The sequence below is a fragment of the Aquila chrysaetos genome, unplaced genomic scaffold, assembly GCF_900496995.4.
Source record: "Aquila chrysaetos chrysaetos unplaced genomic scaffold, bAquChr1.4, whole genome shotgun sequence".
In the NCBI taxonomy this organism is placed as follows: domain Eukaryota; kingdom Metazoa; phylum Chordata; class Aves; order Accipitriformes; family Accipitridae; genus Aquila; species Aquila chrysaetos.
In genome coordinates, this window is record NW_024470389.1 from 624 (window position 1) to 140451 (window position 139828).

Here is a 139828-nt window from a genome sequence, read left to right on the forward strand (position 1 = left end):
TTCTTAAAGAACGTCCATCCCTCCTGGACCCCTTTGCCCTCCAGGACTGTCTCCCAAGGGACTCTCTCAACCAGTGCCTTGAAGAGGCCAACATTTGCCCTCTGGAAGTCCATAGCGGTGGTTTTGCTGACCACCTTCCTTGCCTCACCAATTGAAAATTCTATCATTTCATGGTCGCTAAGCCCAAGACGGCCTCCGGCCATCACACCTCCCACCAGTCCTTCCCAGTTAGTAAACAGGAGGTCTAGCAAGGGTCCTCCCCTGGTTGGCTCACCCACCAGCTGTGTCAAGAAGTTATCTTCCACGCACTCCAGGAACCTCCTAGATCGTTTACTCACTGCTGGGTTGCGTTTCCAGCAGATGTCTGGAAAGTTAAAGTCCCCCACAAGGGCAGGGGCACACGATTCTGAGACTACTGCCAGCCGCTTGTAGAACGATTCATCCGTCTCTTCAACCTGGTCGGGCGGTCTATAACAGACTCCCAGCACAATACCTGTCTTATCGGCTTTCCCGGCACCGAGCCCCGACGTCCCTGGAACGCGTCCCCAGATCCCAGCGTTGTCCTGAGACCCCCTGCTCCCAGAACAGACCCATCCCTCCGGACCGAATCCCCCCCCGGACCCCAGATTCGCTCCCGTGAGTCTGGGGCCAGGCTGTAGGAAGGATCAGTGGGAGCGGGGGGGTCTCTCCCCTTCTGCCCCCTGCCCAGGGCTGCGGGCGGCCGTGCAACTGGTCGAGTCCGGAGGGGGCCTCCAGCCCCCCGGGGGGTCCCTGGGTCTCCTCTGCAAGGCGTCCGGCTTCGACTTCGGCAGCTACGGCATGTTCTGGGTGCGACAGGCGCCCGGGAAGGGGCTCGAATGGCTGGCAAGTATTCACTACAGTGGTGGTTACACCTTCTACGCACCGGTGGTCCAAGGACGCTTCACCATCTCGAGGGACAACTCCCAGAGCACGGTCACGCTGCAGATGAACAGCCTCAGGGCCGACGACACGGCCACCTACTACTGCGCGAAAGAAGATGATAATGATGGTGGCACCGACGCTGGCACCGAGCCCCAACATCCCTGCTCTGCATCCGCAAATCCTGGCATCTTCCTCAAATCCCTCCTCATTCCTGGACTCTTGCAACCTACCTGCTCCCTTGCACCCAACCCGGACCCTTGTCCTGAGTTTTGACCCTTCCCACCCAGCCCAGACGTCTCTCGCCCAACCCGCAGCCCTTGCAGAAGAGGCACAGGGAGGAGGTTTTGGGGCAAGACCCGGGGATTTGGGCACCGTGCAGGGGTCCGGGCTCCTTCCAAAGGATCCAGACTCGTGCAAACAGTCCAGGCTCAGGGCGAGGGTCTGGGTTGGGTGCAGGGGTCCAGGTGGGGCACAAGGGACCGAGAACTGGATGGGAGATTGAGGAAGATGCCGGGATTTGCGGACACAGTACAGGGATGTTGGGGCTCAGTGCCAGCGTCGGTTGTCACCATAACCACCAGCTTCTTTCGCGCAGTAGTAGGTGGCCGTGTCGTCGGCCCTGAGGCTGTTCATCTGCAGCGTGACCGTGCTCTGGGAGTTGTCCCTCGAGATGGTGAAGCGTCCCTTGACCGACGGCGCGTACGCTGTGTAACTACCACTGCTTGCTAATACTCGCGACCCACTCGAGCCCCTTCCCCGGCGCCTGTCGCGCCCAGACCATGGTGTAGCTGCTGAAGGTGAAGCCGGAGCCCTTGCAGAGGAGGCGCAGGGACCCCCCGGGGGGCTGGAGGCCCCCTCCGGACTCGACCAGTTGCACGGCCGCCCGCAGCCCTGCGGAGAGGGAAAGGACGGGATTGAGTCGCCCGGGTCCCAGAGTCGCCCACCCACCCAAAATCCATGTTCCCGGGGTAGGGGTCAGCGTGGCTGGGTCCTACTGATAGCATATGTCCATACATTCCGTCTGGTATGTCCAAATATTTTGATGGTTTTAATATTTTGTGCCAGCCGTGGAAACTGGTTTGCTGCTAAAAGACTGTAAAAGTGAGATTTGGTAAATAATATTAGAAATCTTATTGGAACCAACTAACACTGTGTTTGAAACACTGCTTTCAATATTTGAGACGTACTCAAGCCCCTTCCCGGGCGCCTGTCGCACCCAGAGCTTGTCGGAGCTGCTGAAGGTGAAGCCGGAGCCCTTGCAGGGGTCTGGGCTCAGTTCCAGGGTGCAGGATTGGGTCAGGGGTCTGGAAATGGGGCTGGGGGCCGGGCAGGGATGGTCAGAGCCCGTGGAACCCTCCTCTGGTGTAACCATCACCCCGAGCAACTCGAGTCCCCCTGGGCAGAGAGGACCCCCCCAGCAGGAAAAGCTCCAGAGCAGCCCCCGCTCCACCTTCCTCCTCCTCTTCTTCCTCGCATCCTCCCAGGTAGGATCCCCCAACCTCCAGAACGCAGATTTTGGGTGGGTGGGCGACTCGGGGACCCGGGCGACTCAATCCCGTCCTTTCCCTCTCCGCAGGGCTGCGGGCGGCCGTGCAACTGGTCGAGTCCGGAGGGGGCCTCCAGCCCCCCGGGGGGTCCCTGCGCCTCCTCTGCAAGGGCTCCGGCTTCACCTTCAGCAGCTTCGGCATGGAGTGGGTGCGACAGGCGCCCGGGAAGGGGCTGGAATACGTCGCGAGTATTGAGGACGATGGTAGTGGCACCTACTACGCGCCGTCGGTCCAAGGACGCTTCACCATCTCGAGGGACAACTCCCAGAGCACGGTCACGCTGCAGATGAACAGCCTCAGAGCCGACGACACGGCCACCTACTACTGCGCAAAATATGATGGTTGTGATGATGGCAGTGACGCTCAGAATGAGCCCCATCATCCCACTGCTGTGTCCCCAAATCCCAGCATCTTCCTCAAACTCCCACCTCATTCCTGCTCCCTTGTGACCAACAGGACCCTCGCCCTGAGCCCGGACCCCTGCCCCGACCTGGGATCCTTTGCCCCGAGCCTGGACCCTTGCCCCATGCCCCAAAATCTCTGCACCGTTCCCAGCATCTTCCCAAAGCCCGGACCCAAGCCCGGACCCTCGCCCTGAGCCTGGACTCTTTGCACGAGTCTGGATCCTTTGGAAGGAGCCCGGACCCCTGCACGGTGCCCAAATCCCCGGCTCTTGCCCCAATCCGAGGCTCGGTGCGTCCTCTGCAAGGGCTGCGGGTTGGGCGAGAGACGTCTGGGCTGGGGTGGGAAGGGTCAGAACTCAGGACAAGGGGCTTCGTTGGGTGATGGGGACCAGGCTGGGTGCAAGAATCCAGGAATAAGGCAGGAGTCTGTGGAAGAGGCGAATGTTTGGGGACACAGTGGAGGGTGTCGGGGGTCGGTGCCACCACCATAATCACCAGCAGCTTTCGCGCAGTAGTAGGTGGCCGTGTCGTCGGCCCTGAGGCTGTTCATCTGCAGCGTGAGCGTGCTCTGGGAGTTGTCCCTCGAGATGGTGAAGCGTCCTTTGACCGACGGCGCGTAGTAGGTGCTACTACCAGTGCTGTAAATACTTGCGACCCACTCCAGCCCCTTCCCGGGCGCCTGTCGCATCCATCCCATGTTGAAGCTGCTGAAGGTGAAGCCGGAGCCCTTGCAGAGGAGGCGCAGGGACCCCCCGGGGGGCTGGAGGCCCCCTCCGGACTCGACCAGTTGCACGGCCGCCCGCAGCCCTGCGGAGAGAGAAAGGAAGGAATTGTGTCGCCCGGGTCCCAGAGTCGCCCACCCACCCAAAATCTGTGTGCCCGGGGTTGCCAGATCCTACAGCAAAGGGCTGCGAGGAAGAAGATGAGGAGGAGGAACGTGATAGTGGGGGCTGATCTGGGGTGGGTCCTGCTGGGGGGGTCCTCTCTGCCCTGGTTGTCTAGAGTTGCTCAGGGTGATGGTCACACCAGAGGAGGGTTCCACGGGCCCTGACCATCCCCCAGTCCTGCTTCCAGACCCCTGCACCCGACCCGGACCCTTGTCCTGAGCCTCAACCCTTTCCACCCAGCCCAGACCCCTTGCACCCAACCCGCGTCCTTTGCGGCAAGCCCGGGTGTGCCATGGGCGGCTGTGCAACTGGTCGAGTCCGGAGGTGGTCTCCAGACCCCCGGGTGGTCCCTGCGCCTCCTCTGAGGGTCCGGCTTCACCTTCAGCAGCTACAGCATGGTCTGAGCGTGAGAGGCGCCCGGGAAGGGGCTCGAGTTCCTCGTGGCTATTAACAGCAGTGATGGTAGGACCTGGTACGCGCCGTCGGTCAAGGGACGCTTCACCATCGCGAGGGACAACTCCCAGAGCACGGTCACGCTGCAGATGAACAGCCTCAGGGCCGACGACACGGCCACCTACTACTGCGCGAAATATGATGGTGGTTATGGTGACACCGACGCTGGCACTGAGCCCCAACATCCCTGTACTGTGTCCCCAAATCTTGGCATCTTCCTCAATCTCCCATCCAGTTCTTGGTCCCTTGTGCCCCACCTGGACCTCTGCACCCAACCCAGACCCTTGCCCTGAGCCTGGACCCTTTGCACGAGTCTGGATCCTTTGGAAGGAGCCCGGACCCCTGCACGGTGCCCAAATCCCCGGGTCTTGCCCCAAACGCAGGCTCGGTGCGTCCTCTGCAAGGGCTGCGGGTTGGGCGAGAGACGTCTGGGCTGGGTGGGAAGGGTCAGAACTCAGGACAAGGGTCCGCGTTGGGTGCAAGGGAGCAGGTAGGTTGCAGGAGTCCAGGAATAAGGCAGGAGTTTGTGGAAGAGGCCAAGGTTTGGGGACACAGCGGAGGGTGTCGGGGGTCGGTGCCACCACCATAATCACCAGCAGCTTTCGCGCAAGTAGTAGGTGGCCGTGTCGTCGGCCCTGAGGCTGTTCATCTGCAGCGTGACCGTGCTCTGGGAGTTGTCCCTCGAGATGGTGAAGCGTCCTTGGACCGACGGCGCGTAACCTGTGCCACTACCATCGCTGTAAATACTTGCGACGAATTGGAGCCCCTTCCCGGGCGCCTGTCGCATCCATCCCATGCCGTTGCTGCTGAAGGTGAAGCCGGAGCCCTTGCAGGGGTCCGGGCTGGGAACAAAGGGTCTGGCTTCAGAGCAAGGGGTGCAGGATTAGGTCAGGGGTCTGGAAACAGGGCTGGGATGGTCAAGGCCCCCTGAACCCTCCTCTGGTGTAACCATCACCCTGAGCAACTTGAGTCCCCCTGGGCAGAGAGGACCCCCCCCAGTAGGAAAAACTCCAGAGCAGCCCCCCCATCCACATTCCTCCTCGTCTTCTTCCTCGCATCCTCCCAGGTAGGATGCCCCAACCTCCAGAAGGCAGATTTTGGGTGGGTGGGCGACTCGGGGACCCGGGCAACTCAATCCCGTCCTTTCCCTCTCCGCAGGGCTGCGGGCGGCCGTGCAACTGGTCGAGTCCGGAGGGGGCCTCCAGCCCCCCGGGGGGTCCCTGCGCCTCCTCTGCAAGGGCTCCGGCTTCACCTTCAGCAGCTTCGGCATGGAGTGGGTGCGACAGGCGCCCGGGAAGGGGCTGGAATACGTCGCGAGTATTGAGGACGATGGTAGTGGCACCTACTACGCGCCGTCGGTCCAAGGACGCTTCACCATCTCGAGGGACAACTCCCAGAGCACGGTCACGCTGCAGATGAACAGCCTCAGAGCCGACGACACGGCCACCTACTACTGCGCAAAATATGATGGTTGTGATGATGGCAGTGACGCTCAGAATGAGCCCCATCATCCCACTGCTGTGTCCCCAAATCCCAGCATCTTCCTCAAACTCCCACCTCATTCCTGCTCCCTTGTGACCAACAGGACCCTCGCCCTGAGCCCGGACCCCTGCCCCGACCTGGGATCCTTTGCCCCGAGCCTGGACCCTTGCCCCATGCCCCAAAATCTCTGCACCGTTCCCAGCATCTTCCCAAAGCCCGGACCCAAGCCCGGACCCTCGCCCTGAGCCTGGACTCTTTGCACGAGTCTGGATCCTTTGGAAGGAGCCCGGACCCCTGCACGGTGCCCAAATCCCCGGCTCTTGCCCCAATCCGAGGCTCGGTGCGTCCTCTGCAAGGGCTGCGGGTTGGGCGAGAGACGTCTGGGCTGGGTGGGAAGGGTCAGAACTCAGGACAAGGGGCTTCGTTGGGTGATGGGGACCAGGCTGGGTGCAAGAATCCAGGAATAAGGCAGGAGTCTGTGGAAGAGGCGAATGTTTGGGGACACAGTGGAGGGTGTCGGGGGTCGGTGCCACCACCATAATCACCAGCAGCTTTCGCGCAGTAGTAGGTGGCCGTGTCGTCGGCCCTGAGGCTGTTCATCTGCAGCGTGAGCGTGCTCTGGGAGTTGTCCCTCGAGATGGTGAAGCGTCCTTTGACCGACGGCGCGTAGTAGGTGCTACTACCAGTGCTGTAAATACTTGCGACCCACTCCAGCCCCTTCCCGGGCGCCTGTCGCATCCATCCCATGTTGAAGCTGCTGAAGGTGAAGCCGGAGCCCTTGCAGAGGAGGCGCAGGGACCCCCCGGGGGGCTGGAGGCCCCCTCCGGACTCGACCAGTTGCACGGCCGCCCGCAGCCCTGCGGAGAGAGAAAGGAAGGAATTGTGTCACCCGGGTCCCAGAGTCGCCCACCCACCCAAAATCTGTGTGCCCGGGGTTGCCAGATCCTACAGCAAAGGGCTGCGAGGAAGAAGATGAGGAGGAGGAACGTGATAGTGGGGGCTGATCTGGGGTGGGTCCTGCTGGGGGGGTCCTCTCTGCCCTGGTTGTCTAGAGTTGCTCAGGGTGATGGTCACACCAGAGGAGGGTTCCACGGGCCCTGACCATCCCCCAGTCCTGCTTCCAGACCCCTGCACCCGACCCGGACCCTTGTCCTGAGCCTCAACCCTTTCCACCCAGCCCAGACCCCTTGCACCCAACCCGCGTCCTTTGCGGCAAGCCCGGGTGTGCCATGGGCGGCTGTGCAACTGGTCGAGTCCGGAGGTGGTCTCCAGACCCCCGGGTGGTCCCTGCGCCTCCTCTGAGGGTCCGGCTTCACCTTCAGCAGCTACAGCATGGTCTGAGCGTGAGAGGCGCCCGGGAAGGGGCTCGAGTTCCTCGTGGCTATTAACAGCAGTGATGGTAGGACCTGGTACGCGCCGTCGGTCAAGGGACGCTTCACCATCGCGAGGGACAACTCCCAGAGCACGGTCACGCTGCAGATGAACAGCCTCAGGGCCGACGACACGGCCACCTACTACTGCGCGAAATATGATGGTGGTTATGGTGACACCGACGCTGGCACTGAGCCCCAACATCCCTGTACTGTGTCCCCAAATCTTGGCATCTTCCTCAATCTCCCATCCAGTTCTTGGTCCCTTGTGCCCCCACCTGGACCTCTGCACCCAACCCAGGTACCCTTGCCCTGAGCCTGGACCCTTTGCACGAGTCTGGATCCTTTGGAAGGAGCCCGGACCCCTGCACGGTGCCCAAATCCCCGGGTCTTGCCCCAAACGCAGGCTCGGTGCGTCCTCTGCAAGGGCTGCGGGTTGGGCGAGAGACGTCTGGGCTGGGTGGGAAGGGTCAGAACTCAGGACAAGGGTCCGCGTTGGGTGCAAGGGAGCAGGTAGGTTGCAGGAGTCCAGGAATAAGGCAGGAGTTTGTGGAAGAGGCCAAGGTTTGGGGACACAGCGGAGGGTTGTCGGGGGTCGGTGCCACCACCATAATCACCAGCAGCTTTCGCGCAGTAGTAGGTGGCCGTGTCGTCGGCCCTGAGGCTGTTCATCTGCAGCGTGACCGTGCTCTGGGAGTTGTCCCTCGAGATGGTGAAGCGTCCTTGGACCGACGGCGCGTAACCTGTGCCACTACCATCGCTGTAAATACTTGCGACGAATTGGAGCCCCTTCCCGGGCGCCTGTCGCATCCATCCCATGCCGTTGCTGCTGAAGGTGAAGCCGGAGCCCTTGCAGGGGTCCGGGCTGGGAACAAAGGGTCTGGCTTCAGAGCAAGGGGTGCAGGATTAGGTCAGGGGTCTGGAAACAGGGCTGGGATGGTCAAGGCCCCCTGAACCCTCCTCTGGTGTAACCATCACCCTGAGCAACTTGAGTCCCCCTGGGCAGAGAGGACCCCCCCCAGTAGGAAAAACTCCAGAGCAGCCCCCCCATCCACATTCCTCCTCGTCTTCTTCCTCGCATCCTCCCAGGTAGGATGCCCCAACCTCCAGAAGGCAGATTTTGGGTGGGTGGGCGACTCGGGGACCCGGGCAACTCAATCCCGTCCTTTCCCTCTCCGCAGGGCTGCGGGCGGCCGTGCAACTGGTCGAGTCCGGAGGGGGCCTCCAGCCCCCCGGGGGGTCCCTGCGCCTCCTCTGCAAGGGCTCCGGCTTCACCTTCGGTGGCTACGCCATGGCGTGGGTACGACATGCGCCTGGGAAGGGGCTCGAGCGCGTCGCAAGTATTTACAGCGATGGTAGTGGCACCTACTACCCCACCGTCGGTCGAAGGACGCTTCACCATCTCGAAGGATGACTCCCAGAGCACGGTCACGCTGCAGATGAACAGCCTCAGGGCCGACGACACGGCCACCTACTACTGCGCGAAATGTGCTGGTGGTTATGGTGGCACCGACGCTGGCACCGAGCCCCAACATCCCTGTACTGTGTCCCCAAATCTTGGCATCTTCCTCAAAGTCCCATCCAGTTCTCGGTCCCTTGTGCCCCACCTGGACCCCTGCACCCAACCCAGACCCTCGCCCTGAGCCAGGACCCCTGCCCTGATCGTGGATCCTTTGTCCCCGAGCTTGGGCCCTCACACCCTCCCCCAGCGTCCCTGCACCGTTCCAGCATCTTCCCAAAGCCCGGACCCAAGCCCGGACCCTCGCCCTCAGCCTGGACTGTTTGCACGAGTCTGGATCCTTTGGAAGGAGCCTGGACCCCTGCACGGTGCCCAAATCTATGGGTCTTGCCCCAAAACGCAGAGTTGGTTCATCCTCTGCAACGGCTGCAGGTTGGGAGAGAGATGTCTGGGCCTGGTGGAAAGGGTCAAACCTCAGGAGAAGGGGCTTGGTTGGGTGAAGGGGACCAGGAATAAGGCTGGAGATCTAGGAAGACGCCGGGATTTGGGGACGCAGCGCAGGGATGTTGGGGCTCAGTGCCAGCGTCAGTGCCACCACCATAACCATCAGCAGATTTCGCGCAGTAGTAGGTGGCCGTGTCGTCGGCCCTGAGGCTGTTCATCTGCAGCGTGACCGTGCTCTGGGAGTTGTCCCTCGAGATGGTGAAGCGTCCTTTGACCGATGGCGCGTATTCTGTTCTACTACCATCGTCGTCAATACTCGCGACGAATTCCAGCCCCTTCCCGGGATCCTGTGGCACCCAGCGCATGTGGAAGCTGCTGAAGGTGAAGCCGGAGCCCTTGCAGGGGTCTGGGCTCAGTTCCAGGGGTGCAGGATTGGGTCAGGGGTCTGGAAATGGGGCTGGGGGCTGGGCAGGGATGGTCAGGGCACGTGGAACCCTCCTCCGGTGTAACCATCACCCCGAGCAACTCGAGTCCCCCTGGGCAGAGAGGACCCCCCCAGTAGGACCCACCCAGGAGCAGCCCCCCCTTCCACCTTCCTCCTCTTCTTCTTCCTTGCAGCCCTCTCAAATAGGATCCCCCCAACCTCCAGCACACAGATTTTGGGTGGGTGGGCGACTCAGGGACCCGGGCGACTCAATCCCGTCCTTTCCCTCTCCGCAGGGCTGCGGGCGGCCGTGCAACTGGTCGAGTCCGGAGGGGGCCTCCAGCCCCCCGGGGGGTCCCTGCGCCTCCTCTGCAAGGGCTCCGGCTTCACCTTCAGCAGCTTCGGCATGAACTGGGTGCGACAGGCGCCCGGGAAGGGGCTCGAGCGCGTCGCGGGTATCAGCAGCAGCGGTGGTAGCACAGGTTACGCGCCGTCGGTCAAGGGACGCTTCACCATCTCGAGGGACAACTCCCAGAGCACGCTCACGCTGCAGATGAACAGCCTCAGGGCCGACGACACGGCCACCTACTACTGCCCAAGAGAAGATTATGGTGGCACCGAGCCCGGCACCGAGCCCCAAAGCCCCCGCCGCGCGTCCCCACGTCCCGGCATCGTCCTGAATCTCCTCTCCGTGGATCGTCCGGCTCATAGGTCACGAATGAGTTTCACCACGTCTGGTGCGCAGACGGGATTCATGGGGGGGCTACACAAGCGACCCAGCCTTGGGTTGCGTTAAGGCCCCGTCTCTCCGCAGAGACGACTCACCGGAGCCGTGTCGACAGCTCGGCCCTTCGTTGTCTGATGAACCCTAAACAGGGCGATGGCTGCACCGTTCGAAGATCCAAAACCCGGGCTGAGCCTTGAAATCCCGAAACAAAGAGTATGCCCCGAGTCTCAGGCTAACCGTTACTCAGTTGCTTGAGGAAGTAAGGTAAAGAAAAAAACCCAAAACCTGGAGGGTTTCGGCTTCAGTTTCACGTGACAACCTTGTGTACGCAGTCACAGAGCAGTAGAAGAAAGAAAGAAAAGGGGAAACTCCACTCAGATATACAGAATCCCCTCAGGCACAGGCACACACACCGTTCCCCAGGTCGGGGATAAAACCCGTAGGATTCGGGTGGGAAACAGGGGAGTCGCTTCTCCAAATACACGGTCGGCTTGTGAAGGAGACCCTTCCCCCCGGATAGGGACAGCGGTCGAGGTCGCTGCCCTGGGACTGAGAGCCCTTGCCCGGAGGAGTAAGTGAATATCGTTTATGCTCAAGTTTGGAAACACTTCTGCGCTTCTGGCGGTCTGCGAACCGCTCGTGGCTGCAGCAGTGCCCTACTCTCCGGGCGATGGTCGCACCGAAGGAGGGTTCCACGGGCCCTGACCATCCCTGCCCCGTTTCCAGAGCCCTGACCCAATCCTGCACCCTGGAACTGAGCCCAGACCCCTGCAAGGGCTCCGGCTTCACCTTCAGCAGCTACGGCATGAACTGGGTGCGACAGGCGCCCGGGAAGGGGCTCGAGTTCGTCGCGGGTATTAACAGCGATGGTAGTTGGACAGGTTACGCGCCGTCGGTCAAGGGACGCTTCACCATCGCGAGGGACAACTCCCAGAGCACGGTCACGCTGCAGATGAACAGCCTCAGGGCCGACGACACGGCCACCTACTACTGCGGGAAACAGGATGATGGTGATGGTGGCACCGACGCTGGCACCGAGCCCCAAGATCCCTGCGCTGTGTCCCCAAATCCTGGCATCTTCCTCAAACTGCCACCTCACTCTTGGCCTCTTACATCCTACGTGCTCCCTTGCAACCTACCTGCTCCCTTGCCCCCAACGCGGACCCTTGTCCTGAGTTCTGACCCTTCCCACCCAGCCCAGACGTCTCTCGCCCAACCCGCAGCCCTTGCGGAGGACGCACCGAGCCTGGGATTGGGGCAAGACCCGGGGATTTGGGCACCGTGCAGGGGTCCGGGCTCCTTGCAAAGGATCCAGACTCGTGCAAACAGTCCAGGCTCAGGGCGAGGGTCTGGGTTGGGTGCAGGGGTCCAGGTGGGGCACAAGGGACCGAGAACTGGATGGGAGATTGAGGAAGATGCCGGGATTTCAGGACACAGCGCTGGGATGCTGATGGCTCGGTGCCGAGGTCAGGGCCATCAGCATTGTCATTATATTTCCCGCAGTAGTAGGTGGCCGTGTCGTCGGCCCTGAGGCTGTTCATCTGCAGCGTGACCGTGCTCTGGGAGTTGTCCTTCGAGATGGTGAAGCGTCCTTGGACCGACGACGCGTACCAGGTGCTACCACTGCTGGTAATACCCGCGACCCACTCGAGCCCCTTCCCGGGCGCCTGTCGGATCCAGTTCATGTCGAAGCTGCTGAAGGTGAAGCCGGAGCCCTTGCAGAGGAGGCGCAGGGACCCCCCGGGGGGCTGGAGGCCCCCTCCGGACTCGACCAGTTGCACGGCCGCCCGCAGCCCTGCGGAGAGGGAAAGGACGGGATTGAGTCGCCCGGGTCCCGGAGTCGCCCACCCACCCAAAATCTGCGTTCTGGAGGTTGGGCGGTCCTACCTGGGAGGGCTGCGAGGAAGAAGACGAGGAGGATGAAGGTGGAAGGGGGGCTGCTCTGGGCTGGGTCCTGCTGGGGGGGTCCTTTCTGCCCTGGTTGTCTAGAGTTGCTCAGCGTGATGGTTACACCCAAGGAGGGTTCAGGTCTTGGTGCAAGGATTTCAGGAATGTGCTGGGATTTGGGGACAGCGTGCCGGGGTCGGTACCATCATCATCACGAGCAAGACGAGACGGTGGAGAATTCAGGAAAGATGCTGTGCCTGGAAAAAAGGGAGGGGTGGGTGAAAGGTGTTTTAGGATTATGTTCTGCTTCTCATTGCCCTACTCTGGTCGATTAATGACAAATTAAGTTAATTTTCCCCCACTCGAGACTGTTTTGCCTGTGAAGGTAATTAGTGAGGAATTGTCCCTCTCCTTATCTCCACCCACGAGCCTTTTGTTAGATTTTTCTCTTCTCTGTCAGGCTGAGGGGGGAACGATAGAGCGGCTTTGGTGGGACCTTGGCCTCCAGCCAGAGTCAAACCATGGCAATCACACTGAGCAATTTGAGTCTGCGTGGAGAAGAGAGAGAGAGAGAGGACCCCCCCCCCAGCAGGACACAGCCCCAGAGCAGCCCCCCATCCACCTTCATCCTCCTCCTCTTCTTCCTCGCAGCCCTCCCAGGTAGGACCGCCCAACCTCCAGAACGCAGATTTTGGGTGGGTGGGCGACTCTGGGACCCGGGCGACTCAATCCCGTCCTTTCCCTCTCCGCAGGGCTGCGGGCGGCCGTGCAACTGGTCGAGTCCGGAGGGGGCCTCCAGCCCCCCGGGGGGTCCCTGCGCCTCCTCTGCAAGGGCTCCGGCTTCACCTTCGGCGGCACCAGCGTGTCCTGGGTGCGACAGGCGCCCGGGAAGGGGCTCGAGCGCGTCGCGAGCATTGACAGTGGTGGTGGTTGCAAATACTACACGCAGTCAGTCAAAGGACGCTTCACCATCACGAGGGACAACTCCCAGAGCACGGTCACGCTGCAGATGAACAGCCTCAGGGCCGACGACACGGCCACCTACTACTGCGCGAAATATAATGACAATGCTGATGGCCCTGACCCTGGCTCCGAGCCGCAACATCCTAACGCTGTGTCCTGAAATCCCGGCATCTACCTCAAGTCTCCCATCCAGTTCTCTGTCCCTTGTGCCCCACCTCAACCCCTGCACCCAACCCAGGTCCCTCGCCCTGAGCCCGGACCCCTGCCCTGATCGTGGATCCTTTGCCCCTGAGCCTGGACCCTCACACCCTGCCCCAGTGTCCCTGCAACATTCCCAGCATCTTCCCAAAGCCCGGACCCAAGCCCGGACCCTCGCCCTGAGCCTGGACTCTTTGCACGAGTCTGGATCCGTTGCAAGGAGCCCGGACCCCTGCACGGTGCCCAAATCTATGGGTTTTGCCCCAAAACCCAGGCTTGGTGCGTCCTCTGCAAGGGCTGCGGGTTGGGCGAGAGACGTCTGGGCTGGGTGGGAAGGGTCAGAACTCAGGACAAGGGGCTGCGTTGGGTGACGGGGACCAGGAACAAGGCGGGAGTTTAAGGAAGAGGCCAGGATTTGGGGACACAGCACTGGTATGTTGAGGCTCGGTGCCACCATCATCATCATCATCACCATCACAAGCACATTTCGCGCAGTAGTAGGTGGCCGTGTCGTCGGCCCTGAGGCTGTTCATCTGCAGCGTGACCGTGCTCTGGGAGTTGTCCCTCGCGATGGTGAAGCGTCCCTTGACCGATGGCGCGTAGTTTGTGTAACCACCGCTGCTTTCAATACCCGCGACCCACTGGAACCCCTTCCCGGGGACCTGTCGCACCCAGAACATGCCGTAGCTGCTGAAGGTGAAGCCGGACGCCTTGCAGAGGAGGCGCAGGGACCCCCCGGGGGGCTGGAGGCCCCCTCCGGACTCGACCAGTTGCACGGCCGCCCGCAGCCCTGCGGAGAGGGAAAGGACGGGATTGAGTCGCCCGGGTCCCAGAGTCGCCCACCCACCCAAAATCTGCGTTCTGGAGGTTGGGGGATCCTACCTGGGAGGGCTGCGATGAAGAAGAGGAGGATGAAGGTGGAGGGGGGGCTGCTCTGGGGTGGGTCCTGCTGGGGGGGTCCTCCCTGCCCTGGTTGTCTAGAGTTGCTCAGGGTGATGGTCGCACCAAAGGAGGGTTCCACGGGCCCTGACCATCCCTGCCCCGTTTCCAGACCCCTGACCCAATCCTGCACCCCTGGAACTGAGCCCAGACCCCTGCAAGGGCTCCGGCTTCACCTTCAGCCCTCTCTGCTGCCCCGGAATCCCCACAGAGACCCCAGACCCTGCCCCGAGCTCAGACCGCTGCCCCGAGCCCGCACCCTTGGCCCCCAGCCTGGACCCATCCTGCCCCATGCCCAGAGCCTTTGCTCCAAGCCCCGTATCCTGACGCTGAACCGGGACCCTGCACCCAGAACAGACCCTTCCTGCGCCCAGACCCCCCCAGGATCCCAGATTTTCTCCAGCCTGGAGAAGCATGAGGGGAAGCTGGGGGGGTCTCTCGCCTTCGGCCCCCTGCCCAGGGCTGCGGGCGGCCGTGCAACTGGTCGGGTCCGGAGGGGGCCTCCAGCCCCCCGGGGGGTCCCTGCGCCTCCTCTGCAAGGGCTCCGGCTTCACCTTCGGCAGCTTCTGGATGCAGTGGGTGCGACAGGCGCCCGGGAAGGGGCTCGAGTGGGTCGCGGGTATCAGCAGCAGCGGTAGCTACACCTGGTACCCACCGTCGGTCAAGGGACGCTTCACCATCTCGAGGGACGACTCCCAGAGCACGCTCACGCTGCAGATGAACAGCCTCAGGGCCGATGACACGGCCACCTACTACTGCGCGAAAGGAGATGATAATTATGGTGGTGGCACCGACCCTGGCACCCAGCCCCAACATCCCTGCGCTGTGTCCCCAAATCCCGTCGTCTTCCAAAATTTCCAGCTTTATTCCAGCTCCCCTTCACCCAACCCGGACCCTTGTCCTGAGCCTCGACCCTTTTTCCCAGCCCAGACCCTTTCCACCCAACCCGCAGCCGTTGCGGCGAGCCCGACCCCGGCGCGGTGCCCAAATCCTCGGCTCTGGAACCGGCCGGGTGCTGCCAACACAGCCCCGCAGTCCGCACCAGCACTGTCACCCCCGGTGGCTTCTGCAACCACTCGAGACCCTTCCCGGGCGCCCGTCGCATGCCGGAGCTGCCGGAGATGAAGCCGGAGCCCTTGCAGAGGAGGCGCAGGGTCCAGATTTGGGTCAAGAACTGGGGATTTGAGCACCGAGAAGGATTTGGGCTCGCTGCAAGGGTGCGGGCGGGATGTAAGGGTCTGGGTTTGGTGCAAGGGTCTGGGCTTGATCCAAGCGGTGCACGTTCTAGCGAGGACGCGAGATTGGTGTTGGGTCTGCGTTTGGCGTAAGGGTCCAGGTTGGGAGCAAAGGGTCCAGGCTCAGGGAAAGGATTTGGTTTTGGTGCAAGGGTCCGGGCTGAGTGGATGGTATCTGGAAAGTTGGTGGGATTTGGAAAGTTGGTGGGATTTGGAAAGTTGGTGGGATTTGGAAAGTTGGTGGGATTTGGAAAGTTGGTGGGATTTGGAAAGTTGGTGGGATTTGGAAAGTTGGTGGGATTTGGAAAGTTGGTGGGATTTGGAAAGTTGGTGGGATTTGGGGACGCAGAGCAGGGATGCTGGGACTCGGTGTGAGCATCACGGTCACTGCCAGCATCTTTCCCGCAGTAGTAGGTGGCCGTGTCGTCAGCCCTGAGGCTGTTCATCTGCAGCGTGACCGTGCTCTGGGAGTTGTCCCTCGAGATGGTGAAGCGTCCCTTGACCGACGGCGCGTAGTAGGTGCTACCACTGCTGGTAATACCTGCGACCCACTCGAGCCCCTTCCCGGGCGCCTGTCGCACCCAATTCATGGCGTAGCTGCCAAAGGTGAAGCCGGAGGCCTTGCAGAGGAGGCGCAGGGACCCCCCGGGGGGCTGGAGGCCCCCTCCGGACTCAACCAGTTGCACGGCCGCCCGCAGCCCTGCGGAGAGGGAAAGGACGGGATTGAGTCGCCCGGGTCATGGCATATCCCACCCACTCCGAAATCTGTGTGCCCGGGGTTGTGGGGTCCTACCTGGGAGGATGTGAGGAAGAAGACGAAGAGGATGAAGGTGGAGGGGGGGCTGCTCTGGAGCTTTTCCTGCTCAGGGGGTCCTCTCTGCCCAGGGGGACTCGAGTTGCTCGGGGTGATGGTTACACCAGAGGAGGGTTCCACAGGCACTGACCATCCCTGCCCGGCCCCCAGCCCCATTTCCAGACCCCTGACCCAATCCTGCACCCCTGGAACTGAGCCCAGACCCCTGCAAGGGCTCCGGCTTCAGCTTCAGCAGCAACAGCATGGAGTGGGTGCGACAGGCGCCTGGGAAGGGGCTGGAATTCGTTGCGAGTATTGACAACGATGGTAGTAGCACCTTCTACGCACCGTCAGTCAAGGGACGCTTCACCATCTCGAGGGACAACTCCCAGAGCACGCTCACGCTGCAGATGAACAGCCTCAGGGCCGACGACACGGCCACCTACTACTGCGCGAAAGCTGCTGGTGATTATGGTGGTGGCACCGACCCCCGACACCCTCCACTGTGTCCCCAAACCTTGGCCTCTTCCACAAACTCCTGCCTTATTCCTGGACTCCTGCAACCTACCTGCTCCCTTGCACCCAACGCAGCCCCTTGTCCTGAGTTCTGACCCTTCCCACCCAGCCCAGACGTCTCTCGCCCAACCCGCAGCCCTTGCAGAGGACGCACCAAGCCTGGGTTTTGGGGCAAAACCCGGGGATTTGGGCACCGTGCAGGGGTCCGGGCTCCTTGCAAAGGATCCAGACTCGTGCAAAGAGTCCAGGCTCAGGGCGAGGGTCCGGGCTTGGGTCCGGGCTTTGGGAAGATGCTGGGAACGGTGCAGGGACGCTGGGGCAGGGTCTGTGGGTCCAGGCTCGGGGCAAAGGATCCCGGCTCAGGACAGGGGTCCGGGCTCAGGGCGAGGACCTGGGTTCCGTACAAGTCCCTGGGATCACTGTGAGGGTCCAGTCTTGGAGCTGGGTCCTGGCTCAGGGCAAGGGTTTGGGGAAGATGCTGAGATGCTGGGACACAGCGCAGGGATGCTGGGACGTGTTGCCAGCATAGGTATCACCATCAACAGATTTCCCGCAGTAGTAGGTGGCCGTGTCGTCGGCCCTGAGGCTGTTCATCTGCAGCGTGAGCGTGCTCTGGGAGTTGTCCTTCGAGATGGTGAAGCGTCCTTTGACCGACGGCGCGTACCAGGTGTAACTACCACTGCTGCTAATACTCGCGACGAACTCGAATGTCTTCCCCGGCGCCTGTCGCACCCAGTACATGCCGAAGCTGCTGAAGGTGAAGCCGGAGCCCTTGCAGAGGAGGCGCAGGGACCCCCCGGGGGGCTGGAGGCCCCCTCCGGACCCGACCAGTTGCACGGCCGCCTGCAGCCCTGCGGAGAGGGAAAGGACGGGATTGAGTCGCCCGGGTCCCAGAGTCGCCCACCCACCCAAAATCTGTGTGCCCGGGGTTGTGGGGTCCTACCCGGGAGGGCTGCGAGGAAGAAGACGAGGAGGATGAAGGTGGAGCGGGGGCTGCTCTGGACTTTTTCCTGCTGGGGGGGTCCTCTCTGCCCCGGGGGACTCGAGTTGCTCAGGGTGATGGTTACACCAAAGGAGGGTTCCACATGCCCTGACCATCCCTGCCCTGTTTCCAGACACCTGCCCCAATCCTGCACCCCTGGAACTGAGCCCAGACCCCTGTCCTAAGCCTGGACCCCTTGCTTTGAGCCCAAAAGGGGTTCTGGGCTGGTTGTAAAGGGTCTGGGCTCAGTTCAAGTGGTCCAGGATTGGGTCAGAGGGCTGGGGGCCGAGCAGGGATGGTCAGCGCCCGTGGAACCCTCCTTTGGTGTAACCATCACCCTGAGCAACTCCAGTGCCCCTTCGGCAGATAGGACCCCCCCAGAAGGACCCACCCCAGACCAGCCCCCCTTCCCCCTTCCTCCTCCTCGTCCTCCTCCTCGTAGCCCTCTGCGGTAGGACCTGGCAACCCCGGGCACACGGATTTTGGGTGGGTGGGCGACTTGGGGACCCGGGCGACTCAATCCCGTCCTTTCCCTCTCCGCAGGGCTGCGGGCGGCCGTGCAACTGGTCGAGTCCGGAGGGGGGCTCCAGCCCCCCGGGGGGTCCCTGCGCCTCCTCTGCAAGGGCTCCGGCTTCACCTTCAGCAGCTTCGCCATGAATTGGGTGCGACAGGCGCCTGGGAAGGGGTTCGAGTGGTTCGCGGGTATTAGCAACGATGGTAGTTACACCTGGTACGCGCCGTCCGTCGAAGGACGCTTCACCATCTCGAAGGACAACTCCCAGAGCACGGTCACGCTGCAGATGAACAGCCTCAGGGCCGACGACACGGCCACCTACTACTGCGCGAAAGGTGATGGTGGCACCGACGGGGCGCCCGGGCAGGAAAACCGCAGGCGAGCGGTGTCCGCGCGGGAGGCAGCGATGCCCGGCAGCCCCCAGCCCTCCGTGCCACGCCGCGACGGCCGCAGCCGCTGCGTCTGCCTGCCCCGAGCCCGGACCCCGGCACTGAGCCCCGACGTCCCTGGAACGCGTCCCCAGATCCCAGCGTCGTCCTGAGACCCCCTGCTCCCAGAACAGACCCATCCCTCTGCCCAGAGACCCCCCCTCCTCAGACCCCAGATTTCCTTCCCCTGGTCTGGGACCAGTCTGGAGCAGGACCTGGGGTAGCCTCTCACCTTCTTCTTCCTCCGCAGGGCTGCGGGCGGCCGTGCAACTGGTCGGGTCCGGAGGGGGCCTCCAGCCCCCCGGGGGGTCCCTGGGTCTCCTCTGCAAGGGCTCCGGCTTCACCTTCAGCAGCAACGCCATGCTCTGGGTGCGACAGGCGCCCGGGAAGGGGCTGCAGTACGTTGCGAGTATTAACAGCGGTGGTAGTTACACAAACTACGCGCCGTCGGTCCAAGGACGCTTCACCATCTCGAGGGACAACTCCCAGAGCACGCTCACGCTGCAGATGAACAGCCTCAGGGCCGACGACACGGCCACCTACTACTGCGCGAAACTTGCTGATGGTGGTGGTACTGACCCCAGCACCATGTCTCCAGATCCCAGGACCTTCTTGAAATCCTTGCAGAAACACCCACGTCTTCTTGGAAAACTGGACTCTTGCACCAAGCACACAAGCCTTTCTTGAGCGCAAATACTCAGCTTTTGGCACAAATTCTTGCTCCGGACCGCCTCTGCAAGGGCTCTGGCTTCACCTCAAGCATGGACTGGCTGAAGCAGGCACATAGGACCTTCCCAAAATCCTCGTAGCAAGCCCAGACCCCTGTCCCGAGACCAGACATTCCTGTCCTCCATCCCCAAATCCCAGCATCTTCCCCAAAATTGCATTATCTCTGCAAATCCCTTGCTCTGAGAATCAGCATCCTTGCCCTGCATCAGCAAATCCCAGCTTTTTCCCCAAATCCCAGCATCTTCCCAAAATCCTTACACCAAGCATCAGCATCCTTGCCCTGCATTCCCCAAAATCACAGCATCTTCCCCAAATCCCAATGTCTTCCCAAAATCCTAGCCCAAATATCAGCATCCCTGCCCTGCATCTCCAAATCCCAACATCTTCCCCAAAAACCTTACTCTGAGCCTCAGCAACCATGACCTGCATTCCCAAATCCCAACATCTTCCCCAAACCATTGCCCCCAGCATCAGCAACATTGCCCTGCGTACACAAATCCCAGCATCTTCCCAAAATCCAATTATCTTCCCAAAATCCTTGCCCCAAGCATCAGCATCCTTGCCCTGCATCCACAAATCCCACCAACTTCCCCAAATCCTTGGTCTGATCATCACTATCCCTGTCCTGCATCCCCCAAAATCCCAGCACCTTCCCAAAATTTCCACCATCTTCCCAAAAATCCTTGTGCCAAGCATTGGCATCCCTGCCATGCATCTGCAAATCCGAGCATCTTCCCCAAAATCCCAGCATATTGCCCAAAGTCCTTGCCCTGAGCACCAGCATCCCGGCCCAGCATCACAAAATCCCAGCATTTTCCTGAAATGCCACCATCTTCCCAAAATCCTTGACCTAATCATCAGCCTCCCTGCCCTGCATCCCCCAAAATCCCAGCATCTTCCTAAAATCATTGCCCCAGACATCAGCATTCCTGACAGGCATCCAGATATCCCACCATATTCCCCAAATCCCAACATCTTCAACAAGTCCTTGTCCTGAGCATCAGCATCCCTGTCCTGCATCCCCAAATCCCAGCATCTTCCCAAAACTTCCAGCATATTCCCCAAAATCCTTGCCCTGAGCATCAGCCTCCCTGCACTGCATCCCCACAAATCCCAGCATCTTCCCCAAAAAACCCAGTTTCTTCCTAAAATCCTTGCCCTGAGCATCAGCCTCCCTGACCTCCATCCCCCCAAATCCCAGCAACTTCCCCCCAAAAAACCAGTTTCTTCCTAAAATCCCTCCCTGAGCATCAGCATCCCTGCCCTGCATCCCCACAAATCCCAGCAACTTCCCCAAATCCTTGCTCTGAGCGAAGAAAAACCTGCCCTGCATCTGAAAGTCCCAGCACCTCCCCAAAATCCAGCATCTTCCCCAAATCCTTGCCTTGGACATCAGCATCCCTGCCCTGCATCCCCAAATCCCAGTGTCTTGCCAAAAATCCCACCATCTTCCCCAAATCCAATTATCTTCCCAAAATCCTTGCCCCAATAATAGGCATCATTGCTCTGCATCCCCAAATCCCAGCATCTTCCCCAGATCTGTGCCCTGAACATCAACATCCCTGCCCTGCACCTCAAAATCCCAATATTTCCCCCCAAATCCCACCATTTTCCCAAAGTCCTTGGCCCAAGCATCAGCACCAATGCCCTGCATCCACGAATCTCAGCATTTTTGGGAAATCCCAGCATCTTCCCAAAAGCCTTTCCATGAGCATTAGCATCCCTGCCCTGCATCCCTGAATCCCAGCATCTTCCCAAAAAATCTATCATCTTCCTAAAAACCTTGGCCTGAAAATCAGCATCCCTGCCCTGCATCCCCAAATCCCAGCATCATCCCCAAATCCTTGTCCCGAGCATCAAGACACCTGCCCTGCATCCCCAAATCCTAGCATCTTCCAAAAAATCCCAGCATCTTCTCCAAAATCCTTGCCCTGAGCACCAGCATTCCTGCCCTGCATCCCCAATTCCCAGCACCTTCCCCCAAAATTCCACCATCTTCCCCAAAATCCTTGCCCCCAGCATCAGCATTCCTGCCCGGCATCCAGGAATCCCAACATCTTCCCAAAATACCAACATATTCCATAAGTCCTTGTCCCAAGCATAGGCATCCCTGTCTTGTATTCCAACATCCCAGCATCTTCCCCAAAATCCCAGCATCTTGCCCAAAATCCTTTCCCTGAGGATTAGCATTCCTGCCCTGCATTCCAAAACCCCAGCGTCTTTGACAACTCCTTGCTCTGACCAACAATATCCTTGCCCTCCATTTCTAAAATCCCAACATCTTCCCAAAATCCTTATCCCAAGCATCAGCATCCCTGTGCTGCATCCCCAAATTGCAGCACCTTCCCAAATCCCAGCATCTTCCCAAAATCATTGCTCTGAGCCTAGACAGCTCTGCCCTGCATCTCCAAATCCCAGCATTTCCCCCAAATCCAATTATCCTCCCAAAATCCTTGACACCGTGCATTGGCATCCAGGCCCTGCATCCCCAAATTCCATCATCTTCCCCAAAATACAATTGTCTTCCCAAAATCCTTGCCCCAATAATCAGCATCCTTGCCCTGCATCCCCAAATCCCAGCATTTTTCCCAAATCCCAGCATCTTCCACAAATCCTTGCTGTGACCATAAGCCTCCCTGCCCTGCATCCCTCAAAATCCCAGCATCTTCCCCAAAACCCAGTTTCTTCCTAAAATCCCTCTCTGAAGCATCAGCATCCCTGACCTGCATCCCCAAATCCCAACATCTTCCCCAAATCCTTGCCCCAGACAGCATCCCTGTCCTGCATCCCAAAATCCCAGCATCTTCCCAAAACTTCCAGCATCTCCCCCAAAATCCTTCCCCTGAGCATCAACATCCCTGCCCTACATCACCACAAATCCCAGTATCTTGCCAAAAATCCCACCACCTTCCCCAAATCCAATTATCTTCCCAAAATCCTTGCCCCAATAATAAGCATCATTGCTCTGTAGCCCAAAATCCCAGCATCATCCCTAAAATTCCAGCATATTCACCAAAATCCTTGCCCCAAGCCCAGACGCCCCTGCCCTGCATCTGCAAATCCCAGCATCTTCCCAAACAATCCCAGCATCTTCCCAACATCCTTGCCCTGAGCATTAGCATCCCTGCCCTGCATCCCTGAAACCCAGCATCTTCCCCAAAATTCCACCATCTTCCTAAAAACCTTGGCCTGAAAATCAGCATCCCTGCCCTGCATCCCAAAATCCCATCATCTTCCCCCAAATCCAAATATCTTCCCAAAATCCCTGTCCCCAAGCATCAGCATCCCTCCCCTGCATCCCCAAATCCAAGCATCATCCCCAAATCCTTGTCCTGAGCATCAAGACACCTGCCCTGCATCCCCAAATCCCAGCATCTTCCCCAAAACCCCAGCATCTTCCCCAAAATACTTGCCCCGATCATCAGCATTCCTGCTGAGCATGCGCAAATCCCAGTATTCTCCCCAAAATCCCAGCATCTTCCCAAACTCCTTGCCCCGATCATCAGCATCCCTGCCCTGCATCCACCAAAATCCCAGCATCTTCCCAAAATCTTTGCCCTGAGCACCAGCATCCCCTGCGCTGCATCCCCAATTCCCAGCACCTTCCCCAAAAATTCCACCATCTTCCCCCAAATACTTCAGCTGAGCATCGGCAACCCTGCCATGCATCCCCCAAAATCCCAGCATCTTCCCAAATCCCAGCATCTTCCCAAAATCATTGCTCTGAGCCCAGACACCCCTGCCCTGCATCACCAAATCCCAGCATCTTCCCCAAAACCAATTATCTTCCCAAAATCCTTGACCCCGCGCATCAGCATCCATACCCTGCATCCAAAAATTCCACCATCTTCCCCAAAACACAATTATCTTCCTAAAATCCTTGTCCCAATAATCAGCATCCTTGCCCCGCATCCCAAATCTGAGTATCTTGCCCCAAATCCGAGCATCTTCCCCAAATTCCTTGCACCAAGCATTGGCATCCCTTCATGCATCAGCAAATCCCATCACCTGCCCAAAATTCCCAGCATCTTCCCAAAATCTTTGCCCTGAGCACCAACATCCCCTGTGCTGCATCCCTTAAAATCTCAGCATCTTCCTAAAATCCTTATCCCAAGCATCAGCATTTCTGCGCTGCATCCCCAAATTGCAGCACCTTCCCAAATCCCAGCATCTTCCCAAAACCATTGCTCTGAGCCTAGACAGCTCTGCCCTGCATCTCCAAATCCCAGCATTTCCCAAAATCCTTGTCTCAATAATCAGCATCCTTGCCCTGCATCCCCAAATCCCAACATCTTTCCAAAAGCCTTTGCCCGAGCATCAGCATCCTTACCTGCATCCCAAAATCCCAGCGTCCCTCCAAAATCCTTGCCCTGAGCATCAACATCCCTGCCCTGCAGCTCAAAATCCCAGTATTTTCCCCCAAATCCCACCATCTTCCCAAAGTCCTTGGCCCACGCATCAGCATCCTTGCCCTGTATCCCCAAATCCCAGCGTTTTTGGCAAAACCCAGCATCTTCCCCAAATCCCAGCATCTTTCCAAGAGCCTTGCCTTGGGCATCAGCATCCCCACCCTGCATCCCCAAATCCCAACATCTTCCCAAAACTGTACAATCTTCCCCAAAATCCTTACTCCAAGCACCAGTATCTCGGACCTGCACCTGTAAATACCAACATGTTCCCAAAATCCCACCATCTTCCCAATATCCTTCCTCTGAGCCAAGACACCCCTGCCCTGAATCCCAAAACCCCAACATCTTCCCCAAAACCCCAACATCTTCCCCAAAACCCCAACATCTTCCCCAAAACCCCAACATCTTCCCCAAAACCCCAACATCTTCCCCAAAACCCCAACATCTTTGCAAATCCCTTGTCCCGAGCATCAGCATCCCTGCCCTGCATCTCCAAATCCCAGCGTCTTCCCCCAAATCCACCTATCCTCCCAAATTCCTTGCCCGAACATCAGTCTCCCTGCCCTGTATCCACGAATCTGAGCATTCTCCCCAAATCCCAGCATCTTCCCAAATCCCAGCAACTTCCCCAAATCCTTCCCACAAGTTACAACACCCCTGCCCTGCATCTCAAAATCCCAGCTTCTTCCCTAAAATCCAACTACCTTCCCAAAATCCTTGCCTCAAGCATCAGCACCCTTGCCCTGCATCTGCAAATGCAAGCATCTTCCCAAAATCCTTGCCCCGAACATCACCATCCCTGTCCTGCATCCGAAAAACCCAGCATCTTCCCCAAAACTCCAGCATCTTCCCCAAAATTCTTGTCCCAAGCATCTCTACCCTTGCCCTGCATCTGCAAATCCCAGCAACTGCCCCTAAATCCAACTATCTTCCCAAAATTCTTGCCCCGAGCATCAACACCCCTGCCCTGCATCTCAAAATGCCAGCTTCTTCCCCAAAATCCAACTATCTTCCTGAAATCCTTGCCTCAAGCATCAGCATCCTTGTCTTGGATCCCAAAATCCCAGCATCTTTCCAAAAGCCTTTCCCCAAGCATCAGCATCCCTGCCCTCCATTCCAAAATTGCAGCATCTTCCCCAAAATCCAACTACATTCCCCAAATCCTTGTCTCAAGCATCGGGATACTTGTCCTGCATCCCCAAGTCCCAGCATCTTCCCCAAATCCAGCATCTTCCCAAAAACCTTGCCCCGAGCATCAGCATCCCTGCCCTGTATCCCAAAATCCCACCATCTTCCCAATATCTGAGCATCTTCCCAAAATCTTTGCTCTGAGCCCAGACCCCTGTGCCCTACATCTTCAAATCCCAGCATCTACGTGAAATCCCAGCACCTTCCCAAAAATCCTTGCCCCAAGCATCAGCATCCTTGCTGTGCAACCCGAAATCCCAGCACCTTCCCCCAAATGCCAGCATCTTCCAAAAATCCTTGCCCTGAGCATCAACACCCATGCCCTGCATACACAAAACCCAGCATTTTCCCAAAATATCAGCATCTTCCCAATATCCTTGCCCTGAGCCAAGAAACCTCTGCCCTTCATCCCCAAATCCCAGCATCTTCCCAAAAATCCTTGCTCTGAGTGTCAGCATCCCTGATATGCATCTCCAAATCCCACCATCTTTCCCAAATCCCTTGCCCTAAGCATCAGCATCCCTGCCCTGCAGCTCTGAATCCCAGCACATTCCCAAAATCCCATGTTCCCAATATGCTTGCTCTGAGCCCAGATACACCCACCCTTCATCCCCAAATCCCAGCATCTTCCCCAAAATCCCAGCATCTCCCCCAAATACTTGCCCCAAGCATCAGCATCCCTGCCCTTCATCTACAAATCCCAGCATTTTCCCAAAATATCACCACCTTCCCAAAATCCTAGCTCTGAGCCAAGACAACTGTCTTCTGCATCCAAAAATCACAGTATCTTCCCCCAAATCCCAACATCCTCCCAAAATCCAGCATCTTCCCCAAATCCTTGCCCGAACATCAACATCCCTGCCCTGCATCCCCAAATCACTGTATTTTCCCAAAATACCAACATCTTTGCAAAATCCTTGCCCTGAGCATCGGCATCTGTGCCCTGCATCCCCAAATCCCAACAGCTTTGCAAAAAACCAATTACCTTCCCAAATCCTTGCTCTGAGCCCAGACAACCATGCCTGCATCCAAAAATCCCAGCATCTTCCCAAAATCTCAGCATGTTCCTGAAAATCCTTGCCCGAGCATCAGCATCCCTGCTCTGCATCCCAAATCCCAGCATCTGCCCAAAACCTCAGCATCTTCCTGAAATCCCACCATCTTCTCAAAATGCTAGCTCTGATCCAAGACAAGCCTGCCCTGCATCCAAAAATCCCAGCATCTTCCCCAAAATCCTTGCCCCAAGCATCTCTACACTTACCCTGCATCTGCAAATCCCAGCATCTTGCCCCAAATCCAACTATCTTCCCAAAATCCTTGCCTCAAGCTTCGGCATCCCTGCCCCGCATCTCCAAATCCCAGCATCTTCCCTCAAATTCCCGCATATTCCCCCAAATCCTTGCCCTCAGCATCAGCACCCCTGCCCAGCATGCCCAAATCCCAGCATCTTCCTAAAATCCTTGGCCTGAACATCAGTATCCATGCCCTGCATCCCCAAATCCCATCATCTTGCCCCAAATCCAACTATCTCCCCAAAATCCTTGCCCCAGTAATCAGCATCAGTCCTGCATCCCAAAATCCCAGCATCTTCCTCAAAGACTTGCCCTGAGCATCAACACACCTGCCCTGCATCCCCAAATCCCAGCATCTTCCAAAAAATCCCAACATTTTTCCCAAAATCTTTCCTCCAAACATCAACATCCCTGCCCCGCAGCTCAAAATCCCACTATTTTCTTCCAAATCCCACCATCTTCCCGAAGTCCTTGGCCCAAGCATCAGTATCCTTGCCCTGTATCCCCAAATCCCAGCAGCTTCCCAAAATCCCAGCAACTTTCCCAAATCCTTCCTCTAAGCCCAGATACCCCTGCCTTCCATCTCCAAATCCCAGCATCTTCCCCAAATCCCAACATCTTCCACAAATCCATGCCCCAAGCATCAGCAACCTTCCCCTGCATCTTCCCCAAATCCCAGCATCTTCCCCAAATCCAGAATCTTCCCCAAAACCTTTCCCCAAGCATCAGCATCCCTCCCCTGCATCCAAAAATCCCAGTATCTTCCCCCAAATTCCAGCATATTCACCAAAATCCTTGCCCCAAGCAACAGCATCCTTGCCCTGCATTTCCAAATGCCAGCATCTTTACCGAAATTCCAGCATCTTCCCGAAAATCCTTGCTCTCAGCATCAGCAACTTGGCCCTGTATCCCCAAATCCCAGTATTTTCCTCATATCTCAGCATCTTCCCAAAATCTTTGCTCTGAGCCCAGACCCCTGTGCCCTTCATCTTCAAAACCCAGCACCTTCCCCAAAATCCTGGCATCTTCCCAAAAATCCTTCCTCTGAGCATCAGCATTCCTAACATGCATCCCCAAATCCCAGCATCTTCCCCAAATCCCTGCATCTTCCCCAAATCCCTTGGCCCCATGCATCAGCATCCTTGCTCTGCATCCCCAAATCCCAGCATCTTCCCCCAAATCCCAGCATCTTCCCCCAAACCTTGGCCTCAGGAATCAGCATCCTTGCCCTGCATGCCAAATCCCAGCATTTTCCCAAAAATCCTATTATCATGGAAAATCCCTTGCCCTGAGCATCAGCATCCCTGCCTTGTGTCTCCAAATCCCAGCATCTTCCCTAAAATCCCAGCATCTTCCTCAAAAGCCTTGCCCTGAGCATTAGCATCCCTGGCCTGCATGCATAAATCCCAGAATTTTCCCAAAATATCAGCATCTTGCCAAAATCCTTGCCCTGAGCCCAGAAACCTCTGCCCTTCATCCCCAAATCCCAGCATCTTCCCAAAACTCCTAGAATCTTCCCCCAAATCCTTTCCACAATCACTAGAATCACTGCCCTGCATCCCCAAATCCCAGCATCTTCCCCAAAATCCCAGCGTCTACCCAAAATCCTTGACCCGAGCATCAGCATCCCTGCCCTGCATCCCAAAATCCCAGCATCTTCCCCAAAATCCCAGCATCTTCCCCAAAATCCTTGCCCCGAGCATCTCTACCCTTACCCTGCATCTGCAAATCCCAGCATCTTGCCCCAAATCCAACTGTCTTCCCAAAATCCTTGCCTCAAGCATCGGCATCCCTGCCCCGCATCTCCAAATCCCAGCATCTTCCCCAAAATCCCAGCATCTTCCCCAAAATCCTTGCCCTGAGCAGCAGCATCCCTGCCCTGCACTTGCAAATCCAACCAGCTTCCCAAAATCCCACCATCTTCCCCAAATCCTTCCTCTGATCCAAGATACCCCTGCTCTGCATCCCAAAATCGCCACATCTTCCCCCAAATCCGACTATCTTCCCAAAAATCCTTGCTCTGAGCATGAGCATCGCTGACCTGCATCCACAAATGCCAACATCTTCCCCAAAATCCCACCATCTTTCCCCAAAATCCTTGCCCTGAGCATCAGGATCCCTGCCCTGCTTCCCAAAACCTAAGCATCTTCCCCAAATCCAATTTTCTTTCCAAAAACTTTGTCCCGAGCATCAGCATCCCTTCCCTACATCCCAAAATCCCAACATCTTCCCAAAATCCCTGCTCAGAGCCCAGACATGCCTGCCTTACATTCCCAAATCCCAGCATCTTCTCCAAATCCCAGTACATTCCCACAATCCTTGTCCTGAGCATCAGGATCCCTGCTCTGCTTCCCAAAATCCCAGTTTTCCAAAATTCCAGCATCTTCCCAAAATCTGTGTCCTGAGCATCAGTATCCCTGCTTTGCCTCTCCAAATCACATCATCTTCCCGAATTCCCATTATTTTCCCCAAATCCTTGCCCAGAGTATCAGCACCCTTTCCTGCATCCCCAAATCCCAGAACCTACCCAAAATCCCAGTATTTTCCCCAAAACCTTGCCTTCAGCATGGGGATCACTGCACCGTATCCCAGAATCCCAGCCACTTCCCAAATCCCAGCATCTTCTCAAAATTCTTGTCCTGAGCATCAAGATCCCTGCTCTGCATCCCTAAATGCCAGCATTTCCTCCAAATCCCACCATAATCCCAAATCCCATTATTTTCCCAAAATCCTTGCCCTGAGCATCAGGATCCCTGCTCTGCATCCCAAATTCCCAGCATTTTCCCCAAATCCCACCATCTTCCCAAAGATCTTGTCCCGAGCAAGACCATCTCTGCCCTGCATCCCAAAATCCCAGCATCTTCCCAAATTCCCACCATCTTCCCAAAATCCTTTCCCTGAGGATCAGCATCCATACCCTGTATCCCAAAATCCCACCACCTTCCCAAATTCCCATTATTTTCCCAGAATCCTTTCCCAGAGCATCAGCATCCCAGCTGTGCATCCCAAAATCCCAGCATCTTCCCAAAATCCCAGTCTCTTCCCAAAACCCCTTTATTTTCCTAAGATCCTTTCCCTAAGCATCAGTATTCCTACCCTGTATCCCAAAATCCCATCATCTTCCCAAATTCCCATTTTTTCCCAAAAATCCTTTCCTGGAGCATCAGCATCCTGGCCCTGCATCCCAAAATTCCAGCATCTTCCCCAAATCCCACTATTTTCCCAAAATCCTTTCCCTGAGGATCAGCATCCCTACTCTGTATCCCAAACCTCCAGCATTTTCCACAAATCCCAGCCTGTTCCCAAAATCCCATTATTTTCCCAAAATCCTTTCCCTGAGGATCAGCATTCCTAACCTGCATCCCAAAATCCCAGCCTGTTCCCAAAAATCCCATTATTTTCCACAAATCCTTTTCCTGAGGATCAGCATCCCTACCCTGTATCCCAAACCTCCAGCATTTTCCCAAAATCCCAGCTTTTTCCCAATTTCCCATTATTTTCCCAAAATGCCAGCCTCTTCCCTAGTTCCCATTATTTTCCCAAAATCCTTGCCCTGAGCATCAGCATCCCTACCCTGTATCCCCAAATCCCAGCCTCTTCCCTAATTCCCGTTATTTTCCACAAATCCCAGACTCTTCCCTAGTTCCCATTATTTTCCCAAAATCCTTGCCCTGAGCATCAGCGTTCCTACCCTGCATCCCAAAATCCCAGCCTCTTCCCAAATTCCCATTATTTTCCCAAAATCCTTTCCCTGAGGATCAGCATCCCTACCCTGTATCCCAAACCTCCAGCATTTTCCACAAATCCCAGCCTCTTCCCAAAATCCCATTATTTTCCCAAAATCCTTTCCCTGAGGATCAGCATTCCTAACCTGTATCCCAAAATCCCAGCCTCTTCCCAAATTCCCATTATTTTCCCAAAATCCTTTCCCTGAGGATCAGCATCCCTACCCTGTATCCCAAACCTCCAGCATTTTCCCAAAATCCCAGCCTCTTCCTTAATTCCTGTTATTTTCCCCAAATCCCAGCCTCTTCCCTAATTCCCATTATTTTCCCCAAATCCTTGCCCTGAGCATGAGCATCCCCACCCTGTATCCCAAAATCCCAGCTTTTTCCCAAATTCCCAGCTTTTTCCCAAAATCCTTGCCCTGAGCAGCAGTATTCCTACCCTGCATCCCAAAATCCCAACCTCTTCCCTAATTCCCGTTATTTTCCCAAAATCCTTGCTCTGAGCATGAGCATCCCCACCCTGTATCCCAAAATCCCAGCTTTTTCCAAGATTCCCATTATTTTCCCAAAATCCTTGCCCTGAGGATCAGCATTTCTACCCTGCATCCCAAAATCCCAGCCTCTTCCCAAATTCCCATTATTTTCCCAAAATCCTTTCCCTGAGGATCAGCATCCCTACCCTGTATCCCAAACCTCCAGCATTTTCCCAAAATCCCAGCCTCTTCCCTAATTCCCATTATTTTCCCCAAATCCCAGCCTCTTCCCTAATTCCCATTATTTTCTCCAAATCCTTTCTCTGAGCAGCAGTATTCCTACCCTGCATCCCAAAATCCCAGCTTTTTCCCAAATTCCCATTATTTTCCCCAAATCCTTTCCCTGAGGATCAGCATCCCTATCCTGTATCCCAAACCTCCATAGTTTTCCCAAAATCCCAGCTTCTTCCCTGATTCCCATTATTTTCCCCCAAATCCTTGCCCTGAGGATCTGCATCCATACCCTGTATCCCAAATCTCCATCATTTTCCCCAAATCCCAGCCTCTTCTTTAACTCCTATTATTTTCCAAAAATCCCAGCCTCTTCCCTAATTCCCATTATTTTCCCAAAATCCTTGCCCTGAGCAGCAGTATTCCTACTCTGTATCCCAAAATCCCAGCCTCTTCCCTAATTCCCATTATTTTCCCAAAATCCTTGCCCTGAGCATGAGCATCCCCACCCTGTATCCCAAAATCCCAGCTTTTTCCAAAATTCCCATTATTTTCCCAAAATCCTTTCCCTGAGGATCACCATCTCTACCCCGCAATCCCAAATCCCAGCCTCTTCCCCAAATCCCATTATTTTCCCCCAAATCCTTTCCCTGAGGCTCAGGCTCCCAGCTCTGTATCCCAAAATCCCAGCCTTTTCCCAAAATCCTGCTCCCCGGAGCAGGGAAGGGTGTTGGGGGCAGCCCCCAAAACCCACCTTTCTGCCCCAAAACGATGCCCGTGATGTCAGCGATGAGGTCACGGCCAGGAAAGAACCAAACCCAAATAAACAATAATTACCCACAAAGAGGGTAATTAAATAATTCCAGGATAATTAGTGCAGGGGAAGGGCCGGCAATTAATTAATTCAGTGTAATCTTAATCAGGGCACTGCGGTGATCGCGATTAAATAATTAGTGTAATTAAGTGATCTGGGCACTTCAGTGTTTGCAATTAATTAATTAATGTAGATAAATGATCAGGGCACTGCAGAGCTTGCAATTAATTAATTTGTGTAAATAATTGATCGGGGCACTGCAGCGATTGCAAACAATTCATGTAATTAAGTGATCAGGGCACTGCAGAGCTTTTAATTAAATTAATTAGTGCAATTAAGTGATCAGGGCACTGCAGAGCTTTTAATTAAATTAATTAGTGCAATTAAGTGATCAGGGCACTGCAGAGCTTATAATTAATTAATTCAGTGTAATTAAGTGATCAGGGCACTGCAGAGCTTATAATTAATTAATTCAGTGTAAATAATTGATCAGGGCACTGCAGCGATTGCGATTAATTAATTCATATAATTAAGTGATCTGGGCACTGCAGAGCTTGTAATTAAATTAATTAGTGTAATTAAGTGATAAGGGCACTGTAGTGATTGCAATTAATTAATTCAGTATAATTAAGTGATCAGGGCACTGTAGTGATTGCAATTAAATTAATCAGTGTAATTAAGTGATCAGGGCACTGTAGTGATTCCAATTAAATTAATTCCATGTAATTAAGTGATCAGGGCACTGTAGTGATTCCAATCAAATTAATCAGTGTAAATAAATGATAAGGGCACTGCAGACATTGCATTAAATTAATCAGTGTAATTAAGTGATCAGGGACTGCTGGGATTGCAATTAATTTAATTTGCATAATTAAATGATCAGTGCACTGTAGTGGTTGCAATTAATTAATTCATCAGTGTAATTTAAGTGATCAGGGCACTGCAGAGGTTGCAATTAATTGATTCAGTGTAATTAAGTGATAAGGGCACTGCAGACATTGCAATTAATTAATTCAGCTTAATTAAGTGATCTGGGCACTGCAGACATTGCAATTAATTAATTCTGCGTAAATAAATTATAAGGGCACTGTAGTGATTGCAATTAATTAATTCCGTGTAATTAAGTGATCAGGGCACTGTAGTGATTGCAATTGAATTAATCAGTGTAATTAAGTGATCAGGGCACTGTAGTGATTGCAATTGAATTAATCAGTGTAATTAAGTGATCAGGGCACTGCAGCAACTGCAATTAATTAATTCCATGTAATTAAGTGATCAGGGCGCACTACAAAAATTGCAATTAAACAATTCACTGCAACGATGCATTAAGAGCCCTCGTTAGAGCTGCCAATTAAATAATTTGTTATAAAAAAAGATATAAGGGCACACAGTGGAGCTTGTAATTAAATAATTCGTTATAAAAATGATATAAGGGAGCATGGCAGAGCTTGTAATTAAATAATCTGGTGTCAAAATGATATAAAGGTGCACAGCAGAGCTTGTAATTAATTAATTTGTTATAAAAGCGATATAAAGGTGCATGGCCGAGCTTGTAATTAAATGATTCGTTATAAAAACAATATAAAGGTGCACCGTGGAGCTTGTAATTAATTAATTTCGTATAAAACTGATATAAAGGTGCACAGCAGAGTTTGTAATTAAATAATTGGTTATAAAAACGATATAAAGGTGCACCGTGGAGCTTGTAATTAATTACTTTGGTATAAAACTGATATAAAGGTGCATGGCGGAGCTTGGAATTAAATAATTTGATATAAGAGCGATATAAAGGTGCATGGCCGAGCTTTTAATTGAGTCGTTATAAAAACGATATAAAGGTGCACCGTGGAGCTTGTAATTAATTAATTTGGTATAAAACTGATATAAAGGTGCACGGCGGAGCTTGGCATTAAATAATTTGATATAAAAGTGATATAAAGGTGCATGGCCAAGCTTGTAATTAAGTGAGTCGTTACAAAAACGATATAAAGGTGCACGGCCGAGCTCGTAATTAAATAATTCGTTATAAAAGCAATAGAAAGGTGCAGAGCTAGTAATTAAATAATTTGGTATAAAAATGATATAAAGGTGCACAGAAGAGCTTGGAATTAAACAATTTGGTATAAAAACATTGTCGGGGCGCATGGCGAAGACGGCAATTAAATAATTCGTTATAACTATGATATAAAGCTGCGCGGCCGAGCTCGTAATTAAAGAATCCCCTCGCAATAAGAGAGAAGGGCTCGCTGCGGACCTCGCAATTAATTAATCCCTGGCCCCCAACGACGACCCGCCGTTACCCAACGGGCCGTCGACCCGCGACGGCGGCGGAGTAATTAAAAAAATTCGATCTTCCCCCTCCCCCCCCGCTAACGAGCCCCCACCGTGGATTTGCAATGAAAACACCGGGTGACGGTGGGTGACGAGGGGTGACGATAACGACCCCCCCTCCGCCCCCCTTTATGCAAATTCCCGACGCCCGGCGCCTTTAAAACGCCGCCGGCCCGCCATGGTGGCACATCCCCCGGCTTCCCCCATCCTCTTCCTCTCCACCATGGGCGTCCACACGGCCCCCACCTTCCTCCTCCTCGTCTTCCTCGCCGCCCTCCCAGGTAGGTCAACCCAACGCAACCCAACGCAACCCAACGCAACCCAACGCAACCCAACGCCGTAGAGCGCGGATTTTTTTGAGGGGGCGGGCCGAACTTAACGACGCCGGGACCCGATTTCATTCCGTCTTTTTTTTCTTTTTTTTTTTTTTTTTTTCCGCAGGGCTGCGGGCGGCCGTGCAACTGGTCGAGTCCGGAGGGGGCCTCCAGCCCCCCGGGGGGTCCCTGCGCCTCCTCTGCAAGGCGTCCGGCTTCGCTTTCGGCAAGAGCGACATGGTTTGGGTCCGTCACGCTCCCGGCAAAGGTTTCCAGTGGGTCGCGAGTCTTCGCAGCGGCGGCGATAACACCGGTTACGCGTCGGCGGTCAGCGGGCGTTTCACCGTCTCGAGGGACAACTCCCAGAACACGCTCGCGTTGCAGATGAACAGCCTCAGGGCCGACGACACGGCCACCTACTACTGCGCGAAAGCTGCTCACGGTGACGCCGGGCCGGTGCGCCGCCGGCCAAAAAAAAAAAAAAAAAAAAAAAAAAAAAATATATATATATATATAATAGAAGCCACCGGCTGACCCCGGGGGGGAAGCGGAGGGCAACGAGGCTTGACAACTTTCGGCCCCGTTTGGACGCGCTTGAGCGGTCGCAGCGGTTGCGTCGGGGTTTCGCTCGGCGCTCGAGAGCCTTGCGAAGCACCCAAGCGAACTTGTGCGGAGGGTGAGACGCTTTGCACGGAGCCTGCACCCTTTGAAAGGGCACCTGAGCACCCTTGCGTGGAGGATGAGACCCTTTGCCCGGAGCCCGGACCCACTTCATGGCACCCAAGTACCTTTGCAGAGCACCCAAGCACCCTTTGCATGGAGCCCGGACCCATTGGAGGGCACCCAAGTGCCCTTGCATGGAGGATGAGACCTTTTGCCCGGAGCCTGGACCCACTGCATGGCACCCAAGCACCCTTGCGTGGAGCCCGGACCCATTGGAGGGCACCCAAGCACCCTTGCGTGGAGGCCAGATCCTTTGCAGGACACCCGAGCACCCTTGCGTGGAGGATGAGACCCTTTGCCCAGAGCCTGGACCCATTGCATGGCACCCAAGTGCTTTTGTAGAGCACCCAAGCACCCTTGCATGGAGGATGAGACCCTTTGCATGGAGCCTGGACCCACTGCATGGCACCCAAGCACCCTTGCACAGAGCTCAGATCCTTTGCAGGACACCTGAGCACCCTTGCATGGAGGATGAGACCCTTTGCCCAGAGCCTGGACCCATTGCATGGCACCCAAGTGCTTTTGTAGAGCACCCAAGCACCCTTGCATGGAGGATGAGACCCTTTGCCCGGAGCCCAGACCCATTGCAGGGCACCCAAGCACCCTTGCATGAAGCCCAGATCCTTTGCAGAGCACCCAAGCACCCTTGCATGGAGGATGAGACCTTTTGCCCAGAGCCTGGACCCATTGCATGGCACCCAAGTGCTTTTGTAGAGCACCCAAGCACCCTTGCACGGAGGGTGAGACCCTTTGCATGGAGCCCGGACCCGTTGCACGGCACCCAAGCACCCTTGCATGAAGCCTGGACCCATTGCATGGCACCCAAGTACCTTTGCAGAGCACCCAAGCACCCTTGCACAGAGGGTGAGACCCTTTGCACGGAGCCTGGACCCGTTGCATGGCACCCAAGCACCTTTGCGTGGAGCCCAGATCCTTTGCAGGACACCTGAGCACCCTTGCATGAAGCCCGGACCCATTGCAGGGCACCCAAGTACCTTTGCAGAGCACCCAAGCACCCTTCCATGGAGGGTGAGACCCTTTGCACAGTGCACAAGCACCTTTGCACGGTGCCCAAGCGCCCTTGCACGGCACCCAACCTTTTGCAGAGCACCCAAGCGCCCTTGCGCGGCGCCTGCACCCGTTGCACAGCACCCTTTGCAGTGAGCCCGAGCGCCCTCTGAATGGCACCCAAGTGTCCTTGCATAGCACCCAAGCACCTTTCCATGGCACCCAGATGCTTCCAGTGACCCCAAGCGCCCTTGGGCCATCACCACAAACGCCCGCGCCCGCACCGCTCTGCGCTCTGTCCCCAAAACACCTCAAAAACCTTCCCCTGCGACGATTTGGCTAGTTTTTGCCTCAAATCTGGGCACGCGTTGGCTCTTCGGGCCAGTTTTGACCCAAAGCTGGGCACGCTTTGGCCATTTTTGGCCATTCTTCACCCAAATCTGAGCAGGCTTTGGCTCTTAGGGCAATTTTTCACCCAAATCTGTGCGCGCTTTGGCTCTTTGGGCCAGTTTTGATGAAAATCTGCGCACGCTTTGCCTTTTAGGGCGAGTTTTGACCCCCATCAGGACACGCTTTGGCGCTTTTTGGCCATTCTTGACCCAAATCGGAGTATGCTCTAGGTCTTAGGGCACTTTTTGGCCCAAATCTGGGCACGCTTTGGCTCTTTGTCCAGTTTTGACCCAAACCTGGCCACATTTAGGCTCTTTGGGCCAGTTTTGACCCAAATGTAGCCACGCTTTGGCTGTTTGGCCAGTTTCGACCCAAATCTGAGCACGCTTTTGCCCTTTTTGGCCATTCTCGACCCAAATGTGAGCAGGCTTTGTTTCTTAGGGCAATTTTTGCCCCAAATCTGGGCACGCTTTGGCTCTTTGGGCCAGTTTCATCAGAAATCTGTGCGCGCTTTGGCTCTTTAGGCCAGTTTTGACCCAAATCTGTGCACGCTTTGGCTCTTTGGGCCAGTTTTGACCAAAGTGTGGGCATGCCTTGGATCGTTGGGTCAGGTTTGACCCAAAGCTGGGCACACTTTGGGCCTTTTTGGCCAGTTTTGACCCAAATCTGAGTTGGCCCAAATCCTGGCATGCTTTGTGTCTTTGGGTGTGTTTTGATCCAAATCTGGGCACCCTTTGGCTCTTTCGCCCAGTTTTCATCCAAGTCAGGGCACGCTTTGACTCTTTGGGCCAGTTTTGACCCAAATCTGGGCACGCTTTGGCCCTTCTTCGCCATTCTCAACCCAAATCTGAGACGGCTTTGTTTCTTTGGGCAATTTTTGGCCCAAATCTGTGCACAGCGTGGCTCTCTGGGCCAGATTTGGCCCAAATCTAGGCACACTCTGGCTCTTTGGGCCAGTTTTGACACCATTCAAGGAACGCTTTGGCTGTTTGGGCCAGTTTTGACCCAAATCTGGGCACGCTTTGGCCCTTTTTGGCCATTCTCAACCTAAATTTGAGCAGGCTATGTCTCTTATGACAATTTTTGGCCCAAATCTGTGCACGCTTTGGCTCTTTGGGCCAGTTTTGACCAAAGTGTGGGCATGCCTTGGATCATTGGGTCAGGTTTGACCCAAAGCTGGGCACGCTTTGGCACTTTGGGCCAGATTTGGCCCAAGTCTTGGCATGCTTTGTGTCTTTGGGTGTGTTTTGACCCAAATCTGGGCACGCTTTGGCTCTTTCGCCCAGTTTTCATCCAAGTCAGGGCACGTTTTGGCTCTTTGGGCCAGTTTTGACCCAAAATCTGGGCATGCTTTGGCTCTTTGGGCCAGTTTTGACCCCAATCTGGGCACACCTTGGCCCTTCTTGGCCATTCTCAACCCAAATCTGAGCTAGCTTTGGCTCTTAGGGCAATTTTAGGACCAAATCTGTTCAGGCTTTGCCTTTTAGGGCCAGTTTTGACCCAAATCTGGGTATGCTTTGGCTCTTTAGGCCAGTTTTGACCCAAATTTGTGCACGTCTTCGCTCTTTTTGGCCATTCTTGACTGAAATCTGAGCAGGCTTTGGATCTTAGGGCAATTTTTGGTCTAAATCTGTGCACACTTTGGTGCTTTGGGTCAGTTTTGACCCAAATCTGGACACGCTTTGGCTCTTAGAGGAATTTTTGACCCAAATCTTGGCATGCTTTGGCTCTTTGGGCCAGTTTCAACCCCTGTCGGGCCACACTTTTACCCTTTTTGGCCATTCTAGACCCAAATCTGAGCAGGCTTTTGTCTTTGGACAATTTTTGGCCCAAATATGTGCACGCGTTGGCTTTTTGGGCCAGTTTCATTGCAAATCCTGGCACGCTTTGGGTGTTTGGACAAGTTATGACCCAAATCAGGGCACCCTTCGGCTTTTTTTGGCCATTCTCAACCCAGATCTGAGTATGCTTTAGGTATTTGTTACAGATGCACGCACAATCAAATCCAACAGGCGTTAAAGCTCAGATTCATTCTTCAGTAGAAAAGTTAGTTAGAACTCCAGTAACAGTAGTGAACTACAGGCTCAATGATGCAAGGGGAATTAGTACTACACAGCCGATTTAAGAATCCTTAAGATTTAAAAGTGATGACTCAAAATGCGCATATCACTTACCTAAAAGATAAGGGCTCTCTCCCATGAGGGAGTCCCCGACTGCGGACCCGCTGCTCCGAGGAGAACTGATTCCAACACACCCTCCGGCGGGACACCGTTTATACCCCTGTCGAATCTGATCTGTGGTCATTTAATCCCTTTTGGCCAAGAAGGTCACCTCTGTGTACCTGGCACGTCTCAATTGGCCAGTTCAAATTTCAGCCTGCAGCCTCTAGGGTTTAGGTTTTTTTTTTTTTTTTCCTCTTTTCCCTGCCTGGAGAAGTTTCGTTTCCTGCTGGGGGGAGTGTACTGCCACAGTATTAGGGCAATATTTGACACAAACGTGGGTATGCGTTGGTTATTTGGGATATTCTCTACCTAAATCTGGTCACGCTTTGTTTCTTTGGGTCAGTTTTGACCCAAATCTGTGCACGCTTTGTCTCTTTGGGTTAGTTGTGACAAAAATCGGTGCACGCTTTGGCTTTTTGGTCCAGTTTTAACCCAAATCTTGGCACGCTTTGTGTCTTTGGGAGTGTTTTGACCCAAATCTGGGCACGCTTTGGCTCTTTGGGCCAGTTTCGACACAAATCTGGGCACACTTTCCCTTTTATGACCATTTTTGCCCTAAGCATGGCAATATTTATCCCTGTCTTCTTTTTTCGCCGCAAATGTGGGACTGCTTTTCTCTTTACAACAATTTATCCCAGAAATTTGGGAATACTGTTGCCCTTTCTGGCTAGTTTGGCCCAAATCTGTGGGGACCCGCACCCCGCCCAGTTGTGCCCTCTTCTCCTTTCTGGCCTCTTCCGCAGCAAATCTGGAGCTGGTTTTGCCCTTTATGTGGAGTTTTTGCCCCAAATCTGGGGACATTTTGCCCTGTATGTGTAGTTTTGCCCCAAATCTGGGGATGCTTCTTTATTTAGAGACAGTTTTGCCCCAAATCTGGGGACGTTTTGCCCTTTGTGGCTAATTTTACCCTGAATCTGAGCATTTATCTTCTTTTCATGAGCATTTTTGGCGCAAAGGTGGGGACGTGTTTGCCCTTTGCAGCTCTTTTGGAACAGACAGTGGGACTCTCTTGTGGTTTATGGCCATTTTTAATGAGATATGAGGATGCTTTGGCATTCTGTGCCCAGCTTTGCGGCAATTCTGGGGCAATTTTTCCCTTGTAGGGGCATTTCTGGGTGCATTAGGACGAGCTCAGCCTGCGGTCCCTCGGGCGTGCGGCCCCGCAGGGGAGGGGGCTGGGCGGGGGGATTTTGTACCACCCTGTGTCACCGTGGGTACTGGTAGCGGTTGTGGTTATTATGGTTGGTGTGCTTATCATGGTGGTGCAGGCGGTGACAAAAACGCTGCTGGGGGTTCTCAGCTCCGCATCCGGGAGCGGGGGGGGCCCTTTCCCAGGGGAGCCGCCCTGCGGTTGTGTCCTTTTCCCCTTTCTGGCCACGTCTGCAGGAAACCTGGGGCTGGTTTTGCCTCTTAATACCATTTTCCGCCCCACTTATGCCCTTTATGGCCAGATTTGTTCCAACTGTGAGAATACTTTTGCCTTTTAGTCTCATTTTTGCTTAAAGTGCTGATGCCTTTCCTTTTAGGACCATTTTTGCCCTAAATCTAGGCATGTTTTACCCTTTCTGGTGCTTTTTCATCAAATCTAGAGCAACCCTGGGGGTTTCGTGCTGTTTCTGGCCATTTTTCCCTAGGTGTGAAGATGAGTTTCCTTCTTATTCCCTTAGATACAGGAATTCTTTGCCCTCTGTGGCCAACGTATTTTCAACAAATATGAGGACGTTTTTCCTTTTATGGCCATTTTTTCTCCTAAAAAAGAGGGTACTTTTCCTCCTTATGGACATTTCAGCGAATCCATGGATGCTTTGGCAGTCGATGCTCGCTTTTCCAGGAAACCTGGAGTGTTTTTTTTCCCTTGTAGGGGCATTTTTGGGTGCATTTAGGACGAGCCCAGCCTGCGGTCCCTCGGGCGTGCGGCCCCGCAGAGGAGGGGTCTGTGCTGGGGGATTTTGTGCCCCCCTGTGTCACCGTGGGTACTGGTGATCGTTCCGATGGGTATGAGAACCACAGTGGTGCAGGCGGTGACAAAAACGCTGCTGGGGGCTCAGCTCCGTGCCCAGGAGCCGGGGGGGCCCTTTCCCATGGGACCAGCTCCCGCGGTTGTGCCCTCTTCCCCTTCCTGGCCCATCATGCAGCAATTCTGGAGTTGGTTTTGCTCTTTATGTGCAGTTTCTGCCCCAAATCTGGGGACGTTTTGCCCTCTACGTGCAGTTTTGCCCCAAAGCTGGGGATGCTTTTTTACTTAGAGAGAGTTTTGCGCCAAAACTGGGGTTGTTTTGCCCTTTACCGCTGATTTCACCCTGAATTTGAGCATTTCTCTTCTTTTTATGAGCATTTGCGGTCCCTGGGGCGTGTGGCCCCGCAGAGGAGGGGGCTGGGCCGGGGGATTTTGTACCTCCCTGTATCACTGTGGGTGCTGATAGTGGTGCTGGTGGTTACTATCACAGTGGTGCAGGCGGTGACAAAAACACTGCTGGGATCTCAGCTCTCATTTTTACTTAAATCTGGGCCTGTTTTGCCCTCTATCGCCACTTCTTCCCCCAATATGAGATGCTCTAAGCTTTTAGGTCCATGCCTGCAGCCAGCGGGGGGAGGTTTTGCCTCTGCACGACTGTTTTGCCCCAATATGCAGATCCTTTGTCCCTTTCTGTTGGTGTTTGCAGTAAAACCAGGGATATTTTGCATTTTATGCCCTTTTTAGCCCCAAACCGGAGGTGCTTTTGCCTTTCTGCATTTATCTGCAGCAAAGATGGGATTTTTTTCTTGTACTTAATGCTGCCTTCTGCCCCAACCGTGGGGGTGTTTTGCCAATTCTGTGGAGTTTTGTCCCTTTGTGGGGATGTTTTTCCCCTATGGCTGTTTTTGCATCAGATTTGGGGGTCGTTTGCCTTTGATGTCCAGTTTTGCCCCAATCCTGGGGACATTTTACCTTTTGCAAACAGTGTTACCCCAGATATGCCCATGCTTTTTTTTTTTTTTTTTGGTTTAGAGCCATTTTTGCCCCAAATGTGAGGATGCTTTTGGTTTTAGAGCCAGTTCCGGAAGCGATTGAGGGACTTGTTATCTTTCGTGCCATTTTTACCCCCGATATGAGGATGCTTTTTCTCATTATCCCCAGTTGTGCCCAACCGCAGGGATGCTTTTTCCTTCCAGGGTGATTGTTGCAGCAAATCCGCAAGGTGTTGCAGTTTACAGCCAGTTTTTCCCCAAATCTGGGTATGTTTTCCCTACACGCCTGCTTTGAGAGCAAACCTGGGGGCTTCTTGCTGTTTCTGGCCATTTTTCCCTCGGTGTGAGGATGATTTTCCTTCTTATTCCCTGTCTTGCCTGAAATGAGGGAATGCTTTGCCCTCTGTGGCCACCGTATTTTCAACAAATATGAGGATGGTTTTCCTTTTACGGCAATATTTTCTCCTAAAAATGAGGATGCTCTTGCTCCTTATGGACATTTCAGTGAATCCAGGGATGCTTTGGCACTTGACGCTCAGTTTTGCAGGAACCTGGTGGTTTTTTCCCCTTGTAGGGGCAATTTTGGGTGCATTTAGGATGAGCCCAGCCTGTGGTCCTTTGGGCGTGCGGCCCCGCAGAGGAGGGGGCTGGGCGGGGGGATTTTGTAGCCCTCTGTGTCACCGTGGGTACTGATGGTGGTTGGTATGGTAATGAGAACCACAGTGGTGCAGGCGGTGACAAAAACGCTGCTGGGGGCTCAGCTCCATGCCCGGGAGCGGGGGGGGCCCTTTCCCAGGGGACCAGCCCTGCGGTTGTGCCCTCTTCCCCTTTCTGCCCACGTCTGCAGCGAATTCAGAGACGCTTTTCCCTTTCAGGCTCTTTCTGCACCTAATATGGGGATGGTTTCCTTTTACGACCATTTCTGTCCTGGATCTGGGCATGGTTTGCCCTTCATTGTCAATTTTTTTAGGGCGTCTCGGGATGTTTTGCCCTCTTTTGACAATATTGTCCGCATCTGGTCATGCTTTGCCTCTTCAGCCCACTTTCAACCCAAATCTGGGCTCGCTTTGGCTCTTTGGGCCAGTTTTGACCCAAATCTGTGCGCGCTTTAGCTCTTAGTGCTGGCTTTGACCCAAACGTGGGCGTACTTTGTCTCTCTGGGCCAGTTTTGACCCAAATGTGGGCACGCTTTGGCTCTTAGGTGCAGTATTGCCCAAGCCAGGGGATGCTTTTGCCCTTTATGGCTATTTTTGCACCTAATCTTGGGCAGCTTGTGCATATCGTGACCTTTTCCTCTTTTCTGGACCCTTTTGCAGCAAGTCCAGGCAAGTTTTCATTTTAGGGTGTTTTTTTGCCCTAAATAGAGAGGATGTTTGTTCATTTATGACCACTGTTTCCCCAACTCGGGGGATATTTGGGGCTTATAGGGCTAATTCAGCAGGAAATCTGAGGATGTTTTGCCTTTATGACTGTTTTTAGCCCCGACATGAGGATGCTTTTGCCCATTATCCCCAGTTGTGCCCAACCACAGGGATGCTTTTTCCTTCCAGGGTGATTTTTGCAGCCAATCTGGGGATCTGTTGCGCTTTATGCCCCGTTTGGTGCCAGATCTGGGGCTGTGTTTCCCTTTGAGGGGTATTTTGGGGTGCGGGAGGGACGAGCTCAGCCTGCGGTCCCTCGGGCGTGCAGTCCTGCAGAGGAGGGGGCTGTGCTGGGGGTTTTTGTACCTCCCTGTGTCACCGTGAGTGGTGCTGCTTGGGGTACTATTCTTTATCACAGTGGTGCAGGTGGTGACAAAAACGCTGCTGGCAGCTCAGCTCCATGCCCAGGAGCGGGGGGGGCCCTTTCCCGGGGGACCAGCCCCCCCACTTGTGCCCTCGTCCCCTTTTTGGCCACTTCTGCGGCAAATCCTGGGCTGGTTTTGTCCCTTATGGCCATTTTTGCACCAAATATGGCAACGGTTTTCCTTTGATGACCGTTTTTGCTCTAAATCTGGGCACGTTTTGCCCTTTATTGTCAATTTTGCTGCCAAACTTTGGCATGCTTTTCCTCTTTTGACCAGTTTTGCCCCAAATCTGGGGATGCTTTTTCCCCAGGGTGCACTTTTCCCCAAAATGTGGGAATGCTTTTGTCCTTTATGGCCATTTCTGCAGCCAGTCTGGGCACGCTTTTCCTGATAGGACCATTTTGGCCCTAAATACGGGGATGCTTGTGCCTTTATGAGCGATTTTGCCCCAAATATCAGGATGCTTTCTCTTTTAGAAGCAAGTTCAGCAGCCAGTGTGGGGACATTTTGCCTACCATAGCATTATTGTGCCCCAGCCTGGGGATGTTTTGTAGCTTTGGCCCTATTTGGGGGAGATGTGGGGATGTTTTGCCTTTTAATGGCTGTTTTGGCATGAAATCTGGGGATGTTTTTTCTCTTTACGGCCAGTTTTCCCTGAGATCTGGGTATGTTTTCCCTACATGGCTGCTTTTAGAGCAACCCTGGGGGTTTCATGCTGTTTCCAGCCGTTTTACCCTCGGTGTGAGGATGTTTTTGCTTCTTATTCCCTGTGTTGCCTGAAATACGGGAATGCTTTGCCCTCTGTGGCCAACGTATTTTCAACAAATATGAGGACATTTTTCCTTTTATAGCCGTTTTTTCCTCTAAAAAAGAGGTTGGTTTTGCTCCTTATGGACATTTCAGGAAATCTGGGGATGCTTTTGCGCTTGATGCCTAGTTTTGCAGCAATTCTGGTGTTATTTTTCCCTTTTAGGGGCATTTTTGGGTTCATTTAGGGCACGCTCAGCCTGCGGTCCCTCGGGCGTGTGGCCCCGCAGAGGAGGGGGCTGGGCGGGGGGATTTTGTGCCCCTCTGTGTCACCGTGGGTACTGGTAGTGGTTGTGGTAGTGCTTTGTGTGCTTATCACGGTGGTGCAGGCGGTGACAAAAACGCTGCTGGGAGCTCAGCTCCGTGCCCAGGAGCGGGGGGGCCCTTTCCCAGGGGAGCAGCCCCCGCGGTTGTGCCCTTTTCCCCTTTCTGCCCACGTCTGCAGAAAATCTGGGGTTGGTTTTGCCTCTTAATACCATTTTCCGCCCCGCTTATGCCCTTTATGGCCAGATTTGTTCCAACTGTGAGAATATTTTTGCCTTTTAGTCTCATTTTTGCTTAAAGTGCTGATGCCTTTCCTTTTAGGGACCATTTTTGCCCTCAACCTGGGCATGTTTTACCCTTTATTGTTGCTTTTTTCATCAAATCTGGGGACGTTTTTCCCTAATTTTACCATTTTGCCCCAAATGTGGGGCACGCTTTGGCTCTTTGGGCCATTTTTGCCCCCAGTCTGGGCAGGCTTTGGCTCTTTGGGCCTGTTTCAACCCAAATCTGGGCATGCTTTGGGCCTTTTTGTCCTTTCTCGACCCAAATCTAGTAAGCTTTAGCTCTTAGGGCAATTTGTGACCCAAATCTTGGCACGCTTTGGATTGTTGGGCCAGTGTTGACCAAAATCTGCGCACACTTAGCCTTTTAGGCCCTGTTTTGACCCATATCTGGTCACGCTTTGGCTCTTCATGCCAGTTTTGACCCAAGCCTGGGCACGCTTTGCCTCTCCTGGCCATTTGTGACATAAATTTGGGCATGATTTGGCCCTTTGGCCCATTCTCAACCCAAATCTGGGCACGCTTTGGGTCTTTGGGCTGATTTCAACCCACATCTGGGCATGGTTTAGCTCTTTGGGCCTTTTTTTCCCCCCAGACTGGGCATGGTTTTGCTGTTCTAGACTTTCTCAACCCAAATCTGGGCATGCATTGGCCCTTTTTGGACAGTTTTGCCCCAAATCCTGGCACGCTTTAGCTCTTTGGGCCAGTCTTGACCCAAATCTGGGCAAAGCTTGGATATTTGGTTCAGTTTTGACCCTAGTCAGGGCACACTTTGACTTTCAAGGGCCCATTTTGGCCCAAATCTGGGCATGCTTTGGCTTTTAGGACCATTCTTGACCCAAATCTCAGTATGCTTCCCCTTTTATGACCATTGTTGCCCTGAATATGGTGATATTTTTCCCTTTCTTTATTTTTGCCGCATATCTGGGGTTGTTTTTCTCTTTACAACAATTACTCTCGTAAACTAGGGAATATTGTTGCCCTTTCTGGCTAGTTTGGCCCAAATCTGTGGGGACCCGCACCCCGCCCAGTTGTGCCCTCTTCTCCTTTCTGGCCACTTCTGCAGCAAATCTGCAGCTGGTTTTGCCCTTTATGTGGAGGTTTTGCCCCAAATCTGGGGACGTTTTGCCCTTCATGTGCAGTTTTGCCCCAAATCTGGGGACGTTTTGCCCTTTGTGGCTAATTTTACCCTGAATCTGAGCATTTCTCTTCTTTTCATGAGCATTTTTGGCGCAAAGGTGGGGACGTGTTTGCCCTTTGCAGCTCTTTTTGGAACAGACGGTGGGACTCTCTTGTGGTTTATGGCCATTTTTAATGAGATATGAGGATGCTTTGGCACTTAATGCTCAGTTTTGCAGCAAATCTGGAGGGTTTTGTTCTCTTGTAGGGGCATTTTTGGGTGCAGTTAGGACGAGCTCAGCCTGCGGTCCCTCGGGCGTGCGGCCCCGCAGAGGAGGGGGCTGGGCGGGGGATTTTGTACCACCCTGTGTCACCGTGGGTACTGGTAGTGGTTGTGCTGGTTGTGCTTATCACGGTGGTGCAGGCGGTGACAAAAACGCTGCTTTGGGCTCAGCTCCACTCCTGGGGCTGGGGGGGGCCCTTTCCCAGGGGACCAGCCCCCCCTACTTGTGCCCTCTTCCCCTTTCTGGCCATGTCTCCAGCAAATCCAGAGATGCTTTTCCCTTTCAGGCCACTTCTGCACCACATCTGGGGATGTTTTTCCTTTACGACCATTTTTGTCCTGAATCTGGGCATGGTTTGCTCTTTATTGTCAACTTTTTTAGCAAATCTGGGGATGGTTAGCTCTCTTTTGACAATTTTGTCCAAATCTGGGCATGCTTTGCCTCTTCAGCCTACTTGTGACCTGAATCTGAGCACGCATTGGCTCTTTGGACCAGTCTCACCCCAGACCTGGGCATGCTTTGGATTGTTGGGCAAGTTTTAACCCAAATTGGGGTACACTTTGGCTTTTAGGGCCATGCTCAACCCAAATCTGAGCACGCTTTGGCTCTTTGGGCGAGTCTTGCCCCAACTCAGGGCACGCTTCTGATCTGTGGGCCAGTGTTGACTCAAATCTAGGCACACTTCGGCTCTTAGGGACAGTTTTGATCCGTATCTGGACACGTGTTGGCTCCTTGGGCCAGTTTTGACCCAAATCAGGGCACGCATTGAGTGTTTGGGCCAGTTTCAACCCAAATGTGGACATGCCTTGGATGGTTGGGCCAATTTTGCCCCAAATCTGGGCACGTTTTGTCTCTTTGGGCCAGTGTTACCCCAAATGCGGGCATGCCTTGGATCATTGGGACAGTTTTGACCAAGATTGGGGCATGCTTTGCCTTTTAGGGCCACTTTTGCCCCAAATCTGAGCACGCTTTGGCTCTTTGGGCGAGTCTTGCCCCAACTCAGGGCACGCTTTCGATCGCTGGGCCAGTGTTGACTCAAATCTAGGCACTCTTCAGCTCTTAGGGACAGTTTTGATCCATATCTGGACATGCGTTGGCTCCTTGGGCCAGTTTTGACCCAAATTGGGGCACACATTGAGAGTTTGGACGAGTTTCAACCCAAATGTGGGCATGCCTTGGCTCCTTGGGCCAATTTTGACCCAAGTCTGGGCACACTTTGGCTCTTTGGGGCATTTTTGCCCCAAATCCGGGCACGCTTTGTCTCTTTGGGCGAGTCTTGCCCCAACTCAGGGCACGCTTTCAATCGCTGGACTACTTTTGATGCAAATCTGGGCATGCTTCGGCTCTTAGGGACAGTTTTGACCCAAGCCTGCGTACATTTTGTCTCTTTGGGCCAGTGTTACCCCAAATGTGGGCATGCCTTGGATCGTTGGGCCAGTTTTGACCCAAATCTGGTGATGCTTTTTCCCTAGGGTGCAGTTTTCCCCAAAATGTGGGAATGCTTTTGTCCTTTATGGCCATTTCTGCAGCCAGTCTGGGCACGCTTTTCCTGATAGGACCATTTTGGCCCTAAATACGGGGATGCTTGTGCCTTTATGAGCGATTTTGCCCCAAATATCAGGATTGCTTTCTCTTTTAGAAGCAAGTTCAGCAGCCAGTGTGGGGACGTTTTGCCTACCATAGCATTATTGTGCCCCAATCTGGGGATGTTTTGCAGCTTTGGCCCTATTTGGGGGAGATGTGGGGATGTTTTGCCTTTTAATGGCTGCTTTGGCATGAAATCTGGGGATGTTTTTCTATTTATGGCCAGTTTTCCCTGAGATCTGGGTATGTTTTCCCTACATGGCTGCTTTTAGAGGAAACCTGAAATATGGGAATGCTTTGCCCTCTCTGGCCAATATATTTTCAATAAATATGAGGATGGTTTTCCTTCTACAGCCATTTTTTCTCCTAAAAATGAAGATGCTTTTTCTCCTTATGGACATTTCAGTGAATCCATGGATGCTTTGGCACTTGATGCTCAGTTTTGCAGGAAACCTGGAGTGTTTTTTTCCCTTGTAGGGGCATTTCTGGGTGCATTAGGACGAGCTCAGCCTGCGGTCCCTCGGGCGTGCGGCCCCGCAGAGGAGGGGGCTGGGCGGGGGGATTTTGTACCACCCCGTGTCACCGTGGGTACTGGTAGTGGTTGTGCTGGTGGTTGTGCTTATCACGGTGGTGCAGGCGGTGACAAAAACGCTGCTTTGGGCTCAGCTCCACTCCTGGGGCCGGGGGGGGCCCTTTCCCGGGGGACCAGCCCCCCCCACTCGTGCCCTCTTCCCCTTTCTGGCCACTTCTGCAGCAAACCTGGGGCTCGTTTTGCCTCTTAATACCATTTTCTACCCAGCTAGACTTACCTTACGCCCTTTATGGCCGGATTTGTTCCAACTGTGAGAATACTTTTGCCTTTTAGTCTCATTTTTGCTTAAAGTGCTGATGCCTTTCCTTTTAGGACCATTTTTGCCCTCAACCTGGGCATGTTTTACCCTTTATTGTTGCTTTTTCATCAAATCTGGGGACGTTTTTCCCTAATTTGGCCATTTTGCCCCAAATGTGGGCACGATTTGGCTCTTTGGGCCATTTTTGCCCCCAGTCTGGGCAGGCTTTGGCTCTTTGGGCCTGTTTCAACCCAAATCTGGGCACGCTTTGGGCCTTTTTGTCCTTTCTCGACCCAAATCTAGTAAGCTTTAGCTCTTAGGGCAATTTGTGACCCAAATCTTGGCACGCTTTGGATTGTTGGGCCAGTGTTGACCAAAATCTGCGCACACTTAGCCTTTTAGGCCCTGGTTTGACCCAAATCTGGTCACGCTTTGGCTCTTCATGCCAGTTTTGACCCAAGCCTGGGCATGCTTTGCCTCTCCTGGCCATTTGTGACATAAATTTGGGCATGATTTGGCCCTTTGGCCATTCTCGATCCAAATCTGTGCACTCTTTGGGTCTTTGAGCCAGTTTCAACCCAAATCTGGGCATGGTTTAGCTCTTTGGGCCAGTTTTGCCCCAAATCTGGGCATGATTTGGCTCCTCGGGCCAGTTTTGACCCAAATCAGGGCATTTTTTGCCTCTTTGGGCCAATTTTGCACCAAATCTGGGCATGGTTTAGCTCTTCTGGACCTTCTCGACCAAAATCTCAACATGCGTTGGCCCATTTGGGCCAGTTTTGACTCAAATCTGGGCATGCTTTGGCCCTTTTTGGCCTGTTTTACCCCAAATCTGGGCACGCGCTGGCCCTTTTTGGCCAGTTTTGACCCAAATCTGAGCACGCTTTTGGCTTTTATCCCTAGTTTTACCCAAATCTGGGAATGGCTTTCCTTTTGTGGTCATTTTTACCCCAATCTGGAAATGTTTTGTCATCTAGAGCCAGTTTTCTCCCAAATGTGGGGTTATTTTTACCCTTTATGGCGAGTTTTGCCCCAAATATTTGGATCCTTTTGCCTCTTTTGGCCATTTTTGCCCCAAATATTCAGATGCTTTTGCCTTTATGCCCATTTTTGCCCCAATTATGGGCATTTCTCTGCCTTATATGGGCATTGCAATCCCAAATACAGGGTATTTTCCTCTTTCTCACCATTTTTGCCCCAAATATTTGGTTCATTTTGCCTCTTTTGGCCATTTTGGCCCCAAATATTCAGATTTTTTTGCCTTTATGCCCATTTTTGCCTCAAGTATGAGCATTTCTCCACCTTATATGGGCATTGTGATCCCAAATATGGGGTTTTGTCTTCTTTCTGTCCACTTTTTCCCCAAATACGGTGATGTTTTTTCCTTTTGTGGCTTCTTTTTTCCCTTTTTTCTCCCTTTTTTGTCCAATTTCTGTGATGACATCCAAATTTCTGTTGTAGGAGTCTACACAATGCACCCGAGGAGGAGGGAAAAAAAAACCCAAAACAATTTTAAGTCTGCAGGATGCACCCAAAAAGGATGAAAAATCCATTTATTATTATTTTTTTTAAATTTCTTGGATGCATCTATGGGATAAAACCGCCCCAAATTGATTGGAAATGGATTTTAGTCCCCAAAATCGCCAGGGGAGGAGTTTTTGCACGCCGGGACATGGGTTTTGCTTCACCGTGGCAATGCTGGTGGTATCGACGCGTGGGGCAGCGGAGTCGTCGTCACCGTCTCCTCCGGTAAGTCCTCGTCCTCAACATCTCGCCACGACAAATTTTGGCCTTTTTCGCCCCAAATCTTGGCCGTGGGGGGGCTCGAGGGCGGGAGACCCCCCCCTTTTGGGGGCCAAAACCAGGGCAAAATGGCAGTCGGTGGGTCAAAATGTCGGTTTGGGGCCATTTTATTGGGGGAAATGTCCATTTGGAGGCGATTTGAGGTCAAAAAGTCGATTTTGGGGGGATTTTTTAGGGCAGGAGATTCGGCCAGTGGCCATTTGATGGTCAAAAATGGGTCAAAATGTCAATTTTGAGGGTCTTTGGGGGGGGGGGGGATTCACCCTGAGGTGATTTGGTGGCTGAGTTGAGCAAAAAAAGTCAATTTTAGGGCCTTTTTTTAGGGGGGGAATTAATCCATAGGCGATTTAAAGGCAGATTTAGGCAAAAAAAGTTGATTTTAGGGTCTTTGGTGGGGGAATTAATTTGGAGGTGATTTGACGGTCAAAAATGGGCCATAAAGTCAATTTCTTAGGCGAAAAAATCATTGGCAGGTGATTTGACGGCAGAACTGGGCTAAAAAGATGATTTTAGGGTTTTTTTGATGGAAAAAAATAATCTGTAGGCGAGTTGATGCAGAAGTGGGCAAAAACCTCGATTTTTAAGGGTTTTTTTTTGTCCAAAAATATAATCTGAGTGCAATTTGATGGCAAAAATGGTCAAAAAGCCCCATAATTTGGCATTTTCAGGGGTTTTTTTGGAAAAAATATGACATTTGGGGTCAAAGAGGCAGGTTTTGGGGCTCAGTCTGTGGATTTTTTGTGCCAGGAGATGGGTTTTTTGGTGTGGAAAATGACATTTCCCTCCAAGGAATGCTATTTAATTGAGGAGGTTTTGGGTAGAGTAGAAACAGCGACTTATTTTTTTTTTCTCCCCTAAATATAGTATTATAAATATCAATATATTTTTTTCTGGGGGAGAAATCGCTTCATTTGGGCGAAATGGGGAGAAAAAAAGGACTTTTAGAGCCAAAATAAGCCAAAAAAAGGATTTGGTAGTTAAGAATGCAGAGGACTTTGAATTTTTTTTAGTGGTTTTGTGGATTTTTAAGTGTTTGGTTGTTGGATCTTCTTTAAAAAAATATATATTTAAAATAGAAATATAGTGATATTTATATATATAATATATATTATATAAAATTTATAAATTATAACTTAGAAATTACACATTATAAGTGATAAGTATTTTTATATATTATATTTTTATTATTTATTATATTTTTAATCAGACAGTTTGAATATCAAGGCTTCAGGCTGTGCCCTAAAAGTGGCATTTTTGGAGAGCTTTTTGGGGGCAAAAAAGTGTAGAAAAACCCGTATTTTTAATTAAACCGCTCAGGGAGACGAGTTCATTAGTTGGAAAAAATTAGTGAGATCCGACCTCAAGCGGTGGGGTGAAGATTGAGGCTGAAGGATGATATTTTTACGTCATTTCTCCCTTTTTTGAGCCATTTGGGGGGGGATTTTGAGTTAAATCTGCGGCTTAAAGTCCCCAAATTTGGGTCTCTGTGAATCTTGATTTTTGTGGGGTTTATCACAGCTTTTCTTTAAGATGTGGCATTTTGGGGGCTCTCAGGTGGATTTGGGGGGAGTCTTAGTCTTGGCTTAAAAAAAAAAATCTTAATTTTTATAATCTTTTTAGGGCAGTTTTAGGGATTTTTAGCAAAGCCAAACTCCAGCCCCATTTTTATGTAGAAAAAGTTTAATTTGACCTTTTTGGGACTTTTTCAGAGGAGTTTGACTTCTTTAGGACCCTCAAAAGTTTGTATTAAAATCCTTAAATAGGAGATTTCTTTTTTTAATTCCTTCATTAATAGGAAATTTATTAATTCAAACAGAAATAGTGATCATTTTTTTTCCCCAAATTTGGCTCCTTAATCATTAATTAAGAGAATGTTAAAGTTTAAGCAGGGACTTGAAGTGGGGTTTTTTTTTGTCCTTTTTGGTCCATTATTGTGACTTTTATATATATTTTTTTCTCCCCATTTACCAATAACTGCACAAAATCTCCCCATTAATCTAATTTTTAATTAATTATTGATAATCAGGGTTGCTGGGAGTGCAATTTCTGTTGGTCTTATGCAGTGGGCAGGCTTGGAATGGGCCATTTTGGGTTAAAAAAGTGAGGTTTGGGGAGCTGGGAGAAAAAATAGTGATTTTTTGAGGTGGCTTCTCAGCATCTCAGTTGTTCTCTTAGAAAAAAATTAATTAAAAATCAATTGAAAGGTGCCAGAAATTGAGTTTTCAAGAGCAGAGAGGAATTTTTTTAATAGGGAAAATGCATTTTATTACATTTATTAATGAACTATAAAAGATAATTAAGTATTTTAGAATGCTGTAGGTGTATTTAGTCTAAATTGATGAGATAATCTGATTTTTTCCCCCTCCTGCGATGAAAACTCACTTCTTGAAAAAAATGGGGACAAGATTTTATTTTTTAAAGGGTTTTTAGGGCAAATTGGGGGTGGTTTATAGCGCAGGTTGTGAGGTTTAATGTTATTACTTTAAAAAAATATATAAAATATATATAATATATTAAAATGCATTAAATATATTAGAAAAATATATAAATATATAATATAGTATATATATTTTTTATATATATATATATATATAAAAAAAATTAAGATATTTAAATGCAGGGCTCTAAGTTACAGTGCAGCTCCAAGAGTTGAATCATTTGCCCGGAGATGGTAATAAAATGTCACCAAAATCACCTTTTTTGCCCCCCCCCTTTTTTTCTCTTTTTTTTTTTTTTGCTCTTTAGAGCAGTACCAAAGGTGAAAAAATATAAAGAAATTAAATTAAAAGTTCTTATTCTGTGAAAGGGGGTGTTTACACCTAAAATGGCTGATTTTTGGCCCGCAGGTGGCAGCTGCGCTTGTTTATTTTTCAGCCCAGAATTGCCCAAAATAGCCTGGGTTTGGTTTCGAAAACAGCAAGAAAGGAGAAGTGGGTTTTTTTTTTTTCCTAATTCCCCTTTTTTTATTTTTAATGATTTTTTTGCATGAAAAATGAATCAAACCCAACCAGGCGAAACGGGCCTGAAAACAGCACCTGTTTGGGGTAAAAAAATAACCTTTTTTTGGCAAGTGGCGGGGGGTAAACAGCAACTTTGGGTTGAATTCAGGCAGTTTCGGACAAAGTCATTTCCCTGAAAGGGGCTTTATTATTTTAGGGGTTTTTTTAAGCTGAGCACTTAACAAGAATTTTGTTGCCATAGATGATAAAAACAAATAGATTTTTAAAAAATAGCTTTTTTAAAAAAAACCAGCTTTTAAAAAAAATAGATTTCAAAAACCCCAGATTTAAAAAATAGATTTTAAAAAAGATTTTTAAAAAATCTCTCTATATTTTAATATATAAAAATATATATTTAATATAAGGTAATGTAGATATAAAAGTGCATTTTTATATTGCAATATATATTTTAATATCTTATAATATAGAGAGATATTTAATCTCATTTCTTTTCTATGGTCATATTTAATATAAAATATACAGTAGATAGATATACATCTTATAATATGTAATATGTCCTATTATATATTATATAGATACAATTCTATAGAATATTATGATATATAAGATATATATCTTTTATATTAGATTAAATTAGATATATTTATATTAGACATATGATTCATCTAATCTATGATATATATATAAGAAATATTTAATAGCTATCTATTCTATGATATATATTATATATAAGATATATTTCATAGATATATAGGGACCTAATCTATGGAGAGAGAGATTAAAGCTCTACGTATTTTATATATTATATTATATTATATTTTATATTCTATTCTATTATATTATATTATATTAATTACTCACATAAATAATATGATTTTTTATGTGGCCTTAAAGGTTTAATATGGCTCTATAATATATAATTTATATAGAATATCTGATATCTCTAACATAATATAATATAATATAATATAATATAATATAATATAAGTAATAATTACCCACCAGGCAATTAATTAAACTCTTGGAGTGGGGCCAGAGATTGACTAGAGGGGTGGGTAACTAATTCAAATGATTAGGTTAATTAATTAGAGGTTGAGGGGTGAGTGACTGCACAGCTGTGGGCATTAATGGCATTAATTAAGGGCATTGCCTTAATTGGCTTGATTGTGACTGCAGTCCCAGTGCTGGTACTGGTTCCAGTTGGTACTGGTCCGGTACTGGTCCTGGAGAAGCAGCTATGGGGCAGCTGGTACTGGCCCAGTATGGGGGTGAATGGTACTGGGGTACCACCTGGTACTGGTCCTGGAGAAGCAGCTATGGGGCAGCTATGGGGTGCTGGTACTGGTACCAGCTGGTACTGGTCCAGTAGAAGCAGCAGTAGGGCAGCTGTGGGGTGCCTGTACTGGTCCGGTACTGGTCCAGTAGAAGCAGCTATGGGGCAGCTGTGGGGTGCCGGTACTGGTCCGGTACTGGTACCAGCTGGTACTGGTCCAGTAGAAGCAGCAGTAGGGCAGCTGTGGGGTGCCTGTACTGGTCTGGTACTGGTCCAGTAGAGGCAGCTATGGGGCAGCTGTGGGGTGCCGGTACTATTCCGGTACTGGTACCAGCTGGTACTGGTCCAGTAGAAGTAGCTATGGGGCAGCCATCGGGTGCCAGTACTGGTACCAGTCCTCTAGAAGCAGCTATGGGGTGCTGGTACTGGTCTAGTACTGGTCCAGTAGAAGCAGCAGTAGGGCAGCTGTGGGGTGCCGGTACTGGTCTGGTACTGGTCCAGTAGAAGCAGCTATGGGGCAGCTGTGGGGTGCCGGTACTGGTCTAGTGCTGGTACTGGTCCAGTAGAAGCAGCTATGGGGCAGCTGTGGGGTGCCGGTACTGGTCCGGTACTGGTACCAGCTGGTACTGGTCCAGTAGAAGCAGCTATGGGGCAGCCGTGGGGTGCCGGTACTGGTACCAGCTGGTACTGGTCCAGTAGAAGCAGCTATGGGGCAGCTATGGGGTGCTGGTACTGGTCTGGTACTGGTACCAGCTGGTACTGGTCCAGTAGAAGTAGCTATGGGGCAGCCATGGGGTGCCAGTACTGGTACCAGTCCTCTAGAAGCAGCTATGGGGTGCTGGTACTGGTCTAGTACTGGTACCAGCTGGTACTGGTCCAGTAGAAGCAGCAGTAGGGCAGCTGTGGGGTGCTGGTACTGGTCTGGTACTGGTCCAGTAGAAGCAGCTATGGGGCAGCTGTGGGGTGCCGGTACTGGTCTGGTACTGGTACCAGCTGGTACTGGTCCAGTAGAAGCAGCTATGGGGCAGCCGTGGGGTGCCGGTACTGTTCCGGTACTGGTACCAGCTGGTACTGGTCCAGTAGAAGCAGCTATGGGGCAGCTGTGGGGTGCCGGTACTGGTCCGGTACTGGTACTGGTCTGGTACTGGTCCAGTAGAAGCAGCTATGGGGCAGCTGTGGGGTGCCGGTACTGGTCTGGTACTGTTACCAGTTGATACTGGTCCAGTAGAAGCAGCTATGGGGCAGCCGTGGGTGCTAGTACTGTTCCGGTACTGGTACCAGCTGGTACTGGTCCAGTAGAAGCAGCAGTAGGGCAGCTGTGGGGTGCCAGTACTGGTCTGGTACTGGTCCAGTAGAAGCAGCTATGGGGCAGCTGTGGGGTGCCGGTACTGGTCTGGTACTGGTACCAGCTGGTACTGGTCCAGTAGAAGCAGCAGTAGGGCAGCTGTGGGGTGCCGGTACTGGTACCAGCTGGTACTGGTCCAGTAGAAGCAGCTATGGGGCAGCCGTGGGGTGCCGGTACTGTTCCGGTACTGGTACTGGTCCAGTAGAAGCAGCTATGGGGCAGCTGTGGGGTGCTGGTACTGGTCTGGTACTGTTACCAGTTGATACTGGTCCAGTAGAAGCAGCTATGGGGCAGCCGTGGGTGCTGGTACTGTTCCGGTACTGGTACTGGTCCAGTAGAAGCAGCTATGGGGAAGCCATGGGGTGCCGGTACTGGTCTGGTACTGTACCAGTTGATACCAGTCCATTATTAGCAGCTATGGGGCAGCTATGGGTTGTGGTACTGGTCTGGTGCTGGTACCAGCTGGTACTGGTCCAGTAGCAGTATCTATGGGGCAGCCGTGGGGTGCTGGCACTGGTCGGGTACTGGTACCCATCCCGTAGAAGCAGCTATGGGGTGGTGGTACTGGTACCAGCCTATACTGGTCCAGTAGAAGCAGCTGTGGGGTGCCGGTACTGGTCCAGTGCTGGTACTGGTCCTGTAGAAGCAGCTTTGGGATAGCCGTGGGGTGCCGGTACTGGTCCGGTACTGGTACCAGTCCCATAGAAGAAGCTATGGGGCAGCTGTGCAGTGCGGGTACTGGTACCAGTTGGTACTGGTCCAGTAGAAGCAGCTATGGGGCAGTTGTGGGTGCCGGTACTGGTCCAGTACTGGTCCCAGCCTATACCAGTCCATTATTAGCAGCTATGGGGCAGCTGTGGGGTGCTGGCACTGGTCGGGTACTGGTACCCATCCCGTAGAAGCAGCTATGGGGTGGTGGTACTGGTACCAGCCTATACTGGTCCAGTAGAAGCAGCTGTGGGGTGCCGGTACTGGTCCAGTGCTGGTACTGGTCCTGTAGAAGCAGCTTTGGGGTAGCTGTGGGGTGCCGGTACTGGTCCGGTACTGGTACCAGTCCCATAGAAGAAGCTATGGGGCAGCTGTGCAGTGCGGGTACTGGTACCAGTTGGTACTGGTCCAGTAGAAGCAGCTATGGGGCAGCCGTGGGGTTCCGGTACTGGTACCAGTCCCATAGAAGAAGCTATGGGGCTGCTGTGCAGTGCTGGTACTGGTACCAGTTGGTACTGGTCTGGTACTGGTCCTGCAGAAGCAGCTATAGGGCAGCTCTGGCGTGCCAGCACGGTCCCAGTGTGGGACAGCTGAGGGGTCCAGTACCTGTACCAGCTAGTGCTGGTCCGGTACTGGTATATACTGGTCCTGCAGCAGCTGCTGTGGGGTGGCGATACTGGTCTGGTACTGGTCCCACCAAAGTGGTTATGAGGCAGCTGTGGACTGCCAATACTGGCCCAGTATGGTTGCAGCTGGGGGGTCCAGTACTGGTACTGGTCTGGTACTGATATGTATGGGTACAGGGCAACTGGTACTGGTCCGGTACTGGTACATACTGCTACGGGGCTACTGGTACATACTGCTATGGGGCAACTGGTACTGGTCTGGGGCAGTTGGTACTGGTCTGTTACTGGTATGTACTGGTCCAGGGCAGCTGGTACTGGTCCGATACTGGTACCAGTCCTGCAGGAGCGGCTGTGGGGTGCTGGTAGTAACCCAGTATGGGGCAACTGGGGGGGTCCGGTACTGGTCCGGTACTGGTCCTACAGAAGCAGCTCTGGGGTGGCTGTGGGGTGTGGTACTGGTCCAGTACTGGTGTGTACTGGTCCAGGGCAGCTGGTACTGGTCCGATACTGGTCCCAGTCCTTCAGGAGTGGCTCTGGGGCAGCTGTGGATGCTGGTACTGGTCCGATACTGTTCTGGTACTGGTTCAGTACTGGTACCAGTCCTGCAGGAGCGGCTGTGGGGTGCTGGAAGTAACCCAGTATGGGACAACTGGGGGGTCCGGTACTGGTCCGGTACTGGTCCTACAGAAGCGGCTCTGGGGTGGCTGTGGGGTGTGGTACTGGTCCGGTACTGGTCCGGTAAAAGCAGCTCTGGGACCATAGGAGGAATTCCCACGGGCATGGGGGCTTTCACCAAAATGGGGAGGTTTTCACCAAAATATGGAGGTTTTGCAGGAAAACGGGGTTTTTTTGCACCAAAATCGGGTTTTTTGCACCTGCACAGGTGAATTTTGCCCCAAAATCGGGGCTTTTTGCACCTGCACAGGTGAGTTTTGCACCAAAATAGGGCCTCTTTGCACCAAAATGGGGGGTTTTGCTCATGCGCAGGCCATTTTTGCACCAAAAAAGGGTTTTTTGCACCTGCACAGGTGAGTTTTGCACCAAAATTGGGGCGCTCTGCACCAAAATGGGGGGTTTTGCTCATGCACAGGTGAATTTTGCACCAAAATATGTTTTTTTGCACATGCACAGGTGGATTTTGCACCAAAATAGGGACTCTTTGCCCAGAAATGCACTTGTACAGGTGATTTTTGCACCAAAATAGGGGATTTTTGCTCATGCACAGGCCATTGTTGCACCAAAATATGGTTTTTTTGCACCTGCACAGGTGAATTTTGCACCAAAACGGGGGCTCTTTGCACCGAAATGGGGGGTTTTGCTCATGCACAGGTGAATTTTTGCACCAAAATAGGGTTTTTTTGTACCTGCACGGGTGGATTTTGCACCAAAATATCATTTTTTGTACCTGCACAGGTGGATTTTGCACCAAAATGGGGGCTCTTTGCACCGAAATGGGGGGGTTTTGCTCATGCACAGGTGAATTTTTGCACCAAAATAGGGGTTTTTTGCACCTGCACGGGTGGATTTTGCACCAAAATATCATTTTTTGCACCTGCACAGGTGTATTTTGCACCAAAATGGGGGCTCTTTGCACCGAAATGGGGGGGTTTTGCTCATGCACAGGTGAATTTTTGCACCAAAATAGGTTTTTTTTGCACCTGCACGGGTGGATTTTGCACCAAAATATCATTTTTGTACCTGCACAGGTGTATTTTTGCACCAAAATGGGGGCTCTTTGCACCGAAATGGGGGGGTTTTGCTCATGCACAGGTGAATTTTTGCACCAAAATAGGGTTTTTTTGCACCTGCACGGGTGGATTTTGCACCAAAATATCATTTTTTGTACCTGCACAGGTGTATTTTGCACCAAAATGGGGGCTCTTTGCACCGAAATGGGGGGGTTTTGCTCATGCACAGGTGAATTTTTGCACCAAAATAGGGGTTTTTTTGCACCTGCACGGGTGGATTTTGCACCAAAATATCATTTTTGTACCTGCACAGGTGGATTTTGCACCAAAATGGGGGCTCTTTGCACCGAAATGGGGGGTTTTTGCTCATGCACAGGTGAATTTTTGCACCAAAATAGGGTTTTTTTGCACCTGCACGGGTGGATTTTGCACCAAAATATCAGTTTTTGTACCTGCACAGGTGTATTTTGCACCAAAATGGGGGCTCTTTGCACCGAAATGGGGGGGTTTTGCTCATGCACAGGTGAATTTTTGCACCAAAATAGGGGTTTTTTGCACCTGCACGGGTGGATTTTGCACCAAAATATCATTTTTTGTACCTGCACAGGTGTATTTTGCACCAAAATGGGGGCTCTTTGCACCGAAATGGGGGGGTTTTGCTCATGCACAGGTGAATTTTTGCACCAAAATAGGGGTTTTTTGCACCTGCACGGGTGGATTTTGCACCAAAATATCATTATTTGTACCTGCACAGGTGGATTTTGCACCAAAATCTGGTCTCTTTGCGCACGCACGGGCAGGTTTGGGTCACGCCCAGGCCATTTTTGCCCCGAAATTGTTTTTTTTTGCACCTGCACAGGTGCATTTTGCTCACGCACGGGCCACTTTTGCACCAAAATAGGGGGTTTTGCACCTGCGCGGGTGACTGTTGCACCAAAATACGGGCGTTCCGCACAACCCCAACCCCTCCCTCCCCCTCCCCTAACTCCTCTTCTTCCTCCCTCCTCCCCCCCCAGAGGGTTCCCACGCTCCCAACCTCTTCCCGCTGGTTTCTTGCGGGACGCCCGCCACCCAAGACCTCTACTCGGTGGGCTGCGTTGCGGTGGGCTTCCTCCCCGACGACCTCACCTTCGGCTGGAGCACCTACGCCAACGCAAGCATCACCAAGGGGGTGAGGGTCTTCCCGTCCGTCCTCGCCGCCGGCCGTTACACGGCTTCCAGCCACCTCAGCCTTCCCTTCTCGGACGGCAAAACCCAGCAGCCGTTCTACTGCCGAGCCGCCCATCCCAAGGGAAGCCGCTCCGTAGAGGTGTCCAACCCCGGTGAGTGTCCCCGCTCGGGTCGGCGGGGGATTGGGTCCTTCTCCGGAGCATCCCGGTGCCGCTGCGTCCTTCCCCGAGCATCCCCGTGCTGTTGCATCTCCGTGCTGCTGCATCCTGGTGTTGCATCCTCCCCGGAGCATCCCGGTGCTGCTGCATCCTTCCCCGAGCATCCCAGTGCTGCATCCCGGTGTTGCATCCTCCCCGGAGCATGCCAGTGGTGCTGCATCCTTCCCCGAGCATCCCGGTGTTGCATCCTCCCTGGAGCATCCCGGTGCTCCTGCATCCTTCCCGAGCATCCCAGTGCTGCATCCCGGTGTTGCATCCTCCCCAGAGCATCCCGGTGCTGCTGCATCCTTCCCCGAGCATCCCAGTGCTGCATCCCGGTGTTGCATCCTCCCCAGAGCATCCCGGTGCTGCTGCATCCTTCCCCGAGCATCCCAGTGCTGCATCCCGGTGTTGCATCCTCCCCAGAGCATCTCCATGCTGCTGCATCCTTCCCTGAGCATCCCAGTGCTGCATCCCGGTGTTGCATCCTCCCCGGAGCATGCCAGTGGTGCTGCATCCTTCCCCGAGCATCCCGGTGTTGCATCCTCCCTGGAGCATCCCGGTGCTGCTGCATCCTTCCCTGAGCATCCCGGTGTTGCATTCCAGTGCTGCTGCGTCCTTCCCCAAGCATCCCAGGGTTGCATCCTCCCCAGAGCATCCCGGTGCTCCTGCATCCTTCCCCGAGCATCCCAGTGCTGCATCCCGGTGCTGCTGCATCCTTCCCCGGAGCATCCCGGTGCTGCTGCATCCTTCCCCGAGCATCCCGGTGTTGCATCCTCCCGGAGCATCCCAGTCCTGCTGCATCCTTCCCTGAGCATCCCGGTGTTGCATTCCGGTGCTGCTGCGTCCTTCCCCGAGCATCCCAGGGTTGCATCCTCCCCGGAGCATCCCGGTGCTCCTGCATCCTTCCCCGAGCATCCCAGTGCTTCATCCCGGTGTTGCATCCTCCGTGGAGCATCCCAGTGCTGCTGCATCCTTCCCCAAGCATCCCGGTGTTGCATCCCGGTGCTGCTGCATCCTTCCCTGAGCATCCCCGTGCTGCATCCCGGTGTTGCATCCTCCCCGGAGCATCCCGGTGCTGCTGCATCCTTCTCCAAGGATCCTGGTGTTGCATCCTCCCTGGAGCATCCCCGCATTCCATCCTCCCCGGTGCATCCCGGCGCTGCATCCCCGCATTCCATCCTCCCTGGAGCAACCCGGCGTTGCCTCCCGGCGCTGCAGCTGCCTCCCGGCGCTTCTGCATCCCGCCGTTGCATCCCGCTCCAGCTACATCCTCACCCGGCATCCCGGCTCCGCATCCTACCCCCATCCCGCCCCCCGGAGCACCCCGCCGCACCCCCGGGTGCCATTTTGGGGTTCTCCACCCCCCTCACCCCTTCTCCATCCCCTCCGCCGCCAGGTTCCAACACCGTGACCTCCGCCATCACCATCCACCCGCCATCCCGCGAGGATTTCGAAGGTCCCTACCGAAATTCCAGCATCCTTTGCCAAATCCGCGGATCCCGGCAGCTGCCCGCCGCCGTCCGGTGGCTGAAAAACGGGGTTTTGCTAAAAGACGGAGTCACCACCGAAGGTTCGGTGGCCGACAGCAAAAGGGCTTACATCACCAACAGCTGGGCAACCGTTACCGAAGCCGAATGGGACGCCGGCACCGTCTTCACTTGCCAAGTGGACGAAGACGTGAGGAACACCAGCAAGGCTCTGGAATGCGGCTGTAAGTGACGTCAACCGCGGCGGTGGGAGGGTTGGGAGACGTATTTTTTTTTTTGGGGGGGGGGGGCAACCATCCCAAACGATCAACCGCGCCCTTTTCCAGATGACCCCAGCAACAACAACGAGGAGATCACGGTGCAGGTTGTCCCGCCCGTCTTCGCCGACATCTTCAAGGATAAAGTGGCCAAGTTGACGTGCAAGGTGACCAACCTACCAGGCGTGGAAGGGTTGGCCATCTCTTGGTGGAGGGAGAACGGCGGGAAGTTGGACACCAAGATGTTGCCTCAAGTCTTGCAACCCAACGGGTTCTTCAGCGTCGACGGCACGGCCACCGTCTACGCCGACGAGTGGGATAAAGGCGAGATCTATACCTGCAAGGTCAGCCACCCCGAGCTCCTCTTCCCCGCCGAAGTCAAGTTGCAGAAGACGCCCAGTAAGTCCGAGGGCGTTGGGTTGGGACAAGTGTCGGCGGGTTGCCAAAAACCGGGAAACCGGCGCCGGTGCATCGCGATTGCAATTTGCGGGGGGAAACGGGCGCAAGCGCAGCGCCGTTTCTTTTCGCAAAGGCAAGGAGCGGTTGCGTCACCGTTGGCGGGGGTTTTTTTGGGAGGGGCGGGCGAAGCCGGGGAGAGGAGGCGGCGATCGGCCCGTTGAGTTTTGCAAAATCGAGGTGCAATTCCACCGTTTCGTTTTGCAAAGCCAAGGACGGGAGGATGCAATTGCACCTCCGCTTCTTTTTGCAAAGCCAAGGGATGAAATCACCCCGTTTACTTGCAAAATCGAGGGAAGGAGGATGCAATTGCCCCTTTTATTTGCAAAATCAAGGGCAAGAAGGTGCAATCCCCTCGTTCATTTGCAAAATCAAGGGAAGGAGGATGCAATTGCCCTTTTTATTTGCAAAACTGAGGCAAGGAGATGCAATCGCCCTGATTATTGGCAAAATCAAGGGAAGAAGGATGCAATTGCCCCATTTATTTGCAAAATCGAGGGCAAGGAGATGCAATCCCCTCATTTATTTGCAAAATCGAGGGAAGCATGATGCAATCGCCCCGTTTATTTGCAAAATCAAGGGCAAGGAGATGCAATCCCCTCAATTATTTGCAAAAAACAAGGGAAGAAGGATGCAATCCCCCCATTTATTTGCAAAATTGAGGGCAAGGAGATGCAATCGCACCGTTTATTTGCAAAATCGAGGGCAAGGAGGATGCAATTGCCCCGTTTATTTGCAAAACTGAGGCAAGGAGATGCAATCGCCCTGATTATTGGCAAAATCAAGGGAAGAAGGATGCAATTGCCCCATTTATTTGCAAAATCGAGGGAAGCATGATGCAATCGCCCCGTTTATTTGCAAATCAAGGGCAAGGAGATGCAATCCCCTCAATTATTTGCAAAAAACAAGGGAAGAAGGATGCAATCACCCCATTTATTTGCAAAATCGAGGGCAAGGAGATGCAATCCCCTCATTTATTTGCAAAATCGAGGGAAGCACGATGCAATCGCCCCGTTTATTTGCAAAATCGAGGGCAAGGAGGCTGCAATCACCTTCTTTTGCAATCGCACCGCCGCTTTGCCAACCGCCCCCTCTCTTCCCCCTTCTCTTCGCAGGCCGCAACGCCAAAGCCCCCTCCATCTACATCTTCTCCCCTCCGTCCGAACAACTCACCATGCAGGAATCCGCCACCATCACTTGCTTGGTGAAAGGCTTCAACCCTCCGGATCTTTTCGTCCGTTGGCTCCGCAACGGCGAACCTTTACCCACCGGCGATTACATCACCATGCCGCCCGTCGCCGAATCGCAGCCGGCCGTCTCTTACTTCACCTACAGTTCCTTGACCGTCAGCGGCGAGGATTGGCGAGCCGGCAACATCTTCACTTGCTTGGTCGGCCATGAGCAAATCCCTCTGCAGGTGGCGCAGAAATCGGTGGATAAAGCTTCGGGTAAACCCACCTCCGTCAACGTATCCCTGGTGCTCTCCGACGCCGCCAGCGCCTGCTACTAAATTCCCTCCCCCCCGCCCCTCTGATGTCATTTAGAAAGTCCTCCCCCTTCCAAAAAAAACCCAAACAACCTCCAAAACCACACAAAAAATAGCAATAAAATCGAGTTTTTATGGAAAAGACGCGCCACCGCGCCCGATCTTTGCGTTGGGGATGGTGTGTGTGTGTGTGGGGGGGAGAGTTTCGGCACTGCATTCCCGGGCCGGGCCGCAGCAATTCTGGGGGGTCTTGGGGTTGGTTTTTTTAAGGGGAAAAGGGTTGTGAGGGGGCAGGGTGGCTTGTTTTGGGGCTTGGCTCCTCGGCAGTGTTGCAGCCTCTACCTCTTGCATCCTGCTGCTGCATCCTCTTGCAAGCATCCTCCTCTTGCAAGCGTCCTCTTCTTGCAAGCATCCTCCTCTTGCAAGTGTTCCCCTCTTGCATGCAGCTGCAGCAGCGTCTTGCAAGCATCCTCCTCTCGCAAGCATCCGCTTCTTGCTGCATCCCTTTGCTGCGTCTTCTTGCTGCAACCTTTTGCAAGCATCCGCCTCTTGCGTCCGGCTGCAGCATCCTGCAAGCATCCTCTTATTGCAAGGATCCTCCTCTTGCATGCTGCTGCAGCAGCATCTTGCAAGCATCCTCTTGCAAACATCCTCCTCTTGCTCCAACCTCTTGCAAGCATTCGCCTCTTGCATCCTGCTGCAGCATCATCTTGCAAGCATCCTCCTCTTGCAAGCGTTCCCCTCTTGCATGCTGCTGCAGCAACATCTTGCAAGCATCGTCCGCTTGCAAGCATCCGCTTCTTGCTCCATCCCCTTGCAGCAACCTCTTGCAAGCGCCCACCTCTTGCATCCTGCTGCAACATCATCTTGCAAGCACCCTCTTCCTGCAAACGTCCTCCTCTTGCTGCATCCTCTTGCTGCAACCTCTTGCAAGCATCCGCCTCTTGCATCCTGCCGTAGCATCAACTTGCAAGCGTCCTCCTCTTGCAAGCATCTTCCTCTTGCAAGTGTTCCCCTCTTGCATGCCACTGCAGCATCGTCTTGCAAGCATCCTCCTCTTGCAAGCATCCGCTCCTTGCTGCATCCCCTTGCTCCGTCCTCTTGCTGCAACCTCTTGCAGGCGTCCGCCTCTTGCATCCTGCCGCACCCTCCTCCTGCCGCATCTTCTTGCTGCACCCTCCTTTGCAGCCTCCTCCCGCTGCGTCCGGCTGCACCACCGTTTGCTGCAACCTCTTGCAGCATCCCCTGCACCGTCAGCTGCAGCAGCCTTTGCTGCGCCGTCCTCTTGCTGCATCCCCGTGCACCGTCCTCTTGCACCATCCCCTTGCATGCGCAGCCCTTGTGCACCATCATTTGCACCCTCCTCGTGCTGCAACCTCTTGCACCTTCATTTGCACCCTCCTCTTGCATGCACCGCCCTCTTGCACCATCATTTGCACCATCCCCTTGCATGCACCACCCTCTTGCACCATCATTTGCACCCTCCTCGTGCTGCAACCTCTTGCACCTTCATTTGCACCCTCCTCTTGCATGCACCGCCCTCTTGCACCATCATTTGCACCATCCCCTTGCATGCACCACCCTCTTGCACCATCATTTGCACCCTCCTCTTGCTGCAACCTCTTGCACCATCATTTGCGCCATCCCCTTGCACCCTTTGCAAGAAGCTGCAGCTGCACCCCTTTCCCCCCCCCCAAAAAAAATCCTGCAAAATTTGCAAAGCAGGCGCTCACCCTCCCCCTTTTTGGGGGGGGGTGGGTGGGAAGGGGAAATCCTCCCTGCGTAGGCCAGCCTGCCACCATTTTGGGTCTAAAAGTGGCGATTTAGGGGACAAGGCTGGGAAATTAGGTGGGGGGGGGGCTGCTGCATGCAATGGGGGTCACCCTCTGATTTGGGGGGGGCACGCACCCTGGGTTTTAGGGGGTGCACCCCCGATTTTCAGGTATAACCCCTGGATTTTGGGGGGTGCACCCCAGATTTTGGGGTATAACCCCTGGATTTTGGGGGGTGCACCCCAGATTTTGGGGTGTGACCCCTGGAATTGGGGGTACGCACCACAGATTTTGGGGTGCATGCACCCTGACCCCCCTCCCCTTGCTTGCTAAGCAGCCCCTGGCCCCCGAATGCAGTGCCTCCCCCCCTCCCCTGGTTACCTCCACACCCCAAAAACTCTTCCCGGCTTTGTGCATAGCCAAAATCCCCCCAAATCAACCCAAAATGGGGTGTCCCCCCTCCCCTCCCTTTGCACCCCCGGGTGCTGCACCCAAGGGTGCTCCCCTCGGTTGGGTGATGGTGCTAACCCCCTCCTCTTGTGTGTCCCCCCCAAAAAAGCCTTCCTCGATGGCTTCACGGAAGCGGAGGAGGACGACCTCAACAACCTCTGGGCGACAGCCTCGACCTTCATCGTCCTCTTCATCCTCAGCCTCTTCTACAGCGCCACGGTCACCTTGATCAAGGTACCACCCAGCCTTCTCCCAAATCCTTGATTTTTTCCCCCTTTTTGGCAAATACCAATTTTTTCCATGCTATACTTGCAAAAAAAAATCCCTATTTTTTTCCCAAAGCCTAGCAAATAATCCCTACTTTTCCTCCCATCCTTGCAAAAAAATCCCTTTTTCCCCCATCCTTGCAAAAAATCCCTATTTTTCCACCCTATCCTTGCAGAAAATCCCTATTTTTCCCAAAGCCTTGCAAATAATCCCTAGTTCTCCCCCATCCTTGCAGAAAAATCCCTTTTTTCCCCCATCCTTGCAAAAAAATCCTTCTTTTCCCCAAAGCCTTGCAAAAAATCCCTACTTTTCCCAATCCTTGTAAAAACTCCCCATTTTTCCCCCAACCCTGCCAAAAAATCCCTATTTCCCCCAACCCTGCCAAAAAAAATCCCCCTTTTCCCTCATCCTTGCAAAAATCCCTATTTTTCCTCGATCTTTGCAAAATATCTGTTTTTCCACCCATCTTCACAAAAAAAATCCCCTTTTCCCCCCATACTTCCAAAAGTCCCCTTTGTCCCCATCTTTGCCAAAACCTCTGTTTCCCCATCCTTGCAAAAAAAATCCCTACTTTTCCTCCCATCCTTGCAAAAATCCCTACTTTTCCCCATCCTTGTAAAAATTCCCCATTTCCCCCAAGACCTGCCAAAAAAATCCCCCTTTTCCCTCATCCTTGCAAAATATCCCTATTTTTTCCCCATCTTCACCAAAAAAAACCCTTTCCCCCAGTACTTCCAAAAATCCCCTTTCCCCCCATCCTTGCCAAAATCCCTGTTTCCCCCATCCTTGCCAAAAATCCCTATTTTTCCACCCTATCCTTGCAGAAAATCCCTATTTTCCCCAAATCCTTGCAAAAAATCCCTGCTTTTCCCCCATCCTTGCCAAAAAATCCCTAATTTTTCCCTATCCTTGCAAAAACCCTATTTATTCTAACCTGTTTCACTAAAATCCCTGTTTTCTCCCCTTCCTTCCAAAAACCCCCCTATTTTCCCCCATCTTTCAAAAATCCCTATTGTTTTTGCTGTCCTTGCCAAAAAAATCCCCCTTTTTTCTTCATCCGTGCAAAAATCCCTATTTTTTCCTCCATTTTTGCAAAATACCTGAATTTTTTCCCCATCCTTGCCAAAAAAAATCCCTTTACCCCCCTCATCCTTGAAAAAAATCCCCTTTTTCCCCATCTTTGCAAAATATCCCTATTTTCCCCTAATTCTTGCAAAAACTCCTTATTTTTCCCCCATCTTAGCAAAATAATCCCTTTTTCCTCCCATACTTCCAGAAATCCCTTTCCCCCCATTCTTGCCAAAATCCGTTTTCCCCCATCCTTCAAAACCCCCTATTTTTCCCCCATCTTTGCAAAAAATTCCCTATTTTGCCCGTCCTTGCTAAAAAAATCCCTTTTCCCACATCCTTGCAAAAATCCCTATTTTTTTCCTCCATTTTTGCAAAATACCCTAATTTTTACCCCATTCTTGCCAAAATAATCCCTTTCCCCCCTTATCCTTGCAAAAATCCCCATTTCCTCCCATCTTTGCAAAATATCCTTATTTTTTTCTTAATTCTTGCAAAGACTCCCTATTTTCCCCCATGTTCACCAAAAAATCCCTTTTTGCCCCCATACTTCCAACAAATCCCCCCTTTTTCCCCCTATTCTTGCCAAAATCCCTGTTTCCTGCCATCCTCGCCAAAAAAATCCCTATTTTTTCCCCATATCCTTGCAAAATATCCCCCATTTTTCCCCATCCTTGCCAAAAAATCCCTAATTTTCCCCCATCTTTGCAAAAATCCCTATTTGTTCCCCATCTTTGCAAAAATCCCTATTTGTTCCCCATCTTTGCAAAAATCCCTATTTGTTCAAACTAATTTCACTAAAATCCCTATTTTTCTCCCTTCTTTCCAAAAAATCCACGTTTTACCCCATCTCCAAAATTCCCCTGGTTTTTCCCCATCCTTGCCAAAAAATCCCTATTTTTTCTCCCATATCCTTGCAAAATATCCCTATTTTTCCCCATCCTTGCCAAAAAATCCCATTTTCCCCCATCTTCTCTAAAATTCCTATTTTTTTCCTCATCCTTGCAAAAAATCTATTTTTCTCTCCCCCAGTTACATAAAATCCCTATTTTTCCCCTATCCTTGGAAAAACCCCTATTTATTCCCCAGTCCTTGCAAAAATCCCTATTTCCCCCCCATCCTTCCACAAGTCCCTATTCCCCCATGCTTACCAAAACTCTTTTTTTTTTCCCCATTCCTGGAATTTTTTCCATCAATCCTGTCTCTTAACAGGATTGTTTTGCTCAGATCCACCTCGCCACATCCCATCACCCCTAATTACCCAAATAACTCATTAATTCCCCCTTTTTTCCCCATCCCAGGTGAAATAATCCAGCTCCCGACGCATTTCTCCACCCAAAACCGCAGCCTCATCCCCTCCGTCGCCGGATATTGCTGGAATTTTTTGGGATTGTCCGACCCCACTTGTATTCCCCCCCCTCTCCCCTTGTAAATATTCTCCATCCTGAAAATAAAATTTTCCAATTTTCCCTAATTTTCCACGTGATTTTCTCCGGGATTACACAATTCAAGAGGGGGAACCCCCATTTTGCAGCCCTAGAAGGGTGCAACCCCAGCACCCACTTTTGGGGGGGTTAGGTAGGGGGAGGAAAGATTTTAGGGGTGGGGGGGCTCACGATGGGGACCCATTTTGGGGGGGGGTCGCAATGTGTCACATGCTCCTAGAAGTCGGTTTTGGGGGGTCGCAGTGGGGCGTGTGCTCCTAGGAGTTGGGTTTTGGGGGTTTGCAGTGGGGCAGGTCCTCCTACGAGTTGGTTTTTGGGGGTCGCAGTGGGGTACGTGCTCCTAGGAGTTGTTTTGGGGGGGGGGTCACAACGGGGCACGTCCTCCTACGAGTCGGTTTTGGGGGGGTCACAATGGGTTGCATGCTCCTAGGAGTTGTTTTAGGGGGGTTGCAATGGGGTGCGTCCTCCTACGAGTCGGTTTTGGGGGGTCGCAATGGGGCGCGTGCTCCTAGGAGTTGGGTTTTTGGGGGTTTGCAGTGGGGCGCGTGCTCCTAGGAGTTGTTTTGGGGGGGGTCACAATGGGGCACGTCCTCCTACGAGTCGGTTTTGGGGGGGTCGCAGTGGGGTACATGCTCCTAGGAGTTGTTTTGGGGGGGGTCACAATGGAGCACGTCCTCCTACGAGTCGGTTTTGGGGGGGTCACAATGGGTTGCGTGCTCCTAGGAGTTGTTTTGGGGGGGTCACAATGGGGCACGTGCTCCTAGGAGTCGGTTTTGGGGGGTCGCAGTGGGGCGCGTGCTCCTACGAGTTGGGTTTTGGGGTTTGCAGTGGGGCACGTCCTCCTACGAGTTGGTTTTTGGGGGGGTCGCAGTGGGGTACGTGCTCCTAGGAGTTGTTTTGGGGGGGGTCACAACGGGGCACGTCCTCCTACGAGTCGGTTTTGGGGGGGTCACAACGGGGCACGTCCTCCTACGAGTCGGTTTTGGGGGGTCGCAGTGGGGCACGTCCTCCTAGGAGTTGGGTTTTGGGGGTTTGCAGTGGGGCAGGTCCTCCTACGAGTTGGTTTTTTGGGGGGTCGCAGTGGGGCACGTGCTCCTAGGAGTCGGTTTTGGGGGGGTCGCAGTGGGGCGCGTGCTCCTAGGAGTTGCTTTTGGGGGGGTCACAATGGGGCACGTCCTCCTACGAGTCGGTTTTGGGGGGTCGCAGTGGGGCGCGTGCCCCACGAGTCAGTTTTTGGGGGGGTTGCCCTCTCCCACCGTCACCTCCCCTTCCCCACCAGATCACGTGGTGGCTCCCACCGTCGACCCCCATGGCTCCTTGGTGCCCGGCGAGTGCCGGCAGCACCGGCTTGACTTGTTTGGTGACCAACTTCTCCCTCGATGACATCACCACCTGCGCCGTGACCCTTGCCACCGCGCAGAAGACCAAGAACAACCTCTACGTGGCCAGCAGCCACGTCACTGTCACCGGTGGTGGCCAAGCCCCGCGGTGACCACCATCTTGGCGGTCTCCAAGATGTTCCCCAAGGATGGCAGGAGATGGTTTGGGTGGGAGGACGTACGTTTGACGTGGTGATGATGGGTGGCATCATGGCGGCACCCATCCCACGTCCCTTTGTGGCGTGCACGCCGGTAACGCAGCAGCTGTGGGTCTACCTGGTGGAACCGCGGTATGAGATGGAGTTGGAGATCCTCTACGTCCTCTGGAGCTCCGAGTCTGACCAGACCAAGAAGTCCTGGCTGCTGAACCGGCAAGGCGACGCGGCACCCCACCGCCGAGGGGGCAGATGGTCGGCAAAATTGATTGGAGGTCAGCCGGGACAGTTGGGACATGGGTTGGCATCTCCAACGGGTTGGGCATCTCCAATGGGTTGGGCATCTCCTTGCCGAGTCCATCAACCACCTGATTTTTTCTTGCGGGGAGCAACCAAACCCTTCTTCATGGTGTTTTTGGGGTGCCGGTCTTGTCCCACCTGGCTTGGCATCTCCAATGGGTTGTGTTTCCACCTGCAATGGGGTTGGGTGACCTTGCAACACCACGGTGAGCCTTGGAATGGTGGCGGTGAGTCTTGCAACGATGCAGGCGAGCCTGGCACCGCCACGGCGAGCTTTGCAACGCCATGCAATGGGATGACCGATGGAAGGTCCCCTGCGCGACCGGCGGCACTCAGTCCTCCCGCGTCCCACAGGTCCCTTGAAGCCACCGAGCATCCACGTCCTGCCGTTGTCACCCGCCGAAGCTTGCGCCGGCCGTGACGTCACCCTCTTTGGCCTCGTGAAGGACTTCTACCCTCCAGAGATCACCGTGGGGTGCTAACGAAGGGCCGGCTGACGAAGCGCCCGGTTTGTGTCTACAAAGCCCAACGGTGCTCCCTTGGCATCGCCTTGGACGTGCCGTGGGGCGAGTGGGTGGGGGGCACCTCCTACGGCTGCTTGGCCGCCCACGTCTCCACCGGCAAGATCGTGGAGAAGACCGTTGACACCCACACCGGTAAGGCTGCAAACGAGCGGTGGGATCGTTAAAGAGCAGCTAATTATGGTGGCCTGTTGTGACGGTCCCACCCGTTCCCGCAGACCCCTGGGATTGCGCCGGGCTGCATTTTGTGCCTTGCGGCTTATTGGGCAAAGGCGATGACCTCGAGCTGGAAGACGACGGTAGCGCCTGGACCACCATCTCCACCTTTGTGGTGCCCTTCCTCCTCCCGATCTTCTACAGCGGCTTCATCATCTTCATCTAGGTAACCGGCGGTTGGGTTACCTGGCCGTGGGTTGGGTTGCCCGGCCATGGGTTGCCTTGCCCAACCTTGGGTTGCCTTGCCTGGCCTTGGGCTGTGTTGCCCGGCCTTGGGTTGGGTTGCCTGGTCTTCAGTTGCCTTGCCCGGCCTTGGCTTGCCTTGCCTGGCCTTGGGTTGCCTTGCCCGGTCATGCGTTGCCTTGCCCAACCTTGGGTTGGGTTGCCCGGCCTTGGGTTGCCTTGCCCGGCCACGGGTTGGGTTGCCCGGCCACGGGTTGGGTTGCCTGGCCACGGGTCGGGTTGGGTTGGGTTGGGTTGGGTTGGGTTGCCTTTCCCCACTGCCCCCAGAGCACCCCAACCCCATCAACCCCCCTTTCCTCACCCCCCTCGTGACCCCCTTTCTCCCCCCTCAGGTTGAAATACCGACCCCTAAACCCCTCTTCCTCCACCCGCCACTGTCGCCTTCACCCACGGCATCGGAGACGGCGCAAGAAGCGCAGGAGAACAACAAAACGGTGAGAAAAACACCAAAAAAGAGCTCAACACCCAACTTTATTACCAAATTCCTCATTTCCACGTGGCGGGGGGGGGAAAATCTCCCATAAACCACCATTTTTCCTCATTTCCACCTCATTTTTTTTCTCACGGGAAAGGAGCAGGGCATTTTGGGACGGAAACAACTATTTAAGGTTTGGCTCGTAGTTCTATTTTTACCCTGCCCATGTTTTTTCCTCTCCTGGTGATGACTCAGATGGAGAAAAGTGGCTTCGGTAAACAGGACACATCTGGTTCCCCCCCCCCCCAGATCCAGATGTTCGCGGTCGAGCTTGGGCACGATGTTGGGGGGAAGCGGCGCCCGTCCCCCTCTTATTTTAACCGGCGTCTGCTCCAAAAATGACTCAGCTCGCCCCCAAAAAACCCCTAACTGAAAAGAGAGAGGAGAAATGAAACGAGTTTTTACAGTAAACAGAATTTTTGGGGGTGGAGGTTGGGGTAAAAGGTGAAATTTTGGGTCCTCTGGCACGTAGTCGCCGTGTGGAGGTGAACAATTGGGGGGCAAAAATGGGGATAAATTAGGTTTTTTGAAGCTTGATGGGAATTTAGGGGTGATGCACCAACGCAAAATGGGCTCATTTCTGGCAAAAATGGGGTTTTTTTGTAGTTTGATGGGAATCAGGGTGATACACCAACACAAAACAGGCTGATTTCAGGAGAAAATGGGGGGTTTTGTAACTTGATGGGGATTGGGGTGTGATGCCCCAACGAAAACAGGCTGATTTCATTGGAAAATGGGGTTTTTTTGCAGCTTGATGGGGATTGGGGTGTGATGCCCCAACGAAAATGAGCTGATTTCATTGGAAAATGTTTTTTTTTCCGGCTGATGGAAACGGGCTGAAGTTCATTTTATTCCTTGAATCTTCAAAAAAGCCACAAAACGACGCCGGGCAGCGCTCGGCCATGGGGGAAAGAGAGAGGACAACCCAAGGACGAGGGTCTTCTCCCGTCTGCGGCGGTCACAGGACCTGGGGGGAGACACCAAGACTTAATTAATCAGCTTTAATTAATCATCAGCAAGTCACTGGTGCACACGGTTACCTTGAAGAGGGTGACGCCGGTGCTGTAACAGAGGCTGAGGAGGAAGAGGACGATGAAGGTCACGGCTGTCCAAAGGTCGGTGGTGTCTTCCTCCACCTCGGGGTGCGTCTCCTCGCCCACCGTCACCATGACGCAATCTGGGGGGGGCGAGAGTTGGACTTCAGTGGTGGGGGTGGGCAGTGGAGACCCCCTTCATGACCCGTCACCGAAAACCCAACGTGCGAGCAAAGGGGGGCACGAGGATTTTTGGTGCATGCAGCAAAAAAATCCCATTTTCTGCCATTTTCCACCCATTTTTCTACCCAATTCTTGTGCAAAGCACTGCAGCGAGCAAAAGGGCCATGAGGATTTTTGGTGCGTGCAGCAAAAATCCCGTTTTCTGCCATTTTCCACCTAATTCTTGTGCAAAACCCTGCGGCGAGCAAAAGGACCATGAGGATTTTTGGTGCCTGCGGCAAAAAATCCCACTTTCTGCCATTTTCCACCCATTTTCTGTGCAAAATCCTGCAGCGAGCAAAAGGACCATGAGGATTTTTGGTGCATGCAGCACACACACCCCCCCCCCCCCTGTTTTTACATGTTTTCCACCCATTTTCGACCCAATCCTTGTGCAAAACCCTACAGTGAGCAAAGAGGGCATAACGATTTTTGGTGCATGCAGCAAAAAAACCCAATTTTTAGCCATTTTCCACCTATTTCTACCCAATCCTTGTGCAAAACCCTGCAGCGAGCGAGGGGGCATGAGGATTTTTGGCACAGCAGCAAAAACTCCCATTTTTAGCCATTTTCGACCCAATCATTGTGCAAAATCCTGCGTCAAACAAAAGGACCATGAGGATTTTTGGTGCGTGCAGCAAAACAATCCCATTTTCTGTCATTTTCCACCCATTTTCTACCCAATGCTTGTGCAAAACACTGCGGCGAGCAAAGGGGTCATGAGGATTTTTGGCGCATGCAGCAAAAAAAATGTTTTTAGCCATTTTCCACCCCAATCCTTGTGCAAAATCCAGCGTCAAGCAAAAGGACCATGAGGATTTTGGTGCGTGCAGCAAAAAAAATCCCGTTTTCTGTCATTTCCCACCCAATCTTTGTGCAAAACCTTGCTGTGAGCAGAGGGGGCATGAGGATTTTTGGTGCATGCAGCAAAAAACCCTGTTTTCAGCCTTTTTCCACCCATTTTCTACCAACTCCTTGTGCAAACTCTGCTGTGAGCAAAGGGACCATGAGGATTTTGGTGCATGCAGAAAAAAAGAAAAAATTTTATGCATTTTCCACCCAATCCTTGTGCAAAACCCTGCAGCGAGCAAAAGGAACACGAGGATTTTTGGTGCATGCAGCAAAAAACCCCATTTTTACCTGTTTCCCACCCATTTTTGGCCCAATCCTTGTGCAAAACCTTGCTGTGAGCAGAGGGGGCATGAGGATTTTGGGTGCATGCAGCAAAAAACCCACGTTTTTTACCCATTTCCCCCCATTTTCTACCCAATCTTTGTCCAAATTCCTTCTGCAAAGCAAAAGGGGTGCACGGTTTTTTTTGGTGCATGCAGCAAAACCCCCATTTTCACCCATTTTCCACCCTAGTCTTCATCCAAAACCTGCCTCAAGCAAAACGACCACGAGGATTTTTGGTGCATGCAGCAAAAAAAAACCCCATTACCACCTATTTTCTACCCAATCCTTGTCCAAAAATCTCCTACAAGCCAAGGGGCCACGGGGATTTTTGCCGCATGCAACAAAAAGTCCTTTTCCCACCCATTTTTTCACCCCAACCTGCTCTAAACACCACCAAAAAAATGCCCGAATTGGTGGGAAAACACGCCCCTTCCCTTTGAACCTCCTCGTTGGGTGAGTTCGGTTGATTATTAGGGTGAAAAGCCCCTATTTCGGGGGAATTTCCCTCTTCCGGAGGCGAAGACGCAGAAGGAAGGGTGTGGTTTGCAAGGAGAAGTCTCCTGTCCCACCAGGTTGTCCAATCCGAGAGCGGCTGGGTGGGTTCCCCCCCCCACCCCGCCTCCCAACCTTGACCTTCCCCGGTGAAGCCAAATCTGACCATCACTCAACGGAGCAAGGAAGACTTCCCAGCATCTCCCACCCTCCCCGCCAACTTCGTTTGACCCAACCCTAATTACGATTAAGCCGGCGGGGGAGGTTTGGTTTGGTTTTTTTTTGAAGGGCCGGGCGGGGGGGGACGCACGCGCCGGATGACGACAACCCCAACCGAGACCAGCGTTGCCGCGTTGCGTCATGATACGGGTTGGATATTTTTTTTTTTTTTTTTTTTGGGTTGGTTTTTATTCGGATGCGGAATTACAGCCCCACGCGGCTCCCCCCCCCCCCCACCCCCACCAAGCTCAGTAGCAGGTGACGTCGGCGTCGGCGAGGACCACCGAAACGTTGACGGAGGTGGGTTTACCGATGGCCTTGTCCATGGTCTTCTGCACGAAATGCAGGGGGATGCCGTCGTGGCCGACCACGCAGGCAAAAGAGTCGCCCCGTTGCCAGTCGGCCGCCGGCACGCTCAACTTGCTGTAGACCGTGTAGGTGTCTCCTTCTTTCTGAGGACCAAAGATGGAGAAGCTGCCGGGGGACACGGGACGGTCCTCTTGGGTCCAGGTCACCAGGATGTCACGGGGGCGGAAACCCAAAGCCAGACAGGTCAAGGTGGCCGTTTCCTGACGGGCCAACTCCTCAGCCGGTGGGGGGAAGACGTAGACGGAGGGCGCCTTCACGGAGACGTCTGCGGGGTGGGCGCAAGAGAAGGTCAAGGGCGGTGGGAGGGACAGAGCTCACCCGGTGGCCTGACTTCCTCCAGTAGGCTGGCCCAGCTGGCCCTCCCAGTGAGCTAGACCTTGCCAGTAGGCTAGACACTTCCAGTAGACTGGCCTTTTCCTGCAGACTAGCTTAAGTTGGCTCTCCCAGTAGGCTAGACCCTTCCAGTAGACCAGCCTCTTCCAGTAGACCCTCCCAGTAGACCTCTCCAGCGGACAAGACCCTTCCAGTGGACAAGTTCCTTCCAGTAGTCTAGACCCTTCCAGCAGGCCGGCCCAGTTGACTCTCCCAGTAGCCCCAGGCTCTCCAGCTAGACCCTTCCAGTAGACTAGCCTCTTCCAGTAGACCCTCCCAGTAGACCTCTCCAGCGGACAAGACCCTTCCAGTGGACAAGTTCCTTCCAGTAGTCTAGACCCTTCCAGCAGGCCGGCCCAGTTGACTCTCCCAGTAGCCCCAGGCTCTCCAGCTAGACCCTTCCAGTAGACTAGCCTCTTCCAGTAGACTCTCCCAGTAGACTAGCCCAGTAGACTCGACTTTTCCAGCCAGCTGCTTCGACTTGCCCAAAACTGCTCTTCCCTTGCTGAAACCCTTTTCACCGAGCTTCTCAGTGGACACCATGTCGGAAAGAAGCCCATCGCCTCCCACGCCAGGACTTGGAGGGCGGGACGTGGGGCGGGAGAGAAGGGGCGGGCTCCTACCTATGTCTTTCTTAATGGACCTGCTGATGGGTTCTTGGATCTCGGGGATGTTGACGGTGCAGGTGAACTTCTCCCCGGAGTTCCACTCATCGGCGCAGATCTTCAGGGTGCTGGTGAGGCGGTAGAGACCGTTCTCCAGCTTCTCTGCTGCCCCCGAGGTCACATCCAAGGCGCTGCCCTGGTCTCGGCTCCAGGAGAACTTTACGTCTTCGTAAGACTTCAGGTTGGTGGCCACGCAGGTGATGCTGGCGTTCTGGCTGAGGTAGAGGTCCTCCAAGGATGGGGGGAGGATGGTGACCTCCACCTTCGGTTTGCAACCTGGTTGGGGTTGGGGGGGGGGGGGGGGGGGCGGGAGGGAGCGGCGTTGAGTGGGTAGAACTTGGGGCTCGGCGGATGCCAAATTCGACAGGGCGCCCCGACCGGTCTCCCCCGGGGAGGGGCGTAAAGCTTTGGTGCCCCCCAAAACGCTCGTCCAATTGGCAGGAGAAATTTTCAACCCCCTGTCCTCTCACCACCCCCCCCCCCCCCAAAAAAAATAGAGCCTTGCAGCAAATTGGGGTGATTCCCAAGGAAATTTCTACCGTGTGATTTTTTCCTAAGGTTTTTCAGCCCCATCCATCCATTTCCTCAACAATTTCTGTCTACTATTTTAGATCCAAAAGCCACTTTCGCCTCCCCGCCCTTCATTGCCGCCACCGTCGCGGTGTTGGACCCTTCTTCTCCAACGTCATCGTGTGGCTTCGTGGGAGGGTTGAGCTGATGGTGTGTTTGGATCGGCACCTATCCATCCAACCATCCATCCAACCATCCATCCATCTCCACCATCCATCCATCTCCACCATCCATCCATCTGTTGGGTCCATCAACCCTTCCATCTCCATAGACTTCACCCACCTGCCCGCCATCCCTCCCTTCCTCCCAGCCGACCATCTCTACTTTCTCCAACCAATCAACCAGCTGGTTTTCTATCAGCCAACCATCCTCCCAGTCAACCAACCACCCGTCCATGTCCGCGCGTCCCAACCGACCAACCACCCGACCGTCTTTGCCCTCTCCGGAGCCAACCAACCCACTCTTAACTCCCATCCATCCATGACCTCCAGAAAACCACGGCTTCCTCGACCTCACCTAAGCAGAACGAGCTGATGTTGAAGACGGCGGGAGGCTTCAGCGACGGGTGGGTCACTCTGCAAGAGAACTCAGCCCCCAGGTCCCAGCTCTGCCGGCTGACGTTGACTTTGCTCGTAAATGTGGCCTTCTTTGGGGAGCAATTGTCACAGGTGTAGTCCTCCTGCTGCACCTCCATCACTTCTTGGTTCATCAGCCACTGCACCTTGCTACTGGAAGCCTTGGGCCCCTCGATGAGGCACATGAGTAGGACCCTGTTCTGAGGGTCGTTCTGATTTGGGTCGCCCAGAAGCTTTATCACCGGCGGGGAGTTGCAACATAGATCGTCACCTAGGAGTTGACCGAGATATCACACAAGGCTGGGAGCAACGCCAACCCATCTAGGAGTTGGCCAAGATGTCATGCGAGGCTGGGAGCAAAGCTGGAAGCAACGCCAACTCATCTAGGAGTTGGCCAAGACATCACACAAGGCCAGGAGCAACGCCAACCCATCTCGGCGTCCGCCAAGATGGCATGAAATGCCGAGAGCAATGCCAACCCATCTAGGAATTGGCCAAGACGTCATGCAAGGTTGGGAGCAACGTCAAGCCATCTAGGAATTGGCCAAGATGGCGTGCAATGCCAAAAGCAGTGCCAACCCATCTCAGCGTCCACCAAGATGGCGTGCAATGCCGAGAGCAACGCCAACGCGTCTAGAAATTGGCCAAGACGTCACGCAATGCCGAGAGCAACGCCAACGCGTCTAGAAATTGGCCAAGACGTCATGCAATGCCGAGAGCAACGCCAACCCGTCTCGGCGTCCGCCAAGACGGCGTGCAATGCCGAGAGTGACTCCCCCGTTGCCTTTCTCACCATTGATGGTCTCGGTGACGGTGGTTGTGGTGCTGCTGTGGTCCACCCGGCACTGGAAGTTGTTGCCTTCCAAGCTGCTCGCCGGGACGGTGAGTTGGGTGCTGAGACTGTAGTAACTGTTGCTGCTCTGGATGACCGGGAAAGTCTCGTTGTCTCCTTTGACGTTGGAAATCCACGTGACGGTGACGGGTTGGGGGAAGTAGTCGGTGACCAAACAGCCGAAGCTAACCGTGTCCCCGCAATCGGTGCACTGGATCAACGGGTAGACGACGGGAGCGTGGGCCTTGACTGCAAAGGAGAAGAATCCCAATTTTTTTTTTGGGGGGGGGGTGGGCGGGGCAGTGTCTGGCATAGACAGCCCCCCCCCCCCCTTTTTTTTTTTTTGGCCAGCTGGTGACCCCAAGGTCGTGGGGAGGGGGGAAGCGGTCTCGCCGAAAGACGATGTGAAAGCGCCGGGGGAAAGGTCACCGCCAGAAGGGGAAGTTCACCGGGGCAAGAGAATTTCCTCCTCGACGGGTTTCTCACCCCAAAAACGAGCCCCTCCCCCCCCCAGCCCCCCCCCCGACGTCACGGCGTCGCCCGCCCATATTCGGTGGGGATCCCCCCCCCCCCCGCCCCCCTATTTCGGCGTGCGATGACAGCTCCGCCGGTGAGTGGCTCGGCAAAGAGGGGGCTTTAGTCCCCCCTCCGCTGCTTTTGGGGTCACCTTTGCTTTGGGGGGGGGGTCTTCTTTTGGGGGAGACGCTTTGGGGTCTCCGGGGAGGGCACGGGGCTGCTGTTGCAACCAGCAGCAGCCTAAGGCTAAGCGCAGCTTAAACCTGGCTTTCCTAGGAAAAAACTAGAGGCTGAGCGTCGTGAGCAAGGCTTAAAGCTGGGCTTTCCTAGACAGGCTTGAAGCCAAGCACAGCTTGAACATCTCTAGGGCTTTTCTGGAGAAGTCTAAGGCTGAGCTTTGATTGCACAACTCAAAGCTGGGCTTTCCTAGACAAGTGTGAAGCCAAGCATGGCTTGCACAACTCTAGGGCTTTCCTAGAGAAGATTAAGGCTGATCTTTGCTTGTGTAGCTCAAAGCTGGGCTTTCCTAGAAGAGCTTAAAGTTGAGAACCACTTGCACAACTCAAAGCTCGGCTTTCCTAGAAGAGCTTAAAGCTGAGGACCAAAAGCTGGGCTCAAAGCTGGGCTTTCCTAGACAAGCTTGAAGCCAAACATGGCTTGCACAGCTCTAGGGCTTTTCTAGAGAAGATGAAGGCTGAGCTTGGCTTGCACACCTCAAAGCTGGGCTTTCCTAGACAAGCTTGAGGCCAAGCATGGCTTGAACATCTCTAGGGCTTTTCTACAGAAGACGAATGCTGAGCTTGGCTTGCGTAGCTCAAAGCTGGGCTTTCCTAGACAAGCTTGAGCTTGAGCGTCATTTGCAGGGCTTGAAGTTGAGCTTTGCAAGAGCAGCTTGAAGCTGGGCTTTCCCAGATAAGCTCAAAGCTGAGCTTTTTCTTGAAAAGCTTGAAGCCGAGAACCACCTGAACAGCTCAAAGCTGAGCTTCTCCAGACGAGCTCAACACCGAGCACGGCTTGCGCAGCTCGAAGCTGGCCTTCGCCACAGAAGATCAAGGCTTAGCATGGATAGAACAGCTCTAGGATGAGCTTTTCTAGGTAATGTTGAAGCCGGGCATCGATAGCACAGCTCTGAGCCGAGCATTTCCAGGTAATATCGAAGCTGAGCACGGCTAGCACGGCTCTAAGCTAAGCTTTTCCAGATAATACCAAAGCTGAGCATCGCTAGCATAGCTCTAAGCTGGGCTTTTCTAGATAACACTGAAGCTGAGTATTGATAACACAGCTTGCAGCTGAGCAGAGCTTGCATGGTTAAAACCTGGCTTTCCTAGAAAAGCTCAAGCCCAAGCGTGGCTGGCGCAGCTCATTGTTAAGCGTGACTTGCACAGCTCCGAGCTGAGCTTTTCTAGATCGTACTGAAGCTGCGGATGGCAAGCACAGCTGGAAGATGAGCTCGGCTGAAACGCAGCTTTCCTAGAAAACCTTGAGCGCGAGCCCGGTTTGCACAGCTGTAAGCTGGGCTTTCCGAGGTAATATTGAAGCTGAGCACTGCTAGCACGGCTCAGTGAGCTGGGCTTTCCTAGATAGTGCTGAAGCTCAGTATTGCTAGGACAGCACTGCGCAGAGCTTTTCTAGGTAATATCGAAGCCAGGCGTTGCAAGCACGGCTCAGAGCTGAGCTTTTCTAGGTAATATCGAAGCTGAGACTTACTAGCACAGGTACGAGGTGGGTATTCCTAGGTAATATTGATGTTCAGCATTACCAGGACAGCTCAGAGCTGAGCTTTGCTGGGTAATACTGATGCTCAGCATTACTTGCATAGCTCAGAGCTGAGCTTTCCTAGATAATATCAAAGCTGAGCATTGCTAGGAAAGCTCAGAGCTGAGCTTTGCTGGGTAATATTGTAGCTGAGCATTGCTAGGACAGCTCAGAACTGGGCTTTCCTAAGTAATATTGCAGCTCAGCATCGCTAGCACAGCCCTTAGCTGAGCTTTTCTAGGTAATACTGAGCTGAGTATTCCTAGGAGAGCTCTGCGCTGAGCTTTCCTTGATAATATCAAAGCTGAGCATTGCAAGCATGGCTCAGAGCTGAGCTTTGATGGATAATATCAAGCTGAGCATTGCTAGGACAGCTCAGAGCTGAGCTTTTCTAGGTACTATCGAAGCTGGGTATTGCTAGCACAGCTCAGAGCTGAGCTTTGCTGAGAATACTGTAGCTGAGCATCGCTAGCACAGCTCTGAGCTGAGATTTTTTAGGTAATATTGAAGCTGAGTATTGCTAGGACAGCTCAGAGCTGAGCTTTCCTAAATACCGAAGCTGAGCATCGCTAGCACAGCTCAAAGCTGAACTTCGCTGCATAATATTGCAACTGAACATTTCTAGGAAAGCTCAGAGCTGGGCTTTCCTAGATAATATCGAAGCTGAGCATTGCTAGGACAGCTGAGATCTGGGATTTGCTGGATAATGTTGTAGCTGAGCATTCCTAGGACAGCTCAGAGGTGGGCTTTGCTGGGTAATATTGTAGCTGAGCACTGCTAGTACAGCTCAGAGCTGGGCTTTCTTCGGTAATATTGGAGCTCAGCATCACAAGCAGAGCTCTGAGCTGAGCTTTTCTAGGTAATATCGACGCTGAGTATTGCTAGGAGAGCTCTGCGCTGAGCTTTCCTAGATAATATCAAACCTGAGCATCACTAGCACAGCTCACAGCTGAGTTTCGCTGGATAATGTTGTAGCTGAGCTTTCCTAGGACAGCTCAGAACGGACCTTTGCTGGATAATATCAAAGCTGAGACTTGCTAGCACAGGTCTGAGCTGAGCTTTTCTAGGTAATATGGAAGCTGAGTATTTCTAGGACAGCTCAGAGCTGGGCTTTCCTAGGTAATATTGATTTTCAGCATTACTAGGACAGCTCAGAGCTGAGCTTTGCTGGGTAATATTGTAGCTGAGCATCGCTAGGACAGCTCGGAGCTGAGCTTTTCTAGGTAATTTCAAAGCTAAGTATTGCTAGGAAAGCCCAAAGCTGAGCTTTGCTGAATAATATTGATGTTCAGCATTACTAGGACAGCTCAGTGCTGAGCTTTGCTGGAAAATATCAAAGCTGAGTATTGCTAGGACAGCTCAGATCTGGGCTTTCCTAGATAATATCAAAGCTGAGCATTGCTAGGACAGCTCTGAGTTGAAGTTGCCTATGTAATTTTGTAGCTTAGACTTGCTAGCACAGCTCTGAGTTGAGCTTTGCTGAGAATACTGTAGCTGGGTATTGCTAGAACAGCTCTGTGCTGAGCTTTCCTAGATAATATCAAAGCTGAGCATCGCTAGCACGGCTCTGAGCTGAGCTTTTCTAGGTAATTTCGAAGCTGGATATTGCTAGCACAGCTCTGAGCTGAGCTTTCCTAGATAATATCAAAGCTGAGCATCGCAAGCACAGCTCAGAGCTGAGTTTCGCTGGATAATGTTGTAGCTGAGCTTTCCTAGGACAGCTCAGAGCTGACCTTTGCTGGATAATATCAAAGCTGAGACTTGCTAGCACAGCTCAGAGCTGAGCTTTTCTAGCTAATATCAAAGCTGAGTATTGCTAGGAAAGCCCAGAGCTGAGCTTTGCTGAATAATATTGATGTTCAGCATTACTAGGACAGCTCAGAGCTGAGTTTCGCTGGATAATGTTGTAGCTGAGCTTTCCTAGGACAGCTGACCTTTGCTGGGTAATATCAAAGCTGAGCATTGCTAGGGCAGCTCAGAACTGAGCTTTTCTAGGTAATACTGAAGCTGAGAATTGCACAGCTCTAAGCTGGGCTTTTCTGGTTGATATCAAAGCCGAGCATCACTAGCACAGCTCAAAGCCGGACTCTGCTGGATAATATTGAGGCTGAACACTGTAGGCACGGCTCAATAAGCATGGCCGGCAAAGCTTGACGCTGAGCACAGCTTGCACAGCTCTAAGCCGGGCTTTGTTAGATAATATCGAAGCTCAAAGCTGAAACTTGCTGGCGCAGCTCTGAGCTGAGCTTTTCTAGCTAATATCGAAGCCGAGCATTGCTAGAACATCGTTAAGCTGGGCTTCGTTAGATAATATCGGAGCCGAGCGTTGCTCGCCCAGATCTAGGCTGGGCTTTGCTGGGTCATACCAAGGCTTGTCCCAGCTGGCACCATTCAACCGTGGCATCCCTCGGTGCGGTCCCTGGGGCATCCCGTGTCATCTGAGGGGCGTGGCCAAGCAGAGTGGGGCGGGGGCCTGTCTTTTGCTTCCCACATCCCTGAAATGCCCCCGATCCCAATCCCGATCCCGATCCCAATCCCGATCCCAATCCTGATCCAAATGGAGTGTTTTGCTCCCCAGATCCATGATATCCCCCCCCAATCCTCATCCAATTGCTCCAATCCCGATCCAGATCCCCTTGATCCTGATCCTAATCCCCCTGATTCCAATTCCAATCCTCCCAATCCCGATCCCAACGGAGTCTTTTGCTCCCTCAATCCATGATATTCCTCCCGATCCTGATCCCAATCCCCATCCTAACGGAGCGTTTTGCTTCCTGGCTACATTCAATCCCCCCAATCCTGGTTGCGATCCCCCTGATACTGATCCCAATCTTCCTGATCCCGATCCAAATCCCCTCAATCCCGATCCTAATCCCCCTGATTCTAATCCCAATCCTCCCAATCCCGATCCCAACGGAGTGCTTTGCTCCCCGGATCCATGATATCCCCCCCCATCCTGATTCCAAACCCCAATCCCAATCCCAATCCTCCCGATCCCAAAACCCCTGATCCCAATCCTGCTGATCCTGATCCCAATGGAGTGCTTTGCTCCCCAGATCCGTGATATCCCCCCCGTCCCGATCCCAATCCCAATCCCTATCCCAATGGAACGTTTTGCTCCTCGGATCCATGATATCCCCCCAATCCCGATCCCAATCCCCCTGATCCTGATCCCAATCCCAAGGGTGTTTTTTGCTCCCTGGATCCCTGCAATCCCCCCACTCCCGGTCGTAATCCCGGCCCCATGTCAGTTGAATCCTGCCCCAAACGCAGTCAAATCCCACCCCCATCCCAGTCGGAATCCTACCCCAATCCCAGTTGAATCCCTCCCCAGTCCCAGTTGAATCCCACCCCAATCCCAGTTGAATCCCACCCCCAATACCCGTTAGAATCCTGCCCCAATCCCAGTCAAATCCCACCCCAATCCCAGCTGAATCCTGCCCCAATCCTGGTTGAATTCCACCCCATCCCAGTCGAGTCCTGTCCCCGCCCCAGTTGAATCCTGTCACCATCCCAGTCGGAATACCGGCCCCATCCCAGTTAAATCCCACCCCCATCCCTGTTGGAATCCATCCCCAATCCCAGTTGAATCCCACGCCAAACCCAGTCAAATCCCACCCCAATCCCAGCTGAATCCCACCCCCATCCCAGTTGAATCCTACCCCAATCCCAGTTGAATCCCACCCCAATCCCAGTTGAATCCCACCCCCATCCCAGGCAAATCCCACCCCCATCCCAGTTGGAATCCTGCCCCAATCCCAGTTGAATCCCACCCCAATCCCAGTTGAATCCCACCCCCAATACCGGTCAGAATCCTGCCCCAGTCCCAGTCAAATCCCACCCCAATCCCAGCTGAATCCTGCCCCAATCCTGGTTGAATTCCACCCCATCCCAGTCGAGTCCTGTCCCCGCCCCAGTTGAATCCTGTCACCATCCCAGTCGGAATACCGGCCCCATCCCAGTTAAATCCCACCCCCATCCCTGTTGGAATCCATCCCCAATCCCAGTTGAATCCCACGCCAAACCCAGTCAAATCCCACCCCAATCCCAGCTGAATCCCACCCCCATCCCAGTTGAATCCTACCCCAATCCCAGTTGAATCCCACCCCAATCCCAGTTGAATCCCACCCCCATCCCAGGCAAATCCCACCCCCATCCCAGTTGGAATCCTGCCCCAATCCCAGTTGAATCCCACCCCAATCCCAGTTGAATCCCACCCCCAATACCGGTCAGAATCCTGCCCCAGTCCCAGTCAAATCCCACCCCAATCCCAGCTGAATCCTGCCCCAATCCTGGTTGAATTCCACCCCATCCCAGTCGAGTCCTGTCCCCGCCCCAGTTGAATCCTGTCACCATCCCGGTCGGAATACCGGCCCCATCCCAGTTAAATTCCACCCCCATCCCTGTTGGAATCCACCTCCAATCCCAGTTGAATCCCTCCCCAATCCCAGTCAAATCCCTCCCCAATCCCAGTTGGAATCCCACCCCAATCCCAGTTGGAATCCCGCCCCAATCCCAGTCAAATCCCGCCCCCCCTCCTGGTCAAATCCCGCCCCCGCTTCCCGATTGGATCCCACCTGGCTCCGCCTCCCTTCGCCACCAGCAGCCGCCTGGAGACGGAAAAAATCCCAGTTAAGGTCAAAGGAGTGGCTGAGGGGAATGAACCCCATTGGCTATTGATCCGATTGGTTATTGATCCGATTGGCTATTGACCCTATTGGTTATTGTTCTTATTAGTTATTGACCCCACTGATTATTGATCCTATTGGTTATGGATCCTGTTGGTTATTGGTCCTATTAATTATTGATTCTATTGATTATCGACCCTATTGGTTATCAATCCTATTGGTTATTGATCTTATTAATTATTGACCCTACTGATTACTGAGCCTATTGGTTCTCGGTGCTATTAATTATTGATTCTATTGGTTATAGACCCTATTAGTTACCAATCCTATTGGTTATTGATCCTATTGGTTCTCAGTCCTATTAATCATTGATTCTATTGATTAATGACCCTATTGGTTATCAATCCTATTGGCTGTTGACCCTATTGGTTATTGACCCTATTGGTTATTGGCTTATTAATTATTGACCCTACTGATTATCGATCCTATTGCTTCTTAGTCTTATTATTGATTCTATTGATTATCGACCCTATTGGTTATCAATCCTATTGGTTATTGATCTTATTAATTATTGACCCTACTGATTACTGAGCCTATTGGTTCTCGGTGCTATTAATTATTGATTCTATTGGTTATAGACCCTATTAGTTACCAATCCTATTGATTATTGATCTTATTAGTTATTAACCCTACTGTTTATCAATCCTATTGGTTATTGATCCTATTGGTTATCGATCCTATTGGTTATTGACCTTATTAATTATTGATCCTACTGATTATTGATCCTATTGCTTCTCGGTCTTATTATTGATTCTATTGGTTATCGACCCTATTGGTTATCAATCCTATTGGTTATTGACCCTATCGCCTATTGATCACCCTCCTAACGAAGCTGGCGTGGGGGAGGGGACACCCCAGCTCTGAACCGAGGCGAGAAATGGCTATTTGGGCCCTGCCCCGCCCCCTCTCGCCGTGGCCAATTTCTGCAGAAATTCACCCGAATTTGGGGAAGCGTGGGGGAGGTGACGCCCGGCTGCCTTTTTCCACCTGGGGGTGGCCCTTGACGGGGTTTTTTTGGTTAATTAATCGTTATTTCTGGTGGTGAGTCTTTTTTTTTTTGGAGGTTGAGCTCAGGATGAAGCTCGGTGGCCAAAAACGCCGGCACGGACCCAAAAATCTCCGTTACGAAGCCAAAAATCTCCGTTATGAACCCCAAAATCTCCGTTACGAAGCCAAAGATCTGTGTTACAAAGCCAAAAATCTGCATTATGGATCTTCACACTCCAGCATGGACCCAAAAATCTTCATTCTGGACCCAAAAATCTCCATTATGGACCCAAAAATCTTCATTATGGACCCAGAACTTCATTGTGGACCCAAAAATCTTCATTGTGGACCCCAAAATCTCCATTATGGACCCAGAACTTCCTTGTGGACCCCAAAATCTTCATTTTGGACGCAAAAAATCTCCATTAAGGACCCAAAAATCCTCTTTATGGACCCAAAAAATCCAGTATGGACCCAAAAATCTTCATTATGGACCCAGAACTTCATTGTGGACCCAAAAATCTTCATTGTGGACCCAAAAATCTTCATTTTGGACCCCAAAATCTCCATTACGGACCCAGAACTTCCTTGTGGACCCCAAAATCTTCATTTTGGATGCAAAAATCTCCATTATGGACCCAAAAATCCTCTTTATGGACCCAAAAATACCTATTATGGACCCAAAAATAGCTATTATGACCCAAAAATAGCTATTATGGACCCAAAAATGCCGTCAAGGCTTGAGGACTCCATGAAGGACCCCAAATTTCTGTTATAGACCCCAAAATGTCGCTCATGGACCCAAAATCGCCGTGACGGACCCAAGATGGCCGTGATGGACCCAAACCCTCCGGAATTCACCCCCAAATTCCACCACAGATGGAAGGGCAGCAGGATGGACCAAAAATGACCCGTTTGGACCCAAAATTTCAGCATCATCCCCAAGGATCCGTCCCGGACCCAAAAATCTCCGGTACGGACCCAAAAATCCAACCGTTGGTGCCAGGGTCTGGGGTGTTGACCCAAAATCGGCGGAATTGAGCCCAAATCTCTAGTGTGGACTTAGAAATGGGGTGGACGATGTGTGGGGCTGAGGAGAGGTGTGGGGCAGGGATAGCTGTGGGGCAGAGGTAGCTGTGGGTCGGGGATATCTATGGGGCTGGGATAGCTGTGGGGCACGGATAGCTATAGGGCAACGGATAGCTGTGGGGCCAAGATAGCCGTGGGTCAGGGATAGCTGTGGGGCTGGGGTAGCCGTGGGGCAGGAATAGCTGTGGGGCAGGGATAGCTGTGGGTCACAGTTACTTGTGGGGCTGGGGACAGCCATGGGGCAGGGAAAGCTGTGGGGCAGGGAGAGCTGTGGGGCAGGAATAGCTGTGGGTCGGGGTTAGCTGTGGGGCTGGGGACAGCCATGGGGCAGGGATAGCTGTGGGGCTGGGATAGCTGTGGGTCAAGGGTAGCTGTGGGTCAAGGATAGCTGTGGGGCTGGGCTAGCCATGGGGCAGGAATAGCTGTGGGGCAGGGAAAGCTGTGGGGCTGGGATAGCTGTGGGTCACGGTTAGCTGTTGGTGAGGGCTAGCTGTGGGTCAGGGCTAGCTGTGGGTTGGGGTTAGCTGTGGGTCAGGGAGAGCTGTGGGGCAGGGAGAGCTATAGGGCAACAGATAGCTGTGGGGCCAGGATAGCTGTGGGTCGGGGATCGCTGTGGGTCAGGGATAGCCATGGGGCAGGAATAGGTGTGGGTCACGGTTAGCTGTTGGTGAGGGCTAGCTGTGGGTCAGGGCTAGCTGTGGGTCGGGATTAGCTGTGGGGCAGGGCTAGCTGTGGGGCAGGGGTAGCTGTGGGGCACAGAAAGCTGTGGGTCAGGGCTAGCAATGGAGCAGGGACAGCTGTGGGTCAGGGTTAGCTGTGGGGCAGGGAAAGCTGTAAGGCAATGGATAGCTGTGGGGCTGGGATAGCTGTGGGACAGGAATAGCTGTGGGGCAGGGAGACCTGTGGGTCATGGTTAGCTGTTGGTGAGGGCTAGCTGTGGGGCAGGGGTAGCTGTGGGTCAGGGAGAGCTGTGGGGCACAGAAAGCTGTGGGTGAGGGAGAGCAATGGGGCAGGGACAGCTGTGGGGCTGGGATAGCTGTGGGGCACAGCTGTGGGTCAGGGTTACCTGTGGGGTGAGGGATAGCCACCCATTAGGGCTAGCTGTGGGTCAGGGACAGCTGTGGGTCGGGGTTAGCTGTGGGGCTGGGCTAGCTGTGGAGCAGGGACAGGTGTGGGTCGGGGTTAGCTGTGGGGCAGGCATAGCCATGGGTCAGGGATAGCTGTTGTTGAGGGCTAGCTGTGGGGCAGGGAGATCTGTGGGGCAGGGAGAGCCATGGGTTGGGAATAGCTGTGGGGCTGGGACAGCTGTGGGTCACGGTTACCTGTGGGGTCAGGGATAGCTGTGGGTCGGGGATAGCTGTGGGGCAGGGATAGCTGTGCAGCAAGGCATAGCCGTGGGGCAGGGATAGATGTGGGGCAGGGACAGCCGTGGGGCTGGGGACAGCCATGGGGCAAGGGCTAGCTGTGGGGCAGGGCTAGCTGTGGGTTGGGGAGAGCTGTGGGGCTGGGATAGCTGTGGGGCAGGGTTAGCTGTGGGTCAATGTTACCTGTGGGGTGAGGGATAGCCGTGGGTTAGGGCTAGCTGTGGGGCAGGGCTAGCTGTGGTTTGGGGAGAGCTGTGGGGCAGGGATAGCTGTGGGGCAGGGTTAGCTATGGGGCACAGAAAGCTCTGGGGCAGGGATAGCTGTGGGTCGAGGATAGCTATGTATCATGTTTAGCTGTGGGTCAGGGTTATCTGTGGGTCACGGATAGCTGTGGGGCACAGAAGGCTGTGGGTCAGGGCTAGCAATGCAGCAGGGACAGTTGTGGGGGCAGGGCTAGCTGTGGGGCAGGGCTAGCTGTGGGGCAGGGATGGCTGCAGGCCAGGGCTAGCCAAGGGACAGCGATAACCATGGGGCAGATGATAGCCGTGGGGCAGAGATATCTATGGGGCAGGAACATCCTTGGTTCTGGGCATATCTGTGGGGCTGGATCTAGCCGTGGGTCAGGGACAGCCATGGGGCTGGGGACTGCTGTGGGGCTAGAGATTGATGTTGACTTGATGCCTCATCACCTCCCCATCATATGGGGCAGGAGTTCCTCCCCTATCCTATGGGGCAGGAGTTCCTCCCCTATCCTATGGGGCAAGAGTTCCTCCCCTCATCCTATGGGGCAGGAGCTCCTCCCCTATCCTATGGGGCAGGAGTTCCTCCCCTATCCTATGGGGCAAGAGTTCTTCCCCTCATCCTATGGGGCAGGAGCTCCTCCCCTATCCTATGGGGCAGGAGTTCCTCCCCTCATCCTATGGGGCAAGAGTTCTTCCCCTCATCCTATGGGGCAGGAGCTAGCTCCTCCCCTATCCTATGGGGCAGGAGTTCCTCTGCTCACCCTATGGGGCAGGAGTTCCTCCCCTATCCTATGGGGCAGGAGTTCCTCTGCTCACCCTATGGGGCAGGAGTTCCTCCCCTATCCTATGGGGCAGGAGTTCCTCTGCTCACCCTATGGGGCAGGAGTTCCTCCCCTATCCTATGGGGCAGGAGTTCCTCTGCTCACCCTACGGGGCAGGAGTTCCTCCCCTATCCTATGGGGCAGGAGTTCCTCCTGCCACCCTATGGGGCAGGAAACCTTCTCCACCCCACGGGACCAAGCTCCTCCCGCCCCACCCCTCGCCGTGGGGCTTGCCTGACCCCCTTCCTCTTCCTGCCCCACAGCCACCTCCTCGGTTCCCACCGTCTTCCCCCTCAGCACTTGCTGTGGGGAGAGCACCGGCCCGGTGACGGTGGCGTGTTTGGTGAGCGGTTACCTCCCCCCAACGGTTACCGTCACCTGGGGCGGGGCCACCGGCGGCGTCACCACCTTCCCCCTCACCGGAGACTCGGCCACCGGCCTTCACCGCCTCAGCAGTCAACTCCTCCTGCCCCACGGCGCCCGCGACCAGACCTATACCTGCACCGTCACCCATCCCCCCACCAGCAGCACCATCAACAAGAAGGTCAAAGGTAAGGGGGGGGAAGGGGGGGAGGGGGCGGGGGAGGGCCTCAAGACCCATTGGATGGCGGAAGGTCCTCCCCCAGCCCCATAGCTCGTGGGGTGAGGTGGGACGTCCTCCAGTCCCATTGGACCATGGATGGTCCTCCCCCAGCCCCATAACTTCTTCAGTGGGGGGGGATGTCCCCAAGACCCATTGGATGATGGAAGCTCCTCCCCCAGTCCCATAACTCATGGGGTGATGTGGGAGGTCCTTCAAGAGCCATTGGCCCATGGAAGCTCCACCCCTCTTGCCATGACCCACGCCATGAGGTGGGATGTCCCAAAGACCCATTGGCCTGTGGAAGCTCCTCCCCCAGCCCCATAGCTCATGGGGTGAGGTGGGACATCCTCCAGTCCCATTGGACCATGGAAGCTCCTCCCCCAGCCCCATAACTTCTTCAATGGGGTGGGACATCCCCAAGACCCATTGGCCCATGGAAGCTCCACCCCTCTTGCCATGACCCACGCCATGAGGTGGGATGTCCCCAAGACCCATTGGCCCATGGAAGCTCCTCCCCCAGCCCCATAACTTCTTCAATGGGGTGGGACATCCTCAAGAGCCATTGGCCCATGGAAGCTCCTCCCCCAGCCCCATAACTCATGAGATGAGGCGGGACATCCTCCAAAACCCATCGGCCTATGGAAAGTTCTGTCGGCCCCGTAACTTCTTCCATGAGGTGGAACGTCCTCCAAGCCCCATTGGCCAATGGAAGCTCCTCCCCCCAGCCCCCTAACTTCCTCCTCCTCCCCTCCCGCGCAGTGTGCAGAGGTCCGGCCACGCCCATTCCTCCCGAGGTCCAGATCCTCTACACCACTTCCTGCAGCCCCAAGTTGGGCGAGGATTCGGTGGAGCTCTTCTGCCTCATCACCGGCTTCACCCCGGCCACCGTGGAAGTGGAATGGTTGATTGACGGCATCCCCGATCTTCTACCGGCCACTCAGACGCCACCACGGCGAGAAGAAGGTGCCGCCACCTACTCGACCACCAGCCGCACCAACGTCAGCCACGCCGAGTGGTCGGAAGGGAAGACCTTCACGTGCCGCGTCAGACATCCCGCCTCCGGCACCACCGTCCAGGACCACGCCCGGGCCTGCTCAGGTGAGGACGTGGGTGTGGCACGGGGACACCGGGGCGGGGAGGTGGCGCCGGTGGAGAAGGTCGCGTGGTCGTGGTGGCACCGGTGGAGAAGGTTGTGTGGTTGTGGTGGCACCGGTGAAGGTTGAGTGGTCATGGTGGCACCAGTGGAGAAGGTTGTGTGGTCGTGGTGGCACCGGTGGAGAAGGTTGTGTGGTCGTGGTGGCACCGGTGGAGAAGGTTGTGTGGTTGTGGCGGCACCGGTGGAGAAGGTTGTGTGGTTGTGGCGGCATCGGTGGAGAAGGTTGAGTGGTCATGGTGGCACCGGTGGAGAAGGTTGTGTGGTCGTGGTGGGTGGCACCAGTGGAGAAGGTCACATGGTCGTGGTGGCACTGGTGGAGAAGGTTGTGTGGTCATGGTGGGTGGCACCGGTGGAGGAGGTCGCATGGTGGTGGTGACTGGCACCGGTGGAGAAGGTTACATGGTCACGGTGGCACCGGTGGAGAAGATCGTGTGGTCATGGTGACACCGGTGGAGAAGGTTGTGTGGTCATGGTGACTGTCACCGGTGGAGAAGGTCGCATGGTCATGGTGGCACTGGTGGAGAAGATTGCATGGCCGTGGTGACCGTCACCGGTGGAGAAGGTTGCGTGGTGATGGTGGGTGTCACCGGTGGAGAAGGTGACATGGCCGTGGTGGGTGGCACCGGTGGAGAAGGTCACATGGCCACGGTACATTGGTGGACATTGCATGGCCATGACGGGTGGCACCGGTGGGGAAGGTTGTGTGCTCATGGTGGGTGGCGCTGGTGGAGAAGGTCGCGTGGCCGTGGCGGCACCGGTGGAGAAGGTCCCGTGGCCGTGGCGGGTTGCAAGACATTGCCCGCCGATGGCGGCTCTCACCGGTGGAGAAGGTCGCGTGACCATGACGGCTTCCGCCAGTGACACCCGTGCGGGACAGTTCACGACCGCGGTGCCTTCCGGGAGTTCCCACGACCACGACGAGCCTCCCCAGTATCACCAGTAACCCCAGCAGCACTGGGCGGGAGGAAGGGGACACCGCCACCCCCTCCCGCCTCCTCACCTCCCCCACTCCCACCCGCAGGCCTGGAGCCTCCCAGCTTCAGCAACATCGTCCTCTACGTCCTCCCACCCAACATGGCCGACCTCTACATCACCCGTAACCCCAAAGTCCGTTGTTTGGCCACCAACTTGCCGAGCGATTCCGGTTTCCAACTCTTCTGGATCAAGGAGAAACCGGGTGTCCTCAATCCCGATTTCCTGGATCTCCAAGAACAATTTAACGGCACCTACACGGCCACCAGCACCTTGACCATCTCCACCCAAGACTGGGAAGCCGGCGAACGGTTCACCTGCATGGTGAAACACGACGAACTCCAGTTGCCGCTCAACAAGAGCATCTCCAGACGGTCAGGTGAGTGTCTCCTCCTCCAAACCACGCCCCCCCACCCCCCAAAAAAAAAAAACCCCAACTTCTATTTTGGCCGACGCCGACCGTCTTCTTCTCGCAGGCAAGGTCTCCCCGCCTCTCATCTTCGTCTTCCCGCCTCACGCCGAGGAGATGACTCAAGCCAAAGTCACCCTCACTTGCATGGTTTACGGTTTCCAACCGGAGAACATCCAGGTCCAATGGTTGAAGAACCACGAGAACGTCGGCGAAGACCATTACGTCACCACCCCGCCGCTGAAGGACGGGCCGAAGGAGAGCACCTTCTTCGTCTACAGCAAGATGACGGTCCCCAAAACCAGTTGGTTGGGCGGCGACATCTACACCTGCATGGTGGTTCACGAAGGGTTGCCCATGAGGTTCACCCAACGGCAGATGCAGAAGGGTCCCGGTAATTAAGGGGGTGGGGGGAGGGGAGACGCCCACATCTTCAGCCCCGCCCCATCGCTTTGGAGATGACCTTTGTGGCCGAGGAGTTTGCCGAGCTCGAAATAAAGCCAACCGGTCTCGTCTCGCACCGCCAAGGTCTCCGCGGCGTGGTGTCTTTCGGCGACGGTGGGAAGGGGTTGGGTCAAGCCGGAGGTGGGAAGAGGAGGGGGCGGGACAAGAAGGAAAAGGTTGACGCCGATTGCAGGGTGGAGAAGGTGGGGCTCGGAGTCCCACCGAGGAGCACGGTTGCAACGTGGAAGGGGTTGGAGATGTTCTACCGAAAGATGGGTCCAAGGCCACGCCCAACGGCGGTTTAAGAGTCGGCCAAGGGGTGTGGTTAAAGGGTCGCCCAGCCAACCGGCTATCTCATGGAGCATCTCCCAACCCTTCCACGGGGCCAACGGTGTCCTCTTCTCCATAGGGGCCGTGGGCGGTGTCTCACGTGTCCTCCAACCCCTGGGTGGGGTTTTGGAGGTTGAAACCGCCCCTCGCCCCGCCCCGCCCACCCCAGGTGGGGGTTACTGGTGGTGCCGCCACGCCTTGGGGTGGGGTGAGGGTGGGGCCTGGTGGGAGGGGCAGAGGAGGAGAGGTCAGGGAGGTGGTTGAGTGGAAGGTGGATGGAGGAGTGATGGGTGGTTGGTTGGATGGGTGGTTGGATGGTTGGTTGGTTGGAAGGTTGGTTGGTTGGATGGTTGGTTGGTTGGATGGGTTGGTTGGATGGTTGGTTGGTTGGATGGATGGTTGGTTGGGTGGTTGGTTGGTTGGAAGGTTGGTTGGACAGATGGTTGGTTGGATGGTTGGTTGGTTGGATGGATGGTTGGTTGGGTGGTTGGTTGGGTGGTTGGTTGGGTGGTCGGTTGGATGGTCGGTTGGTTGGATTATTGCTTGGAAGGTTGGTTGAATGGTTGGTTGGTTGGTTGGATGGGTGACTGGTTGGTTGGTTGGTTGGAAGGTTGGTTGGATGGATGGTTGGGTGGTTGGAAGGTTGGCTGGGTGGTTGGTTGGATGTTTGGTTGGCTGGATTATTGGTTGGAAGATTGGTTGGTTGTGTGGTTGGTTGGATGGTTGGATGGTTGGATTATTGGTTGGAAGGTTGGTTGGATGGTTGGTTGGGTAGTTGGAAGGTTGGCTGGGTGGTCAGAAGTTTGGTTGGATGGTTGGTGGGTGGTTGGAAGGTTGGTTGGTTGGATGGTTGGATGGTTGGATTATTGGTTGGAAGGTTGGTTGGGTGGTTGGAAGGTTGGCTGGGTGGTCAGAAGTTTGGTTGGATGGTTGGTGGGTGGTTGGAAGGTTGGTTGGTTGGATGGTTGGGTGGATGGGTGGGTGGATTATTGGTTGGAAGGTTGGTTGGGTGGTTGGAAGGTTGGTTGGGTGGTTGGTTAGAAGGTTGGGTGGGTGGTTGGTTGGATGGCTGGTTGGAAGGTTGGTTAGGTGTCTGGAATGTTGATTGGATGGTTGGTTGGATGGGTGGGTGGGTGTGTGGGTGGTTGGTTGGTTGGCAGGTTGGTTGGTTGGTTGGCTGGTTGGTTGGGTGGTTGGTTGGTTGGATGCTTGGTTGGAAGGTTGGTTAGGTGTCTGGAATGTTGATTGGTTGGTTGGATGGGTGGGTGGGTGTGTGGGTGGTTGGTTGGTTGGCTGGTTGGTTGGGTGGTTGGCTGGTTGGTTGGGTGGTTGGTTGATCGGTCAGTTGGCTGGCGATGGAGGAGGAGATGTCCGGGAGGTGGCTGAGTGGAGGGTGGGCGGGTTGGGTGGATGGATGGCTGCTGGATCGGTTAACGGATTGGTTGGCTGGATGGTCGGCTGGTTAATGGGCGGGTCGGTTGGTTGGATGGTCGGTTAAGTGGTTAAGGGAATGGTTGGTTGGCCGGATGGTCGGCTGGCTGGTTGGTCGGTTAATGGGTTGGTTGGTTGGTTGGATGCTCAGTTGGCTGGTTGGTTGGTTGGTTTGACACTCAGGCGGCTGGTTGGCTGGTTGGTTGGTTGGTTGGTTGGCTGATTGGTTGGTTGCTGGGTTGGTTGGGGACAGGGAGATGGTGAGTGGCTGGTTGGGTGGGCTGGCTGCTTGGTTGGGTTCTGAGAGATGACGCTGGTGGGTGGTTGGTTGGAAGGTTGGTTGGGTGGATTGTTGGTTGGATGGTTGGTTGGATGATTGGTTGGTTGGAAGGTTGGTTGGATGGTTGGTTGGATGGGTGGATGGTTTGTTGGGTGGTTGGTTAGATGGTTGGATGGGTGGGTGGTTGGCAGGTTGGTTGGGTGGTTGGTTGGTTGGATGGGTGGCTGGTTGGGAGGTTGGTTGGGTGGTTGGTTGGATGGTTGGATGGTTGGTTGGATGGTTGATTGGTTGGATCATTGGGTGGTTGGTTGGATGGGTAGCTGGTTGGATGATTGGTTGGGTGGTTGGTTAGATGGTTGGATGGGTGGGTGGTTGGTTGGTTGGATGGTTGGTTGGTTGGTTGGTTGGTTGGTTGGTTGGAAGGTTGATCGGTTGGATGGGTGGCTGGTTGGTTGGAAGGTTGGTTGGAAGGTTGGTTGGTTGGATGGTTGGTTGAAATCTACCAAGCTGGCCAGAGGGACCAACAGCCAGCCGGTTGGCTGGACACCTCAGGGCGGGACAACCGGCCAGCCGGCCAACCCCCGGGGCCCCAGAAGTGACCCTCAAAAGAAGGCGGAGCCATCCCCGCTGACCCCGCCCCCTTTCTCTCCTCAACAGGAGCCGACGTCTCGGCCGAGATTTGCTCGGAAGAAACCGACAAGGACCTGGACGGTCTTTGGGCAACCGTCGCCGTCTTCATCACCCTCTTCCTCCTCAGCGTCTGCTACAGCGCCACCGTCACCCTCTTCAAGGTGAGCTGCGGGGCGGGGCCCTGACCTCGGGCGGGGCCGTGACCTCGGGCGGGGCCCTTGGGGACCGCCCTACCTTGACCCGCTCCTTTCTTTTGTCCCGCCCACTCCCCCCCGCCCTCCCAGGTCAAGTGGCTTTTCTCCACCGTCCTTCACCTCAAACAAACGCCTGGCTCCGCCTACCGGGACGTCCTTAAGGAGGCGGTTTAGGGCGGAGCTTCCCCAAACGCCCCTTTTTTCACCCCAAAATGGGGCAGGCGGGGGAGGGGGGAGGGCGTGTCCCCGCCCACCCCTCACCCCCCTCAATAAACCAGTTGGCCTTGAACCCCGCCCCCCGCCCAGGGAGTCGGTCTTTGTTCTGCGGAGGGGGGCGGGATTTGGGGTGCTATGGGGTGCTATGGGGCGCTATGGGGCACAGTAGGGTGCTATGGGGCACAATGGGGTGCTATGGGGCACAATGGGGTGCTATGCGGCACGATAGAGTGCTATGGGGCACAATGGGGCACAATGGGGCTTGATAGGGTGCTATGGGGCACGGTAGGGTGCTATGGGGCACAATGGAGCTTGTTAAGGTGCTATGGGGCACGATAGGGTGCTATGGGGCATGGTAGGGTGCTATGGGGCACAGTAGGGTGCTATGGGGTGCAATGGGGTGCTATGTGGCACGATAGAGTGCTATGGGGCACAATGGGGCACAATGGGGCTTGATAGGGTGCTATGGGGCACGGTAGGGTGCTATGGGGCACGATAGGGTGCTATGGGGCATGGTAGGGTGCTATGAGGCACAGTAGGGTGCTATGGGGTGCTATGGGGCACGGTAGGGTGCTATGGGGCACGATAGGGTGCTATGGGGCACAGTAGGGTGCTATGGGACACAATAGGGTGCTATGGGGTGCGATAGGGTGCTATGGGGCACAGTGGGGTGCTGTGGGGTGCAAAGTGTGCTGTAGGGCATGATAAGGTGCTATGGGGCATGATAGGGTGCTATGGGATGCGATAGGGTTCTATGGGGCATGAAAAGGTGCTATTAGGGTGCTATGGGGCACAATAGGATGCTATGGGGTGCTATGGGGTGAAAAGGGTGCTATGGGGCATGATAAGGTGCTATGGGGCACAATGGGGTGCTATGGGGCATGATAGGGTGCTATGGGGCATGATAAGGTGCTATGGGGCACAATGGGATGCTATGGGGCATGATAAGGTGCTATGGGGCACAATAGGGTGCTATGGGGCATGATAGGGTGCTATGGGGCACGATAAGGTGCTATGGGGCACGATAGGGTTCTATGGGGCACGGTAGGGTGTTATTGAGCACAATGGGGTGCAGGATGCAATGGGGTGCAATGGGATGTAATGGGGTGCTATGGGGTGCAGGGTGTGCTATAGGGTGCTTTAGCGTGCTATAGGGCACAATGGGGTGCTATGAAGTGTGATAGGGTGCTATGGGGCGCAATAGGGTGGTATGGGGCGGAGGGTGCTATGGGGTGCGATAGGGTGCTATGGGGTGCTATGGGGCGCAGGGTGTGCTATGGGGTGCTTTAGGGTGCTATGGGGCACAATGGGGTGCTATGAAGTGCTATGGGGCGCAATAGGGTGCTATGGGGCGCAGGGTGTAATGGGGTGCTTTAAGGTGCTGTGGGGCACTATGGGGCATGATAGGGTGCTATGGGGCGCAATAGGGTGCTATGGGGTGCTATGGGGTGCAGGGTGCTTTAGGGTGCTATGGGGCACAATGGGGTGCTATGGGGTGCTATGGGGCTGCCAAGGCCCTGCAGTGGGTGCTGGGTGCTCCCCTGGGACCAACCTGGGTGCCGGGCGGGAAAGGGGAAGTTGGGGGGGGGGTGGGGGGCGGGGAGGGGCCCCGTTGCATCATCTCCCAGAGAGCCGTGGGGCAGAGGAGCAAGGGCTCCACGCCGTGGCTATGGGGCAGGAGAGGGCTCGCCGTGGGGCAGAGGGTCCGGAGCCGCAAGCCACGCCGGTAGGGCCGGACGCCTTTTCTGTGGGGCTGGGAGGTGTGGGGCGGGGGGGGGGGGTCCCTATGGGGTGGGGGGAGTCCCTATGGGGCAAGGGGGGCCCTATGGGGCAGGGTTTGGGGGGTCTTATGGGGCAGGGAGTCCCTATGGGGCAGGGAGGTCTCTATGGGGCAGAGGGCTTCTATGGGGCAGAGGTGGAATATGAGGACCCTATGGGGCAGGGGGGATCTATGGGGCAGGGGGTTGCTATGGGGTAGGGGGTGACTACCCTATGGATAATGGGGGAGGGTCTATGGGGCAAGGGGCAGCTAGGAAGGAGCAAGGGGGACTTATGGGGCAGGGGCTCCCTATGGGGCAGGGGCCAGCTAAGCTGTGGTATGGGGTCCCTGTGGGGCAGGGGTCCCTAGAGGGCAGGCGGTCCCTATGGGGCAGCTAAGCTGTAGTATGGGGTCCCTATGGGGCAGGGGGTCCTATGGGGCAGGGGTCACCTAAGCTGTAGTATGGGGTCCCTATAGGGAAAGGGTCCCTGTGGGGCAGGGGTTCCCAGTGGGGCAGGGGTCCCTATGGGGCAGGGGGTCCCTATGGGGCAGGGGTCAGCTAAGCTGTAGTATGGGATTCCTATGGGGCAGGGGTCCCTATAGGGCAGGGGGTCCCTATGGGGCAGGGGTCAGCTAAGCTGTAGTATGGGATCCCTATAGGGCAGGGGTTCCTATGGGGCAGGGGTTCTCTATAGGGTGGGGGGGAGCTAAGCTGTAGTATGGGATCCCTATGGGGCAGGGGATCCTATGGGGCAGGGGTTCCTATAGGGTAGGGGGTAGCAAAGCTTGAGCAGGGGGTCCCTATGGGGCAGGGGATCCTATGGGGCAGGGGATCCTATGGGGCAGGACTCAGCTAAGCTGTAGTATGGGATTCCTATGGGGCAGGGGTCCCTATAGGGTAGGGGGCAGCAAAGCTTGAGCAGGGGTCCCTATGGGGCAGGGGATCCTATGGGGCAGGGGATCCTATGGGGCAGGACTCAGCTAAGCTGTAGTATGGGATTCCTATGGGGCAGGGGTCCCTATAGGGTAGGGGGCAGCAAGGCTGGATCAGGGGTTCCCTATGGGGCAGGGGTCCCTGTGGGGAAGGGGTTCTCTATAGGGCAGGGGGGGCAGCTAAGCTGTAGTATGGGGTCCATGTAGGGCAGGAGGTCCCTATGGGGCAGGGGTTCCTATAGGGCAGGAGTTCCTATGGGGCAGGGGGCAGGTAAGCTGTAGTATAGGATCCCTATGGGGCAGGGGTCCCTATAAGGCAGGGGGGTCCCTATGGGTCAGCTAAGCTGTAGTATGGGGTCCCTATGGGGCAGGGGGTCCTATGGGGCAGGGGTCCCTGTGGGGCAGGGGTCCCTGTGGGGCAGGGGTTCTCTATAGGGCAGGGGGGGAGCTAAGCTGTAGTATGGGATTCCTATAGCGCAGGGGTTCCTATGGGGCAGGGGATCCTATAGGGCAGGGGTCAGCTAGGCTGTAGTATAGGATCCCTATGGGGCAGCAGTCTCTATAGGGCAGGGGTTTCTATGGGGCAGGGATTCCCTATGGGGCAGGGCTTCCTATAGGGCAGAGGGGAGCTAAGCTGTAGTATGGGGTCCCTATGGGGCAGGAGGTCCCTATGGGGCAGGGGTCAGCTAAGCTGTAGTATGGGGTCCCTATAGGGCAGGGGACCCTATAGGGCAGGGGGTCCTATGGGGCAGGGGTTCCTATGGGGCAGGGGTCCCTATGGGGCAGGAGGTCCCTATGGGGCAGGGGTCAGCTAAGCTGTAGTATGGGGTCCCTATAGGGCAGGGGACCCTATAGGGCAGGGGGTCCTATGGGGCAGGGGTTCCTATGGGGCAGGGGTCCCTATAGGGCAGGGGTCCCTATGGGGCAGGGGTCAGCTAAGCTGTAGTATGGGATACCTGTAGGGCAGGGGTTCCTATGGGACAGGGGTTTCTATGGGGCAGGGGTTCCCTATGGGGCAGAGCCTCCTATGGGGCAGAGGGCAGCTAAGCTGTAGTATGGGGTCCCTATGGGGCAGGGCTTCCTATAGGATAGGAGTTTCTATGGGGCGGGAGGTCCCTATGGGGCAGGGGACGCTATGGGGCAGGGGACGCTATGGGGCAGGGGCTGCATTAGGGTGCAGAGCGGTGCTGTGGGGCGGCACGGCAGCACCCTGGGGTGCCCTGGGGGTGCAGAGGGGTCCCTCGGGGTGCAAAGAGGGTGCAGGGAGGTGCCTTGGGGTGCAATTAGGCACCCTGGGGTGCTCTTGGGGTGCTCTTGGGGTGCTGAGAGGTGCCTTGGGGTGCTCTTGGGGTGCAGAGTGGTCCTTTGGGGTGCAAATAGGCACCCTGGGGTGCTCTTGGGGTGCAAAGAGGGTGCAGGAAGGTCCCTTGGGGTGCAAATAGGCACCCTGGGGTGCCGGGGTGCTCTTAGGGTGCAGGTGGGTGCCTTGGGGTGCACATGGGTGCTCTTGGGGTGCTCTTGGGGTGCAGAGTGGTCCTTTGGGGTGCAAATAGGCACCCTGGGGTGCTCTTGGGGTGCTCTTATGGTGCTCTTGGGGTGCTGAGAGGTGCCTTGGGGTGCTCTTGGGGTGCAGAGTGGTCCTTTGGGGTGCAAATAGGCACCCTAGGGTGCTCTTGGGGTGCTCTTATGGTGCTCTTGGGGTGCTGAGAGGTGCCTTGGGGTGCTCTTGGGGTGCAGAGTGGTCCTTTGGGGTGCAATTAGGCACCCTGGGGTGCTCTTGGGGTGCTCTTGGGGTGCAGGTGGGTGCTTTTGGGGTGCAGGGGTGCCCTTAGGGTGCAGACACGTGCCTTGGGGTGCACACGGGTGCTCTTGGGGTGCAGATGGATCCCTTGGGGTGCACTGAAGTGCCCTTGGGGTGCAGGTGGGTCCCTTGGGGTGCAATTTGGGTGCACAGAGGCATCTTGGGGTGCACATGGGTGCTCTTAGGGTGCAGAGAGGTGTCTTGGGGTGCCCTTAGGGTGCAGGTGGGTCCCTTGGGGTGCAATTTGGGTGCACGGAGGCATCTTGGGGTGCAATTTGGGGTGCAATTCGGGTGCACAGAGGCGTCTTGGGGTGCACATGGGTGCTCTTAGGGTGCTCTTAGGGTGCAGAGAGGTGCCCTGGGGTGCAAATAGGGTGCTCTTGGGGTGCAGATGGGTGTCTTGGGGTGCCCTTAGGGTGCACTTAGGGTGCAGAGAGGTCCCTTGGGGTGCACATGGGTGCTCTTGGGGTGCACTTAGGGTGCTGGTGGGTCCCTTGGGGTGCAATTTGGGTGCACAGAGGCGTCTTGGGGTGCACATGGGTGCTCTTAGGGTGCAGGTGGGTCCCTTGGGGTGCACGTGGGCGCTCTTAATGTGCTCTTAGGGTGCAGAGAGGTCCCTTGGGGTGCTCTTGGGGTGCAGATGGGTGTCTTGGGGTGCAATTCGGGTGCACAGAGGCGTCTTGGGGTGCTCTTGGGGTGCCCTTAGGCTGCAGACACCTCTCTCGGGGGTGCACCCTGGGGCTCTCTGACCCACCCTCGCCCCCAAAACAGGGGTGCAGCCGGGTGCCCCCCCCACCCAAAAAAAAAAAAAAAAAACCCCACCCAAACCCCCAAAAAAACCCCTAACCGCCCTCCTTCTCCCCCCCAGCCTCGGTGACCGTCCCCACCGTCTTCCCCTTGGTGGCCTGTTCGGGCGGCACCTCCTCCTCGGTGGTGGTGGCTTGTTTGGTGGACGGTTATTTCCCGGAACCGGTGAAGGTGACGTGGGACAGCGGGACGTCACCCGCCGTCACCCGGACTTTCCCCGCCTCCCGCCGGCCCTCGGGGACGTACACCTTGGGGAGTCAGCTCCGCGTCACCAGCGGGCAGCCCGACAGCCTCCAGTGCACCGTGGAGCACCCGCCCTCCGGCTTCAAGAAGACCACCGGCATCGAAGGTACGGGGGCGGCGGGGTCGCGACTGCGGCGGGGTCGCGATTGCGGCGGGGGTCGCGATTGCGGCGGGGTCGTGATTGCGGCAGGATGCTTTGCCTTTGCATTGCAGAGTGGTTGCAACTGCAGCAGGGGTGCAATTGCGGCAGCATCGTAATTGCGGCGGGCCCTTTGGCTTTGGCGTCGCAGCGTGATTGCAAACGCAGCAGGATCGCAATTGCAGCCGGATCGTAAATGCAGCAGGATCGCAATTGCAGCCGGATCGTAAATGCAGCGGGATCGCAATCGCAGCAGGATCTTTCGCTTTTGCGTTGCGTCCCACTTGCGGCCGCAGCGGGGTTGCGATTGCAGCAGGAGAACTTGAAGTTGCAAATGCAGCAGGATCGCAATTGCAGCAGGATCATAATTGCGGCAGGATCAAAATTGCGGCAGGATCATAATGGCGGCAGGATCGTAATTGCGGCAGGCCCTTTTGCTTTGGCGTCGCAGCGTGATTGCAAATGCAGCAGGATCGCAAAAGCAGCAGGATCGTAATTGCAGCAGGATCGTAATTCCAGCAGGACCTTTTGCTTTTGCATTGCATCCCACTTGCAGCCGCAGCAGGGTTGCAATTGCAGCAGGAGGCCTTGCAGTTGCAATTGCAGCAGGATTGCAATTACAGCAGGATCCTTTGCTTTGGCATTGCAGCGTGCTTGCAGGTGCACCAAGCTTGCAATTGCATCCAGAGCCCTTGGAGTTGTGTTGCAGCACGGTTGCAATTGCAGTGGGATCGCAATTGCAGCAAGATCACAATTGCAGCGGGATCTCTTTGGGTTTTGCATTGCATCCCTCTCGCAGCTGCCCTGTGCTTGCAGTTGCATAAGGAGGCCTTGCAGTTGCAATTGCAGCCGGATCATAATTGCAGCAGGAGCCTTTGCTTCTGCATTGCGTCGTGCTTGCAGCTGCAGCAGGGTTGCAATTGCAGCAGGAGGCCTTGGAGCTGCAGCTGCAGCAGGGTTGCAATTGCAGTGGGATCGTAATTGCAGCGGGATCATAAATTGCAGCGGGATCATTTGATTTTGCATTGAATCCTGCTTGCAGCTGCACCGAGCTTGCAATTGCAGCAGGAGAACTTGCAGTTGCAATTGCAGCACGGTTGCAATTGCAGCAGGCTCGTAATTGCAGCGGGATCTTTTGCATTGCAGCGTGATTGCAACTGCAGCAGGGGGCCGTGCAGCTGCATTGCAGTGGAATTGTAATTGCAGCGGGATCGTAATTGCAGCGGGATCGTAATCGCAGCAGGATCTTTTGCTTTTCCATTGCATCCCGCTTGGAGCTGCGCTGAGCTTGCAATTGCACCAGAAGCCCGTGGAGTTGCAATTGCAGCAGGATTGCAACTGCAGCAGGATCTTAATTGCAGCAGGATCTTTTGCTTCGGCATTGCACCCCGCTTGCAGGTGCACTGAGCTTGCAGTTGCATCCAGAGCCCTCGGAGCTGTGTTGCAGCAGGGTTGCAATTGCAGCAGGAGGCCTTGGAGCTGCAGCTGCAGCAGGGTTGCAATCGCAGCGGGATCGCAATCGCAGCGGGGATCGCAATCGCAGCGGGATCTCTTTGGGTTTTGCATTGCATCCTGCTTGCAGCTGCACCGAGCTTGCGATCGCAGCAGGAGAACGTGCAGTTGCGATCGCAGCAGGCTCGTAACTGCAGCGGATCTTTTGCTTTTGCATCGCATCCCCCTTGCAGCTGCGGCAGGACTGCAATCGCGCCCGGCGCCCTCGCAGCCGCCATTTCGGCGGCTTCCCCCCCCCGCCCCCCCCCCCCGCTGCCCCGCCCTTGCTGACCTCCCCGCCCCTTCTCCCCTCCCCCGCAGTCTTCAAGCGCCACGTCCCCACCGTCGGCCTCTTCCACGCCTGCGACGTCGACTCCGTCCACCTCGTCTGCCTCGTCTCCCACTTCTCCCCCGCCGCCGTCACCGTGGAGTGGTTGGTGGACGACCAACGCCTCAGCCCCGCCCCTTCCGTTGACCCCGTTGTACCCGAAGCCACCGGCGGGACCTTCCGTACCAGCTCTCACCTCAACGTCTCCTTGGAGGATTGGCAGCAGAAGACCTTCTCCTGCAAGGTCACCCACCCCGGCTCGGGCAGCGTGCAGGAGGTCACCGGCCACAAGTGCTTGAGTGAGTTCCACCAACGTTGAGTTGGGTGGTGGCATCTCCTTGGGTTGAGTAGACCTTGCGTTGGGTGGTGGCATCTTCTTGGGTTGACCCCACGTTGAGTTGGGTGGTGGCATCTCCATGGGGTTGACCCCATGTTGAGTTGGGTGGTGGCATCTCCATAGGGTTGACCCCACGTTGAGTTGGGCGGTGGCATCTCCATAGGGTTGACCCCATGTTGAGTTGGGCGGTGGCACCTCCATGGGATTCACCCCACATTGAGTTGGGTGGTGGCACCTCCTTGGGGTTGACCCAATGCTGTTGGGTGGTGGCATCTCCATGGGGTTGACCCAACTTTGAATTGGGTGGTGGCATCTTCTTGGGTTGAGCCCACCTTGCATTGGGTGGTGGCATCTCCATAGGGTTGACCACACGTTGAGTTAGGTGGTGGGATCTCCTTGGCTTGACCGCACGTTGAGTTGGGTGGCAGCATCTCCATGGGGTTGAACCCCATGTTGAGTTGGGTGGTGGCATCTCCCTGGGCTTCCCCCCACCCCTTACTTCCGGGGCTGGTGGCATCTCCACGACGTTCACCTCCACCACTTCCCCCTTCCAGGTGCCCCGCCGGACGCCAGCAACATCCAAGTCTTCATCCTCCCCCCCACCCCCTCGGAACTCTACGTCTCCCAAAACCCCAAACTCCGTTGCTTGGCCACCAGTTTACCCAGTGACGAGGGTGTGGTGGTGAGCTGGACCCGGAAACGGGGGGGCACCCTCCGTCCCCAACTTCACCCGCTGAGGGCCCAGTTCAACGGCACCTTCACGGCCACCAGCGAGGTCCCCATCTCCACCCACGACTGGGAGGGGGGCGAGACCTTCACCTGCACCATCAACCACGCCGAGCTGCCCTCCCCCATCAGCAGGAGCATCAGCAAGAAACCCGGTAAGGCGCTCCGCCCCCCCCCGCCTCATTTGCATAGCGCCACGCCTCGTTTGCGTTGCGCCGCGCCTCCTTGGCCATGCCGCAGCATGGCGCCTCGCCTCGGCCGGGGGGGGGGTCGCGTCGGGGCCGATTGGCAGCTCGTCACACCTAGGTTGCGTTGCATCACGCCTATCTTGCGTTGTGCCACGCCTATCTTGCATTGCATCACGCCTATCTTGCATTGTGCCACGCCTATCTTGTGTTGTGCCACGCCTATCTTGCATTGCATCACGCCTATCTTGCGTTGTGCCACGCCTATCTTGCATTGCATCACGCCTATCTTGCGTTGTGCCACGCCTATCTTGCATTGCATCACGCCTATCTTGCGTTGTGCCACGCCTATCTTGCATTGCATCACGCCTATCTTGCATTGCATCACACCTCTCTTGCGTTGTGCCACGCCTATCTTGCATTGCATCACACCTCTCTTGCATTGCATCACACCTATCTTGCATTGTGCCACGCCTATCTTGCGTTGCATCACTCCTATCTTGCGTTGCATCACACCACTCTTGCGTCGCGCCACGCCCCCGCTGCGTCGCACCACGCCCCGGGTCGCGTCGCCTCACGCCCGGGGCGCGTCGCGTCACCCGTCACTCGCCGATCCCCGTTTCCGTTGCGTCACGCCCCCCGCCCCGGCCTTCCCGTCGCCCCCGCCCCGCCCCATTTCGGCCCCGCCCCTCGCTCACGCCCTCCCCCTCCCCCGCAGGCAAGCGCCTGGCTCCCAGCGTCTACCTGCTGGCTCCGCCCTCCGAGGAGCTGAGCGGCAACCGGGACACGCTCAGCTTGACCTGTTTGGTGCGAGGCTTCTACCCCGAGGACATCTCGGTGGAGTGGCAGAAGAACCAAGAGACCTTGGACGCCTCCACCTACGACACCGTCCAACCCCTGAAGGAGAAGACGGGCGACGCCTCCTACTTCCTCTACAGCCGATTGGTCGTCAAGAGGGAGGAGTGGAACCGGGGAACCACCTTCGTCTGCATGGTGGTCCACGAAGCGCTGCCCATGAAGTTCATCCAACGTAGCATCAGCAAGAGCCCCGGTAAAAAATGAGGCGGTGGCACCGCCGTCGGCCACCGCCCCCTCCCCCCACCCCTCCCCTCCCCCCCCCACGTCTTGGGTGGGTGAATAAAGGAGAAGAAGTCAGGCTGGCGTCTGCCTCTGAGTGCCGGGGGAGGGGGGGAAGGGGGGCGGAGCCATGGGCATGGCGGGGGCAGAGATGTCAAATGAGGTGGGTGGGGTGGGGGGGAGGGATGGGGAGACACGGGGTGATGGATGGATGGATGGGGAGACATCAAACATGGTGGATGGGGAGACATGAGGTGGTGGAGGGATGGACATCAAACATGGTTGGATGGTTGGGTTGATGGATGGATGGATGGATGGATGGATGGACATCAAACATGGTTGGATGGTTGGATTGATGGATGGATGGATGGATGGATGGATGGACATCAAACATGGTTGGATGGTTGGATGGATGGATGGATGGATGGATGGATGGATGGATGGACATCAAACATGATTGGATGGTTGGATTGATGGATGGATGGATGGATGGATGGACATCAAACATGGATGGATGGATGGATGGATGGATGGATGGACATCAAACATGGTTGGATGTTTGGATGGATGGATGGATGGATGGATGGACATCAAACATGGTTGGATGGTTGGGGAGACGTTAAACATGGTGGATGGATGAATGGATGGATGAGGAGACATTAGATGAAGGATTGATGGATGGAAGGATGGGCATCAAACGGTGGATGGATGGATGGGGAGACATGAGATGATGGATGGATGGACATCAAACATGGTTGGATGGTTGGATTGATGGATGGGTGGAAGGATGGACATCAAACATGGATGGATGGATGGGGAGACATGAGATGATGGATGGATGGACAACAAACATGGTTGGATGGTTGGATGGATGGACATCAAACATGGTGGATGGATGGATGGGGAGACATGAGATGATGGATGGATGGACATCAAACATGGTTGGATGGTTGGATTGATGGATGGGTGGAAGGATGGACATCAAACATGGATGGATGGATGGGGAGACATGAGATGATGGATGGATGGACATCAAACATGGTTGGATGGTTGGATGGATGGACATCAAACATGGTGGATGGATGGATGGGGAGACATGAGATGATGGATGGATGGACATCAAACATGGTTGGATGGTTGGATGGATGGACATCAAACATGGTGGATGGATGGATGGGGAGACATGAGATGATGGATGGATGGACATCAAACATGGTTGGATGGTTGGATGGATGGATGGATGGATGGACATCAAACATGGTGGATGGATGGATGGGGAGACATGAGATGATGGATGGATGGACATCAAACATGGTGGATGGACGGATGGATGAGGAGACATTAGACGGTGGGTGGATGGATGGACATCAAACATGGTGGATGGATGGATGGGGAGACATCAAGCATGGTGGATGGGTGGTTGGACAGATGGATGAGGAGACATTGGATGGATGGACGTCAAACATGGATGGATGGGTGGATGGATGGATGAGAAGACATCAAACATGGTGGATGGGTGGGTGGATGGATGGATGAGGAGACATTAGATGGTGGATGGATGGATGGACGTCAAACATGGTGGATGGATGGATGGATGGGGAGATGTCAGACAGATGGACACCGGACATGATGGATGGATGGGGAGCCATCAGACAGTTGGCTAGATCAGGAGACCTCGGGTGGGTGGGTGGGTGGGTGGACGGACAGACGGACACCAGCCATGGCTGGATGAGGACACAAGAGGAAGAGGGATGGATGGATGGATGGATGGATGGATGGAGGGATGGATGGACAGATGGACAGGGAGACATCAGGCAGATGGGTTGATGGAGAGATGTCTGGTGGGATGGATGGATGGACGGATGGACACCTGGATGGACAGAGGGAGTGATGGATGGGCAGAGGCACTCCTGGATGGACAGGAGGGTTGGTTGGTGGGTGGATGGACAGATGGACGGATGGATGGAGGAAGAGCTGGATGGACAGCTGTCGGCATGCATGGTAGCTGGACAGACGGATGGACAGGGAGGAAGGGGAGGTTCCTCCCCAACCTTGGGGGCAACACGTGGGAGTCGCACCCGTGGGAGATGGAGGGAGAGACACGGGGACAGGTGGAGAGGTAGAGGGGTGGGGGCAGATGGCTGGAGATGGGTGGAGAGGGATAGAGGTGGGCGGAGATGGCTGGATAGGTGGAGGGAGATGGTTGGAGATGGATGGAGATGGATAGGGATGGTTGGATAGATGGATGGAGATGGTTGGAGTTGGGTGGAGATGGATGGAGATGGATGGAGATTGATGGAGATGGTTGGATAGATGGGTGGAGATGGATAGAGAAGATTGGATAGATGGTTGCAGATGGTTGGAGATGGATGGAGATGGTTGGATAGATGGGTGGAGATGGACGGAGATGGATGGAGATGGATGGAGATGGTTGGATAGATGGATGGAGATGGTTGGATGGATGGAGATGGACAGAGATGGATGGAGATGGATAGAGAAGACTGGATAGATGGGTGAAGATGGTTGGAGATGGATGGAGATGGTTGGAGATGGATGGAGATGGTTGGATAGATGGTTGGATAGATGGATGGAGGTGGTTGGAGATGGATGGAGATGGTTGGATAGATGGATGGAGATGGATGGATGGATGGAGATGGACATAGATGGATGAAGATGGATAGAGAAGACTGGATAGATGGGTGGAGATGGTTGGAGATGGATGGGGATGGATGGAGATGGTTGGATAGCTGGATGGAGATGGTTGGAGATGGATGGAGATGGATAAAGAAGGTTGGATAGATGGATGGAGATGGTTGGAGATGGTTGGAGATGGGTGGAGATGAATGGAGATGGATGAAGGGTTGGAGAACTATGCAACGGGATGGATGGACGGATGGATGGATGGAGGGACGGATGACCCAAGAGATGAGTGCCTGCAAGGGGGGGATGACGGACACCCGTCCTGAGGCTGCAGGGCACGTCCCACCCTTCCACCCACCAACCTCACCCCACCCAGGTCCTCCGTGGGGCGAGGGCGGGTGGGAGGGACGTTCCCGTGGGGCTGAGGGATGAGGGGACGGGGCGGAGAAGGGGACGGGCGGGCGATGGACGGGGGCGCAGATGGTTGGCTGGACGGACGGAGGCGTGGTCGGACGGACGGTTGGGTAGATGCGTGGATGGAGCGAGGGTGGGACAGCAGGACGGAGGGGTGAGGGACAAGAGGACACCGAGGACGGGCAGAGGGACAGGCAGGTGCCGGACGCTCACCCTCTTCCTCCTCCTCCCCTCTCCCAGATTTCAGCCTGCCCGAAGACTTCTGCTACGCCGACCCCGAGAAGTCCAACGGGTCCTGGGACACCATCGCCGTCTTCATCACCCTCTTCCTCCTCAGCGTCTGCTACAGCGCTACCATCACCCTCTTCAAGGTGAGGTGGGGAGGGTGGGAGGAGAAGAGGTGGAGGTCCCAGGGATGGACGGGGCGGCGGATGGATTGATGGATAAAAGGATGGATGGATGGATGGATGGATGGAGAACTAGATGGACGGGTAGGTGGACAACTAGATAGGTGGGTAGGTGGATGGATGGATGGTGGGTTGTGATGGGTGGATGGATGGGTAGAGGGCTGGATGTTTGGGTAGATGGATGGACGGATGGTTGAGTAGATGGTTGGGTAGATGGATGACTAGATGGAAGGATGGATGGTGGGATGGATAGGTGGCTGGATGGTTGGGTGGATGTTTGGCTGGTTGGTTGGGTAGATGGACAACTTGATGGTTGGCTTGAGGGTTGGGTAGATGGATGTGTAGGTGGATGGATGGTTGGTTGGATGTTTGGCTGGTTGGTTGGGTAGATGGATGTGTAGGTGGATGGATGGATGGATGGATGGGTAGATGGATGGCTGGTTGGTTGGGTAGATGGACGACTAGATGGATGTGTAGATGGATGACTAGATGGAAGGATGGATGGTGGGACAGGTAGATGGATGATTGGATGGATGGTTGGGTAGATGGTTGGGTAGATGGATGTGTAGATGGATGACTAGATGGATGGTGGGACGGGTACATGGATGGATGGTGGGATCGGTAGATGAATGAATAGATGGATGGATGGTTGGGTAGATGGTTGGGTAGATGGATGTGAGATGGATGACTAGATGGATGGTGGGACGGGTACATGGATGGATGGTGGGATGGGTAGATGGATGAATAGATGGATGGATGGTTGGGTAGATGGTTGGGTAGATGGATGTGAGATGGATGACTAGATGGATGGTGGGACGGGTACATGGATGGATGGTGGGATGGGTAGATGGATGAATAGATGGATGGATGGTTGGGTAGATGGTTGGGTAGATGGATGTGTAGATGGATGACTAGATGGATGGTGGGACGGGTAGATGGATGATTAGATGGATGGATGGTGGGATGGGTAGATGGTTGGGTAGACGGATGACCAGATGGATGGATGGATGGTGGGATGGGTAGATAGATGATTAGATGGATGGATGGATGGACGGTTGGGTAGATGGATGGTTGGGTGGATGTTTGGGTGGTTGGTTGGGTAGATGGACAACTTGATGGCTGGCTTGAGGGTTGGGTAGATGGATGTGTAGATGGATGACTGGATGGATGGATGGTGGGATGGGTAGATGGATGGTTGGTTGGATGTTTGGGTAGATGGACGACTAGATGGTTGGCTGGACGGTTGGGTAGATGGATGACTAGATGGACGGATGGATGGTGGGACAGGTAGATGGATGATTATATGGATGGATGGATGGGTAGATGGATGTTTGGCTGGATGTTTGGCTGGTTGGTTGGGTAGATGGACAACTTGATGGTTGGCTTGAGGGTTGGGTAGATGGATGTGTAGATGGATGACTAGATGGATGGATGGATGGTGGGACAGGTAGATGGATGACTAGATGGATGGTTGGGTAGATGGATGGATGGTTGACTGGATGGTCGGGTGGATGGACAACTAGATGGATGGATGGTGGGACGGGGAGATGGATGACGATGGCTGGGTGGATGTTTGGGTAGATAGATGGATGGTGGCATGGATGGTTGGGTAGATTGATGCGTAGATGGATGGATGGATGGATGGTGGGATGGATAGATGGACGGATGGTTGGGCAGATGGCTGGCTGGTTGGGTAGATGGACAACGAGGTGGATGGATGGATGGATGGTGGGACGGGGAGATGGCCAGGTAGATGGTTGGGTGGATGGTGGGCTGGATGGACGACTAGACTGACGGTGGGACGGGGAGATGGCCGGGCGGTCGGTTGGACGCTTGGGTAGATAGATGGATGGTCGGACGGGTGGTCACCACACCCAGGTCCCCTGAGGCGCCACGCCCTGAACACGCCCCTCCCCTTCCCCCAACCTGCAGGTCAAGTGGCTCCTCTCCACCGTCATCCAGCTCAAGCAGGGCCCTGCCCGCGACTACAAGAACGTCATCCAGCGTGTGGTCTAGGGGGGGCGTGTCCCCCCCGGGGAGGTGACACCGGGGGGGGGCGGGGCCACCTCTCCCATTGGCCGCTTGCACTGAGTGACAATAAACCCCGCGCCCGGCAAAGGGGGAGGGGATAGGAAAGGGGGGGGGAGGGGCGGGGGGGGGGCGTGCACGGGGAGGAGAACGGGGTGCAGGCGTGCACGGAGACGTTGCACGGGCGCACGCGTGTGCACAGAGAGGCAAAAAAATGGGGCGCGGGCGTGCACGGGGAGGACGTTGCACGGACGTTGCGCGTGTGCACGGAGATGACGCGTGGGTGCACGCGTGCACAGGGAGGAAAACAGGCTGCAGGCGTGCACGGAGGGGACTTTGCACGGGCGCACACGCGTGCACGGAGAGGACGATGCACGGGTACATGCATGCACGGAGAAGAAAACGGCGTGCGCACTTGCACGGACGTTGCACGCGTGCACGGAGAGGATGTTGCACGGATGCACACGCGTGCACAGAGAAGAAAACAGGGTGCACGCATGCACGGGGAGGACGTTGCACGGTTTGCACGGAGATGACGCGCGGGTGCACGCGCGCATGGAGAGGACGTCGCGTGAACGCACACGTGCGCAGGAGAGACGGGGGGGCACGTATGCACGGAGAAGACGTCGCACGGAGGCGCGCGTGCGCGGGGAGGACGTTGCACGGCTACACGCGCGCACGAAGGAAACGGGGTTCGGACGGGCACGGAGAAGACGTCGCACGGAGGCGCGCGTGCGCGGTGAGGAAAACCGGGCTGCAGACGTGCACGGAGAGGACGTTGCTCGCGTGCACGGCGAGGAAAACGGGGTGCACGGGGAGGCCGACGCCTGGGTGCTCGGAGACCGAGGGTGGTGGAGGTCTCCTCGCCTCCGCTGCGGGTGGCAGATGTTTCCTGTCCGTACCCGCCCCCCCCCCCCATCCCGAGGGTGTCACGTGGGGCCTCAAGATGGCACCCTGGGGTGGGTGGCACCCCTGGGGGGGGGGGGGGGATGGGGGAGGGGGCTGTGATGACTGGGCAGCAGCCACCAGGTCTACCCATGGGGGGGGGGGGGGCGTGAAGGGGGGGGGGGGCACACCAGCCACCAGGTCTACCTATGGTGGGAGGTGAAGCGGGGGCACTCTGGCCACCAGGTCTACCCAGTGCAAAACTGGCCATCAGGTCTACCCAGTGCAAACTGGCCATCAGGTCTACCCAGTGGGAACTGGCCACCAGGTCTACCCAGTGGGAACTGGCCACCAGCTCTACCCAATAGGAACTGGCCATCAGGTCTACCCAGGGGAACTGACCACCGGGTCTACCCAGGGGAACTGGCCACTGGGTCTACCCAGAAGGAACTGACCACCGGGTCTACCCAGTAGGAACTGGCTACTGGGTCTACCCAGGGGAACAGGCCACTGGGTCTACCCAGAAGGAACTGACCACCGGGTCTACCCAATAGGAACTGGCCACCAGGTCTCCCCAGTGGGAACGGGACACCAGGTCTACCCAGTGCAAACTGGCCATCAGGTCTACCCAGTGGGAACTGGCCACCAGGTCTACCCAGTAGGAACTGGCCATCAGGTCTACCCAAGGCAACTGGCCACCGGGTCTACCCAGTAGGAACTGGTCACCAGGTCTACCCAGTAGGAACTGGCCACCGGGTCTACCCAGTAGGAACTGGCCATCAGGTCTACCCGGGGGAACTGGACACCGGGTCTACCCAGTAGGAACTGGCCACCAGGTCTACCCAGTAGGAACTGGCCACCAGGTCTACCCAGTAGGAACTGGCTACCGGGTCTACCCAGTAGGAACTGGCCACCGGGTCTACCCAGTAGGAACTGGCCATCAGGTCTACCCGGGGGAACTGGACACCAGGTCTACCCAGGGCAACTGGCCACCGGGTCTACCCAGTAGGAACTGGCTACTGGGTCTACCCAGGGGAACAGGCCACTGGGTCTACCCAATAGGAACTGTCCGCCAGGTCTACCCAGTGGGAATGGGCCACCAGGTCTACCCAGGGGAACTGGCCACCAGGTCTGCCCAGTAGGAACTGGCCACCAGGTCTACCCAATAGGAACTGGCCACCGGGTCTACCCAGTAGGAACTGGCCACCGGGTCTACCCAATAGGAACTGGCCACCGGGTTCTACCCAGTAGGAACTGGCCATCAGGTCTACCCAAGGGAACTGGACACCAGGTCTACCCAGGGGAACTGGTCACCAGGTCTACCCAGTGGGAACGGGACACCAGGTCTACCCAGGGGAACTGGTCACCAGGTCTACCCAGTAGGAACTGGCCACCAGGTCTACCGGTGGTGGGGAGGAGGAGGAGGGGGGGGGAGTGGGGGGAGCAGGGTGGGGCGAGCTGTCTCTTTTCTCCAGAAAACCCGCCGATTTAGAGCGAAGCCACCACATTTGAGCATTATTTGCATCTGCCCAACCGCTTCGCTTCATTTCACCCGCTAAGGCGCTAAAATCCCCCTTTTTTCCCCTGGTTTCGGCCACCGAACCCGTCCGCTTCCCGCCAACGGCCTCCTGCTGCGAAAAGTCGCTATTTTTGGCTCCTTCAGCTCAAAGTTGTTGCATTTATTCCCCAGGTTGTCCTCAAAAGCTGCGCTGACACCTGGCGCTACCAAAATACCGAGTTTCTGGTGGAAAAAATCTGCATTTTGTGGAAACGACCCTTATTTCATGGGGAAAGTACCCATTTTTGTGGTAAAAAAGCGCCTCATTTTATGGAAAGAAAACTTATTTTATAGAAAAAAACCTCATGTTAAGGTTTAAAACCCCTCAATTTATGGTAAACCCCCTCAATTTATGTAAAAATACCCTCATATTATGGCAAACTCCCCTCATTTTGTGGTCAAAATCCCTCATTTTATGGTAAAACACCCCCTTCTTTTATGGAAAGAAACCTCATTTTATGGTAAAGAAAACCCTCATTTTCTAGGGAAAAAAAAATCCCTCATTTTATGGAAAACCACCTCATTTTATGGAAAAAAATTGTCATTTTATGGAAACAAAAACTCATTATATGAAAAAAACCCTAACTTTATGGTAAAAAAAATCTCATTTTACAGGAAAAAACCCCTCATTTTATGGTAAAAAACCCCCTCATTTTATAGAAAACACCCTCATCTTATGGTAAAAACCACCTCATTTTATGGTAAAAAAACCCCACCTCATTTTATTGGAAAAAAAAAAAAAAAATCTTTTTATGGAAGCCTCCCTCATTTTATGGAAAAGAGTCTCATTTTATAGAAAAAACACTTAATTTATGGAAAAAAAAACCCCTCATTTTATGGTAAAACCCCCTCATTTTCTGGTTAAAAAAGCCCTCATTTTATGGTAAATAAATGCTCATTTTATGGTAAAAAGAAATCATTTTATGGTAAAAAATCTCATTGTACAGAACAAAAACTCATTTTATGGTAAATAAATGCTTAATTTATGGAATATAACTCTTTCATTTATGGAAAAAAAAAACCCTCATTTTATGGAAAAAAACTTATTCCGTGGGAAAAAAAAAATCATTTTATGATAAACCCCCCCTCATTTTATGGTTAAAAAAAAAATTCATTTTACAGAAAAAAACCACGTCATTTTATGGTAAACCCCCCCCCCCCCCCTCATTTTATGGTAAAAAACCCCCCTTATTTTATGGAAAACCATCTCATCTTATGAAAAAAGAATCTCATTTTATGGAAAAAAAAATTTATTGCAAAAATCCTCTTATCTTATGGCAAAAAAAGCCCTCATTTTATGGTGAAAATGCCTCTTTCTATGGTATAAAAATCTCATTTTACGGAAAAAATCTCTCATTTTATGGAAAAAAAACCTCTTCTTATGGAAACCTCACCTCATTTTATTGAAAAAACCCTCATTTTATGGTAAAAAAACTACAATTTTTTGGTAAAAAAAGCCCTCATTTTATGGTAAATAAGTGCTCATTTTATGGTAAAAAATTCATTTTATGGTAAAAAAAAATCATTTTCTGGTTTAAAAAAACCCCTCCATTTATGGTAAATAAACCTTTACTTTAGGGAAAAATCCCTCATTTTATGGAAAAAAATCCCTCATTTTATGGAAAAAAACCTCATTTTATGGTGAAACCCTCTCATTTTATGGTAAAAAAAATTCTCATTTTACAGAAAAAAAACCCCTTCATTTATGGTAAAAAAACCCCCTCATTTTATGGTAAAAAAATCTCATTTTACAGAAAAAAAGACTCATGTTATGGTAAAAAAAACCCTCATTTTATGGAAAACCCAATCATTTTATGGAAAAAAATCTCATGTTATGGAAAAAAAGCCCTAATTTTATAAAAAACCTGTCATTTTATGGGAAAAAAAACATTTTAGGGAAAACCCCCTCATTTTATGGCAAAAATAAACACAGCAAAAGAAGCATTTTATGGCAAAATAAACCTTGTTTTAAGGCAAAAAATTAAATCCTCATTTTAAGGCAAAAACACCCTTAGTCTGTGGTAAAAAAACCCCTCGTTTTAAGGTAAAATCCCCTCATTTTATGTTTAAAAACCCCTCATTTTATGAAAAAAAACCAAAAACCAAGCCCTCATGTTATCATAAAGCTGTCCTCATTTTAAGGTAAAAAGCTCTCATTTTATGGCAAAATCCCACCCAAATTTATGGCCAAAAAAATCCTCTTTTTTTGGTAAAATCCCTCCTTTTTGTGACAAAAAGAAAGCCCTCATTTAAAGGGAAAAAAACCTTGATTTTACGGTAAAAAAGACCCACATTTTATGAAAAAAAAACCCTTCCACTTTATGGAAAAAAAAAAACCCTAATTTTATGGCAATAATTCCGCATTTTCTAGCAAATGTCCCCCTCGTTCTACGGCAAAACCCCCCTTATTTTATGGCAAAAAAAAAGCATTTTAGGTGCAAACCCCCCCATTTTACGGCACAAAAAGCAGCACTTTATCGCCAAACCACACATTTTATCACAAACCCCACACATTTTTATGGCAAAAATACACATTTTACAGCAAACCCACACATTTTACAGCAAACACACACATTTTATGGCAAAAAAACCCACATTTTATAGCAAACGCACACATTTTATGGGAAAAAACCTACATTTTCTTCCTTTATCATCATTTTAGCCCCCAAAATCTCCTTTTTTTCCCCCAAACCAGGCACTTTGCTGTAAAAAAAAAAAAACCATTTCCACCTTCGCTGCCGAACCCAAACTCCGTTTTTTTTTCTGCGAAAAGGGAAAACTGGCGGATTTTTAACCCAAAACATGAAATTTGGCAGAAAACCTCCCCTTGGCTGCCCAAAACCTGCCTTTTTTGGAGAGAGCTCCAACCGCAATTCACAAATCTTGACTTTTTTGCCCCAAAATCTTGACTTTGGCGTCCGAAAATCTTGACTTCTGCGCCCCAAAACCTTGATTTTTGTGCTCCAAAAATCTTCACTTCCGTACTCAAAAATCTTCGCTTTTCTGCCCCCAAAATCTTGGCTTCTGTGCTCCAAAAATCTTGACTTTTGCACCCAGAAGTCTTGACTTTTGTACCCAAAAAATCTTCATTTTTGCGCTCCAAAAATCTTCACTTCTGTACTCAAAAATCTTCACTTTCATGCCCCCAAAATCTTGACTTTTGTGCCCAAAATCTTGACTTCTGTGCTCCCAAATCTTGAGGTTTGTGCCCCCCAAAATCTTGACCTTTTTGTCCAAAATCTTGAATTTCACCCCCCAAAATCTTGAATTTTGTCCTCCAAAATCTTGACTTTTCTATCCAAAAATCTTGACCTTTTTGTCCAAAAATCTTGACTTTTCTGTCCAAAAATCTTCACTTTTGGGCAAAAATCGCCTGTTGTGCAAAACCCGCCATTTCTACATATTAAAAAAAAACCAAAACCTTCTTTTTTGGGAAAATCCCCCAATTTGCCTCTTCACGCCCCAAAAAAAATCCCCTCCCCCCGTACCGAAAACCACCGCTTTCTGCTTTTTATGCAAAACGCCCTTTTTTGCTCCTTTCCGCGCGGCCGCTCAATCCCGTCACCGCCCGGCCCCAAAACTTGCGGGTTTCGACCCAATTTTAACACACCCCCCCCCAACGGTCAGATTTCCCCTCCCCCACCCCCAAAATCGGGGAGGGGGAGGGGCAAACCCCAACGCCTGGCTCCCATTGGGGGGGTCAACGGGGTCACCCAGGCAGCACCAGACCGCCCACTTCCTCCACCTCTCACCTCATTGGCCGTTGCCCTCACCCCGCCTCCCGCTCCCTCAGCCAATGGCAGCACCTTGGACCTCCCCCCCCCCCCCTTGCCCTCCCCTGATTGGCCGGGACCTCAATGACCTCAAACACCCCCAAAAAAAGGGGGAACCCCCCAATTTCTAGCCCAATTTGTCCCAAAATGGCTCCTCTTGGACTCTTGAGGTTTTCCAGGACCGTTGAGGTTCTCCAAGCCGGTTTGGGTTCTCTTGGACATCTAGAACCTTCCTGGACACCTCAGTCCCCCCCCAAACCCCATCACCCCCCAATATGACCCCGCCCACCATGGGCACATGGACCTTCTGGACACTTGAGGTTCTCCAAGACGGTTGAGGTTCTCCAAGATGGTTGGGTTCTCCAGGACGGTTGAGGTTGTCCAGGATGGTTGAGGTTCTCCAAGATGGTTGGGTTCTCCAGGACGGTTGAGGTTCTCCAGGACGGTTGAGGTTCTCCAAGATGGTTGGGTTCTCCAAGACGACTGAGGTTCTCCAAGACGACTGAGGTTCTCCAAGACGACTGAGGTTCTCCAAGACAGTTGGGTTCTCCAAGACAGTTGGGTTCTCCAAGATGGTTGAGGTTCTCCAAGACGACTGAGGTTCTCCAAGACAGTTGGGTTCTCCAAGATGGTTGAGGTTCTCCAAGACGACTGAGGTTCTCCAAGATGGTTGGGTTCTCCAGGACGGTTGAGGTTCTCCAAGACGGTTGAGGTTCTCCAGGTCGGTTGAGGGTTCTCCAAGACGGTTGAGGTTCTCCAGGTCGGTTGAGGTTCTCCTGGACATCTAGAACCTTCCCGGACGTCTGGATCCCCCCCCCCGGCCACTTGGGTCCTTCATGCCGATGGAAGCCCCAACCCAGGTGGCCCAGGAGAACACGGGTAACGGTACCAGAAGCGATAGGTGACGACCCAAGCGGCCCAACCCAAGGCGGCGCCGGCGGCGTTGCGCGGCCAATCGTGACGGTAGGCCAAGGTGACGGCCAATAAGGCTTGCCACACCAGCACCAAGGCGACGTTGAGGAGGAAGAGGATGCAGAGGGCGGTGCCCGGACGCCGGGGTCCTTCCTCCGCGGCATCTTCATCCTCCTTCCACCCAGAAGACCATGGGGCTGGTTGGGGCCAACCGGGTGATGGTGGCTCCGTGGGCGATGATGACCTCATGGGCGATGATGACCTCATGGGCACTGATGACCTCATGGGCGATGATGACCTCATGGGCGATGATGACCTCATGGCTGATGGTGGCCTCATGGGTGACGGTGACCTCATGGGTGATGGTGGCTCCATGGGTGATGGTGGCCCCATAGACGATGGTGGCCCCATAGACGAAGGTCGCCCCATAGATGAAGGCTGCCCCATAGATGACGGTGGCCCCATAGATGACGGTGGCCCCATGGAGGATGGTGGCCCCATAGATGATGGTGGCCCCATAGAAGACGGTGGCCAGCCGGACGCCTGGCTCCACCCAGACGCTGGGGTCGCCCCCAAGGTCAAACCACCCAATCGGAGAGCTCGTAGCAACCAATGCCAGAAGGACTGGCTCCTCCCAGCGGAGGAGGAGGCGGGGACTTCCCAGCCCGGACGCCAGGGTCCTTCATGGATCTCCCAACCTGGACGTTGAGGTTCTTCGTGGCCCCACCCCATTCGCTGAGCTCCTTCGTGGCCCCACCCCATTCGTTGAGCTCCTTCGTGGCCCCACCCCATTCGCTGAGCTCCTTCATGGCCCCACCCCATTCGCTGAGCTCCTTCGTGGCTCCGCCCCATCCATTCAGGTTCTTCGTGGCTCCATCTCACCCGTTGGGGTTCTTCACCCTTCCATCCCGCCTCTTGACCTTCTTCGCGGCCCCACCCCATTGGCTGAGCTCCCTCGCGGCCCCACCCCATTGGCTGAGCTCCCTCGCGGCCCCACCCCATTGGCTGAGCTCCCTCGCGGCCCCACCCCGTCCACTGAGGTCCTTCACCCTTCCATCCCGCCTCTTGACCTCCTTCGCGGCCCCACCCCATTCGTTGACCTCCTTCGCGGCCCCACCCCGTCGGCTGATCTCCCTCGCGGCCCCACCCCATTGGCTGAGCTCCTTCGCGGCCCCACCCCGTCCACTGACGTCCTTCACCGCTCCACCCCATTCGCTGAGGTTCCCCGCGGCCCCACCCCCGCCCGCCGAGCTCCTTCCCGCCCCCATTTCCTTCGCCAGGGCGGGTAGAGGATCCGCCCCAAAGCCCCGGCCTCTTCGGCCAATCCCAAGCCGCAATGAACCAAGGCGAAAGCTTGGGGGGAGGCCCCGAACCCCTCCCACCGATGCCCCTCGGCCCGACAGCTCCGTGGGTCGCCGTGGGGCAGGAGGAGGATCCCGCCGGCCACGGGGCTCAAACAACGGCCGGTGGCGGCTTCCAAGGCGGCGAAGAAACGAGGGGCGGAGCGAGCCAGGGCCACGCCCACCGCCCACCGCCCAACGGCGCGGAGAAGGGCGGCCACGCCCGGACGGGCCAGGGGCAAAGCGGCCACTAAGAGGGCGCCCAGCAACAAGGTCGTCCAACCGCCGGCCGAGGCCACCAGGCGCCTGGTTGGGGGGCGGGGAGGGGATGTATGGGGCGGGGGGGGCGGGGCGGGGGGGGAGGCGGGGCCAGGACGCCCCCCCCCCCCCCCAGCCCCATAACCACCTCCAGACCCATAACCGAGCCCCCTAACTCCATAGCGCCCTCCCAGCCCTATAGAGACCCCCAGCCCCATAGCTCGGCCAGCCCCACAGCACCCCCAGCCCCATAACCACCTCCAGACCCATAACCACTCCCTCCCAGCCCCATAGCTCCTCCAGCCCCATAACCACCTCCAGACCCATAACCACCCCCCAGCCCCATAGCTCCTCCAGCCCCATAACCACCTCCAGACCCATAACCACCCCCCAGCCCCATAGCTCCTCCAGACCCATAAACACCTCCAGACCCATAACCACTCCCGCTAGCCCCATAGCTCCTCCAGCCCCACAGCTTCCCCCAGCCCCACACACCGCTCCATCCTCCCCAGCCCCATAACTCTGCCAGCCCCACAAGTCCCCCAGACCCATAACCACCCCCCCAGCCCCATAGCTCCTCCAGCCCCATAACCACCTCCAGACCCATAACCACTCCCTCTAGCCCCATAGCTCCCCCAGCCCCACAGCTTCCCTCAGCCCCACACACTCCTCCATCCTCCCCAGCCCCACAACTCTGCCAGCCCCACAAGTCCCCCAGACCCATAACCACCTCCTCTAGCCCCATAGCCCCCTCCCAGCCCTATAGCACCCCAGCCCCATACACTCCTCCAGCCCCATAACCACCTCCAGCCCCACAACCACACCCCCAGCCCCACAGCCCCCTCCCAGCCCTATAACCCCCATCCTCCCCAGCCCCATAGCTCCTCCAGCCCCATAACCACTGCCCCAACCCCATAACCCCCACAGCCCCACAGCACCCCCCAGCCCCACAACCTCCCCAGCCCCATAACCACTCCAAGCCGCTGCCCTAACCCCCCCAGCCCCATAGCTCCACCAGCCCCACAGCCACCCCCCCCATCCCATAGCTGCCCCATAGCTCCCCCCAGCCCCATGTCCCCACCAGCCCCACAACCACCCCAGCCCCATAACCACCCCCCAACCTCTTAGCCCCTCCAGCCCTATACCGTCCCTCTGCCCCATAGCTCTGCCAGCCCCACAGCACCCCCCAGCCCCACCCCCCCCATCCTCCCCAGCCCCACAGGTCCCCCTGGCCCCACACACCCCAGCCCCATAACCACCCACAGCCCCATAACCACCCCCTCTAGCCCCATAGCCCCCTCCCAGCCCTATAGCACCCCAGCCCCATGCACCCCTCCAGCCCCATAACCACCTCCAGCCCCACAACCACCCCCCCAACTCACAGCTCCCCCCAGCCCCATAACTCCCCCCCCAGCCCCACAACCACCCCCCCCAACCCCATCACCCCCCCAGCCCCATAACTCCCCCCAGGCCCCCCAACCCCACAAGCCCACAACCACCCCCAGCCCCATAACTGTCTCCAGCCCCATAACCAGCCCCCCGGCCCCATAACTCCCCCAATGCCCACACCCCCCCAGCCCCTTAACCACCCCCCAACCCACAGCTCTCCCCAGCCCCACAACCACCCCCCAGCCCCATAACCACATCCAGCCCCACAACCACCCCCCAACCCATAGCTCCTCCCAGCCCCCACACCCCCCCAGCCCCACAACCCCCCCCAGCCCCATAACTATCTCCAGCCCCACAACCACCCCCCTAACCCCATCACCCCCCCAGCCCCATAACTGTCTCCAGCCCCACAACCACCCCCCAGCCCCATAACTCCCCCAATGCCCACACTCTCCCAGCCCCATAACCACCCCCCAGCCCCATAACTATCTCCAGCCCCACAACTCCCCCCCAGCCCCACAACCCACCCCCCAGCCCCATAACCACTGCCAGCCCCACAACTCCCCCCCCCCAGCCCCACACCCCCCCCAGCCCCATAACCACCCCCCCAAACCCACAGCTCCCCCCAGCCCCACAACCCCCCCAGCCCCATAACCGTCTCCGGCCCCACAACCACCCCCCCAGCCCCACAGCTCCCCCCAGCCCCACAACTATCTCCAGCCCCACAACCACCCCCCCCAGCCCCACAACCCCCCCCAGCCCCACAACTATCTCCAGCCCCACAACCACCCCCCCCAGCCCCACAACCCACAACTCCCCCCCCAGCCCCACAACTATCTCCAGCCCCACAACCACCCCCCCCCAGCCCCACAACTCCCCCCCAGCCCCACAACTATCTCCAGCCCCACAACCACCCCCCCAGCCCCACAACCCCCCCAGCCCCATAACTATCTCCAGCCCCACAACCACCCCCCCCAGCCCCACAACCCACAGCTCCCCCCCAGCCCCACAACTATCTCCAGCCCCACAACCACCCCCCCCAGCCCCACAACTCCCCCCCAGCCCCACAACTCCCCCCCAGCCCCACAACTATCTCCAGCCCCACAACCAGCCCCACTCACGCCTCCAGCAGGTTATGGGGCGAAGCCAACAGGCTGTGTGGGTCGGCCCGGGCTTTCAGGAGGGGTCCCAGCCCCACAAGTACGGCCAAAACCAAAGCGTGGGCCCGCGGGAAAGCCGGCGAGCCCAAGATGGCCGCCGCCCCACGGCTTAAGGCCTGGATGGCCGCCCCACACCGCCCCATGGCCGCCCCGGCCCCACGGCGGGATCGGGATCGGCGCTCGGGGACAGCTGGCGGGGAGGGGACAAGGACACGGGGAGGACACGGGGGGGGGGGGTCGTAAGGGGGGGACGGACGGACGGACGGACGGGGACGGAAGATGTGGGGCGGGCGATGTGGGGCAGAGAGGAAAAAACAAAAAAAAAATATCGTATTTACGACTATCGGGTCACCCCCCCCCCCCGCCCCTGCCCCACGGCGGCAAGGGGACGCGTCCTTCTGTCCGTGTCCCCCCCCATACATCCCATAATAATCCCCCCCCAGGCGGTACTTGGGGGTCGCAGCGGGTTTATTGGGGGGGGGGGGGACGTCGCCGTGGGGCTAGGGCTCTGTGGGGCAGGGGGTCGGGGGGCGCGTGTCCCCCCCCCGCGTCCTCGGCCTGCGGATCCTGGTAATCCCACAGGCGGATGGTGCCGTCCCACTGCGGGGGGGGGGGAAAGGGGGGTCAGCCAGACCCATAGCGAACCCCCCCAGACCCATAGAGACCGACCCAGACCCACAGCGAACCCCCCCAGACCCATAAAAAACCCCTCCAGCCCCATAGAACCCCCCCCAGACCCATAAATACTGACTCAGACCCACAGCGAACCCCCCCAGACCCATAGAGACCGACCCAGCCCCATAGCGAACCCCCCCAGACCCATAGGGACCGACCCAGCCCCATAGAGACTGAGCCAGCCCCACAGCAAATCCCTCCAGACCCATAGAAAAACCCCTCCAGCCCCATAGGGACTAACCCAGCCCCATAGCAAACCCATCCAGACCCATACAGACCGACCCAGCCCCACAGCGAACCCATCCAGCCCCATAGAAAACTCCTCCAGCCCCATAGCAAACCCATCCAGCCCCATAGAAAACTCCTCCAGCCCCATAGGGACTAACCCAGCCCCATAGCGAACCCCACCAGCCCCACAGAAAGCCTCTTCAGCCCCATAGCAACTCCCCCAGCCCCATAGCAAACCCCTCCAGCCCTATAGCAACTCCGCCAGCCCCACAGAGATGCTCCCCAGCCCCATAGAAAACCCCTCCAGCCCCATAACGACTAACCCAGCCCCATAGTGAACTCTTCCAGCCCCATAGAAAACCCTTTCAGCCCCACAGCAATTCCCCCAGCCCCACAGCGAACCCCTCCAGCCCCACAGCAAATGCCTCCAGCCCCATAGCAACACCCCTTGCCCCATAGAGACCCTCCCCAGCCCCATAACGACTGACCCAGCCCCATAGCGAACCCTCCAGCCCCATAACAAACCTCCCAGCCCCACAGAGATGCTCCCCAGCCCCATAGAAAACCCTCCAGCCCCATAGCGACTAACCCAGCCCCATAGCGAACCCCCAGCCCCATAGCGAACCCCTCCAGCCCCATAGAAAACCCTTCCAGCCCCATAGAGACCCTCCCCAGCCCCACAGCGCCCCGCCCCTTCCGCCTCAAGCCCCGCCCCCTCAAGCCCCGCCCCCCCTAAGCCCCGCCCACCGAGGCGCTGGCCAGGGTCCCCTCGTGGGGGTGCCAGCAGACGTCCCGCACGCAGGCGCCGTGATTGGCCAGCCGCCGCACCGCCCGGCCAGTCAGCACGTCGTATACTGCCGAGGTGGGAGGGGCGGGGCGGGGGGTCAGGCCACGCCCACCGCCGCCAAGCCACGCCTCCCTCCTCTGCAAAACACACACCCCCCACCCCCGAGGGGTGACCGCCCCACCTCTGGTCACGCCCACTCGGCCCACGCCCACTCGGCGGAGGCCACGCCCGTGCGCGTCAAGCCACGCCCCCTTCAACCCAAGCCCCGCCCACCGCTATAATCCACGCCCCCTGTCCTTAAGCTGTGGCCCCCCCCCGGGACTGCCTTTAAGCCACGCCCACCACCCCTCAAGCCCCGCCCACCGCCCTAAAAAGCCACGCCCCTGCCCTTGAAGTCACGCCCCTCACCCTTCAAGCAGCGCCCCCACCCTCCAAACCACGCCCCCATCCTCCAAGCCACACCCCCACCCTCCAAACCACGCCCCCATTCCGGCCACGCCCCCACCCTCCAAGCCACGCCCCCGCCCTCCAAGCCACGCCCCCCGCCCTCCAACCCACGCCCTCCACCTCCAACGCACGCCCTCCACCCCGAAACCACGCCCCCACCCTCCAAGCCACGCCCACCTCCCTAGCCACGCCCCCACCCCAACCACGCCCCCCCCGCCCCTTCCCCCCGCGGCGCCCCGTCCTTTAAGCCACGCCCCCCCGAGGCCACGCCCCCTCACCCAGCACCGCCCCCGAGGCGCAGCCCGTGCCCAGGTAGGCCCCGCCCCCGCCGCGGGGCGGGGACAGGCGGCAGCGCAGGAGCGTGTGCAGCACCGCGTGACCCCGGTACGTCATCAGCGAGCTGTCGCCCGGCAACGGCGCCGTCGCCATGGCTACGGCGGGAGAGGAAGGACACGCCCACCGTTACCGCAGCGACCGCCCAGCGCAGGCCACGCCCCCTCCCGTCGCCATGGCGACCGGCCCGCGGACCACGCCCCCTCGCCTCGTTGCCGCGGCAAACCAGGAAGCGCGGCGGGGGTGGGGCTAATTAACATGGGGTGGGGGTAATTAACCCGGGGTGGGGTCTAATTAACATGGGTGGGGGTAATTAACCCGGGGTGGGGCTAATTACATGGGGTGGGGGTAATTAACCCGGGGTGGGGCTAATTAACATGGGGTGGGGGGTAATTAACCCGGGGTGGGCTAATTAACATTGGGTGGGGGTAATTAACCCGGGGTGGGGCTAATTAACATGGGGTGGGGGTAATTAACCCGGGTGGGGCTAATTAACATGGGGTGGGGGTAATTTAACCCGGGGTGGGGCTAATTAACATGGGGGTGGGGGTATTAACCCGGGTGGGGCTTAATTAACATGGGGTGGGGGTAATTAACCCGGGGTGGGCTAATTAACATGGGGTGGGGGTAATTAACCCGGGGTGGGCTAATTAACATGGGGTGGGGGTAATTAACCCGGGGTGGGGCTAATTAACATGGGTGGGGTAATTAACCCGGGGTGGGGCTAATTAACATGGGGTGGGGTAATTAACCCGGGGTGGGGCTAATTAACATGGGGGTGGGGGTAATTAAGGCAAGGACGGCGTTAATTAATGTAATAGTAGGGGTAATTAACACAGGACTGGGGGGTAATTAATCTGGCCTGGGGCTAATTAACATGGGGTGGGGCTATTAACATGGGGTGGGGCTAATTAAGGCAAGGATGGTGTTAATTAACGCAAGAGTAGGGGTAATTAACACAGCACTGGAAGTAATTACACCCGCGGCGGGGCTAATTAACCCAGGGTGGGGCTAATTAACATGGGGTGGGGCTAATTAATCTGGGGTGGGGCTAATTACCCCAAGGGTGGGCCTAAGTCACAAGACATGGGTCTAATTACCCCAAGGACAGGTCTAATTAACCTGGGTTGGGTCTAATTAACCCAGGGTGGGGCTAATTAACACAACCTGGGTCTAACTACCCCAAGGTTGGTGTTAATTACCCCAAGGATGGGTCTAATTAACCTGGGGTGGGTCTAATTAACCCAAGGGTGGGTCTAATTTAAGCAATATGGGTCTAATTACCCCAACGATGGGTCTAATTAACCTGGGTTGGGTCTAATTAACCCGGGGTGGGGCTAATTAACACAACATGGGTCTAACTATCCCAAGGATGGGTCTAACTACCCCAAGGTTGGGGTTAATTACCGCAAGGGTGGGTCTAATTAACCTGGGGCGGGTCTAATTAACCCAAGGGTGGGTCTAATTTAAGCAATATGGGTCTAATTACCCCAAGGATGGGTCTAATTAACCTGGGGTGGGTCTAATTAACCCAACAATAGGTCTAATCAGCCCAGGGGTGGGTCTAATTACCCCAAGGATGGGTCTAATTAACCTGGGTTGGCTCTAATTAACACAATGTGGGTCTAACTACCCCAAGGTTGGGTCTAACTACCCCAAGGTTGGGTCTAACTACCCCAAGGTTGGGGTTAATTACCGCAAGGGTGGGTCTAATTAACCTGGGGCGGGTCTAATTAACCCAAGGGTGGGTCTAATTTAAGCAATATGGGTCTAATTACCCCAAGGATGGGTCTAATTAACCTGGGGTGGGTCTAATTAACCCAACAATAGGTCTAATCAGCCCAGGGGTGGGTCTAATTACCCCAAGGATGGGTCTAATTAACCTGGGTTGGCTCTAATTAACACAATGTGGGTCTAACTACCCCAAGGTTGGGTCTAACTACCCCAAGGTTGGGTCTAACTACCCCAAGGTTGGGGTTAATTACCGCAAGGGTGGGTCTAATTAACCTGGGGCGGGTCTAATTAACCCAAGGGTGGGTCTAATTTAAGCAATATGGGTCTAATTACCCCAAGGATGGGTCTAATTAACCTGGGGTGGGTCTAATTAACCCAACAATAGGTCTAATCAGCCCAGGGGTGGGTCTAATTACCCCAAGGATGGGTCTAATTAACCTGGGTTGGCTCTAATTAACACAATGTGGGTCTAACTACCCCAAGGTTGGGTCTAACTACCCCAAGGTTGGGGTTAATTACCGCAAGGGTGGGTCTAATTAACCTGGGGCGGGTCTAATTAACCCAAGGGTGGGTCTAATTTAAGCAATATGGGGTCTAATTACCCCAAGGATGGGTCTAATTAACCTGGGGTGGGTCTAATTAACCCAACAATAGGTCTAATCAGCCCAGGGGTGGGTCTAATTACCCCAAGGATGGGTCTAATTAACCTGGGTTGGCTCTAATTAACACAATGTGGGTCTAACTACTACCCCAAGGTTGGGTCTAACTACCCCAAGGTTGGGGTTAATTACCCCAAGGGTGGGTCTAATTAACCTGGGGCGGGTCTAATTAACCCAAGAATAGGTCTAATCAGCCCAGGGGTGGGGTTAATTACCCCAAGGGTGGGTCTAATTAACGTGGGTTGGCTCTAATTAACACACGGTGGGTCTAACTACCCCAAGGTTGGGTCTAACTACCCCAAGGTTGGGGTTAATTACCGCAAGGGTGGGTCTAATTAACCTGGGGCGGGTCTAATTAACCCCAGGTGCGCCTAATTAACCCAGGGTTGGACCTAATTACCCCAAGCGAGTCTCTAATTACCCCGGGCCGACCTTAATGACCCCCCAGCATGCCCTCCCCCCCCCCCCCCCCCCCCAGACACCTTCACTCCCCCCGCCCCGCCCCGCCGCCTGACCCGGACGACCTAATTAAGAGGGCGACTTAACGAAGGCCGCGGCCCCGCCCCCCCTCACCGCGCCGGGGCGCCCGCTGCCAGCGGTAGTCCCAGCTCTGGCGCGCGACGGCGCGGCGGGCGGCGGCCAATCCGGCGGGGCCGGCGGGGCGGCGCAGGTCCCACAGCTTGGCCGTCTGGTCCTTGGAGTTGGACGCCAGGTAACGGCCGTCGCCCTAAAAGGTCGAGGGGGCGGGGTTAAGGGCGAGGGCGGGGCGAGGGGGCGGGGCACGCCGACGGTTTGGCGCTCGAGGCGCCCCGGTGCCGCCAACGGCGTCTCCGGGGCTTTTGGGGAGCTTCCCGGTTTGACCAGTTGCGCCGTAAGGTCATCCCAGTTGACCCTTGTTGACCCACAGACCCTTTCCAGTGCTCCCACTACCACCCATGACATCTCCAGAGCTTCTAGAGAGCTTCCCAGTTTGACCAGTTGCAACCGTAAGGTCATCCCAGTTGACTCCAGTTGACCCTTGTTGACCAACAGACCCTTCCCACTGCTCCCACTACCACCCATGACATCTCCAGAGCTTCTAGAGAGCTTCCCAGTTTGACCAGTTGCACCGTAAGGTCATCCCAGTTGACTCCAGTTGACCCTTGTTGACCCACAGACCCTTCCCAGTGCTCCCACTACCACCCATGACATCTCCAGAGCTTCTAGAGAGCTTCCCAGTTTGACCAGTTGCGCCGTAAGGTCATCCCAGTTGACTCCAGTTGACCCTTGTTGACCCACAGACCCTTCCCAGTGCTCCCACTACCACCCATGACATCTCCAGAGCTTCTAGAGAGCTTCCCAGTTTGACCAGTTGCGCCCTAAGGTCATCCCAGTTGACCCTTGTTGACCCACAGACCCTTCCCAGTGCTCCCAGTACCACCCACGGCATCTCCAGGGCTTCTAGAGAGCTTCCCAGTTTGACCAGTTGCGCCCTAAGGTCATCCCAGTTGACTCCAGTTGACCCTTGTTGACCCACAGACCCTTCCCAGTGCTCCCAGTACCACCCACGGCATCTCCAGAGCTTCTAGAGAGCTTCCCAGTTTGACCAGTTGCGCCCTAAGGTCATCCCAGTTGACCCTTGTTGACCCACAGACCCTTCCCAGTGCTCCCACTACCACCCATGACATCTCCAGAGCTTCTAGAGAGCTTCCCAGTTTGACCAGTTGGCCACCGTAAGGTCATCCCAGTTGACCCTTGTTGACCCACAGACCCTTCCCAGTGCTCCCAGTACCACCCACGGCATCTCCAGGGCTTCTAGAGAGCTTCCCAGTTTGACCAGTTGCACCGTAAGGTCATCCCAGTTGACCCCAGTTGACGCTTGTTGACCCATAGACCCTTCCCACTCCCTCCCAGTTGACCCCAGACCCTTCCCGCTCCCTCCCAGTTGACCCCACACCCTTCCCGCTCCCTCCCAGTTGACCCCAGACCCTTCCCACTCCCTCCCAGTTGACCCCACACCACTCCTACTCCCTCCCACTCCCCCCCCAGTTGACCCCACACCCTTCCCACTCCCCCCCCAGTTGACCCCAGACTGTTCCCACTCCCTCCCAGTTAACCCCAGACTGTTCCCACTCCCTCCCAGTTGACCCCACACCCTTCCTGCTCCCCTCCCACTCCCCCCCAGTTGACCCCAGACCCTTCCCGCTCCCTCCCAGTCCCTCCCAGTTGACCCCAGCTCCCCCCCACTCGACCCCAGCCCCTTCCCCGCTCCCCCCCAGTTGACACCAGCCCCTTCCCACTCCCTCCCAGTTGACCCCAGCTCCCTCCCAGTTGACCCCAGACCCTTCCCGCTCCCCCCCAGTTGACCCCAGACCCTTCCCGCTCCCTCCCAGTTGACCCCAGCTCCCTCCCAGTTGACCCCAGACCCTTCCCGCTCCCCCCCAGTTGACCCCAGCTCCCTCCCAGTTGACCCCAGACCCTTCCCGCTCCCTCCCAGTTGACCCGAGCTCCCTCCCAGTTGACCCCAGACCCTTCCCGCTCCCTCCCAGTTGACCCCAGCTCCCTCCCAGTTGACCCCAGACCCTTCCCGCTCCCTCCCAGTCCCTCCCAGTTAACCCCAGCTCCCTCCCAGTTGACCCCAGACCCTTCCCGCTCCCTCCCAGTCCCTCCCAGTTGACCCCAGCTCCCCCCCACTCGACCCCAGCCCCTTCCCGCTCCCTCCCGGTCCCCTCCCGGTCCCACCCACCCGGGGGTGGAGGAAGGTGATGCCGTCGCGGTGGCCGGCCAATAGGCCGACGGGGCGGGGCCGCCCCTCCCCCAGGCACGGCGGTCCCACGCCCGGCAGACGCCGTCGTCGCCGCCCGACAGCAGGAGCTGCCCCCCCGCGTCCCCCAGCGCCACCGCGTTGACGTCGTCCTCGTGGGCCTCCACCTGGGGGCGGGGCCAAGGGAGGGGCGGGGTCAGGGGCGGGGGCAGGGGCGGGGTCAGGGGAAGGGCGGGGTCAAGGGAAGGGGGGGACAAGAGAAGGGTGGGGTCAAGGGAAGGGGGGGTCAAGGGAGGAGTGAGGATCAAGGGAAGGGAGGGGTCAAGGGAATGGGGCGGGGTTCAAGGGAAGGGGGGGTCAAGGGAAGGGGGCGGGGTCAAGGGAAGGGAGGGGTCAAGGGAAGGGAGGGATCAAGGGAAGGGGGCAGGGTCAAGGGAAGGGAGGGGTCAAGGGAATGGGGTGGGGTCAAGGCAATTGGGCGGGGTCAAGGGAAGGGAGGGGTCAAGGGAATGGGGTGGGGTCAAGGGAAGGGGCGGGGTCAAGGGAAGGGGCGGGGTCAAGGGAAGGGGGCGGGGTCAAGGGAAGGGGGCGGGGTCAAGGGAAGGGAGGGGTCAAGGGAAGGGGTGGGGTCAAGGGAAGGGGTGGGGTCAAGGGAAGGGAGGGGTCAAGGGAATGGGGCGGGGTCAAGGGAAGGGGTGGGTCAAGGGAAGGGAAGGGTCAAGGGAAGGGTGGGGTCAAGGGAAGGGTGGGGTCAAGGGAAGGGGGCGGGGGTCAAGGGAAGGGGGCGGGGTCAAGGGAAGGGGGGCGGGGTCAATGGCGGCCCATGGAGGTAGGCAGACATTCGGGGAGGGAGGGGCCGGGGGGGTGGATTTGGGGGCTGTGGGTGGTGTCGGAGCCCGGGGGCGGGGCTTGAGCCCCATAGCGGGGGGCATCAGCCCCATAGCGTGCCCTTGAGCCCCATAGCGGGGTGTTGAGCCCCATAGCGTCACCTTCAGCCCCATAGCGCGCCCCTGACCCCCCTCCCCAGACCCAACCCCACCCCCCCAACGATCTATGGGGCTGCCCCACATGACCCCACCCCCCCCCCCCCCAAACCCCACGGGGAGGGGTGCGGCCGGCCCCGCCCCGCCCCCGCCGTGGGGCTGACCCGTAGGACGCGGCGTTGGACCTCCCGGTCGTAGATGTAGAGGCAGCCGTCGTTGGCTCCGCCCACCACCTCCCGCCCGTCCGGCCCCACGGCCAATGAGAAGACGGCGAAGCGACGTTCCTCCGGCCTGGGGAGGGGGGAGAGATGGGGAAAAGGGGCGGGGCACCGTGGGGCTGGGACCCACGGCGAGGACCCACATCGTCCTCCAACCTGCCCCATAGGCCCCACAGCCTGCCCCATAGATCTCCAACGACCCCGCCCTCCTGCCCCATAGCCTGCCCCATAGAGACCACAACCTGCCCCATAGATCTCTACGGACCCCCAATCCTGCCCCATAGACCCCATATCCTGCCCCATAGATCTCCAATAGGCCCCATCCTCCTGCCCCATAGACCCCACAACCTGCCCCATAGATCTCCCCGGACCCCCATCCTGCCCCATAAAACCCCATATCCTGCCCCATAGATCTCCAGTGGCCCCACCCTCCTGCCCCATAGACCCCACAACCTGCCCCATAGATCTCCCCGGACCCCCAACCTGCCCCATAGACCCCACAGCCTGCCCCATAGATCTCCAACGACTGTGCCCCCTGCCCCATAGCCTGCCCCATAGCTCTCCAATGGCCCCGCCCCCTGCCCTGTAGCTGTCCAACGGCCCCCGCCCCCTGCCCCATAGCTCTCCAACGGCCCCGCCCCCTGCCCCATAGCTCTCCAATGGCCCCGCCCCCCTGCCCCATAGCCTGCCCCACACCCACCGCAGGTCGAGGGCCGTGTGATTGTCCCCGTCCCCGTAGATGTCGTACACGTGGACTGGGCGGGGCCGAACAAAAAGAGGGCGTGTCCTCGTTAGGGCGTGTCCCCTCGTCAGGCCACGCCCAGCTTAAGCCACGCCCCCACCCGGCCCCACCTCAGCACCACACCGACCGAGGGGAATGGGGGGGTTGTCAGGTGCTTAGGCTCCGCCCCCCGCAGCGCAAGCTCCACCCTTTGAGCCAAGCCCCGCCCACATCAACAGCCCACGCCCACAGAGCCCAAACCACGCCCCCAGTTCTAACCACCCCCCCCCGGGCCCATTCCCTGCTGCCAGATCTGCGTCAATAAGGTGGTGGGGGGTGGTGGGTGTGTCAGGCCCGCCCCTATGGCTTAAGCCCACCCCCCATTGGCCAGACTCCGCCCTAGGCTCTGACCACGCCCCCATGCCCAAAACCACGCCCCCCAGTACCAGTTTCATAGCCAGAACCAGTTGCAATACAGGCACCGGGGGAGGGTCAGGCTCCGCCCCACCGCCCTCTAGGCTCCACCCCATGGGTGACCACGCCCCCTCGGTCTGTCCACCCCCCAGACCCAAAACACGCCCCCAGGCCCAAACCACGCCCCCGACCAGTTATGTAAGTCAGACCACTGCAGAGGGGCACTGGGGCATTCAAGCTCCGCCCAAACATTAGACTCCACCCCCATGGCGTGAACACGCCCCCTAGCGCCTTGCCACGCCCCCAGGCCACCAAGCCACGCCCCCAAGCCCATTCCCTGCTGCCAGACCCGCTGCAAACAAAGAACACTGGGGAGGGTCAAGCTCCGCCCCAACCCCCTTAGGCTCCACCCCCACGGCGCGACCACGCCCCCTAGCGCCTGGCCACGCCCCCAGGCCCCAAGCCACGCCCTCTGACCCATTCCCTGCTGCCAGGCCCGCTGCAATAAAGGCAATGGGAGGGGTTCAAGCTCCACCCCAAACCCCTTAGGCTCCACCCCCACGGCGCGACCACGCCCCCTAGCGCCTGGCCACGCCCCCAGACCCCAAGCCACGCCCCCAGGCCCCAAGCCACGCCCCCTGACCCATTCCATGCTGGCCAGGCCCACTGCAATAAAGACACCGGGGAGGGTCAAGCTCCGCCCCAACCCCCTTAGGCTCCACCCCACGGCGCGACCACGCCCCCCAGCGCCTGGCCACGCCCCCTGGCCACGCCCCTCACCATAGTCGGACCAGCTGGAGTAGAGGCAGTGGGCGGCGTCGGGGGTGAAGACGACGTCGAGGATGCTCCAGCCGACGTCGCGCCCCCCGAGCGGCTCGGAAGAGGCGCAGCCCCTCCCCCCGGCACTCGTAGAGCCGCAGGGTGTGGTCTGGGAGGGGGGGAGGAGTCAAAGCGGAGGGGCGTGGCCCGCCCCATAGATTTTTTTTTTTTTTTTTTTTTTTTTTTTTTTTTTTTTTTTTTTGGCTCCTCCTCCCCGCCCCATAAGTACCTTGGCAGGCGGAGACGAAGAGGGAGCCGTCGTCGGAGAAGAGCCCGCAGAACGCTTTTTGGGGGTACGAGTCGGTGAAGGTCACGTGATTGGGGAGGAAACTTGGGGGGGGGGGGAAGGGGGCGGGGTTAAAGGAGGAGGAGGTGGGGCGCCCCGCCCCCACACCTCCACCCCCCCCAAAAAAAGAAAAAAAATTCCCGATTTTCGGCACTTACTGGGAGCCCAAGCGGGATTTCTCGCCCGGGGAGAAGCTGCCGGTAGCGGGCACCCGGCCCCCCACTCGCGATGGGGGGGGCGATGGGGGCGCGGGTGGGACCCAGAGAATTCTTTGGGACCCATAGCAACCCCCCCGGACCCATTAGAAACTGTCCCAGACCCATCGCAACCCCCAGCCCATAGAAATTGCCCCAGCCCCCATAGAAACTGTCTCAGACCCATAGAAACATACTTACACCCCATAGAAACACACTTAGAACCCATAGAAAACACCCCCAGCCCACAGAAACTGCCCCAGACCTATCGCATAACCCTCAGACCCACAGCATCACGCCAAGCCCCATAGAATCCCCCCAGCCCCATAGAATTTCCCCCAGCCCCACAGAATCCCCTCCCATCCCCATAGAATCCCCTCCAGCCCAACATCATCCATTCCAGCCCCACAGCATCCCCTCCAGCCCCATAGCATCCCCCCCAGCCCACAGAATCCCCTCACCAGCCCCACAGAATCCATCCCAAGCCCCACAGAATCCCCCTCCCAGCCCCACAGAATCCCACTCCCAGCCCCACATCATCCATCCCAGCCCCCACAGATCCCCTCCCAGCCCCATAGCATACCCCCAGCCCACAGAATCCCACTCCCAGCCCCACAGAATCCCCTCCCAGCCCCACATCATCCATCCAGCCCCACAGAATCCCCTCCCAGCCCCACATCATCCATCCCAGCCCCATAGAATCCCAGCCCAGCCCCATAGAATCCCCCTCCCAGCCCACAACATCCCCTCCCAGCCCCACAGCATCCCCTTCCCGGCCCCACAAAATCCCCCCCCCCACAGCCCCACAGAATACCCCCCCCCAAGCCCCACAGAATCCCCCCCCAGCCCCACAACTGCCCCACACCTGACGGAGGAGGCGGGGCAAGTTCTCCTCCGTGGGACCGACCCCTCCTCCCCGCCCCACGGCCAATTCCAGCTGGGATTTCAATTCGGTTTGGCCGTCCAGGATCCGGGTGTCGGGGGGAGGCGGGGCTTAACTTGGGGGGGGGGTTGTGTCACATGATCCGTTGGGGGTGGGGTCCCCCGCCCCCCCAACCCCGCCCCCCACCTACCTGGGGGCGGGTCTGCCTCGTCCCCTCCCCCATCCCAGGGTTCCTCGTCGGATTCGGGGGGATCTTGGCCCCTCCCCCGCGCCGGCCCCGCCTGGCTCCTGGAGGGGGGCGGGACCAGTAGGGGGCGCCCTTCAGGGTGGGGCTGGGGCGGGGCGGGATCTATAGGGCGCCCCAGAGCGCTCCGGGGTGACCCATAAATCGCCCCATAGGGCACCCCAGTGCCCCACAGCGCACCCCATAACCCCATAGGGCCCAGCGCCCCAAGTTGCCCACAGCGACCCCAGTGCCCATAGGGCCCCCTATAACCCCATAGGGCACCCCATAACCCCATAGGGCACCCCATAGCGCACCCCATAACCCCCTGCAGCACCCCCGTGCCCCATAAGTCCGCCCCATAGCGCACCCCATAACTCCTATAGGGCTCCCCATAGGGCACCCACTGCTATAGGGCGTCCCATAACCCCTATAGGGGACCGCAGCACCCCATAAGTTGCCCCATAGCACACCCCAGTGCCCCATAGAGAACCCCATAACCCCCGGCAGCACCCCCGTGCCCCATAAGTTCGCCCCATAGCGCAACCCAGTGCCCCATAGAACACCCCATAAACCCCATAGGGCCCCCCAGCGCCCCATAAGCCGCCCCATAGCGGCACCCCATAACTCCTATAGGGCTCCCCATAGAGCACCCACTGCTATAGGGCACCCCATAACCCCAATAGGGCCCCCCAGCCCCCATAAGTCGCCCCATAGCGCAACCCAGTGCCCCATAGAACACCCCATAACCCCATAGGACACCCCAGTGCCCCATAAGTCGCCCCATAGCGCACCCCAACACCCCATAGGGCCCCCCAACACCCCATAAGTCGCCCCATAGCGCAACCCAGTGCCCCATAGAACACCCCATAACCCCGTAGGACACCCCAGTGCCCCATAAGTCGCCCCATAGCGCACCCCAACACCCCATAGGGCCCCCCCAACACCCCATAAGTCCGCCCCATAGCGCACCCCATAACCCCTATAGGGCTCCCCATAGGGCACCCACTGCTATAGGGCGCCCCATAACACCCCATAGGGCCCCCCAGCGCCCCATAAGCCGCCCCATAGCGCACCACCCCCCGCTATGGGGCACCCCATAACCCGCCCCCCCCCCCATTACCTGCGCAGAAGGAAGGCCAGGACCTGGGCCAGGTCGACGTCTTCTTCCTCTTCCTCTTCCTCTTCCTCCTCTTCCTCCTCTTCCTCTTCCTCTTCCTCGCCCCCCCCGGGGTCACCCCGAGGCGGGGGGAGGGGCCGGCCCGCCCCTCCCCCCCCCCCGCGCTGCTGTGGGATCCCATTAAAAAAAAAAAAAAAGAAAAACCTGGGGGGAGGGGGAGGGGGGAGGGGCGTCAGGGCCCCTCCCCCCACGTTGCCATGCCGACCGCCCCCCCCCCCGTTTCAGCCAATCAGCTGCGCCACCCCCCCCCCCCCGGGGGAAAAGGGGGTTTCCCCACCCCCACCCCCTCTCGGCTCCCACCAATCAGGAGCCCCCTCCTTACCCCGGCGCTGACCAATCAGGTGACGCCCTCCCCTCCCCCCTCCCTTTTGTTTCCCCCCCCCCCCCAACTCTCTCCCCTCCCCCCACCCTCCGTCCGCCGCCGCTTGTTTACGTCCGCCGCGCGGCCGGAAGGGCGGGGCTTAGGGGAGGGGCAACTGGGCGTGGCCAGCGGGGATTGGACACCGCCCCGTCACGTGGGTGAGCCGCCGAGGGATTGGCTGAGCGGGGGAGGGGGGGGGGAAGGACGGTTACCGGGCGGATCCGATTGGCCGGAAGGAGGCGGGAGTTGGGCGGGCGCCCACTGATTGGCTGAAGCGGAAGGAGGGGGAGCGCTGGCCACGCCCCCGCGGGAGGCAGCCAATGACGGCCGGCAGGGGCCCTGCATCACCTTTGACCCCACCGTGACCCCCATCCGGTGACCCCCGCCCCTCCCACCCCCTTAGCCCCGCCCTGGTGACCCCTGATGTGACCTTTGACCCCCGATGATGACACACGACCCCCCACATGACCCTTGACCCCCAATGACGACACACGACACCCCCCCACGTGACCCTTGACCCCCCAATGACGACACACAACCCCCAAGTCCAGTCCGAGCCCCCCCTCAAGGGGCTCTTTTATTGGTCCGTCCAGGCCCCGCCCCCAAGGCACATGGGCAAGGCCCCGCCCACCCCGGGGGGCGGTCCCTGAGGCTTGCTCAGCTGCCAATGGGAGCGGAGGGCGTGAGGTCAGCAGCCAACCAGGGCGTTGGCCAATGGGATGCGTTGGTCCATCAAGGGGGCGGCACCAATTGGTCAACGAAGGGATTGGCCAATGGGACAGGCTCATTGGTCCACGGGAGGAGGTGGGGCAAGGGGGCGGGGCCACTGGTCAACAGGCAACAGCCATTGGCCAATAGAGAGGCCACCCAAGGGGGCGTGGCAACCACCCAGCTCACAGTGGGTCATCAGCCAACCACGAGAGGTTGGCCAACAAGAGGAGAAGGGGGCAGGGCCACAGGCCAATGGGATGTGGCCATTGGTCAAGAGAGGCCACCAATGGGAAGGTGGTGACCTCGGCTGAAGGTCAAGGGCATCAGCCAACAGGCGACGAGGTCCAATCAAGGGAGACATCAGCCAACCAGGGGCAGCCAACCACGGCCCCCAGGCAAGGGGAGAAGATGGCCGGCAAGAGGTCACGGTGGGTGGTCACGAGGGTCACAATGATGTCATCGCTGGAGACAGGGGCCGGAGCTTCTGGTCAATGGAGATGGTGGCCACCAACCGGTGACGGTCAACCAAAGACGATGGCCACCAACCGGTGATGGTCAACCAAGGATGATGGCCACCAACACGTGATGGTCAACCAAAGATGATGGCCACCAACCGGTGATGGTCAACCAAGACGATGGCCACCAACGCGTGATGGTCAACCAAGACGATGGCCACCAACTCATGACAGTCAACCAACGATGATGGCCACCAACCGGTGCTGGTCAACCAAAGATGATGGCCACCAACTCGTGACGGTCAACCAACGATGATGGCCACCAACCGGTGCTGGTCAACCAAAGATGATGGCCACCAACTCGTGATGGTCAACGAAAGATAATGGCCACCAACTCATGACGGTCAACCAACGATGATGGCCACCACCTCATGACGGTCAACCCAACGATGACGGCCACCACCCCACGGCGGTCGCCCGCCGGCGCCCGCCCGTCCCTCACATCTTCTTGACCCGTTCCTCCAGGGCGCGCAACTCTCCCATCACCTCCTCGGGCAGGTCTTCGCCGAAATTCTCCTCGTAGTAACGCCGCAACTCTCGCGCCTCCTTCTCCCAAAAAGGCCGGGAGACGGGGAAGAGATCGGCGTAGGAGACGCCGGGAAGACCGCCGAGATCCAACGCGTCTTCTCGAGGTACCAACCCCACCGGCGTCGTTCTGGCGTTGTCTTCTCCCGCCACCCGGCTACAGATCCAAGCCAGGACGCGGGCGTTGTGACCGAAACCCGGCCAAACGAACCGACCGGCGCCGTCCCTGAGGAACCAATTGACGTGGAAGATGCGCGGGAGGCGGGCTCCTTCTCGTTCGCCGACGGCCAACCAGTGAGCGAGATACTGCCCGGCGTTGTAACCGAAGAAAGGTCTCATGGCGAAGGGGTCGTGCATCAGGCGGCGGCCTGGAGAGAGGCGGGGAGGAAGGGCAGGGGGCGGGGCCGAGGGCGGTGAGGTCAGAGGGAGGCGGGCGCGGGGTTGGCGGAGAGGTGGGGGTGGCGGGGTCAAGAGTGGGCGGGGGTTATGGGGCACTGGGGCTGGTGGGATGTGGTTATGGGGCTGGAGGGACGTTGGGGTCAACAGAGAAGGAGTTATGGGGCTGGAGGGACGTGGTTATGGGGCTGGTGGGACGTGGTTATGGGGCTGGTGGGACGTTGGGGTTAACAGAGAAGGAGTTATGGGGCTGGAGGGATGTGGTTATGGGGCTGGTGGGACGTGGTTATGGGGCTGGTGGGACGTGGTTATGGGGCTGGTGGGACGTTGGGGTTAACAGAGAAGGAGTTATGGGGCTGGTGGGACGTGGTTATGGGGCTGGTGGGACGTGGTTATGGGGCTGGTGGGACGTGGTTATGGGGCTGGTGGGACGTTGGGGTCAACAGAGAAGGAGTTATGGGGCTGGAGGGATGTGGTTATGGGGCTGGTGGGACGTGGTTATGGGGCTG

At 55.4% G+C, this 139828-nt stretch overlaps 3 protein-coding genes, 5 long non-coding RNA genes and 6 gene segments (V, D, J or C); 6 read left to right on the forward strand and 8 right to left on the reverse strand.

The window, feature by feature from the left end:
• Positions 1–652: 652 nt before the first annotated feature.
• Positions 653–11282, forward strand: LOC115338131 (the record flags this gene model as incomplete). The annotated part of the segment is given in 3 exon segments: positions 653–837; positions 10924–11157; positions 11277–11282. Coding segments are annotated over 3 exon segments (425 nt in total), but the record flags the coding sequence as incomplete, so codon positions are not given.
• A 154-nt stretch (positions 11283–11436) lies between these two features.
• On the reverse strand, positions 11437–12196 carry LOC115338132. The segment is given in 4 exon segments: positions 11437–11449; positions 11520–11895; positions 11988–12072; positions 12191–12196. Coding segments are annotated over 4 exon segments (480 nt in total).
• Positions 12197–12235: 39 nt separating this feature from the next.
• Positions 12236–68796, forward strand: LOC115338133. The segment is given in 11 exon segments: positions 12236–12261; positions 12580–12647; positions 18806–19127; positions 19884–19893; positions 50006–50060; positions 59731–60036; positions 61481–61795; positions 61898–62227; positions 63400–63732; positions 66102–66226; positions 68629–68796. Coding segments are annotated over 11 exon segments (1899 nt in total).
• A 3242-nt stretch (positions 68797–72038) lies between these two features.
• On the reverse strand, positions 72039–73196 carry LOC121233119. The gene is made up of 2 exons (XR_005931912.1): positions 73102–73196; positions 72039–73028 (listed from the first exon to the last, which is right to left on the reverse strand). It is a non-coding gene; the product is annotated as an uncharacterized LOC121233119 (long non-coding RNA).
• A 2224-nt stretch (positions 73197–75420) lies between these two features.
• On the reverse strand, positions 75421–78900 carry LOC115338134. The segment is given in 4 exon segments: positions 75421–75838; positions 76569–76886; positions 77697–78026; positions 78549–78900. Coding segments are annotated over 4 exon segments (1386 nt in total).
• A 13729-nt stretch (positions 78901–92629) lies between these two features.
• Positions 92630–93571, forward strand: LOC115338135. The segment is given in 3 exon segments: positions 92630–92654; positions 92810–93139; positions 93237–93571. Coding segments are annotated over 3 exon segments (690 nt in total).
• A 4117-nt stretch (positions 93572–97688) lies between these two features.
• Positions 97689–106599, forward strand: LOC115338136. The segment is given in 6 exon segments: positions 97689–97738; positions 98323–98420; positions 102056–102347; positions 104187–104494; positions 105087–105413; positions 106162–106599. Coding segments are annotated over 6 exon segments (1419 nt in total).
• A 3149-nt stretch (positions 106600–109748) lies between these two features.
• LOC115338138 lies at positions 109749–112932 on the forward strand. Its single transcript, XR_003922338.2, has 3 exons — positions 109749–109945; positions 111914–112701; positions 112736–112932. It is a non-coding gene; the product is annotated as an uncharacterized LOC115338138 (long non-coding RNA).
• A 225-nt stretch (positions 112933–113157) lies between these two features.
• Positions 113158–114082, forward strand: LOC121233117. Of its 2 annotated transcripts, none has more exons than XR_005931910.1 (4): positions 113158–113231; positions 113473–113739; positions 113795–113864; positions 113971–114082. It is a non-coding gene; the product is annotated as an uncharacterized LOC121233117 (long non-coding RNA). The 2 variants fall into 2 exon arrangements; XR_005931909.1 differs by having other exon boundaries at positions 113163–113204.
• On the reverse strand, positions 113201–113495 carry LOC121233118. The gene is made up of 3 exons (XR_005931911.1): positions 113430–113495; positions 113380–113384; positions 113201–113238 (listed from the first exon to the last, which is right to left on the reverse strand). It is a non-coding gene; the product is annotated as an uncharacterized LOC121233118 (long non-coding RNA).
• Positions 114083–120228: 6146 nt separating the features above from the next.
• Positions 120229–121082, reverse strand: LOC115338144 (fat storage-inducing transmembrane protein 1-like). The gene has a single exon (XM_030006585.2). It carries the CDS (start codon positions 120951–120953, stop codon positions 120333–120335), a length of 621 nt encoding a protein of 206 aa, XP_029862445.1. The 5' UTR covers positions 120954–121082; the 3' UTR covers positions 120229–120332.
• Positions 121083–123718: 2636 nt separating this feature from the next.
• On the reverse strand, positions 123719–136948 carry DCAF11 (DDB1 and CUL4 associated factor 11; the record flags this gene model as incomplete). Its single annotated transcript, XM_030006583.2, is given in 14 exon segments — positions 123719–123884; positions 124935–125041; positions 125700–125852; positions 128721–128874; positions 130873–130949; positions 130952–131057; positions 132038–132164; positions 132792–132846; positions 134007–134091; positions 134093–134154; positions 134275–134375; positions 134490–134559; positions 135391–135518; positions 136755–136948. Coding segments are annotated over 14 exon segments (1551 nt in total), but the record flags the coding sequence as incomplete, so codon positions are not given.
• Positions 126557–128562, reverse strand: LOC115338145. The gene is made up of 2 exons (XR_003922341.2): positions 128196–128562; positions 126557–128029 (listed from the first exon to the last, which is right to left on the reverse strand). It is a non-coding gene; the product is annotated as an uncharacterized LOC115338145 (long non-coding RNA).
• Positions 136949–137718: 770 nt separating the features above from the next.
• The window catches only part of LOC115338139 (phosphoenolpyruvate carboxykinase [GTP], mitochondrial-like), a 15571-nt gene continuing 13461 nt past the window's right edge, over positions 137719–139828 (reverse strand). Inside the window, 1 exon segment of the mRNA XM_030006580.1 lies at positions 137719–139291. Coding sequence (XP_029862440.1) covers positions 138837–139291 — 455 coding nt within the window. The 3' untranslated portion in view covers positions 137719–138836.

Coding starts and splice junctions, on each gene's coding strand:
- LOC115338144 (XM_030006585.2), bottom strand. CDS start 120,953: ATGGGGCTGGGGGTCTCTATAGGGCTGGGAGGGCGCTATGGAGTTAGG.